Source organism: Ruditapes philippinarum, unplaced genomic scaffold (genome assembly GCF_026571515.1).
Source record: "Ruditapes philippinarum isolate M1 unplaced genomic scaffold, ASM2657151v2 ctg5104_1_1_1_1, whole genome shotgun sequence".
Lineage (NCBI taxonomy): Eukaryota > Metazoa > Mollusca > Bivalvia > Venerida > Veneridae > Ruditapes > Ruditapes philippinarum.
The window spans coordinates 4,550-128,557 of NW_026859039.1; the positions used below are offsets into that span (position 1 = coordinate 4,550).

The window sequence follows — 124,008 nt, forward strand, 5'->3', positions numbered from 1 at the left end:
TGTTTATATTAAGTACTCCAAAGTAAGTAAAGTTATCCACTAAATCGATCGTTTTACCATTATACATAAAGTTAAAATCATCCTTAGGTTTTGTTTGACTAAAAATCATTATTTATTAACAACACGATTCCATAGATGACAATAATTACTCATAGCATTAAATGCAATCTACATGTAATTTGCAGATAAGTTTGGCTTCCTGCTAAAAGTATATAATTGAGCCGTGTCATGACAAAACCAACATCAGAGATAGACTCGATAACCAAGTACCTCGGAGTCCATATGTCTGGAAACCTCTCCTGGAATCAACATGTTGACAAGATCGTAAAGAAGGGCAACAGTACACTCGGCTTCCTTCGACGCAACCTGCGCATCAGCAATGAACAGGTCAAGAGCACAGCCTACATGTCACTTGTGCGACCAGGCCTTGAATATTGCTCCACCGTCTGGAACCCTTATACCAAGGACCTTACACGCAAGCTCGAGATGGTCCAGAGGAGAGCTGCAAGATATGTGACGAACCGTTACCACAACACAAGCAGCGTATCCTCAATGATCCAACACTTGGAGTGGGAGACATTAGAGTCACGACGGACCAAAGCCCAGCTGACCATGATGTTCAAGATCACCAATGACCTGGTGGACATACCAGTCAGCGATTATCTCACCCCTGCCCCGAGCCGCACTAGAAGTGACCACTCCAAGAAGTTCCATCTACCATCAACATCTACATCGTACTACAAGAACTCCTTCTTCCCTCGTACAGCCACAATATGGAATAGCTTACCTGCCTCCGTTGCAGAGGCCCCTGACTTGGTATCCTTCAAGCAGGGGATATCAGCCCTCACATTCTAAGTCGCCTTATGGGCCCAGCTACAAGTACCCACTAGTGATATCCAAGGCTGTGCCGGCAGCGGCCACCGTAACCGGAGAGGTTTGGGTTGAAGAGGCGAAATATAGCTGGCCATACTTTTTGTCTATATCTCTACCTGTGTACTATCCAACCTCTTCTAACTTTCTATCATTTCTTGTATATTTCTTTTTCTTGACCTATCACCACCCGTCGCGTCATAATCAAGTGTGATTGCGCCGACGTACAATGTAGATGTAGATGTAGATAGAACATAATGGGTTTGCGACCAGCATGGATCCAGAACAGCCTGCACATCTAGATATGTCCTAAAAACACAATTCTTTTTCACCCTTGTTAAGAATGGGATACATGGATACAAGGGTTACATTGGTTACTTATGGTTACAAAATGTTTTAATAGAAAACATTTACTAAAATTAATTCAAATAATATCTCTAGGTGAAATAAATAACAAAAAAGTCAAATTTTATTTAAAAAATATCTGTTACATGATGGAAATTAACTGTATCCCACTGTAACCTTGTGTAACCCTTGTATCCCTGTATCCCTTGTCATGTGGGGGTGAAAAATAATTGTGATTTTGTGCCATATGCGCAGTCTGATCAGGATCCATGCTGTTCGCTATCAGTTTCTCTACTTGTTATAGGGTTTGTAAGCGAACAGCATGGATCCTGATCAGACTGCGCGGGTAACCTGAAATCGGGTAACCGACGATGATTGTGCAATGACCGATTTCTTCACTTTCGGCACAGCTTTTAGAAAGGTTGGACGGAGTTTATACGCCGTTATATTTTAAACCAATCAAATAACAGAATCGAATAATCGGCGGGATTTCCGGATTTATGTAAACAGAGGTCTTCTGCAAATTCTGAAAATTTAAGGACTGGTATGCATTTATGATTATTAAATAGGGCTACTTTAATGAAATATAATGAAATTTTTTACCTGGTTATGTAAAATAATTGATTAAGTATAGAAAAATTGGTCTCTACGAGTCAAACACTAGCACGGATAAGCAGTGAAATTATCACAGACGCTTGGGGTTATGTGCGTGGCTCCCCTTCTTGATCCGCACTTGTATACACCATGCCTATTTTTATCGTGCAAACCGTACGTCAAAATATTTTTGCATATTATTACGACCTGGTCACATGTCTTGAACATAAAACATGTTTTCCGCTATTTTAACCACGTTTAAAAAAGTCCCTAGAATATCATAATTTCATGAAGATAACAACGTATACGCTTTCCTTTGATGTGAGATGACTGGAATGAGTTTCGGCACTGTTTTGCGCTTTCATTTTCATGCCGAGAACCAAAACCCCGCAGCGGTTCCTTCCCCTAATCAGTACAGAAACCTAGTCCTATAAATATGACGTCGCTTTGAGATATTTTTGCTTCTGGGCAAAGCAACGTCATATCGAAATTGCTCAAAAACCCATAGCATGTTCCACCAGAAAATCGGGCGGAACGAAATACAATGAAGACAGCGTGTATTTACATAATTTTTGACCTATTTATGAACAAAACTAAAAAATAAATACCTTTTGTCAAAATAATTAAACTGTCACATCCGAAAAATCATGATTAAATCCTCTCATGTATTTCAATTCCTTTTACAGCCGATAAACAAATGGCGGCCGTAAAGTGCGCGAAATCTGATTGGCTAATTCAAATGCAAGCGTTTAATTGAGTCAGAACAATCTAACGGAATATTTTTTTAACGAAATAATTGCTCATGCACCGTCAGTGTGTTCGAATATATTTTTCCGTTCAAAAATTTGGAATCAATCTGTAAAGCACCTTGCTTAACCAGTATGGCTGATAGACAAAAATAGATTGATGTTTATATTTTATTTTAAATTAATAAGTACATCGTTTGAAAGTTTTTGTGTATGATTGAGCATGAAATTGAAAGAAAATATGATAAGCTTTTGAATAAAGCTTGAAAGGCAAGACAATAGACATTTTTGGATTTTTTTATGATGCTATGCGTTTTTTAGCAATAACTATTAGACGTCAGGCTTGACCGACAAAAACTATAACAAGCCTGTAACGTCTAATATATTGGACTATACAGAAACCAAATCAAGAAGACTGACGGAAAGGGCCGAGTAGTTGCGATTGAATTTCTTTTTCCCAGCGATTTTCCCGCTGTAATTTACGGGAAACATTCCAGTGGTCATGAATTCGTAAAGAAGCATGTGACTCAGTTATGAAAATATAATTAAATGTGCAAAGCTTGGAAGAAAGGTACGATCTGATAATAACATGCAGTTATTTATGGAAAAGAGTCAACTCGGCCCTATACCAACTCGGCACGGGTCAACTCGGCACGGGTCAACTCGGCCCACTTTACAAAAATATATAGGCCTATAACGTATTTACTTCGCTTTGCATGTTGTTAAGGTAAATGAATAATAAGAAATATCTTATTATTATTAAATAATTTTACATTGTACCTCTGCTGAAATAAAGTATATTTAGAAAAAAAAGTTATTTATTTGTCTTGCAGATTCGATAAAATTAATATAGACACAGGCACGATTATCGAACCTGGGAAGAAAAAATATGAACAGATTGATAAAATAACTTCATATTTTTTCTTCCCAGGTCCGATACTTGTGCCTGTGAATATAGATATAATAAAAATGTGTTTCCTTAGATGCATTTTGTTTGTAAAGTAATTTTCAAGAAAATATTAACAAAAACATGCTTACTTAATAGCATAAGCTTCTAATTAATTGCAGGTGGTCACTAATCAAATTTGAATGAATGAGTCAATCATAATTATCACCTAATTAATCGGCATCTTTAACATACACATTGATTGATAATAATAGTATGTGACAATAGGAGTCCTTTGATGTCCTTTACCCATTTTTAAAAGTGGGCCGAGTTGACCCGTGCCGAGTTGGAATAGGGCCGAGCTGACTCGGGGGCCGAGTATGTTTTAGGGCCGAGCTGACCCGGATTCTTATTTATTAAAGGAATATATGCATCGACTGATTTACACCAGAAATAAATGGCATGCGATAACATAAATACCTGAAATATATGTAGGTCAGTTGTGTTTACATTTCGAAGCTTGGTATCTTCAGGAAATTGAAGCGTTGGAAAAAAATTGACTTTTTTAAAACGTTATGAAATTCTATTCAAACTTGTTCATGTGTTAGACACTTAACTGTCTCAAACTAATATTAGCACAAATTTAAAACTTATTCTTGTAATAAACAATACTTTTAGTTTTTAATATCCAGGGGCGGGGAAAGGGCGGGGTCCATACTCCAAGTGTCTGTGGAAATTATGAGTGATCAGGCACTTTTTCATGGCTGACAGTTCATCTTGGTCAAGTTGGTGACATCCAGCAGTCTCCTGGATTAGACCCCTGTGTATTTTTCAGACGTAAAACTTGGTATATAATACACTAAATAAAACGGAATGAACCTTACCTACCCGGGGTCTAATCCAGGATATTGCCTGACATCCCCTAGACACTTCACCCCAATGCATTTTTACAGACACTTCGCCCCTCAGACAATTTACCCCTTAGACACTTCACCCCTTGTCTTTAGGGGAGAAGCATCTAGCGGTAATCTGGTGAAATATCTTATTCCCTTGCCATTTTTTTGCTGTGTAATGATAATTAACCAGGTTTTCCGAAGGAAAAAACTGGTTATTAGATTGAGGTATGTCGGCGGGCGGACGGGTGGGCGTAAACAATTTCTTCTGTGCGCAACTCCTCCTACATTTCTCAACAGATTTTGACCAAACTTTCACAGAAGCTTTGTCATCAAGTGGCCTGGCGCATATTGTCGGGGTTTTGCCATTGGATAATATTTGACCTAATTATGGCCCTTTGTTATTTTTTCTTATATAGAATATATAGTGAACAATTTCTTCTGTGGGCAACTCCTCCATCATTTCTCAACGGATTGTGACCAAACTTTCACAGAAGCTTTGTCATCAAGTGCCCTGGCACATATTGTCGGGGTTTTGCGATTTGATAATATTTGACCTAATTATGGCCCTTTGTTTTTCTTCCTTATATAGAATATATAGTGAACAATTTCTTCTGTGCGCAACTCCTCCTACATTTCTCAATGGATTTTGACCAAACTTTCACAGAAGCTTTGTCATCAAGTGCCCTGGCACATATTGTCGGGGTTTTGTGATTGGATAATATTTGACCTAATTATGGCCCTTTGTTTTTTTCCTTATATAGAATATATAGTGAACAATTTCTTCTGTGCGCAACTCCTCCTACATTTCTCAACGGATTTTGACCAAACTTTCACAGAACCTTTATTTATCAAGTGCCCTGGCACATATTGTTGGGGTTTTGTGATTGGATAATATTTGACGTAATTATGGCCCTTTGTTTTTTTCTTTATACAGAATATATAGTGAACAATTTCTACTGTGCGCAACTTCTCCTACATTTCTCAACGGATTTTGACCAAACTTTCACAGAAGCTTTGTTATCAAGTGCCCTGGCGCATATTGTCGGGGTTTTGTGATTGGATAATATTTGACCTAATTATGCCCCTTTGTTTTTTTTCCTTATACAGAATTATCAATATATAGTGAACAAATTTTTCTGTGCTGAACAAGTCCTACATTTCTCAACAGATTTTGTTCAAACTTTCACAGAAGCTTTGTCATCAAGTGCCCTGACGCATATTGTAGAGGTTTTGTGATTGGATAATTTTTGACCTAATTATGGCCCTTTGTTTTTTTTACTTATACAGAATATATTTTTTCCTTATACAGAATATATAGTGAACACTTCTTCTGTGGCAATTCCTCCTACATTATTCATGTTTTACATTGCACATAGTTACATAGTTTATTGCTTGTAATTGTATTTCAAATACAACATATTTATCTACAATGGAGATAATTGAAAACCTGGTTTCGTGGCATTGCCATGTTTCTTGTTTTTGATATGAAATGTTGAAATGAAACCTAAAATTATAGATCTAGATCTACTATAATTTGGAGATAACAACCAGACCATGGCATGGTGAATCTTGTAGAAAAGGGATAATTTCGCCTCTATACGTCAGGAGTTCCAGGTTTATAAATTTAAAGGAATAAGCATTTCCATGAAGCTAGAGGTCTAAGTTCTAACCATAATCTAGCTAAATGGGTAAAGAGTCAACTAGGCCCTCTACCAACTCGGCACAGTCAACTTGGCATTGGTCAACATACAGACGTAAAACATATAAACTTTATCTGATGACTTGCATGTTTTCAAGGCAAGCTGTTTTAAATGAAAAATAAGAGATACATGTAGCTGGTGTATTATTATTAGTTGAACATTGTACTTCTGCAAAATTTTTATGTGTTTATTTGGTGCTTTTTGTTTGTAAAGTAATCTTCAATGAAATAGAAACATATTAACTTATCTACATCATTCTGCTTAACAATCAATTCTGATTTATATGAGAAGCAGGACTTATTACCATAAGCTTCTAATTCGTTGCAAGTGGTCATTAAGTTAACAGAGATAAAAAAAATTTTTTACAGCTGCCCGTCCTACAGAGCAAGTAGCTTCAAATTTCTACTCGTCCTGCATGGTTTGCTTTATATGATTATAAATGAGAATTCTAGCTTCCTATTACATCATCAAATTTCCGCTCGTCCTGCCGGACAAGCATTCTACCATTTTGTCTACTCAGGGTTCTCACTAGGACTTTACAACATGGAGCCCATGGACTCTCAAGCCTGAAAAAGTTGGAGTCCAAAAACGCGTCGCAATTAATATGTTTACAGATTAGTCATTTTATGCTCACAATAGCATTGCTGATATTTTGAATCTTCAAGAGACTTTCAAAGTTTATAGTAATTCAAAACAAACTCTGAACTACATAGTATATAAGTATTGTTTTGTTGTTAATATTTATTATATGAAACAATAAAATTATAATGCATCAACTTCACTTTTATACCAAATCAAATTTTATTCTGGTAAAATAGGTCCACTCTTAAGACCAAAAGTTTATATTTGTAAAAAAACAAAAACAAAAAAAAACGTAAATGTATATAGGCAGCGTTTAGCGGAATGAATAGGAAAATCATGTACATCTTCACACAGTGTGTAAGAGATTCATCCGATCGACAATTATTTTAGCAAATATCTTCAAAAGGGGGCAAATTGAAGATCGATATTTAAAGATTTAATGTTGATTAAATAACAAAGGAACAAGTCATTCACATATTTAGCTTGGAAACTGAGAATTTTTGTGCCCTTTGTGAAATTTGAGGGTTTCTGGCGAACGTAAAATCGATAATGTTCGGGATCAATTTTCGGATAGAATCTAAAAATCAAAGAAAAGCGTATGTGTATTTTGGTTTGTTGTCTTGGCATTTCAGCACACTATCTTAAATTCTTAATCTTAATACTCTTATAGAACTTTTTTGCAAGAATGAAACTTTAGTAAAATTGTGCCTAGAAAATGCCGAAAAATATTTGACAATAATTTAAAATTACACTCATTTGTAATGTGAGTAAACAGTTTTAAAACTTGCGGCGTAAATAGTTAAAAGTTAATTCTTTTGTCGGTAAAATTTGCTAAATTCCAATCAACTGTTGGACAAAGATAAAAAATTATCACCTCGTGTTATATCTGGTAATTACGTGTAAAGTGCGTGTATAGTCTGATCTCTATCACTTGATAATGATCGAAAGCGTTATCGCTGATTGGCTAATCGCTTCACTGGTCGATGTGCATAGGACCGCCTACCTATAGACTGACACGCGATGACGTATTTGTGTATTTATGGTTGTAAACAATCGGTAATGTTTATGCGTCCCCAGGCAAAATTAAGCTTGCGCGGAATCCTTGCTCTGAAATATTTGCGTCCAGCTGTAATAGACATGCGTACCGGGACGCCGAAATAAGCGTCCCCGAGAACCCTGCTACTCGTAAATACAAGCGGACAAATGGAAATTTCTATGCCTGATTAATCAAATTTGAATGATTGTGTCAATCATAATTATCAGTTTATCACCTGATTAATCACTACCCTTAACAAACACATGGTAATTGATTGGTATTTGTTCTTTATCTTATATAAATAAAACAACATGTAGCCTGGAACCTTTTGTATCCATCTAGTTACTGATAGATCACAACTGCAATTAAGAAATTTAAACCTTCCTGAATCTTTATTTTGTATCATGCAGGGATCACGCAAGCCCTAAAATTTAGGGTGAAGTGACTTCTCCCTCCAGTGAAGATAGGGAGAAGTTTTTGGGGACAAGGAGAAGTGTATATGAACTGCATTTTTTTTAAATGTTGATGTTCCATTTAATACTTAGTTTTATGATTGACCAACATTTGGTGGAGTACATAACAGTTTATTAAGTAACTCATAACAATAAACAGCAAAATTACAAATGTGGCAGTCTTTTTTTTCTTCTATATTATCTTTATCATAGGTTTTGTGTAGCTTGTTCTGATTTTAATGCTGCAGCCAGGTGATGTGCTGAAATAAAAGAAAACAATTTATTTTAGTAAATCACTAGTAGGCCCTTTTATTTCATCATTTTCAATATTTCCCCAAGAAATATTAATAGGCAGTGCAGTGTCCAAGTTCATATATACTTAATAAGGTTTATGTGGATCTTCTTTTTTTTTTTAAGAAAAGGTTACGTGTGTACAGAATACTGATGGTATTTTTTCGGCGGACTTTTTCTGCATAATGCATTACTGTTTGCCGGGTTTTTCGCCCCCTCTTGTTAACAAGCTAGCAAGAGACATCAGTGTTTTATTGTTTGTTTACTTGTAAACGTTCTAATAAAAGTTCTTTTAAAAAATAATATATCAAGGGATAAATCATCACCAACATTTATAACAGAGACCCATTTACCAAATTGCTGAGACAATTGTAAACATCAAAACATACAAGTGACCAACACTTTTAGCGACACGCTTTTGTAAAGAGAAAATTTGTGAATAAGATCACTAAACTTACCAACTAATTAATGCAATAAGTATGCCCCCAATTTATCCTAATTGACATGAATCGCTGCCAATATGTTTAAGTGTTGTTTATTGATAATAAGTCGGCATTGGAGAATACCTGAAGATGTCAACCGTTCAATTCCAACACTTGCTAAATTGTCTCGCCGCGTTTCATTGGCTTTCCAATTTAACCGACCATTGAAAATGTGTTTAACAAATCGGTTTGAAATAGGAAGAGTGTAAACGAAACTGAGCTGGTTAATTCTTCAAAATTTATAGCAAGCGTTTAGCGAAAATTAGGGCGACTTTGTTTTCGCTTTTCTAAGCGATCCGGATGAAATGGTGAGAGACAAGGCAACTTTGTTGCCCAAGTTGCCTAGAAAGGTGATCCCTGTCATATATTTTGGTCTTTTTGTCATAATATTTACATGGCAAACATCACTGATAGACAGTCTTTAGCTTTGAATATACAGATATTGGCAGCCATGTCAAACAGGTTGAAAAATTAGGTCACATCATTATATCGTTGCTCTGTTAATACCGCCTCCGTGGTCGAGGGGTTAGAGTTGATGACTACTAATCCAGTTACCTCTCTGGCGTGGGTTCGATCCCCGGGAGATGCTTTGATAGTTTAGCGCGGAGGAAGGTAGTCTAGTATTGATGTAACTTTCCAGGAACGATGGTTAGGAAACTACCCGCCTATATGACTGAAATGCTGTTGGGGAAAAGGCGAAAAATAAAACAAACAAACAAGTCAAAGTTTAGAAAGCTTGAACCATCTTTAAGTTAGACTTTAAGTCCATTTGAAACAAAGATGTCTGTTTTTAAAATGTCAACATAAAGTAAGGAATTTTTTAATAGAAAGTGAATGTAACTTTAACAAGAACACACTATTTACATCTCTATTTATTATCTACAATATATGACTTAGAGTACTGGAAACATATATTTTATAATTTTTACTGCAAAAAAACAAAAGCGAGATTTTGACGTGACACTTACAAATGTAAATAATCAGTAGGTGGCGCATTTTGCAAAGTGAATAGATGAATTGCATGATACAATGGGGTTCCACTATAATGCATTTATTAACATGTAACATATTTTTCAATGTCACAAGGATGGCTTGTAATAAGTTTTTATTGCCCAAATCATTGAAAATTCTTCTTTTACCAAAAATGTAATAATAATTTAAGAAAACATCTTTCCATGTTTGTGAACAAGTCCATATATGAATATAAAACAAATTTGAATGAATATTGCTAATGTGGTTATACAGTAAAAACTCTGAAAACCGGACCCTCTCCGGACTTGACCAAAAGTCCGGTTTTCAGAGGTTTTCGGTTTTCAGAGGTTTTATACTTTAATTGATAATTATGATGTGATTGAACTATGACTTTGTTCAAACATTTTGTATTTACTTTTTAACACTTTTGTGTAAGTCATATTTTAATTTCTTTAAGCAATATTTGTCTTAAGTGATTTCATTATGCAAATCCATGAATATAATTCAGAAAATCAGAAATTAAAACAACACATCTTTTTAATTGGCTTTTGAAATATGTTATTAATACAATTTAGTATTACTATGTTTGCATATAATAAATATCGAAACAAATATCATTTTTTTAGCAAAGCAGGAATCATTTTACAAAAGTGTCCCAATTCTTTTTAGACATTTTATATTTAACAAATTTAAAACATTTAGAAAAATCAAACCTATACAGGGAAAGGCACAATTGTAATGGAAGAGCAATAATTTAATTGCCAATAAGAAATTAGCACACACTAACAAGTGTTTTCACACCTGCATAGATAAAAATGGTGATCATTACCTGGTCATTAAACATGTCACCTGTTGAGATTATGTTTTAATATACATTAAAATACACAGAAAGTTGACACTTAAAATTGCTGTCCGGTTTTCAGAGGATTTTTATGCATGTTTAGCATTAGAAACCATAGAAAATCGTCCGGTTTTCAGAATTCAGAGGTTCCGGTATTCAGAGGATTTATTTTCAATGAACATATAAGAAGAAAAAACGGGACTTTTGAAATGGTCCGGTTTTCAGAGGATTCCGGTTTTCAGAGGGTCCGGTTTTCAGAGTTTTTACTGTACTATGTTTTTCTGCCTATCACATCAAATATTGCAGTGTTAAATTTAACAATGACAGAGTGGAATTTGGAGGAATTGTTTGACTTTGATTTCTAGGTTGAAAATTAAGGCTCTGTGGCTGGACAAGATACGGGATCTATAGCAACTATAGAATAGAAATGGAAATATAAATTATGAAATTTTCGCGAATACTTATGACACTGGTTCTCGATTTTTATATTATCTTGATTCTTCTATGTGCATGCCAGAAGCAAATACAGTTTCATTTTGGCAGGAAAGACTATTTTCAACTTGACAACTCTAATATTTTTAATGGAGAGACAGTCCGACAAAATTGGAAAATTCATCGGACCTGCTCATTTTTTAGCGGACAGGTTCGTTGGTCCGACAATCTTTGGGAATGACTGTGTGGATATTATGACATCTGACAACTTTCTGACATCATTAAAGAATTAATTCTGTGATTCTTTTGATGCATTGTCAAGTGCTCATTTTGAAAGAAAAATGTTTTATATAAATTATATGTACTGTAAATATAGAATGTTTTACTATTTGGTAATTAATTACTTCCAGGAACGGGTGTCCAGTCCAATTGATTCCAGTTCAAATGATGCTTATTGAAATCTAACCTTCATTTGCAAAATTTTAACACTGAATTCACTTGAACTTTCAGAAAAAAAAACCTAGTATGGCACAGATGCAGGCTCAAAGGTCAAATCAGGTCCAGGAAGCTGATGAAGAAACATTTGGTCCATTACTACTCTCAAGATTAGAGGTAAACAATGCTGTATAGTGTACATGTCGGTCTTAAATGGGGCAAAATATGGACCCATTTGAATCTCCAAAACTTTATATTATACTGTAAGGTTGATAAACATACCCATTTAAGTATTAGTAAATGTATATTTGAATTACACTAGTTAGCAACAAACAATATTAAAGACTTTGGTAAAACCACATTTGTAACACACTATAGTGCAGACTGGTTTAATTTCAAGACATAATCACAGTGAGCACTGTGTGGAACTATTTGGAATAAACTAGATGTATAATCTGTTTGTTGTTGGGTTGACATGGTTTCTACACTTTCTGTGGGAAAAAAACTGACATAGGCACTGATGATGTTTTCAAATTGTTAAGCGTTTGATTTTGAACATTGAATATTGTGGGTTTTGTTCTAATTAACTTGTCAATTTAAGATATTTGTTTGTAATATTTATATATAATAATGTTGACTTTCTTTTATTTAAGGCACATGGAATCAGTGCTACAGATGTTAAGAAGATGGAAGAAGCTGGTTTCTATACTGTTGAGTCAGTAGCTTATGCACCTAAGAAAAATTTATTGGCTATTAAAGGCATCAGTGAAGCTAAAGCAGACAAAGTGCTGGTAAATTTTTATTTGGTTATTTTTTAGTCTGGAATAAAAGAACATGATTTCTAATTGTTAAAAGTTTTTCCAGTTTGCAAGCCAGAGGCGAGGACATTATGTGTTCAGGCCTTTCACCCATAGTAAATTCAGTGGCCTGACCATGGACCTTTAATATAGCAGTGAATAATTTAGCCATGCTTTTCCTACTCATTGCTCGTAAACAGTATCATAAACAAAACCATTCCATTTGTGTTCTTTTGTTTCAACCATGTCAACTAATGACTATGTATTATTACAGTTTAGTAATTTGATAGCTGTCCAGCCAACTTACATAAAACTGGAATGGTCCATTATAATGCAAATGTTGGATTTGCACATTAAAGACATTTTTAATAAACTGTTTTGTCTCATTCATCCGAATAGTTTTATAATTTGACAATAATTATGTGTATGTAGAGATAGTTGTGAAGATTAGATTACCAATCTTACATTTGGAATGCTGTATATTTAACGAGAATAAAATTCAGGAATACTCCTTAGGTTGTTGCCCTTTAGAATATGACTAACATTATTTGAGAATGCTTTCAAAAATTGTTCTGAATAAACTTTCAGAATGATAATATAAACAATATGCCAATGAGCATTTCACATTTTCTAAGTCTTTCTATTGTTTTTGTTGTTTTCTTATTACAAGTGTTTATTACATAGGCTGAAGCAGCTAAACTTGTTCCAATGGGTTTCACAACAGCCACAGAATTCCACCAGAAAAGATCAGAGATTATCCAAGTAACATCTGGGTCTAAAGAACTAGACAAATTATTACAAGGTAACAAGACACTTTCTTTAATAACTTTGTGCCATCTTGTACTTGTAGTGGTGAAAAAGCATTTCCTGAAAAAAGATTGGAGATATTATTAAATTTATCAATCTTTTTAGTCCCCTACCGGTTTACCGGAGGGGACTGTAGGTTTACCCTCCGTCCGTCTGTCCGTCCGTCTGTCCGTCCGTCAGTCAGTCCGTCCGTCCACAAAACTGGATCCCGCGATAACTTGAAAAGTACTGAAAATATTTTTATGAAACTTGGTATATGGATAGATGGCAGTATGGAGATTATGCACGTCTTTTTCTTTTCTTCCTATGTTGAAAATTCTGGTTGCTATGGCAACAAATAGGCTGAAAATATGGCAAATTTTACACATAAACTGGATCCAGTGATAACGCAAAAAGTACTGGAAATATTTTTATGAAACTTGACATATGGGTAGATGGCAGTCTTGAGATTATGCACGTCTTTTTCTTTTCTTCCTATGTCGAAAATTCTGGTTGCTATGGCAACACATAGACTGAAAATATGGCAAATTTTACACATATACTGAATCCAGTGATAACTCAAAAAGTACTGGAAATATTTTTATGAAACTTGACATATGGGTAGATGGCAGTCTTGAGATTATGCATGTCTTATCTGTTCTTCCTATTTTGAAGAAATATCAGTTGCCTTGGCAACAAATAGGCTTAAAACATGGCAAATATAACAATATTTGTGATTAGTCAAAAAGAGCTTAAAATTTTTATGAAATTGCATATTTAATTCAAGAGTTATCTCCTGTTTAAGAATTTTGCTTTTAAAATGTTATATTTTGGTAACAGGGATGTTTCAAATATTAACTTTAGAGTGTCCTTCAGTTCGTCTGTCTGTCTGTTCATAAAAGCTGTTTCCTGTGATCACTTTTAAAGAACTTTTCCAACAAATTTACTTAAAATAGAGAAAAATTGAAACATTAGTGAATGGCCCTTCAGAATGTTGATGGGGTTCTAACCGGTAGGGGACTTATGGATTGCTTGCAATACTATGATAATTGCTTGTTCAAAGAGAATCGAAAATCTTTAATGTTAATGGTTACATATTTGCATATAATGTTAATATTTGCATACATCATATGGTTTATGTATTGTTTATTTGCTTTCTCTGTTGTAACTTGAAGTGTAATTTAAATTTTAACTCAATTGTTATTGATGTCGTTTGGTTTTGTTCACCAATTTTGAAAAGAAAGTGGGTCTGCCCAGTTGGGAAAATTAGGTGCATGAACCTTAGTGGGGAAAAAAAAGAATGAATTTATTATCTAGCTATTAAAAACAGGTCTAGTGACAGAATATACATGTATTTAAAGAAGAGGGGAAAAAGCAATAATTTGGGAAGTGGGATAAGCAATAAAAGAATTTTTAAGAGTATATTACACAAATTTATCTTTCACCTAAGTTTCATTACAAAAGTTATTACTTTTAATACAAATGACTTTTTATGAAATAAATCTTAGGTTTTGTACTTATTTTCTAAATACTGTATGTGTATTTAAATTCGCGGAAGCAAATTTTCGCGGAAAGGTCTATTTTGGGGGTATATACAAATATTCGCGCTATTTTGAATTCGCGGAGGTGACTGCCGAAAATCATAAATTCGCGTACACCCATCAGGTTAAAAAAATAAGAAAAATTATTCTTACACAATTAGGGTATGGTTTTCGCAAGCAGCCTTCTTTCATTTTTACTTTTACTGTAATCGTTGTTGGACTTCACAGTTATTTCCAACACCTGGTGTCAAACAATACCCTATTGTATAGAACAAAGACATTCAATTCAATTTGTCTAGCGGACAGATTATGGCAAACAAGAGAATGTCCGTTAACGAGCGTGATTTTTCACAGTTTAAAACAGCACTGAATGAGACCATAATATTTTCACTGATTTTGTTAAAACGTTGACTAAGTAATTGTGTTTAGTTTTCCATGTTTTCATCAGTTAAAATCGTTAATGTTTGTGTTGTTTGTTAGTTTGTGTTGTTAAACAAAATATAATCTGATCAGATGTCAAGACGTTTATGACTCAGACTATGAAATAAAAAGCGTGATTCAATGGTATTGTTCAAACATACTTATGCAAGAAACCTATAATCATATCAGTCAAACAATAATACACTTGCAAACTCATGTATATATAGAATGTTACATGTACAGTTTATACAACAGTAAAATCACTCTATGGAGCGCCACGGTTACCAGACTTATGGCAGCCGTGAACACACTGATATACAATGATCTATAGATGCGCGAAAATATGTCTATTAAGAAATTATTGCTGTAGAAATATTCGCGCTGAACATGAATTCGCGGATCGACTGTCACCGCGAATATCGCGAAAATTTGAAGACCGCGAATATTTCTACACATACAGTATACCAGTATTTCATTTCACATACTTGTAAGAAAAAGCTGTTTTCGTTAATTAATTTGTACAAAAAGTAGAAAAACTATTTATAAATGAATATATAATTGTAAAGAAAGCCGTGTTTTTTTTCTAAAAAAATGTTACTGTTTTTACAGGTGGTATTGAGACGGGTTCTATAACTGAGATATTTGGTGAATTCAGAACAGGAAAAACACAACTTTGTCATACTCTTGCAGTAACATGTCAGGTATATATTTTTGTCGACACTTTTTGCCAACTGACATAACATCTCATCAATTGACTTGATAAATTACTATAATTTCAATTTCAGTTAAGTTGGATTCCGGGAGTAAGAAATGTCGCAGACAATGATGAGACAGTGTTATTGTAATTACGGTTTTTATGTAAACAAAAATGGTTTTTAAGTTCTGAGAATGCCATTAGTCAGGAAGATTGTTTTCACTTATCCTGTACTTCTTAGATGTATGTTGTAAGAATAGAATTAAAAAATTACCAATTTTGATGCTAATTTCACAACAAGTAAGGTATTATTGCCATAAATTATGACTTTGTGTGGACTGCTATTTGTTATATAACCCGCATGATGTGTGCTTTATGGAGACTAAAGAAAACTCCCAAAATCTTATTTCTATTGTCTATGTACAAGCTAAATGCAGAAAACAACTCATGTTGTTTCTTTCTTGACTATTCAAAGAATAGGGAGAGCTGTTGTACTCACCTAGGTGTCGGCATCACACTCCAAAAACTTGAAAATCTAACGAACATCAAGTGAAGCACTTTGAATGGAAAATTCTGCACAGGATAACCAAGAAATAAACTCAGAATTAAATTAAAAATTGATTTTTCTGCGATTATTAGTCAGATTTGAGTGAAAAGTATTGCAACATGTTTCATCTTTGGGCCTTTTTTCTACAATAAAAATTATTATTCTGGAAAAAACAAGAAGATGGAATGAGTTGAAAATGTGCACACAAGTTGTTTGAGAAGACTAAAACAAATTGGTACCCTATCTTGTAAAAATATTTTCAGGCCCAACACGTCAAAAAACTTAAGGGGAGTCCCTAAAAACTTAGGAGACCATACCAATATAACTAATAATACTGCATGTTTGTAACATCACTTTTCATTGGATAATCATGACGTTTATATAGTTTTATGTTCACGGCTGCTGTCAATTTATAAAGAAATCTTTTTTTTTTCTCTAAAAAAGGAAGTTGGCAGTATTATAAATTTGTTATTAAGATTGTTGACAGGTTATATGGCCGAATATGAACTGCTGTTTGTTTTACAAACAACCATTTATTTAGGGCCATATAACCTATCTACAATCTTTATAACTAATAATATAAAGGTTATTACAAAAGAATAAATCTTTTTGTTTTTTAAATAGTTTTTCATTACTTTCAATAAATATTTTGCAACAAAATTTTCCCTGTCAATATTTTCAAAATGGTTTGGAGAAATCATCTTGCTTCTCAGTTTAAATTGTCAGCTTTTATTTTCTTTAGTTACCTATAGATATGGGTGGTGGTGAAGGAAAATGTTTATATGTAGACACAGAAGGTACATTCAGACCAGAGAGACTGCTAGCTGTTGCAGAAAGGTGACTATAAATATCATGTGGGTCATTGTCACATATTTTCATTGTCAAGCTGAGTAAAAAAGTGTTTACTAAGGGAGAGAAACCATTAGAACTTCATTAGGAGAAAAATATTTATAGTTATTTCCCTTTAAATAAGCACCATTGAAGCTGAGAAAAAAGTATTTACTAAGGGAGAGAAACCAATAGAACTTGAATATGGAAAAAATTATATAGTTAGTTCCCTTTAAATATTGTTTGTTCTTAAAGAATGGAAGGTCTGTAATGCCATAAATACATCTGTTGATAGTATTGAGTGTCAAGCATAAAAACAAATACAGAAAGAATTATATATTCATGTTTTTGGCAATTTTGAGGTTTATGATCCAATATAACATACATTTATTCAGCAGATACTAAAGTGTTTTAGAACAATTTATTATTATTCACCACATAAGTGAGCGTACTAAATCGCTTACAACTTTAATAACTTATTTCTGTTAAGGATAAGAATATCCAAGTGATACATTTCAATTTTTTTTTAACCAGTATTTGATATGCTTTTAGAAAATGTGTCCATTAGAGATCATACCACTTAAACTGTCTGTAATTTAAAATGTTCTATCTAGATATTTACAGAGATATCAAAATTTGTTATTTGTAAGCAGTACAAATGTACATGTATGACCTAAAAATAGGGACAATAGAAAGATTCTAAAACATGATTTAGTGTCAAATTAAAAAACTTAGATGTCTAAAAATTGCCATGTTACTTTGCTTACTAGGTGCTAAGTAGAGTGCACTTAATATAGAATCAGTATACTTAATATAGAGTAATAACAAAGACATAAGTGTGATTTTATAGTTAACATGTAAGGCAGGTAAAATGCTGTCTCATTTGCTAGATTTGTAAGAAATTGCCATTGTGACCTATGTCAATATTAGTTATAAATCATTGCTTGGTCTTTATTTATTCAGTGTTCAATTCAGTAAGTTTTTAGCTCGACTATACGAAGTATATGGAGAGCTGTCCTACTCGCCCCGGCGTCGGCGTCCGCGTCCAGATTTCAGATTAAAGTTTTGGTGCAGTAAAATATTTTTCACTATAACTTTGTCATTTCTTAAGGTATCAACTTCAAACTTCAAATATATGTTCCTTATCATCAACCACATCTTATGTGACAAGGTTCATAGCTCTAGCACCAATATTTTCAGATTTATCTCCCCTTGAACTTAGAATTTTCCTTAAAAAATACTATTTTTTACTGTTACTTCTTTATTTCATAAGGGATCAAGCTCATACTTCAAATATATGTACCTTATCATCATCCCCATCTTATGTGACAAGGTTCATAACTCTAGCACCAATATTTTCAGATTTATCTCCCCTTGAACTTAGAATTTTCCTTAAAAAATACTATTTTTTACTGTTACTTCTTTATTTCTTAAGGGATCAACCTCATACTTCAAATATATGTACCTTATCATCATCCTCATCTTATGTGACAAGGTTCATAACTTTAGCACCAATATTTTCAGATTTATCTCCCCTTGAACTTCTTTAAAAAATATTTTTTTTTACTGTAACTTATTTATTTCTCAAGGGATCAGCTTCATACTTCAAATAAATGTACCTTATCATCATCCACATCTTATGTGACAAGGTTCATAACTCTAGCACCAATATTGCAAGAATTATCTCCTCATCAACTTAGATTTTTTTACTAGAAAAATGTTATTTTTACTATAACTTTTTTAGTTTTAAAGGTATCTACCTCAAACTTCAAATACTTATTTCTTATAATGAATTATATTTTATGTGACAATGTTCATAACTCTTGAAGTAATTTTTACAGATTTATTTCTCTTTGAACTTAAGATTTTCTTTAAGAAATATTATAACTTTGTTACTTTTTAAGGTATTTACTTCAAACTTCAAATATATACTTCTTATCATTACATACATGTTGTGTGACAAGGTTCATAACTCTAGCGTGACTATTTCTAGAATTATTTCCCTTTATTTTGGAATTTATTTTAACAAATGTTATTTTTTTACTTTAACTTAATACATAATTATACATAATTGATTTTTCTTTCATAGTTTTGTCCTCCTTACTGCGTCCAGTATTTTATTAGTCGAGCTTGGCTGTCTCCTGTGACAGCTCTTGTTTAAATTAAAGTGTAAAAGAACAAAAATTGTTCTTACATATTTTGATTGCATCTCATTGTTTAAAGAAAAGAATCATATATTTTGGTTGAATACAATCGTTCAAACATGTAAATGTATTTGCTAGGTATGGGTTATCTGGTAGTGATGTGTTGGATAATGTAGCTTATGCCAGGGCTTACAACAGTGACCATCAGTCACAACTTCTTATACAAGCAGCTGCTATGATGGCCGAATCAAGGTAACGTGTTTTTGATTGACCATTTTCTAGGTCGACCATATAAGAGTAGTGGGGCAGTCCTACTTGACTCTGTATATTGGGCATGAGATTTTTTCTGCAGATTCTTTGTCTGGTAAAGAAAATGGGAACATATTTTATACCAGGCCATAATTTAAACGATTATTTAATTTTTGGAATGTATTCAAATGTGATAACAAACTAATTATAGAAAGTATTATAAATACATGTATATCAATATGTTTAAGTGAAACAATTAAAATGGACAAATATGCAAAGGATAACTAAGAAATATACTTCGACTAAAATGATTTATCAATACAATTCTTAGCCGGTTTTGAGCAAAAAAACACTTCATTTTTAGCTCGACTTTTCTATGAAAAGGGGAGCTATCCTACTCGCCCCGGCGTCGGCGTTGGCGTCACACCTTGGTTAAGTTTTTCGTACCACCCCACTTTATTTCAGAAGTATTACAAGTATGGCTTTGAAACTTACCATACTTGTTCACCATCATAACCTCCATCTACAGACAAGAGTATATAACTCTGTCAAGGTTTTTGACAGAATTATGGCCCTTTTTTGACTTAGAAAGTGTATTGAGCTTGGTTAAGTTTTTTGTACCACCTCACTTTATTTCAAAACCATTGGAGGTATTGCTTTGAAACTGACCATACTTGTTTACCATCACGACCTTCATCAACAGACAAGAGGACATAACTCTGTCAAGGTTTTTGACAGAATTATGCCCCTTTTTGACTTAGAAAATACATTGAATATGGGTAAAATCCACTTATTGCCTTAACCCTTTGAGATATTGCTTTGAAACTTTTAATGCTATTTCACATCATTACCCCCATCTGTACGCAAGAGAAGGTAACTCTGTCAAGGATTTGTTTTAAAAATTAAGGCCTTTTATCGACTTAGAATCTTGGTTAAGTTTTTAGTACCAGTCCACTTTTTGACTGAACTGTTTGAGATATTAATTTGAAAGTTGGAATACTTGTTTACAATCATGATTCCCAAACATGTCCAGGAGAAGGTAATTCTGTCAAAGATTTTATTTGAATTATGGCCCTTAACTGTCAATGTTTTGACTTAAACATTTCAAACTTTGCTGCAGTGTTCAAGGGTATCACACAATTCAGTAAAATAATTCTTCACTAAATATCTTAATGCTCATGGCCATTGTTCACTTTAAAAATACAGAGATTCTTGTATTGCCTTTTACTGCAAAAACTTTTTTTATTGGCAAGCAATAAAAAAGTCGAGCGCGCTGTCTTACGGACAGCTCTTGTAGGGTTTCTTTTGTACTATAGAAATTAACATTCTGGAAAAACAGAGAGAGGCAATAAGCTTAAAATATGCACACAACTGGTCTAGACCTACATCGATTGATAGAAAAAATTCGAAAAAATATTTCTAGTTCTCTCATGTCAAAATACCTCAGTTGAGTCCTTTTAAGCTTTGCGGTTTTCTTTTTTTCTTTTCACCCATTACTTCATGAGCATTTTGTGAAAAATGGCTGTTTTCATTGAAATGGCTCTTACAAGTTCAAAGTGCTATGAAACTATTAAGAAGGCTTCAATACTGTACAAACTTGGCACAAATATTGACTGACCATAGCTTTGTAATGGCATACTCAATCTTAAATTTCCTGTTACCATGGCAACAAGTGGGCATCTTAAAACCATTTCTTAAAACCATTGCCAGATATCACTTTTTTATGTTGAATTTTCCATCAAAACTGATTTCAAAGTGCTGCAAATTCTCAGTGGATTGAGATAGATTCAAACGCTTTCCAGCGTTGGTTACCATATTGAGACCATGTGTCAAGCACAACATTTGGGTCGCTACATTGAAGGTCAAGGTCACAGCATGACCTTGTCTGGCCCATAACTTCGTTATTTGAAGTCGACCTTTATAACTATTTCACATAAATGATCACCATATTGAGACAATGTGCTCACAACATTTGGGTCGCTACCTTGAAGGTCAAGGTCACAGCATGACCTTGTTTTTAAAGAATGAACATTACTACTAATATCTACCATGTTAAGATTGCCTTCTTTATACTATTTAGTGATTACAGATTGTTTTATTTTATTTTTGCCTTACCTTCCCATATAAAATCATAAAATAAGTCATTATGTTTTTTCAAAAAAGAAGTATTAGGTGTAGGTAGGCTTGTAAAACAATGAGTAAATAAGGAAGCAATATTCACTTAACAACAGCGATTTTTAGCTCGACTATACGAAGTATATGGAGAGCTGTCCTACTCGCCCCGGCGTCCGCGTCCAGATTTTAGATTAAAGTTTTGGTGCAGTAAAATATTTTTCACTATAACTTTGTCATTTCTTAAGGTATCAACTTCAAACTTCAAATATATGTTCCTTATCATCAACCACATCTTATGTGACAAGGTTCATAACTCTAGCACCAATATTTTCAGATTTATCTCCCCTTGAACTTAGAATTTTCCTTAAAAAATACTATTTTTTACTGATACTTCTTTATTTCTTAAGGGATCAACCTCATACTTCAAATATATGTACCTTATCATCATCCCCATCTTATGTGACAAGGTTCATAACTCTAGCACCAATATTTTCAGATTTATCTCCCCTTGAACTTAGAATTTTCCTTAAAAAATACTATTTTTTACTGATACTTCTTTATTTCTTAAGGGATCAACCTCATACTTAAAATATATGTACCTTATCATCATCCCCATCTTATGTGACAAGGTTCATAACTCTAGCACCAATATTTTTAGATTTATCTCCCCTTGAACTTAGAATTTTCCTCAAAAAATACTATTTCTTCTTTATTTCTTAAGGTATCAACCTCATACTTAAAATATATGTACCTTATCATCATCCCCATCTTATGTGACAAGGTTCATACCTCTAGCACCAATATTTTCAGATTTATCTCCCTTTGAACTTAGAATTTTCCATACAAAATATTATTTTTTACTCTAACTTATTTATTTCTAAGGGGATCAACTTCATACTTCAAATATATTTACGTTATCATCATACACATCTTATGTGACAAGGTTCATAACTCTAGCACCAATATTGCAAGAATTATCTCCCCATAAACTTAGATTAATTTACTAGAAAAATGTTATTTTTTATTTTTAAAGGTATCTACCTCAAACTTCAAATACTTATTCCTTATCATCAATTACATTTTATGTGACAATGTTCATAACTCTTGAAGCAATATTTACAGATTTATCACTCTTTGAACTTAGGATTTTCTTTAAGAAATATAATAACTTCTTTATTTTTTAAGGTATCTACTTCAAACTTCAAATATATATTTCTTATCATTACACAAATGTTGTGTGGCAAGGTCCATAACTCTAGCATGACTATTTCTAGAATTATTCCCCTTGATCTTGGAATTTATGTTAACAAATGTTATTTTTTTACTATAACTTAATACATAATTATACATAATAGATTTTTCTTTCATAGTTTGTCCTCCTTACTGCGTCCAGTATTTTATTAGTCGAGCTTCGCTGTCTCCTGTGACAGCTCTTGTTCCTTGTGGAGTTATTACCCTTTTTTTTCCAATGACTAATACTATTTTTTACTTTCTGCAGCTTTGAACTTTGTACGGGACATCAATCTGAAACCATTAGAGATATCAACATGAAACTTTGTAGGTAGATTGATCTCATTAAATAGAAGTGCAGTGTAAAAGAACCTTAACTTTGCCTTGCCTACTTTTGGAGTTATTGCCCTTTGTTCATTTTTAAACTTTGAACTTTGTCTGTGACATAACTCTGACACTACAAGATGTTTACTTTCCAGTTTCCAAAATCTATTAGGGGAGCATCACTGGATTCAACCAGCTCTTGTTTTCAACAAATAGTTGTTATGTTCCAGGATAGTTATACATTTGTTTGTGCTAACTGTTTACAGGAAATTGATACCCATGTTTGATATGTTTGTTAATATCTTTTAACACTTACAATTACAAAAATTAATGTTTTGAGACTACATTCTTCAAAAACAGGAAATTATAAGTTTGGGATTGGCAATCAGTAAATGATGAATGCCTTTTCATTAACCATTTATTATTTGCTATATAAAAGAGGCCCGATCTAAGGGCCCTTCACAATTCAAAATGTTGTGGTTTTTCACAAAGTTGTGGAAAAAAGTTCACAATGTATATGAAAATTCACAATTAACAAGGAGCAAATTTTATGGTTCATGTTCAGTGTTTCCAATAAACTTGATTTTATAATGATAACAACATTGTAAATATTTTGTTTACCAAAAGCAAGTACTGGTATAAGCACCGTTGTGAAGCGGAATTAACAATTGAATGATGTAAGCATGCATGTTCAAGGGTTATTGATATCCTGTTTGAAAGTCATGTTGCCAAATGGAAAATATTATACTTAAAGACTCTCCACTCAAAACTAACTGTAGTATCATTGCTTTGACTTTAGGATAAAAAAAATAAAAATTAGAATGACTTTAGGATCAAAAAATAAAAATCAGAATGTCTTTCTTTTTTCATTATTTCGCATAATACAATGCTGTTTTGCGCCAAATAGGCCCAGGACCCCAATTTTGGTATAAAAAAAAATGCCCTTATTATATACAAAGGTTTTATAATGGACTTGTCTTTCTTTGCTTTTTGAATTGTTCATTTGAATCTACCTGTAGTTTAAGGGATTTTGAAACTAATATTATATAACCAATAGTACACTGGACAAAAGAAATTGTAAACCTGCATCACATATTTTGAGAATTGTAGAATTTAAACAAATTTAACAAAGATTACAATCATGCGAGGTAACTAAATATTTTATCCAAAAAAAAAAAACAAAATACATTAGCTTTAAAGTACTGTAATCTCACAATTTTCAAAATAAAGTATACAGTGAGGGTTACAATTAGATTCAACTTATATTTGTTAACTTGACTCAGCAGGCTATCCAGACTTCATATTGATGTAATAGGCACCCCTGTTTTGTTACTTGTGTTCATTAGGTTATATAATATTTGCAGGTATGCATTGCTAATTGTTGATAGTGCCACAGCTCTGTACAGAACAGATTATTCAGGGAGAGGGGAACTCTCTGCCAGACAAATGCATCTTGCCAGATTTCTCCGGATGTTGCTCCGATTAGCAGATGAGGTATTATTTTGCTTTTCTATCTGCTTTAATATGATAGAGAGCCTTCTTATCAGCTGTGTGTAAGGTCTGATCCAGTCATTTGTTTAAGAGTTATTGCACCTGAAACACTCAATACAAGCATGTTTTGTCAAGTTTGCATGACAACAGTTTTAGAAAACAATGTTTCACATTGTATAAGAATATCTGTCAACTGGGCCCTGCTTTGGGGCATTTTTTGTCTGCTTCTCACAACAGTTCTTGTTTAGCTAAACAAGCTACATGTATATGATTTCAGAAGATTGACCATTATTTTGATTTGATCTGCATCAAACTTTTTTATGCGTCACAAAAATTTTGCGAATGTCAAAAAGTGGACTTTTTTGCGTGCGAAAATATTTGCGAAAATTTGATTTCTTGAATTTAATACTATTTTTCTGATATGTTAAGTATATGCCATTATTGTAATCGTTCTATTCAGTTGTTCAATACTTTATTATTTATATAATTGTTTGAAATACACATTGTTAGTTTGATAAAGGACCTGATCACACATTTCTTTGTCATATTTTGAAAAAGTCTGTTATATGAAAACCCTTTAGCGTTATTAACACATACTAGTATATTGTTTTATTAAAACATTTGTGATATATTAAGACTAAAGTTAAACAAACAAGCAATGAGAAAAAATAATCTCAGTACCTGAACAGTCAAACTTATGTATGTTACAAATGTAGATGCTGATTGAAAACATGATAGAAGAATGTTTGCCTAAACAGCAATAATTTTTGCATGATCAAATATTTGCAAATAATTTCATTTCGCAAAAATTACAAATATTCCCATGTCGCAAAATTTTTCACTTATACAGTATAACAGGACAACAAAAATAAAAAGCTTCTAAGAAATAGAAATAATAATTGAGTTGCGCATTGACAAAACCAACATAATGCATTTGCGACCAGCATGTATCCAGACCAGCCTGCATGGCCGCGCAATCTGATCAGGATCCATGCTTTTCGCTTACAGACCCTATAACAAGTAAAAAAACTGATAGCGAACAGCATGAATCCTGATCAGACTGCGCCGATGCACAGGCTGGTCTGGATACATGCTGGTCACAAACGCATTACGTTGATTTTGTCATGGCGTGGCTCATATCATTTCTGAGGCATAATAGGCCTTTAAATTTTCATGAGGAGATAAAGTTATCTAGTATATTAATAGATGTTTATGTTCTGTTTTAGTTTGGTGTGGCTGTGGTAATAACAAATCAAGTTGTAGCACAAGTTGATGGTGCTGCAATGTTTTCCGCAGATCCTAAGAAACCAATTGGAGGAAATATAATAGCCCATGCTTCCACAACCAGGTAGGCTGTTTAGGCCGTAAATAAATTATTGTTTGTTTCCCCTCCTGCTACCTACCCACAAAAATCACAGCTACCAAAAATAATCTATTGTCAAAAATAAAATAATATTTGTTTTATTACTAAACATGGAAGCAGAGAGTTTCAATGAACATCACATCTTTATTATATCTGTCCCATGTTGTTGTTGTTTTTAATTGTAGATATACAAACTGGGATATATGTTTAAAAAATTCTATCCTTTAAACATTCATTTGCTAAACATTCACAATTTGTTTGAACTCCATATGATTTTGATAAAAACAACATGTATTTTGGATTTAAAAAAAATAATATTTTATCAACATACCTACACTATTCAATCTTGTGTGGGTCGCAGGATGGGAAACAAGATAATTTTAAGGCTTGCCTAATGTAGCATATCATAAACAATTTCTGCAAATTATATGATCATATGATAAATGTTGTAACAATAACAAATATTTGTGTATTATACATTATATTTTTTGCATGGGCTGGAGACCGAAAAGCAAATAAATTTTGTCAAAGTCCTTGATGTCATGTATAGGCTATCCAGAAAAGATGCATGTAGTCATGTATTCATCTTTTTGTCTCTGAATTGCACATTGTTTATCAAGGTTATTAATTGAAAACTGCGGATAGGAATTCATTTTAACTTTATAGGAGGCTTGACTACCTAGAAGTGCGGATGTTTTGATCAGACCTGGGGTAATCACTAATCGTAATCATCGATTTTTTAATTGATTACATGATTACACTGTAATCATCATGTAATTGATTACCATGCTCAAAATTGATTACATTAATTGTAATTAATCAATTACAGCTTAAATTCAGTCTGTAATTATGATTACAATTTGATTGACGTTGATTACTTTCAGATTTTACATGAAACTATTGAAATTCAAATGATTTATTTCACATGTTACAGTTTAACTAAGGTAGTAAAATATCAAGTGAGACATTTTAAGGCATCACTCACAATGAAGAAATAAGTTTTAATCCATACAGTTAACAAATTCTAACTGAAAGATAGACATCATTGTTTGGCTGGTATTCTTACCAAAATGTCAAATCATTGGATTTATGATGTCTTTGAATTTCCTAAAGAAACATCTGGAAATGTGACAGCACAGTGCAAATTGTGCCCTAAGAAGATAAATGGAGACACTAAGTCACATTCAAATTTCATTACCCACATAAAGGTATGTTAAATTTTGTTTTACATATTTTGGTTAAACCATGTTTTAAAAAGTTTCAAACACTGTAGATTACTTCTTTACTTTGTATATTCTAGAGTTTATGTCAGATGCATATTACCATATTTTAATTATATGCAACAGTTATTTTGTATGGTGATAGACAATGTGTCTATATTATAATGCATACTGTTGAAGTGTTTGTAAAAAAAATTGATAATTTCTTTGTAAAGTCTATTGTCTCTTTGAATTCCCATATAAAAATTTATTGTTTTCACACCTGTTTTAACACCTGTATAAAGCATACTGTACAATTGACACTTTTTTAAAATTTCTGTTGCAGAGAGTTTATTATGAAACCTACACCAAGAAGACTGAGTACCATTCCTGCATCATTGGCCCTTGTAGAGCGTTTGTTTAGTGTTGTGGGTAAAATTTTCCGTCCTGATAGATGCAGTCTGACTGACAGACGGTTTCATGAACTTATGATGCTAAAGTGTAATGCTAAAATATGATAAAGTGATGTGACAGTAACTAAAAGTGTGTTAAAATGATGACTGATGATGAGCTGGAAATCCTTTGTGTATATAATGTATATAATGTAAACTAGTATATTAAATAGCATTAAGAAACTTTTGTTTATAGTTATACATGGAATGTAATCAATTATCAATCAATTACTTTCTAAAAGTAATTGTAATTTAATTGATTACAGAGGTAAGTCTGAGTAATCAATTGTAATCAATTACAATAAAATCTGAAAGTAATTGTAATTAAATCAATTACTGATCAATGTAATCATCCCCAGGTCTGGTTTTGATTGAAATTTTTTTCCGTATTAATATTACTATACTACTCAACTTTTGCTAAACATTTTGGTGCTTAGCAAAAGTTGAGTAGTATTGTAATATTAATATGGAAAAAAGATCTCGAAATAATATGAATAGTATCAAAAAAATTAGAATTCAGTTATTTAGGTTTTTTTAAGTGTCATTTTACAATGATATTGTAAATTTTTGAGTATTCAATGTTAAGATTTTTACATCATTCACATTGACATGGCAAAAGCAAGGAAAAGATAGCATTTGAGCTGCGTCAAGACAAAACCAACATAGTGCGTTTGCGACCAGCATGGATCCAGACCAACCTGGAGTGCAGTCTGATCAGGATCCATGCTGTTCCCTATCAGTTTCTCTAATTGTAATAGACTTGGTAAGCGAACAGCATGGATCCTTATCAGACTTCGTGGATGCGCAGGCTGGTCTGGATCCATGCTGGTTGCAAACACACTTTATTGGTTTTGTCGTGACGCAACTCATTTGTGTGAAGCAGAGAGACAGTGGGGGAGTCAGCGTTGAGGTTAGTGTGGTACTTAGTGTACTCCACACCATTATCACCGAGCCTGGACATGGTATCAGCAGTAGTCAAATCTTCCTGAAAACTGCAATATCTTAGACAGTTTAGCGTTACACATTTTCTAGTGGACCTCAACAAAAATTGTTCAAGTTAAGCCCTAGTATATAGTAAAGACTTTAAAAATTCTCCTTTAAAACCACAAGAGCTAGAGCTTAGATAGTTGGCATGAAATATTGTCAAGTAAACCTCTACCAAGTTTATTCCAATTATAGCCCTGGGATCAAATTTGACCCCACTCCAGAGGACTATAAAATGACAACAACATAAAATGGTGATATCATCGTCCGAAAAAATTAAACAAGAAGCACTAGGTTTATGTATGTTTTATGTAATAATAATCTAGACAGGAGTGGAATCATATCGGAATTGTCAGCTACGTCAAAGTTACAGGATGGGAAATGCCCGGTATGGGGGAAAAAAATATAGGAAGGGAATTATCTGCTCTGTAAATTATCGGGTTTGTCAAAAATATCTTCAAATGATTGTGAGGAGTTTCATCCAGGAGTGGATTTAGTCCGAATCTTGATAAAAAAACTTATGTATTTGTTTAAAAATGCTCTTTGCTGAAATTTAGAGGCTATAATTTATAATTACAATATATCAATTTTTGTGACATTTGTGTCACAAAGATTCTATGTGAAAAGCAAAAGTAATAAGTGTGTAACCTCAAAAGAGATGGTAATGTGTATTGTTGTCCAAAATGTGTATCAAATTAGTATCGATATATCATCATCTCACCTGCATACATATTTCAGAATGTGTAAGACTAAACTTATGACTCCAGAATAGCTAATAGATAACATGAATTGTGTTATAAAAAATGTATTGAATTATGATTGATAATCATTATATCTACTAATATTATCAAGAATTTGTAACTACAAATATACTATTGTAATATTTTAGAATTGTATCTTTCCACGCATATAAGTTGTCTGTTATAATATGTTTTATTCACTATATATTTGTTGTTTATAATAAACTGATAACTGATATTATAAGAAGCTTTTGATGTATTATACAAAAAGTCATAGGGTCCATGAATTTCACTGTACGTTGTTTTATCATTTATAGATTGTATCTTCGAAAGGGGAGAGGAGAGACAAGAATATGTAAAATTTATGACTCACCGTGTTTACCTGAAGCCGAGGCAATGTTCGCAATAAACGCTGACGGCATAGGGGACGCCAAAGATTGATAGCGACTAGAGCATTATGGGAATATGAAGACTGAAATTGTGAAGATATCTGCCGCAATATTGACCCAGGTGATTCAAGGAAATCATGTATGTGTCATGAGAAAGCAAGAACGCTTCAAAAAACTTTTCAATGGGAAAGATATTATACAATACCTGTGAAGACAACACTTACCATTCATTTGAAATGATTTCTTTTTATTTCAATTATTTATTTGTACTTCTTTGTACTGCTGCATAGTGGATATGATATGTATAATTGACATGCAGAAATACTTTGTATTGTAGAATTACAATGTACATATACGTGTAGCAAAGATATATGTGCTAGCTGCTGCCATGTGCCTGAACCCATAAGTATATGCCTTGCTTTGAAACTGAATATGTTAATGAGATGGTCACAGAATTCTATAATTGAAAAGCCAACAAGATAAAAAAAAAAAGAGCCTGGTTTACTTCACTCACTTTAATCATAAGTCAATTATTTTTGCTATGGTCACAAGCTTGCCAAGGTTTCAAGTTATTCTATGTAAGAAATTATAGAATCTCCACATGTGAATAATGTGTGAATGATTACTAAATACAAGAGTGGGTGCATTGAAAATAAGTAGGGAAACAAATTTAGCTTGATCATGGGTACATCAGCATTTATTTGTTGATATGTTAGAATGGAAATAATATATCCCAGACTTCACCCTCGTGATATAATTCGATTATTCCTCGCATTTTATTTCGCAATAGAATCACTGTTGGGGATATATTATTTCTTACAATTTTATCAATATAGGGTTAACAAACTGATTTGTATTTTCTTTTGCAATAAATTTTTTTATATTCACAAAGAATAATAGCATGAAAGTATTTTGTTGATTTATATCATAGTTAGTTTTTATTTTATTATCTTAACTGTTGTAAATGTTGCATATATGTGTATTTACATACTACTGTACGGGCATGTTTGAAAAATAACAGACTAGAATCATTCTGGTTATAAATTCTTAAAGCTATGTGGTTGCTTAAATTATTAAAAGATATTTTAAAATTACTTGGTAAGTCTGAAGTTTTTCTGTTGAGATTGCATTTCATAAGTCTGCCATCCTTTTCTGTCTGTTATCAGTTTGACTCCCTGTAAAATTAACAGGGAAGGACTGAATATAAGAAGAATTTTTATTGGACATTTTAAAATTACAAACTGAAATTGGTGAATCTCATTGGTCATTCTGAAATCAAATATAAAGTACAGTTCTTACCATTCTAAAATAAGATATAAAGGATAATTCTTACAATTCTAAAACAAAAGTTTATGAATATCTCTAAGATTAAATATAAGGGATGGTTTTGCCGATATAAAATAAAAAGTAAAGGATAGTTCAAAATAGCATGTACAGGAATGAGGATAGTTCTTGAACTTTAAGGTAAATTTGTAAATGATTACAAAGTTTGTAAAGTCAAACGTAAAAGAAGTAAAACGGACATCTTAAATAGAAATTTTCCTACTTTGAAAAATCATCAATATCAATATGCTATAATTTAATTTCAATGTTTACAAAATGGGTATTTTCTTATCTTCAGAAAATAATTATTATGGTATGTTATTGTTATGCAAACATTGCTAACAATTCTTTTTGTATTGAAAACTTAAAAATAGCATAATGTTGCCTGTTAATCAGTTTTACTTCGGCTTTAAAGATACTTCTGGTTTCCATTATTCACACATGTATTCTATTTTTCTTAGCATCTTTTTTATGGCCTAATATAACAGCTGGTTGTATTGCACGCCCGTTTAACTCACAACGAGTGAAAAATGTCCATCGGTAAAAATGTTGTGAGCAACTTCCGTTCCTCGTTGTGAGCACCCATCTATGACGTGTGACACGATAAACAAGGTGAGTTTTTCATAATTTTTGAAGATTACAGACATTTATGTAAAAATATCGGAATGCAGTTAGCTAGCGATGTGTGTTTCCGAGTATGCACAAGTAAAGATATTGCCTGTTGGTGGACAATTTGATGGAAATACCGTGCGACGCAGTCACTCGGGGTAGCTGGAAAACTGGAGACAACTTCTCTTTGGACCTAATTTAACATTGAAAACGTCGATTCTGGTGACGTTTTGTGCATTCTAACCTAAAACAGATGCCCACAAGTCTTCAGCGTAAATTATTATCTGAAAGTCTTCATAGAAACGAAGATATACCCTTTTTTTGCTTTAATCCTCGTTGTGAGCACCATAACCTCGTTGTGAGCAAGACAAGCGCATTGCTTGTCTGGTTTTAATATGTAATTCAAATGGCGAGAATACAATTTTCAATCTACCAAAAGCAATCAAAACGTTTTTGTACAATAGTTTTTCTTTGCAATCGTTCTTCTTTTTTTTTTTGAAAATTATTCTTCATATTCACAAGTCATCAGATTAACAGAAGAACTAATCAGTGGAGGTAAATCAGGTATTTTATTTCGTATACTCTAGTGTGGCACGACTGAACATCACGGGGAGTTTATGAATATTTCAACAAGTTCACAATCTGTGTGATACACACATACATTGTTTATCCTGAGCTGAAGACTGACCAAGGTATGTAAAACAAGAACTGTCACGGTAAGTTGACAATGCCCCCGAAATGGTGCTTTGTCCTTTGATTTATGGACCAGATAGATTATTTGTTTTTGGACAATTAGATCTTCAATGTGAAGGTCATTCAAGGTCAAGGTGAAATAAATATAGGTCAGTTGGAAGGTCTTGTCCAAAGGGGCATTGTGTCCAAATATGAATTAATTCCACTTACTAATAAAGAAGTTATGACCAATGTTTAAGTTTTTGGATGTTCTAGAAGGTCATTCAGGGTACAAGATAAAAAAATACAAATCAGTTTGAAGGTCTTGCCTTAAGGGTTGTTGTGTCAAAATATGAGTACATTGTATAATCCGTATACTAATAAGGAAGTTATGACCATTTTTAAGTTTTTGGACAATTTGACCTTCAAGGTGAAGGTCATTCTGGGGTCAAGGTAAAAAAAATATAGGATAGTTGGAAGGCCTTGTCCAAAGAGGTGTTGTGCCTAAACATTATGCCAGGACATTATGATCAATCTTAAATGTTTTTGGACAATTTGAGCTTCAAGGTAAAGGCCATTCAGGGGTCAAGGTAAAAAAATACAGGATCGTAGGAAGGTCTTGTGCTAAGGGATGTTGTGTTCAAATATGAATCAAATCCGTTTACTAATAAGGAAGTTATGGCCAATGTTAAAGTTTTCGGACGGATTGACGGACTGGCAGACTGACAGTTCAAAACTAATATGCCTCCCTTTGGAGTATGCACAACGTCTTGCAAAGAAATGCTGCTGTGCAAAAACGTTTTAATTGCTTTGGTAGATTGAAAATTATATTTTCACCATCTGAATTACATATTAAAACCATATACGCACTGCGCTTGTCTTGCTCACAACGAGGTTATGGTGCTCACAACGAGGATTAAAGCAAAAAAGGGTATATCTTCGTTTCTATGAAGACTTTCAGATAATAATTTACGCTGAAGACTTGTGGGCATCTGTTTTAGGTTAGAATGCACAAAACGTCACCAGAATCGACGTTTTCAATGTTAAATTAGGTCCAAAGAGAAGTTGTCTCCAGTTTTCCAGCTACCCCGAGTGACTGCGTCGCACGGTATTTCCATCAAATTGTCCACCAACAGGCAATATCTTTACATGTGCATACTCGGAAAACACATCGCTAGCTAACTGCATTCCGATATTTTTACATAAATGTCTGTAATCTTCAAAAATTATGAAAAACTCACCTTGTTTATCGTGTCACACGTCATAAATGGGTGCTCACAACGAGGAACGGAAGTTGCTCACAACATTTTTACCGATGGACATTTTTCACTCGTTGTGAGTTAAACGGGCGTGTATTGGCAACTTCTTATTTCTAAGGTCCACAGCCAGTTGGAGTGCGTGTCAGTTGAGTCAAAGTCACTGAGGCAAAAATAGATTTTTCCTAGGTCTCAAAGAAAAGCAATATGGAGCATTAATGTGTGACTTAGATATTCCTTTATTTTCTTTATATTAATTGGTGCTCAAGAGAATTTGATCAGTGAGGTATATTTGATATCTCTCACAGCATAGAACACATTTCACAAGTTTTTCTTTCTTTCAAAGATAAGGAAAAAGAAAAGAAAATATGTCAAACATCTCTAAGTAAACTGGTGATATTTTTGTTTTTAGAGTAGTCTCCCTTACTTCATTAAATATATTCTATATTCGCATAACACAATATAATTTGTTGATTTTATCAGAATTTTGTGGCTCTTAGCCTTTTATACTTAATTGATTATGGATTTTGTTAGTGAAGGATTAAAGGGGGCATGTAAGAGTGTGATAGGCCTTGCTATATATGTATCTAAAGTCTCACAATCACTATGGCACACCTTTCAGTGACATGTACTAGTATCTAATGTACTAAAGGTTAACTTACTGAAAGTACATGTAGGTGGAGCAACATTATATTTAGTTATAAAAATTTTGGCGTGTTATATGCCTCAGGATACAGTTTCAAAAGCTTATATAACATGAGCTTCTAAGTTTGGCTAAATCATTTTTATTTGTGGGGAACTAATTTTTGTGGTTTTCATGTATAGGTCAAGCCACGAATTTAAGATGCAATGAAATTTCATTTTGTCTGCAGTAAGAGTATTTTGCATCACATTATTAAAGGCACATTATGCCTCAGAAATCCTTTTTTATTAAATTCTTTAGAAATGTAAAACACATGTTTAATAATGTTTCAATAATGGATTTAGAACATGTAAGATATTTAACAGCTGAAGAAAGTAGTGCTGAATGTGCAGTAATGTGTCGTAAAGGTAGCAAAATGTAAACAAATAGTATTTTGACTTCCATACAAAATACTAATTCATTATAATTATACCAATTGCCAGCAAAGCAAAAGATGCAAAGATAGTTCATTTATATGGCAAATAAGTATTTTTTGTGGAACTTGTAACAAGACACCAAATATTTAAAATTTTGAGAAATAAAAAGGATAGCATTTCTGGCGCATAATGTGCCTTTAACATTTTACCTTTTGGAGAAATAAATAGTCCACAAATTTAAAAGCCCACAAAAATGTTCTTGTGACAAAACCACGAAATTTTGAGCAACCATTTCTACTCAGCTATATGACTTATCAAAGTGTTAGTAACAAATTTATAATATCAGGAGGAAAATGGAAAATTTATTGATAAAATTATACCAGCAATGAAAATCTATGTCAAATACATGCATTATTAATTTAATATGTTAATACAAGTATACATGATTTCAACAGGTCATAATTATTAATGTTATATAAACAAAGGATGTACATGTATTAGTATATTAGAAAGTGTGGGAAGTTTTTCAAGATTTTTTTCTCTTTATCTTTCATAGATAATTGTATTAAGTATTTGTAGTTTTCAACAAAAGTATAAAATAGAAAGTAAACTTGTGTCCCATGGCCTTTTTATGAAAGGAGAATTCCGTTCTTGCTGACACAAGTCTCACAAAATGAGTCACTTTAAATTCTTACATGTAATATGTACTGTTATCTTGTTGCAGGGTTTTTATGCCTTTTTGAGCTTTTTCCTGGAAATAACTGACACTATTAAGAGATAGGAACAAGAAACTTTGTAGGTAGGGTAGATGAGCAGTGCAAAGAATAGACACTCTGTCTTGCCTACGTTTGGTATTATTGCCTTTGAACTTTCTTTGGGACATAACTCTGAAACTATTAGAAATATACCTTTCTGTGTCCAAACCCTATTCGCGGAGCATCACCCTATTCAACCAATTCTGGTTTTCATAGGTAGGGGAAAGGACCTTTTTCTTAAATTTTCGAGGAAAGAAGTTATGCTAAGGTGCGGAAGAAACTTTAAATCAATTTAATTTTGGGGGAAATCTGCCAGATTTTCTATATTATAAAAGTGACAGTCTTTCTCTATGTGGGTTTCATTTAGTGAAAGTCTGCCAAACTTGTATGACTGGACTTTTCTTAATTTGTAAACACATACATGTAGTTATCTATAATAATAAATGTTCAAATTTGTTACCATGATAATTTTGTGACTTTGGTTTAAGTCATATTTATGATTTTTGTATTATGTCTGAAGAAATGTAGAAAGTGAATTATAATTGTAATGAAATGTTTTTTTATGTAATAAAAATATAAATGATTAAGTAGTATTTTGTGCATTTACTGAAATTTTGTATATTATTTGTATGAATTTGAAGAACATTAATATAAAACAGACAAGCAATACAAACACAAACATTCAGTAATTATTTATTGAACAATGATGGAAGTTTAATAATTAATTTCAGTGTAAATTTCATCTTTTTGAAACTTTTTGAATTATAAATGAGCTGCTTTATGACAAAACCAACATAGTTTGCGACTGTGCAGTCTGATCAGGATCCATGCTGTTCGCTATCAGTTTCTCTACTTGTAATAGAGTTTGTAAGCGAACAGCATGGATCCTGATCAGACTGAGCGGATGGGCAGGCTGGTCTGGTTCCATGCTGGTCGCAAATGCACTTTATTTTGTCACGACGCGGCTGAAATGATTTTGTCAAAGTGACTGTTAAAACATTGAAATACTAAATAATTTAACCTCCACTTAATGGCGTTTGTCCACCTTTTTGGTTCAGCTTTTGTTTATGGTCATTGAATTCAATATTTATAAAACTATTTTATGGAAACTTGACATGTATCTGCACCTTGATAAGTTCTACTTGTCACATCTTTTTTTAGAGCAAAAGGTCAAGGTAACTGGAACCTGTAATATCAAAACATACAATAGGTCTTTCAAGCAAAGTGGATGGACCTGTAAACTTGAAAAGTTGATGGTGTATGCATTAAGCTCTTGCTGACAGTCTCATTTTGAGCTAAAAAGGTCAAGGTCACATGGACCTTTATTATCAGAACATAAAATTGCTGACTTAAGTTTTTATTTGAATTTTAATAACTTTCAGATCAATTGCCCCTCATGGCTGTGTGTTCGAATCAATTCAGGGACTATGGATGCTTTCATGTGAGTAGCTAGCTTATGGAATATCGGTGGTTCTACTCGGATGTCCGTTAGTGCCTGTAATAATGCACAAAAGGCACCCGAGGTCTTCCTCCACCAGTAAAGCTGGAACGTCACCATATTAACTGTCACCATATGACCTATACTGTGTCGGTGTGAGTAATACCCAAAAAAAAACAACAAACAAACAATTTGTAAAATTAGGTAAATGATTTTTTTATTTTTGGACTTCGGGTTAAATTTGATAGACAACCCAAGTGATTTATTATAAAGACATGATTGTATACTATGATAAATGCCAACATACCATTTTATCAATAACAATGTATCACAGGTGGGGTATCCAGGACCATCAGAGCCCTCATGTTATTTAATCTTCATTAAACTTTCTAAGAATACATGTACATAAAAGAGTTTAGACTCAGTAGAGCAAGGAAACTTGGAGAACCACTATTGCCCTCTTGGCTTACCTCTTTATAGCTAATGTATGTTATGTAAAGATGGGAGAAAGATTTCAGTACAAGGTGCTTTGATAGTTTGCTTGGTTTTCAATGAGAAATACAAATTTCCTGTTAGAATTTGAAATTAAGTAACCATAAGAGATGTTAATCATAATTGTAAACACTAAAATCCCTATATAAGCTGTGTCATGACAAAACCAACGTAATGCGTTTGCGACCAGCATGGATCCAGACCAGCCTGCGCATCCGCGCAGTCTGATCAGGATCCATGCTGTTCGCTAGCAGTTTCTTTACTTGTTATAGGATCTGTAAGCGAACAGCATGGATCCTGATTAGACTGCGTGGATGCGCAGGCTGGTCTGGGTCCATGCTGGTCGCAAAGCTATTATGTTGGTTTTGTCGTGACACGTCTCATATTACATCTGTCCCCAGTCGTTTTAGTTTTCTTTTCAGGACACAGTCAATCATGATTAGCTTAAATCAACACAATTAGTTCAAGTGGGATATAAGGCCATCGGTTCATAAGCTGATCAAATAAAGGTCAAATCCTGGAAAAAAATTATCATTATCATTTTAGGAAATCACTAGTGTTCAGAATCCATTTTGTAAATAGATTTGTCCAATTGTAAATAGATATAATTGTATGTTATGATTTGAAGACCGGTCATCTAAGGGCAAAATCTAGGTTACAAGGTTAAATCAGGTTTTGTGAAAACCTGGGTAAATGCATGTACTTTCAATGATGTGATGTTGGGTCAACATGGAAGATAGGTCATCAATATTTAAAATGTTCGTAGGGTTTAGGAGAATGTGCAGTCTGGCCGGAACTCGAACTCAATGATATGGCTATACCGTTTCGAAAGTCTATCGACCAGAATGTAATTATCCTGTACCCAATCGACTTAGTCGGATACTTCCAATCCCCCCAGCTACACTAAACCAGATTTACACCAAAATCATTTAAATTAAATAAAAAAAAACTTGAATCACGAAAATGAAAAATGTGAAATTTAAACTAGATCTCAAAAAATGATATCATATAATGTTAATACTAACAAAAGCGATAGTCAAATATTGTCTGACAGGAAAAATGACGGTATTCTGAATGACTTCTGCATGTGATATCATTACACGAACTTGTGATACCTGGGATTACTGATGAGGGGAACCTAAGGTCACCATGTCTACTACCTCTATATTAAGATAGTCTCGTTTAGAAATAGCTCCGATCGCTCATGTATTAAGCATACTAATTAAAGCCATGTTGTAAGGTACTTCTCACATACTGTGTAGATATTAGTTTTTTTTCCTGGAAATATAATAATAAGTAAGCATGTCCGTAACAAGTGATACAGTGAAGAGCATATATACATGAATATATCAAGCGTACAGAAAACTTGAAGTTTAACTTATGTCCTTTTCAGTTTTGTGCCTGTAATGTTTGCATAATAAAGCAATACCTACCATTGAAAATGTAGAATTCTAATATGACCTGATAGAATAATGATATGAAACGGTATATCAGGGAATGCATTGGCTTCTTTTAAGCATAAGAAGTAGTTTGTTTGTTCGTTGTTGTTTTTTTTGTTGTTGTTTTTTTCAAACAAAAGCCACTAAATGATTGCCCATAAACAGTTGTTAAGGCCACTCAATGTATGTCTCAGAAAAATGAGCAATCTATTGTCACTTAAGCTCGCTATAAGCCGTTGGTCCGGGTTGCGCAATCTATATTTAAAAGACCTTATTTCAATAAATCGTTCCCTTGAAGTAGCAGGAAATATTGTATTTAATTGCAGGTGTCAGGGTGCCCTCGTGACCTAGCCAGAACACTTCATCGATGTCTATTAATCCACTCTTATTGTTTATTCAATTGATTAAGCTCTCTTGTACGATATGCCTGAATCCAACAATTGGCTTTTCATACGTGGTCAAACGCGGTCCGCTGACCTGATACGACCTAGCTGAAAGGTACATCTAGCGGTCAAGAATGTATATTTACAGTTGATATTAACGGTGTATGTTTGAATAAGTTTACTGTCAATAGCAGACGCATTATTATATGAGCTGCGTCACGATAAAACCAAAATAGTGGGTTTGCGACCAGCATGGATCCAGACCAGCCTGCGCATCCGCGCAGTCTGATCAGGATCCATGCTGTTCGCTGTCAGTTTCTCCACTTGTAATACAGTTGGTAAGCGAGCAGCATTGATCCTGACCAGCCTGCGCATCCGTGGATCCATGCTGGTCGCAAACCCACTATGTTGGTTTTGTCGTGACGCGGCTCAAATTATGAGGTATCGTCGACAGATTCTACCGACAGACGGAGCACTGCAGTTGGAACAGTTGTTAGTACATGTACTTTTAAAAGGGAAAAATGTCAATTCTTATACAGATATTTCCATTACATAAATTTGATACTTATGTATACAGGGTTTCAACATACAATTTGCGATAAATTGAGAGAGACATATTTGATAAAAGTATTATATACAGAAACAGTCATTGTAACGTTTTAAATATACATGTACATTGAAATATAGATTCCAGCTTTCCGGACTCGACTTATTTCGATGGATTTTTTCATATTACAATGTATTACCTTCAATGACAATCATGTCTAATTGTCAGGCATGAAATATTAAATAGAATTCTTTAAAGATCTAAAGCATATTTAATGTATGTTACTTTGTACATAGAAAGGAAATAACAAAAAAATATATACTTTTACATAAATGGAAAAAAATAATAAATAAAGATATCATTCGATTATTGACTTAATGCTATATGTATATATGCAAGTAATCGCTAATTCGACAGGGCAATGTTAATTTGACCGGGTCAAGCCGAGATCGTGATAGACATGCCGACATTGACACATAGGGTATTATCTATCTAGGCCAAAATTGCCAAGGTCAAATAAAATGCAATTCGTGTTCACTGTTTTATCACCATACATATTTTTCAAACTATTAAAACTGAGTTATTAACTTTTTATTTTTTCTTAAAGATCAAAATTCGGAAATATCTTAAGAAAAGTATAAACAATAGATCTACAATTTGAGTGACTTTTTGAATGATTTATGCTAAAAATAAAACATCATTGAGTCATTTTTAGACCTCATTAGTTATTTCTGCTTATTTTGACTTGTTATAGGTATTATTTAGTAAAGGGTTTCTTTATGCACTTCAACTTCACAACATTTGTTACTTATTAAAGTGTTTTTTGGTCATAAAAAGCTAGCACAAATCTATAAGAGTGATGTTTTAAATTCTTCTCACTTCATGTTTCAATACCTTAAGTCTTAAGTAATGTTTCACTGAAATGTAATTTTGATTTTGGATAGATTATATTAATATAGACGTCAAATGTTATTAACATTTCGTATTGGAGATTGTTTTTGGAGGCACTCGTAATGACACTTTATGTTTCAAGTTATTCTTTTTTGTTCACGTTCACTTCATGGTTCAAGTTCTTCAAGTATGCACACTTTAAATGCTTCAAGTCTTCACTAATGCTGACATTGACTCATATTTCAAGTCTTCTTTAATGCTCAATTTGATTTCATATTTTAAGTCCTTCTTTAATTTTCACTTTGACTTCATATTTCAAGTCCTTCTTTTTGCTCACTTTGACTTCATGTTACAATTTTTTTATTGATGCTCACTAATGCATACGCTGACTTTATGTTTCAAGTTCTTCACTAATGCTCATGTTTCCAGCATTTTAACCAATGCTCTCGTTAAGTTGTTGCATTGTTTTTATTTCAACAAAGTTCACATTGACTTCATGTTTTAAGTTCTTCACGTTTTGTTATTTTGATTTCATGTTTAATCCTTCACTAATGCTTACATTTTCACGTTTTCAAAATTCGCGCAAAATCAAGGTTTGTAGTTTTAAAGTCAATGCAACACTTTGACTTCAAGTGAAATGTACAATGATATCCGTGTCCAGTCAAAATATTACTATTTCCTGGTTGGATTCGTAAGTAACTGGACATAAATGTATTGGAGATGATGACAGCGCAAAAGAATCAGATCTCCAACTCAAAGGTCAAGGTCACACGTGAACGTCCAAAATGTAGTGAACGAGGTCGACAGTCCAAAGGTCAAGGTTATTTTGAAATCCATAATAATATTTCATTGATATGCATGGCTAGTCCATAAATTTGTCATTCTTTGACAGATTTTATATCAACTTAGCTTGAATAGTTTTTATATGGTACTAACAATTTGTAATAAGTGAGAACACGTTTGTAACTTAAATGTCAAGAACATACTAAAACATAAGTTAAATATTTTCATCCGCCCCGAAGAAATTATATTCATTTAACTTATTTCTGTTGCAGTCATGATAAAGCACTCGTCGTCGGCCATTGTGGTTGCCCCTTGTTAGGTATACTGCAAAGCTTATAATTATATTAGAGATCAAACCACAAATAACTTGATTGCTTCGGAAATGACACCTCATTTAAAAAGGTTTATTATTTTTAAGAGAACAAATTTATTGAAGATACCTCGTAATACAGGAACCCTTGTGAAAAGTTGTGATCAATAAGAGTTGTCAATTTCTTACCTGGTAAAGTCGCTAAAGTACTTTTACTTTGAAAAATTTGTTTTAACGCCGTGACTTAGAAGTGATAAAACTAAACTTATTTATACTTACACGTTATAAATGAGGACTGAGGAGATTTCCTGTTATTTTCGCACGTTCAATCATAGATGTAGCAAGTTTCTCCAAATGCGCGATAATAAACTTGAAACTTTGTTTTTTAGCTAAAAATTAGTTAAACTATTGTCATGACCCTCTCTCCGCCGTCGCCGTTGGCGTTAGTTATCCTTTTCTTTAAGGTATATTTCTCAGATACTATGACAGGTTTTCACTTCAAAACTCGGTGCCTGTCATAAAAGAATGCCATTTTAAAAAGACAGATAATCCTAGAAATTAATTATTTTTGTAAAAGTAATGCTTCTTTAAAAAAAACAACCGTTTTGCGCTTCATTATTTCCCTTTTTATGAAAATTATTCTGCATTTTTCTTAACCGTTAAAAATATTAATTACAAACTTGAAATATTTGTACTGTACCTAGGGCAGATAATACTGGTAAGCACATCTGTCGGGTAGCGTCCCCTATCTATGTAGCTTTTATATTAAAGCAAACATCTTTAAAATGTATTTATTAACAGTTTTTGTTTTGTTTTTGGTGTCCTATTCTATTTTCCAGAATGTTTCTCAATGGCCTGAAACATTTGTTGCTTCTGTTGCTTTTGTTAATTAGTATACTAGTGATTTGGTATTTTGTATGGAAGTCAAATTACTACTTTTGTTAACATTTCCCTACTTTTATGATAAATAAGTTCACCTTAGTGCTATTTTCTTCAGGTAATAAGTATGTCACTATATAAGATGTTCTAAAACAATTATTTAATCATTTTTAAACTTGTATTTTCTCTTTCTGAAGATGGAAAAAAAATCTAAGGGATAATGTACCTTTAACTATGCACCAGTGAGTTATTGCCGTTTAAACGTTATAAATGGACATGAACAAACAAAATAATATTGTATGTTGTTGCTGCTGCTGTTGTTGTTGTTGTTTAATTTATACGTATATTTCAGTTATAAACCTGTGAACACTTGTACGTCCAAGATTTTCTGACACAGTGAGCATTAAAGAAGGACTAATTTTTCAGCGATGTTGATCCCCCGAATGTTGAAAACCGGATCTGGTCGCTCACAAATTGAAATAGATTTATTGCTGTTAAAGTACATTATGTAATATTGTCTGTTTCAAAAATGTACATGTAGAAAGGTGTTCACTAACCAACTCGTGTGGTGCATTCTTAAAGAACGAATTATATAAATTTAACAGGATATTTATTTGATGACAAGTTGGTGCCAATTATATTAAATGAACGAAAAGGAAAGACAGCTCTACCCCCGTTTATATATTGGGTTCACATCAGCATTTTGCAATTTAATATGCTTTGCTTACTTTTGTAACGCTCCCTTTCACTATAACTTAACGTAAAACCGCGTAACATCCAATATTATGCTAAATGTCGAACGCTTACGCAAACAATATAGTTCTGCACTTCATGGTAAATTGTTATGTACAAAGTGACCGTGTCATGGCGAGACCATAGTTGATCTTTCGGTCACCTAGATAGGTAGATATGTAGACGTTAGACGGTGTCCTGGGTTGACCACTGAAGATTGACCGCTGTATGAACCAAACGATAATTTCGTATCTACATGTCCTACTTTCATAAGATCAGCATGACCTGGCGAACATTTAAGTTCAATAATCATAATCGTGGAAACGATATATAATTGATCTTTGATTTAATGAATCAATTTCCAGAGTTCAGCTTAATGTACAAATAAACGACTAGCAGACGATAAAACTTTATCTTCGTTATTCAATGTTATGCTGTTTACATACGAGCTGGGTCACTTTGACACTGCGTAGCCTATATTCTATATAACCATTGTGGAAAAAAATATCAACACTTGTTAATCGTGAGTATGGCTGGAGTGTCAGTCGTTATTGCTACATTTAGTTAAAAAATATATGTGAACACGTCAGTGTCTGTAATATTGGATGTATTTATATAAACTTCAATAACAATAATTTGAAATATCGACCATACGCAGTTGCATTAATAGAAGACCGGGTCATTTAAATCTAGTGTCAAACTGTTTGAAAACAAATATGTGATTCATTTTACCTTATATTTTAAACTAGGGTTCACAATTATTTTACAGGATTTTTTAAACAGCAACGATGCTTTTGACATAGCATAGTAAGTAAATTTCTTCATTAGTTATATATTTTATAGCACTGAGCTTAATTATTATGCTTAAAACCTAAATTCGTAGATTCTATCTCTAATATATTTAAGATAATGAGATTTATTAGTATAAAATATCGGGAATGAAATGGGTATAATAAGAACAGTTTCAAAGTTTTATTTAAGAAAAATATCTATATATATAATCATACAATTCCTTAAAAAATCAATTCTAAGAGGTCGAAAACCAAAAAGTCAAATTGACCGAGTGCAGCGTGAACTCAGATATAAAATGTTTTTTTTTGTAATACGTCTGAATTTATATTTAACTCATTTAGATTTTTTGGGGATATAAACTGGTGAAGGGAGCAAAAACAGATATTTAGACGTTTAAAGAAGCGTATGCTGGCACCTATTATGTTTAACGCGTTAATTCAGTACAAAAAGGGCAATTGCGTGATATTTGCCAGTGCATTAAGTGGGAGGGAGGGGGTAAAGAGCTCGGGAACCTTTTTTTGCCAGGTAGTTCTGTGGAATCGTTTGCTTTTTATCTGTTCAAATAATCAAACTACTAGTTGTAATAATATTATTGTTTATAATTGGTCGCTTATAACTACAGGACGAAAATTAATCTGCTACTGTTTTGAATTGGACTGAAATTATTGGGAAAAAGTTTCATACCATTTTGACGAACAAAGCATATAGACCAGAATGGGGTGTCTCGTATCAAATCACATTCACACATAAGCACACAAGAACGCTTTAGCAATATTCACTGAACTGCAGTCATTTTGTTGTTGTTGTTGTTGTTGTTGTTGTTTGGGTGGGTTTTGTTTGTTGTTTTTTGTTGTTTTTGTTTGTTTTTTAATTTTTTTTTATTTTTTTTTTTTGGGGGGGGGGGGGGGGGTGATGTTTTTTTTTTTGTATGTGGCGGGGATGTGGTGGCTTTGTTATTTGTCTCAATTTTTACACTGTTAAGTTGTTAAACAATTTAATGCTTAAATTAAACTCACTTAACATTGATAAAAGACGGATTGTCTCAGAGCTGCCACTGTTTTTGAATTGGACTGAAATTATTTGGAAAAGTTTCATACCATTTTGACAAATGCAAATTCTAGAACAAAGCATATAGACCAGAATGGGATGTCTCGTATCAAATCACATTCACACATTAGCACACAAGAACGCTTTAGCAATATTCACCGAACTGCAGTCATTTTGTTGTTGTTGTTGTTGTTTTGGTGGGTTTTGTTTGTTGTTTTTTTGTGGTTTTTTTTGTTTTGTTTTTGTTTTATTTTTTTTTATTTATTTTTTTGGGGGGGGGGGGGGGGGGGGGGGGGGGGGGGGGGGGGGGGGTTGATGTTGTTGGGGTTTATTTTTGTGTGGCGGGGGTTGGGTCTTGTTATTTGTTTCAAATTTTTACATTGTTAAATTGTTAAACAATTTAATGCTTAAATTAAACTCACTTAACATTGATAAAAGACGGATTGTCTGAGAGATGGAAACCAGAGTTTACATTAGGTTGGCTACATTTCAGATTTACATATATAAAATCAATGTACCTCGTTACAGTAATTTTATACATTAAACAGATGCCATTGTATTTAGAGACCAGTACTGTAGAATGGAAAAAGAGGTCTTTTTTTCACAAGTAGTCTCTCGAGAAAAGTTAAATTGTTTCATTTTAATTGTTCAAATAAGAAGAAATAAAACTGACATGTGACGACAGGTTTCATACGTTATAGACTGTTTATAAATATAGTTTATGTTGTTTAGTTAAAAACTATCTTTTTAACATGCATATATCGTAATTGTATTTACATGTAATCATGTTATCATAAACAACGTTGATAGTCACTCGGCTCGGTTCAAGAAATCCTGAAAAATTTGGTGTCAAGTAATAAAATGTCTCTTGGTCATAAAACTAACTAATGTCAACATGCCACCCATAAAACGACATTGGTGGCGACCTACCGGGTTAATTTCCTATCACAAATACAATCATGTAACATCTTTCATTCGGATACATTTGATTATTTGAACAATATTTTTTTTTTCGTTTTAGTGGCGAATTTTTATCAGTTAAAATTTTCAAGGCCGGTAGCAAAAAAGTCTTTCAAACGTTTAAATCTTTCCCGTATCTTAATTGGACTTGTACGTCTTTTTACCTGGACATTTGAAGGCATTATCATTTCACGGCAAATTTATAAAAATGTACTAACTAAAAAGCTGTAACACTGTAAATCTGATCTAACGGACGGATATACTGGCTGATCTTGGTCTGCACGGGTCGCACGGGTAGAATCAGTCGCCACCAGTAGGCTTATTGTTGCACGGCCACCAGTTCACATTCTCTGGATAAATATGTAGGTTAAATGTACACAAGACATGTTTGGGTCGATATGAGTAGTATTACTATAACAAATATTACGAAAAAAAAACCTCGTTCTGCTGTCTTTTTTGTTCTGTATGTACAAAATATGTCCATGAATTAAAAAAATAAAACAAGCGACCAAAAGGGCAAATTTCAATGAAAAGTGAAGTATTTCCGCCATATTACGTAACTGATCGCCATATAACGCAACTGATCGCATATTCTCGGCCTTTCCCGTCAAACTTCGGATAAAGAATTTATGAATTATCGTCGAGGTGTCCCTTACCCGAAGTTTTGATGGGAAGGGCCGAAAAAGTTGCGATTGGTTTAATCGAAAGTTCGCAATTTTTTGGCATTCTCCTTCAAACACATCTGATAACCCAATGAGGGTGACGGCCAGGTTTCTTGTTGATTTGTTTGTCATAGGAGTGATATGAAATATAAGCGCTTGTTGCATACTGTTATTATTACTCAGAACGATGATGGTAACTAATAATGATTGCCTATATTTCACAATCTTTAGATCTTGGATTATAAGTAACTTATCTGATATTCAACTGACACTTTTTAAAAGAATATCAGATTTATTTGACACGAACGAAAGCACAAAACTCCATGAGATAATAAAGAAAATGTAACTTATGACCATTCTATTTGGAAATTGCAACACGCCTTTAAGGGTTATTTTTACTTTAATAAGTTAAAAGTACAAACATAAACTTCAAAATTATGTATCGTTGTTCTACATTATCAAGAAATCTGTTACCGACTACATCTGTTCTAATCCAGAACAGTTTTTGTAAGCTAATAATTTATGAACTATTAACAGATACTAGTACATTTCCCTTGAACTCAATATATGTCTCTTAGCCGCTTCAATTCTGTTTTCTTTAAAGCTGCATGGCCAGATGAGCCAACATATTTAAAGAAAATCAAAATTTAGAAAAAATGTACTGAGATGTTAAGGAAAGTATACTGTAAAGATTTAATATTCAAGTAATAATTTTCATGTTATGTGCGATTTATGACCGATTTTGTACGATTTATTTCCATATTTCTACTGCGTGACTAGCGTATTAAGGGCTAGTTTTGCATATTTTGACTTCTTCTTGGTAATTTACATGGTTGTTAGTGCAGTTTGCAAAGTGTACATTACTTTCTCTTGTTCCCGTCACAATATTTTACATTTTTATACATTTGAAAATGAAAATTAGCATGAATCATGAGACATGCTGCTTTAATACTTTTCATTTAACAGCTAAATGTCACTTACTGTCACGGTACAAATGGATCAATATAATAAGTACTTACTGTATATACGAGTTCGCTGAAGGTTATTTTTTAAAAGCATACGAAAACAATCAAAGGCCTGCATGCTCTGTGGTATTTTCTGATCTTTCCAGTATAAGTTTTTTTTATATACTATTATGCATCTTACGCAGCGACTGCGTTTAACAGTTTGTGATTGATACATATGGAATTTTGCATGCCTAGAGTTGCATCAAAAATCATTTTTCATTTTTTTATTACAGCCACACTTTATCCTTGCATATCGTGGCTACTTCCTTTAAAAAGACTCTTTAAAAATTTTACCTCTACACAACAGTGAAGTAATACGTATGTAGCGTGAATAAAAACAAATATATTGTAATTCTAAAATTGAGAATTTTCATTTCGTATTTGTAATCCTTATTAATTTCGAGGTATTTTTTCACGATAAACCTGTTGTTAAACACTGTTGAACATAATTTAGCGAAAATCTTCTCGCCAAAACAGTCCGACATGTATATATTCCATTACTCGACAGTCAGATTTATTTGTGTACTACGCTCTGGAGTGCTCTGGAGTATTCGGTAATCGACAAAGCTAAAAATAGCATTTTCATTGATTAAGCTTTACGAAAATAGTCGAACATTTTCATCCGCGAAATTTGTGATTGTAACCTCATATTTCTATTGACTAATGTAAACTTTAAATGCACTGTAATTCGTTTAATGCCTACATTAAAAATTATTCTTTCTTTTAAATTGCTGGTTTTTAAGTAGTTAAGAGTGAGAACTACTTTGCGTTGTTAGGTCTGTGAGGAAATTTTGTGTTAGACCGTGGATGTTAGCTATGTATTTACTGATTTTGCGATCAGAAAATACAAAAAACGAAAGTAATGACAATGGTAAAGGTCAAATATCCCAATACCAAAAGGTCAAACTTCTCTCTCCGCAATCATAAACGGGAACGATCGGAATATTTCGACACTTTCCGTAATACTTTCAAATTGGTACAATTGCAAAATTTTGGAAAAGGTCATTCGCCGTTAAGGTTAAAATTAAGGAAACAATAAGAGTGATGATCAGAATCAATCTAAAAATATCAATTTACGTACAATAACCTGCAAATCCGAAATATTTCGGTTTCTATGATACAATGTAAAAATACGTAAACTATAAAACACTGCCCCGCACCTTTAAAGAATTGAGCGTTACCGATAAATTCCGAATGATATTTATAGAAAATTATATTTGTTGTGTGAATTATTGAACATGTTTTCAAAATAAACTATCAAAGTGCACATAATTATTGCAAAAGCATAAATGTCAAGTTATCTTTCTTTTCACCTGTTCGCTGACCATTTCACTTAAAAAATCAAGTAGACACGATGTAATGGAAACATATTTACGTAATGTACTAAAAGAAAGACAAAGTATCAGATAGCCGGTGCATCTGTATTCTGTACTTTGATTTCACTTCTCAGTGATATATTATGAGGTTATTTTACTTTTTTTAAATACAATACTGCATGAATAATAGTGTTACTAGTCCAATAGAACCAGTATTGTTTTCAACAATGTGTAATGACAACTTTATTTCAAACCACCATTTTTTACATATGAACTTTGTTACTTCAATTACAATATTGAGTTGTTATAGATTTTTGGACTTTCAAAATGAAAAGGAGGTTGTGTTGGGTCCGATATCGATTCGATATGGACGTTTTGGACTCTGGAACTGTAAACGACGCTAAATTTATAAAAAAAAATAGATTCATTAATGATATGGAACATCACGTGGTAAAAAAAAAACAAACAAAAAACAGTGGTTACATTTTAAAAAGTGTGAAATATATGAATATATATATATATTATACATGTATATTTATTTATGAAGTATATATGCCCTTAATTCTGGATGTTTCAATTACTTTTGTCGAAGTTTTTAAGTGATCTATAGTATAAGAAGTAAGGGTATACTAGTAACACTGATTTATGGTAATTTTATTCAATCCAGTTCGGAAATAATCGTTATTGTACGTCGTTGGACGGCGTTTCTGGTTTGAAATGGAGAAACTGATAATCTATCCGACAAACTAATATTCGCTTGTCCTTGGGTACTATAAATTGGTTTGACCTTTAACTCCCAGGTGTCCAACGTACAAAAGGCATCAATAAAATACAACATCTCAAATAAAGGAGGCTTCAATGCAGACGCTTTATCTAAAATTAACCCAAGGTCGTGACATCGCAAATAACCTTTGAAGATAGCCTTAAAAATGACCGGGTCAATTTCAGGTAACTCTAGGCTCTGGAAAGGTGGGTCATTTCAGGTGAAACGATCAACACCTTTATAGAAAACTCATTGCGTATTGAATTGATGATAATAAGTATTACTAACCGCTTACTTTGTATAATAATACTTATGCATAAAACACGTTGTTATTATTATATTTGGAATACTAAAACATTTATACAATGTGCAACAATTTGCAAATATTTAACATTTTCCATAATAAGCGGATAAATATATAAATACTAAATAAAACAACTTTTTTATGCCAAGGTCAAAGCTTGGCAGATAGAAAGGGATTGTTAGGGGTAATTGCATATTGTTATGTATGTTATTGAAAAGTAAACATGTCATTTTTTGTACATTTGTATATATTTCTATATAGTATATTTATGATAACGAAACATTTTCCTTTAAACTCATAGAAATCCTGGGTTCAAATCCTGCCCGGGACTTTGGATTCTTTCGTGTGAGAAAGCTATCCACCTTACTTACGGAACGTCAGTGGTTCTACTCGGGTGCTTATCTGTGCCTGAAATAATGCACAGACGGGTATCTGATGTCTTGCTGGAAAGTCACCATATGACCTCTACTGTGTTGGTTCGACGATAAAACCAAACAAATATCTTTTCGGTTTTGTGCCCTAACTTATTGCCACTCTTTTTATTAAAGTACGACTATGTAACATAATGTTCCGATTAACCCCTTTTTAACCTTGTTTACAATGTTACGTAAACTGAATTAATCTGTCCCAGAAAGAAGTCATTGTACTTCGAGCCATTTTCTTGGCGGAAATGATAGTGTCGTCTGATAGTGTCGTTCACTGTGACAAACAAAAGTTCACCATTATAAAGAGAAGCTTGAAAATTGCAGATATGATTTGTTGACAATCCATATCTAAAAGTAACACGCACGTGTATATTTTTAGAAAGGCATGTATGCGTTATCTTCGAGTGTTTAATCATTTATCATGAACTATTTTGCTTTGGTATCTAAAATTATGTAAAACTTCCTTGGCACATATTCAGCGGAGGGTCACTTTTTAAATTTCCGTCTTGATCTTTAGATGGAAGCGTGTTCTTTATGTATTTTTTTAATAAATAAAGTCTAAATCTGATCCAAACTCTGAATTTCGAATTAATTTCGATATTTTTATCTCACACCCGATTTTTCTTTGATCATGAACCTTTAGGGCAGGTTTTTGCCTTCATTTTGACCGTTCATTGAATGTAAAGTAAATTACTGCCAGGGTTGTAGGCCCCTATATATATACATTTACAGAACACTAACCTGGCTTTATAGACGTCAGTGACCTAACTTTACCGAACAACTTGAACCTACGTTTTCATAACCGATTATAGAATTATCAATTGCGAAATGACAGATCAGATATAATTATATAGGTCCATATAAAGCGCCTTTAATAAACGTCATGACAAAATCCTTGTAATTTTCATAGCAGATTTCGTACCGACTGTGAATTTCTTTCGTAAAAATTAGTTTTTGGTCAATATTAATTTAAGTTACATAAAGCATATTGAGTGCAAAATGGAAACTGTAGAATAGAATTATTTTAAGTTTACATAAGTTTTTTTCAAAAAATCTCGGAAGTATTAATCATAATTGTAAAAAATAAGTTTTAAACTTTTGAAAGTGATTACTTTTTACAGTATTTAGTAAAGTTGTTTTTTTAATTAGAACTCGTTATCTTAATAAATTAAAAAAAAATACTTCACGGTTTGTACTGTTATTGAATACAAAAATACTTAAGATATTTGACACCACCATTATCATCATCATAATAATAATAATCATCATCACCATCATCATCATCAACATCATCGTCATCATCATCAACAACAACAACATCATCATTTACAACAACAACAACATTGCCATCATCACCACCATCATCATCTGATCATCACTATTAATATCAACTATAATCAGTATTACTATACTATTTGTTCTTGTACAGTACTTTAATATGTTGAGGCGTAATGAGACGTAATACGTGCAGAGTTGATCATGTAAACAAGTAAATGGTTTCGAGGTTAGTTGTACATTGTATTCGGAAATCCTCGCCTATATCCAATAAAATGCAATATTAATAACCATCTCGGAATTTTAAAGAAGTTATACCGTGTAACAGATGGTGGAATCTTTAAAAATTACAAAATTATTAAATATATGAAATAAAATGATATAATCAAACTGACAAAGAGGAAACTCGGACCCTTGTTGAAATCACACAAAAGATTATAATAATCACGAAGGTGACTCATTTTCACGTTGATACAAACTACAAACGCCATTGATTATGAAAATAACATTTTTCATAAATCCATGATCTTACATAATCTTTGCACAACACAATAAGAGAAATAAATTAAATTATTTACATAGATCTACATAATATCTAAAGATAGCAAAGCGCAGTACGTGATTTTTTTCTTTGTTTACTTGTTTCGTCGTTATAAATTGAATAGTTTTGATTTATTCGACAAGGCGGTGTAACGGTGTCTAAAATGTTGACATGTAGTGTCCTACGTTGACCTGTTTAAAATAGTGACGGTATGAAAGTTGTCATAAAATGGGTAAAGGAACGTTGCCACGGGCCGTTTGTACGTAAAAATAATTATTAATTAGTGGAGGAAAGTGTAAATAATGTCATTAATGGTATAAGTTTGATAGATATCGGGCTATTTTATAAGGCATATATTCGAACATTCGCCCCCCCCCCCCGTTTTGACTATTATTTGTGAACTTTTCCAAGAACTATAAGTTCTTGTATTTTTAATTATTCGTGCCTTCATTAATCCTTATGTTAGATAAAACCGACTGATACTGGTCTGCACTGGTCCAGTAATGGTATAGTTACATGTATAATTATCTTTATGATTATTACGGTGGCAGATTTGTGCCATGTCATATTTTCGCTCTGCGGGGCGCCTGACGAAAACACAAAAAAAACGACAGTCACCAGTCACTTTGTCGTATTTTTGTGTTTTCGCATGGCGCTTCGCGGAGCGAAAATACAACATGGCAATATAATTTATGATCCTTTTTTTAACTATAACTACATATTTCGTGAGAAGCTTTTTTCTTATCATGTATGTCTAGAATATTGAAACCTTTTATTGATTTTGATCTTCTGTCAAATAATTTTACTTTACGCCTGATTTAACATAGTCATAATTCAGTGTTCAAAGAAATAAGCGTACAGCATGTCAACATCTGACAATTTATTACATATAGACTCTGAAATTACCTGATGAATTTACTAACGGTTTCTGAATACAGACGACCTAAGTACAATCAAAGGAATCGAATAAGAACAAGAACATCAAACACTTAAAGGAAATTAAAAATACAATTTAATTTAAGCTTTTAAAGCTACAGCGTCATTCAAGCGTTTAAAACTACAATGTCATTCAAACGGATTAAACTGCAATGTCATTTAAGCGTTTAAAGCTACAATGTCATTCAAGCGTGTAATGTTACAATGTCATTCAAGCGTGTAATGTTACAATGTCATCCAAACGTTTAAAGCTACAATGTCAGTCTAGCATTTAAAGCTAACAATGTCAGTCAAGCATTTAAAGCTACAATATCAGTCTAGCATTTAAAGCTACAATGTCAGTCAAGCATTTAAAGCTACAATGTCAGTCTAGCATTTAAAACTACAATGTCACTCAAACGTTTAAAGCTACTATTAAATTAAAGCATTTAAAGTTACAATGCCATTCAAACGTTGAAAGATACAATGTCAGTCTAGCATTTAAATCTACAATGTCATTCAAACGTTTAAAGCTACAATTCAATTCAAGCATTTAAAGATACAATGTCACTCAAACGTTTAAAGATACAATTTCATTCAAGCGTGTAAAGATTCAATGTCTTTCAAACGTTTAAAATTACAATTAAATTCAATTGTTTAAAGCTACAATGTCAGTCTAGCATTAAAAGCTACAATGTCAGTCTAGTATAAAAAGCTACAATGTCACTTAAACGTTTAAAGATACAATGTCATTTATAGCATTTAAAGCTACAATGCCAGTCTAGCATTTAAAGCTACAATGTCATTCAAACGTTTAAAGCTACAAAGTCATTCAAGCGTGTAAAGCTACAATCGTTTCAAGCTACAAAGCCATGCCTCCAGTAGACAGACTTTCTCAAAATTACATTTAAGCGTTTAAGAAAACTTAGAGTTTGAAGATAAATGAATATTGACTCAATATTCAATCACTTTCCATTGTGTATTCTGTATTTTGACATTATAAAACCAACGTTGCTAGAACCGAAATTTGTGAGCTATGCTGTTAGCGGATTGCCTCGAACGGTACATTATGCCACAGAAATAACTTTTTGAAAACTTAAACATTAGTTTTGTAACGTTAAGATAATGTTTAAAGAGCATGTTTAGACGATTAACACTTGAAGAAATGAGCGCCAAATCTGAAATTATTTGTCAACAAAGTAGTAAATGTAATCAAAGTAGTATTTTGACTTCCATACAAATAACTTAATCACTTTAACTATACTATTATTGCAAAACAGCAACAGAAGAAACAGTTGCTTCTAGTAAATTCACACTTAATTGCCAATGAGTATCTTTTTGAAACTATAACATGGTACGAAAACTTTAAAGCTCTTAGAGCATTTTTATTGCATAATGGGCCTTTAATGTTGCATCCCGATATACTTATGGTTATGCATGGACAGTTCCAAAAATGGAACAGGTCCATGTAAGAAATAAGCATGTTAAGAGTAAAATGTCTCAAAGCTATGTTAAATGAATTCATTTGTACTCTTGACAATTAATTATAGATATTTGTAAACATGACTTTGGAGGCGTCCCTGGTAAATTTAAACTTCATTAAAATACTAAGCGACAAAATAGTTGTTACGTTTTCAAGCTATATCTATTTATACATTTTTGTTAATTTCATTTACGGTAAAATTATGATATTTGCATAATGCTATGGTCGATTTTCATGTGAATCATCCACGAATATTGTCCGTTAAAACAGAATTAAATGTACCTGCGTCTATAAGGCTTCTGGTTTCGTGCAAAAGCCGTTCGCTTTTCGTGAAATATTCAAACATATTATTTCATACAGATATTTTGGAATTTTTGTTTTCCAAATTATAAATCAATACATTTAGATAGTTAACTACAGGCAGCAAATAAGCCAGATATACATGTACATCTATAAATTTATAAAGCTTTATTTAATGAAATATATTCGTAAAAACTATCAACACTAAAATTATACAGCGCTGGACAAAATTTAATACTTTTGCCAAGTATTAACTATTAACTAATCTTCTTTTTTTATTCTGTTTTTTTTCACGGGCAATTGGCAATGTATAAGTTATATGATTTATGATGGTAAACATAAAAAAAATGAATATGAATAAATGTATTCCCTTATTGAAGGCCCCATGAAGATTATTTGTTTTGCATGAGAATACGGTGTATCCCGGGTCATTTGTGGTCAAACTCCGCTACATTTAACTAGGGCAAGTCATCTTAGGACAACGTTCGCGATGCTATCTGCTTCATTTAATTCCGTAAATCTCCGGCAATGTTCGTTATATTCCGTAATAGAAAAGCTGCGGTTTGGAGAGAAAAAATATTTAATAATGACAATTATAAACGGATCATATAATTGATTATTTAAACGTTTTTACCAATTTTATGTCGGTAGTTTTTGACGTATTTCACAAACCAGATTGATTTATTTTTCAGTGTTAGTTTGTTATTTTGGCTTTAAGAGATGAAGTTAAAGGTTTTAGCTTGAACAATGTAAACAACCGAATGTTCGTTATACATGTCCAATATACGTGTATGTTTGTTTGTTTTTTTGTTGTTGTTTATTATTATTATTATTATTATTATTATTATTATTATTGAACTAGTATATGTTTACTAAAACGTTTATTGTTCCAAATACTCAAAGAAAAGGGCATGAAGCTAAATCTTATGATTTTCTTTAAATAAAAGTAAGTTATAGTAAAATTATGTTGTATGTTTGATTCTCCAAAGAGTTGTAACATTAAATTTCTTTGTTATTTTACATACGTATATGTAGATATATTTTGTAACAGAATAAAATGCCCGGAACAAACTTTAAGAAGAAAACTTTGAAACTATTCGCAAGTATATATCTAGCATCTATTACATGATAATTATGTATATCCTACTTTTCGAAAATTCAACTTTTGACCCGAATCGAGTTTACAAACTTTACATCATCAAACTTATGTCCACTGATGTCGTATATTTGTGTTATTCTTAGCGTTGCAACGTTTGTAAATTTTTGGTCATTTTTCACATTTAGAATAATCATTCAGGAATAATCATTCAGGAAAAATAAGAGAAAGTGAATTATCTGAAAATTTGCACACGATTTATTGGTCTAGACCTATATCAAGTGGAACATTAAATTCGAAATATTATTTCTAGTAATCATTATTAGGTAAGATTATGATGACTTCTTACAATTATTTTATCATTGATGTTAGAAAAAGTTATTTCAGGCAAAGTATTATTTAGGGGTCAGAGGTGGCGTGTTATATTGTATTTAAAAGAACGCTGATCCGTAAATTCGTGTTTCCCACCTGCGTCTAAAACAGAACCTTTTGTGTGTTTTCAAGGTCAGTTGTCAAAGGCGTTGTCAATTGAGCGAGTTTTCAATTATATTTTATGGACAGCTGTTTGTTTGCACGACATTCCCCTTTGACCGCTTGACCTAGATGCATTTTGACATGCAGTGGTCAGTTATACATAAAGCCACCTCGAACTGCATTGACCAGTTTTAATTACCACATTATGCAGTCAATTAAGTGCAGGGTTAATAAGTGCATTAAGGTGCTTGTCATCAAAATATCAGAAAATTGTATGTTTATAGTGCTCAGAATATGTAACAGTTTCTCGTGTCCTTAAATGCCCTGCACGATCTATAGAACACCGTTTTGTAGCGTCGAGCTATTCGCCGCAATGTCAGGTTAGGTCAATTACTTTGTGGCCTCCGTGTGACCTCTCCCTCTATCCGTATACTTCGTTCAAACAAATCAGTACTTCAGTCTATACACTATTGTTGGTCAGTTAGACACATTGCTTACTTCAATTAATGATTTGAATTTTACTTCTTGTGTTTCAATGTGTTAGTGAATAAATTTGAAACAATATATGTTCTTATTAACATAACTACATGTATATTGAAATGGATTTTAAGTTTGAGAAAAAGGAGTAATCAACTAATAGCAAAAAAGAATTGACAGTGCTACTTATGTAAGCTATTATTTGACGGATATATCTCGTATTCATATAAATGGTGAGTTTTAGGATTTTTCTTCTCCAGGCGAACCGTTAGTAGTTTCTTTCTTGTTGTTGTTTTACCTTTACGTCACGAAATGCAATCGCCAACTGAACCGCATAGAAATATTCCATTCTGTTGATAATGATGATGATGTACTGTAAACGTGGACAGTTTAATGTGCCTTTTTGTTCAAATGTTGATACTAAGAGTTATTTTATGTAATAATGCGCTTCCACTCGAAATGACAGTGCTGTTGCTGCGTGTATATACATGTCTTAATTAAGAATAAATAAAATCGTCTGTCAGCTGACTGGATGTGTTTTCATAATCAAAAACAGTTTTGGCATAGACCGGTGGGCGTCATTTACCCATTATAATGGCCTGCGTGTTCAGTACTAAAGTACTATGTATACTACATCACTATATGGGGAGGATTTTTGTCCTGTATATTTGAGAAAATGGCTGACAATGCAAACAAGGTACCATAGACACGACGCCTTGAGGTTATAAAACATTTTTTCCGAGTTCTGTCTCAAATCTCAGAATTTTCATTGGCCCGTGGCATCTTGTGGAAGTTTCTGAACAATCAAATACTTGAGATCTAAGCTCGAGCTCAGTCTGATCAGGATCCATGCTGTTCGCTTACAAACCCTGTAACAAGTAATTAAACTGATAGCGAACAGCATGGACCCTGATCAGACTGCGCGGATGCGCAGGCAGGTCTGGATCCATGCTGGTCGCAAACCCATTATGTTTGTTTTGTCATGGCGCGGCTCAATTATTATAAATAGACAAAATTAAAATCTTTCGGAATAAAATACTTTTCTTCTATTTTAAGAAATATATTATCATAATTTTATTATCAATGATTTTGTGCATGCGCTGTTCGTTTTTTAAGGCAATTTACTATCTTTTTTTTTTTCATACAAGCATTTTTTAAAAGTTTATTGTATTATTATTATTATTGTTATTATTATCATTTTTATTATTATTCAGACAATATTTTTTAGCAGATATATATAGCTTAAAGCAGGGTGTTTTCATGAAAATATAATTTTTTTTTGTTTACAACCATACTGTATGCATTCTGTTCTTTATTTGTACATTTACTTCTATATAAACTTTCTATGTTTTAATAAATCTTTTTTTTCTCTTAGAACACATATAGATACAATTATAGTCTCAAACTTATACTATTTGCAGTTTCATAAACTTGTAAAAAACTGTCTATATTTAAAGATCGCGCATTTTTTGTTATATAGTTCATAATTAAACATTAACTCACACGTTTGTTTTGTTATACCAAGTGCATAATAACTTTGTTTATGTATAACTATATCAGGAGTTTCATTCTATTATAAACTCATATAAAAATGTTTATGCTTTAAATCTCGATGTTTTACTATTCCTAAACATGTTAAGTTTAGACAATATTTCATTTCAATCAAACAAATACATTGTATACGCAATATAATTACAATAAAAAAAAACAACAAAAAATACAAAAAAAAAGAATAGAAAATTACGAGCTGTTATGGAAACTCTAGACCTAAACTTTTTTATATTCACTATCTCGGAATTATCTATTTTTGTCTATTTATGAATTCATGTATTTTATATGCCCCTGTATAATCTTGAGCTTTTTTCTAATATGAACACGTTTTATCTTAATGAACCCGTTTATTTTTATATAAAGTCTTCATTTTATGAACTCAAACGTTTTTTCTCGTGTTTTTGTTTTTTTTTTCTTTTGAAAATTCGGTTTTTATAAACTCTGACGCTTTTCTTATATAGAGGATATTGAATGAGTGTAAGTTCAATACTGAATTTATTGCACGAGTTGAATAAAATTATATTATGCGAGCCTCTGGCGAGCATAATATTACTTTATTCAACGAGTGCAATAAATTTAGTAATGAACTTACACGAATTTAATATTCTATTTATCACATACCCAAAATAAATACCGTTTAAAGTGAAATAAGAGTCGTTTTTCATTGACGCGCCTATATTGTAACGCTAACATTTAGCGCGTCTTTACACTATGTTTATATAACGCTAATGACGTCACGTCAAAATATATGCACGGCCGTGCAATACCATTTTTACGGAGTCGCAAAATCGGCACGGGTGTGTGATAAGTTAATTTATTAAAATTTAAGTACGTTTATGTTATATAAACGTTTTTTCCTTCTATAAACGCTGAAGTTGCTTGTACGAACTCGTTTTTCTTCTATGAACCTGTTTTACTAATATAAAGTCGCTTTTCTGATATGAACTGTTTTTCTTGTATACGATTTTCTTATATTTACTCGTTTTTTTTTTCTTATATAAACCCGTTTTTCTCATATGAATTGTTTTTCTCATATGAACTGTTTTTCTTTTATAAACTCGTTTTTCTTTTATACTCTGTTTCTTTCATATAAACTATTTTTCTTATTTATGTTTGTCTTATATGAACTATGAACTGTTTTTTTTCTTACATGACCTCTGTTTTCTTTTATGAACTGTTTTTCTTATATTAACTGTCTTTCTCATTTGAATTGTCTTTTTTATATGAACTGTTTTTTTTTTTATGAACTTGTTTATTTTATAAACTCGTGTCGTGTTTCTAATTCCAGTCGTTAATTCTTTGTATCCTCTACATTTTAATATACGTATCAAGCTTTCTCAATAATTTAATGCAATTGTAAAGTGAAACAATTATAAAATTATACGACATTTCCGGTTTCGAAATCATTGTGTTCTTTAAGGAAATACGCGACAATTTCTTATCAAAGTGGAGATAAAAGACTGAAAAAGAAAAAGACAGAAATATTATCAGAAATATTATTAGTTGATACGAATTTATTTTTGTTGAATGTTCGTATGTTGTAAGCTTAAAGCTTATTGAAACACTCTCGAATCCGTTCCAGGAACCTTCTTGCTCACGGGTTTGAACCCACGCGACTAACTAACTAACTAATTAACTAAATAAATAAATAAATAACAAAATAACTAACTAACTAACTAACTAACTAACTAACTAACATACTTACTTACTTACATACTTACTTACTTACTATACCTTACTTGACTTGACTTGACTTTTACTTTGACTGGACTTGATTTGGTTTGACTTGCTTTGACTAGACTTGACCTGGCTTGACTAACTAAATATAACCTCCCATGAACTATTGATTCCTACTTGTTTAATTCGCTCAAAATAAAAATAATGAATAATTTTACAGTAGCCGTGTACAATCAAAATATACTGTGTTTAGCCATCACTTGATAGTTGTGTTTAGCCATCACTTGATAGTTTTCGAAAATGAAACATATATTCGGAAATATTCCAATAACTTTGTGTTATATTTAAGTAAAATGTTGATAGGTTTCTTTACCGAAAGCTTAACCCATTTGCGCCTGTCGTCTACTTTTGTAGACACTAGCAGTTATCAGTACACTAGGACCTAATTATGAGCGCACATTTGTTTATCATTGTTATTCTATACTTGTTGTCATGATAAGCGTTAATTGGACTATTTTGCTAGACAAAATGCAGACCACTACGTTATTTGCAGTGTGTTTTCAACAAAAATGTGATAAAAATTGCCTTGAAAATATTATTGAAAATGGCTAGCAGAAACAGGTATGTAAAACTTTATATTGTTTTTATTTTATATCATAAAGTATGATTGTTTTATATTGTATAATTATATTTCTGCTCAATTCCTGTTTTATAATTCAGAAATATGTATAAAATGTGTTATGACAGTCAATTTAGATTTTGTCTACAAAAGTAGACAATAGGATCAAATGGGTACGTTTTATCATTATGAAAATATTTTGTTGTTTACAGAAGATACACAGTAAATGAAATCATATCAATGCTTGAGGATGAAGGTAACTTTGAAAGGGCAGATATACATGTTCAACCACCTCCTGTAGATGAACTGACAGATGAAGATAGTGCAAGTGAAGATGAAGAAGTAGGTTACAACAACCTCAGTGGACGTCAGTTAGACCAACACTCAACAGCGACAGTTATTCGCCTAGATGGACGTCATGTTGTTGATTCAGCATCAGACTCCGATCTAGTTAGTAATAAATAAATAAAATAAATAAATAATAAATAGATAAATAAATAAATACGAAGCAAGTAAGTAAATAATGTACAGTAAATCCAGTTGAGAATAAGATTTTTTATATTTATCATATTTTATTTTTCAGGAAACTGACCATTCTTCAGATTCTTCTGATACAGATGAATACGAAGTGCCTGCAAATATTGCAAAAAGACCTCAAGTAAGAATTGCACTGCGGGATCCAGCTCCGCGTCCCAAACGACCTGCACCAGTAAAGAGGAAGTGGGAAAATAAAGATCTACCTGAGCAAGATAAAGACAGATTCACTTGGCATGGCTCAAATATAGACAAAAGTCGATGGCCGCAAACACCAGATGGCATCTTCAACTTATTTTTTGATGATGACGTGATCAACATGATTGTTGAACAGAGTTTAAGATATGCTGGTTCAAAAGGCAACCATTTGTTTTCAACTTCACCCCAAGAAATTAGGATCTTCCTAGCAATTCTGCTTATATCAGGCTATAACACTGTGCCAAGACGGAGACAGTTCTGGAGCCGGGATGATGACGTAAGGAATGAGGCAATAGCTCGTACAATGCCGCGAGACAGATTCGACATATTGGTGCGATATGTACATCTTTGCGATAACAACAATCTTGACAGAGAGGACAAGTTTAGCAAAGTAAGACCACTGCTATGTCTGCTGAATGAGCGCTTCTTGTTATACTTCTTGAAAGAGAAAAAACCTTTCAATCGACGAAAGCATGATCCCGTACTATGGGCGACACGGAGCGAAACAGTTTATTCGTGGGAAACCAATTAGGTTCGGTTATAAGATGTGGGCTTTAACGACAGCACTTGGATATGTTTTACAATTTGAGCCCTATCAAGGGGCAAAAGGCCACCAAACCCATGATCCTGGCTTCCTTGGAATGGGCGGAGCAGTAGTTATGGACCTGCTTTCAGAGCTGCAGAAAGATGATGCATACCATCTGACTTTTGATAATCTATTTACTTCCCTGAAGCTCGTGGACCGGCTTACAGATATGGGAATATCTTGCACAGGAACCATCCGTGCCAACCGAATAGAAGATTGTCCTGTCAAAAATGTAAAAGACATGGGAAAACCGCAACGAGGAAACTATGATAAAAGGTATGACGCACACAAAGGTCTGATAGTGGTGAGGTGGAATGACAACAATATAGTGAATGTGGTGTCAAATTGCCATGGAGTTGAACCATTGCAACAAGCAACACGGTGGTCAAAGCAGGCAAAAGCTAGGGTGCGCCTTCTGCAGCCATACCTTATAAAGCATTACAACCAGACAATGGGAGGTGAAGACAGGATGGATCAAAATGTTGAGAAGTATCGTATCTCTATCAGATCCAAGAAGTGGTGGTGGCCAGTGTTTATGTATTGCATTGACCTTGCGGTGCAGCAAACCTGGCACATTTACCGTGCTACTGATGCAGGATTGAGGCAACCATTAGATCTGTTAGGTGTCAGACGAGCTCTGGTTACTGTGCTGCTTGCTCAGGGGCGTACACCTGCTGTCAGCCCTGGCAGACCAAGAGGTAGGATGAGGCCATTGTCAAGAAGAATTCCAGACCATAATCGACTTGATGGTAAAAATCATTACGCAGAGCCAGCAAAAGAAGTGCGCTGTTCATTGTGTGGAAAAAAATGCAGGACACAATGTTCCAAATGTAATGTTGGAGTGCACAGGAAATGCTTTGAAATGTTTCACAGTGTTTAGGTATTCATACGATCAAAGCCAAAAGACATGAACAATAATAATTCATATTCAGAATGAATTTCAGAGTGAACATTTCTGTGCCTAATGTCTACTTTTGTAGGAAAAGTAATAGAAAACATTGCCTGTATAAACTTTAAGGATTTTTTCAAGTAAAAGTTATCAAATAAACCAACAATAGGTTATCTGGACATATATTCTATATGTGTTTTACATATACCCATTTGCGCCTGTTGTCTACTTTTGTAGACAAAATATTAAAACACTAAAATAAAAAACACAGTACTTATATTTGAAAAATAAACGGATATATGTTATAACTATATGGTTACTATATGTTTTATACCTTTCTTATATAAAAATAAAATTCCGGCACAAATGGGTTAATCGATTAACAGCGAGCCGCCTGTGAGAGAGAAAAAAAAACAATGTATAGATTAATACGCAGCGCATGCGCAATACAAGTGAGGGTCGTTTCAGGATAAAATAGCGAGTTCATTTAAGGTAACACGACAAGTTCAAATGGCGGTCATACTGGTTTTATAGATAGAATAGAAAAGTCTTCAATGAACGCAATTTTAAATGACATGTCAGTGACATTTTGGGTGCATAATATTACCGCAAAATGTCCAGTTCTTGTCCAGTCTGTGATAATAAGTTATAGACACACTACCTTAGAGATATCTGAAATTTAAAGGCGGATTGCATATCACTGTGAGTATTGTAAACGTCGTAATTGAAAATAAGTTGGTTATTTCATAAATGCATATACCAATAATTTGTTATTTATTTATTTTATTTTATTTTATTTTATTTTTATTAATTTTATTTATTTATTTATTTATTTATTTATTTATCTCAACATAGTGATGTACTTATAGGCGTAATTAAATTATGAAATGAAACTTACTTAATTATTTTTTAAAGCGCTTTTAGTTACAAGCATGTCTAAGTAGGAAATTTTAAAATACAAATCTTTTACTATGAATGTCATGTTTTTCATCATTTAAACTTTTTTCTAATTGAAAATGTTCTAAAATTTAGCGCTATATGAGTATAATATTATTAAGCTTTAAACAGGTTATTAAAATGTGTTTTGTGTTGTTTTTTGTCGCTGTTATTTGAATAAGTTATATATTTAAAAAAAAATGGCAATTATTATGGTGATTGACAAATGCATTGATAATGCAAATTGTTTATGATTCAATAAAAAAAAACTACATAAATTATAAAAATATTACCCCACTCTTTTAAGAACTGGATGTTACCAATGCATTCTGAATGAAATTTATAGAATTCCCCGTTAATAAGGTGCATTTTTGGTTATATTTTCATTGTAAGAAAATAATACAATTATGACAAAATGGTGGTTATATTTATTTTTACCTTTTCACTGACCATTAACACTTGGTGCACATAATGCCACTTTAAACAAGTGTTTAATGCTTTTAAAACAGTATAATCTACAAGCTTGAAGAGAAAAAATACAATGTATGTTGAAAATATGTTTATATTAGTACACAATATAATATACAACATGATATCACAACAATATAATAATTGTATTAGTAGAACATATACGTTTTTTACACAATCAATTTAATGCGTGCTTGCATTTTTCATGTTGCATAACATTTTATGGATTGATATATTTCAGTAGACACACGATTATATACATACGAACGTACATATTTACAAGCAAAATAAGAAAAATATACGCTATGACAAAAAAGAAAAGGGACAAAAACTAGAAATGTCTAGAAATGTTCTTTTTTTATTTTAGAAAAACAGTTTTTTTTATTCGGAATATTAGCGCGAGTTGGTTAAGGCTACAAATGTGTGAATGTTTTGGTGAAGAGTTTTTATATTGCCCTTGTTTTTGTTGTTGTTGTTTTCGTTGTAATTATTATTATTATTATTATTATTATTATTATTATTATTATTATTAATCCTTATTAGAAGAAATAAAATGTTCAAGTAAAATCAGTCGTTTTAATTTTTAATAAATTAACTTGGAAACTGTGCATTGCAATCTCATATTTGTATAACTTTGCAATGGTTCCTTTTAAAAATGAAGTATAATTTTTTTTAAATGTCGCGGTTCAAAAAAAAGAATAACTTCAAAGAAACGTCACGATGGTTTGTTTTGTGGCACATTTTGTAAAACTTAGTCAGAATTAAAAGTGGACCCAGTTCAGCTGGCTGTTTACATAAAGAAAACCAAAAAAGCATAATAGTAATGCATGTTAAATTCGTTCGTTCGTTCGTTCGCTCGCCCGCTCGTTCGTTTGTTTTTCAATTTGAAAATGAGTTTAATATTGATATTGTATCTTGGAAAACGAATATATAATATAAATATAGATACTATGATACTTTAAACAGAATCTGGTAGAAATCGTTATGGTTATCATAAGTTTGAGTGAAAGTCGAAACAACTGTCATTTAAAAAAATTGGGTTTATATTGTTTTCTTGAGATGGTATCCTGCGTCTGTTTTCACTTGAAAGCGGGGATAAATTATGTAGGAAATAGGAAATACTTTGTCAAGACTCTGATAATTGTCACAAATATACAATTAGTATTATCACTTTGACGTTTGTGAGTAAGTTGTTAATTGATATTTTGGGAGTAAGTTGTTAATTGATATTTTGCAGAATGGTATTTTACCGACATACAGTTATGTAAATTGCGCATGAATGTAAGAAAAAAGTTTAAAAAAATGTATGATATGTTTAAATTTGATATTTAAAAGGACCAAACTAACCCAAAACATGATGTATATTCTCTAATTAAAAATAGACATATTAATACTGCAAGAGAAATATTTGACCAAAGATGAGCTTAGATAAAAATAGAAAAAAGTGCTATCCTTAAATCATTTTTTGAAAGTTTTTCTTTTAGAATAATAAAATGGGATGATATCCGTTTAAACTGTTTCTATGTGACGTGCCAAGAGCAGTGTACAACGGGATTGCCTTTTGTCGACAGTTTAAATACTTGTGTGTTGTGAAATTATATGATGTACGAGATCAGTGTAAATTTCTAATAAAAGGGAACTAACTGATGTATTTTATGATTTTTAAAAATTACAAAGGATTACAGATTTGCGCCCCTTTGCTTTTAGTACAAAGCATATACATGTATATATCACTATCATTTCAGATCTGAAAGAGACTATATGAACTGTTTTGAGCATACCATTCTTCTACCTTAAAGATGCCTCCACCTAAGAAGCCAAAGGTTGGTCGGACATCTCTCGAACAGTTTTTGTCTGAAGATGAGCGGCTTAATGCCAAAGATACCAGTCGCTTTCAAATGGACTCTGAAGGTCACAGTCCTACAGAATCCATCGAAGAAGGGTCGGATGGCGAGGTCTTTGTGCCAAATAACGGACACGTTAGTTCCGAGGAACATTTTAAATCGACTGCTAAAGAAGGCCAAGAAAGTTTATTTCAGAAATTATTCCGAAAGACGAGCTTAGATGAGCAAAAGGTCCCGGGTAGTCCGGAACAAGATACGATATCTGCCCGGGAAGCGGGTGTTAAAGTAGGTGCGTTTACTGCATATCAGGATCATTTAAGGCTCCAGTTGGAAAAAAGGCGGGAAACTGGGATTAAAAGCGAATGTATTTCACCGAGACAAGAAAATCATGAAATGTATGATCGTGTTGAAAACGAGGGTTCATTCGAGCCAAGCTCGCCCCCGCGGCCGAAGATAACGCATGATCAAGGACGATTAATAGACACTTTAGTGGCATCAGCGCTGGCAAGCAGTGCGGCACAGTCCATTATTTATGGTGGTAAATCGTCTCAAAAGGCTATTGCCTCAATGGCTAGTCTGGCACAAGGACAGAAAAACTCTTTTAGCACGTGCGCGACACAGGCATACGAAACTGAGCCCCACGACTTATCAAAGAAAGCAGAAATGACTGGGAAACTCCTCAATCATAGACTCTTTGAACAGTTTTCAAACACACGTGATACAGAAAGGCTACAAAACGCTTATCGTGAATGGGCGTTGCGGCAAAATAAGGAATTAACATTTGAGAGAAGTCAGCATTATTTAGACACACATCGTCGGATAGTTGGACTTCTGTCGGAAAGCGGTGCCGAGGGCCAGCGCATAACGCCCCCTCATTGTGAAAAGGAAAATATAGTTCAGGCTGTGCCTGCTCGATACCCAAATGGCTTCATCAACCGCGCAGGTCTTAATGGAGTCGCTAGTGGATACCAAAGATTCGAGCATCAACAAAGGTATAGTTCTTTGAATTTATATTATAATTTATTAGAGATTTTATTCTGCACTACACAGACGCATGAATTTCATCTATATGTACATCTTTAGCCATGGAGTTTCAAATTATATATTTTAAAATAGCACATATAGAGCTACAGTATATATACACGGTTTTCCATCTCATGATACGACTCAAATAAGCCTGAATGACTGCATTGTCTTCCTCCGTCTGTAAGAGAGTCTTAAGAAATCAGTATTTAAACAGTTATCTGGAAAGGCAAAAGAAATGGCATCCCTCTATATAATAATTATATATTGTTCTCTCTGTTTAATTGAAAATAATTATAATAGTGGATTCAACATTGCGTAAAAACTCCTTACAAGTTTGCTAGCTAATTTATAAATATGAATAGTTCTGGATATATTTATATAAATTTAACATGACTTTTGCCAGAACACATATATACATACAATATATACTATATTTAGTTCCATCGCCAGAAAAAATAAAGAAATTCATTACTTCATGTGCAATATTTTAGAGCATCAAATTGAACCGTGAATTTTCCAGTTTGTCGCGTTATAAACAAGTTTCCTCCAGTTGTCTCCCTTTGACAGTCATGTCTGCTTTGGTCAAAAAAAGTGAGAGAGATCAGAGAAGCAAATGGTGGTTATTTCGATAATCAGTCTACATTCTGCTTGAAATAGACGACTGTGCTCTTGCGCATATGATGTGAGCATAAATATCATTTCAAATATATCTGATCTGTGTCTTCGTTTGATAGACGCTCATTAAATTCATGAAATGTAGATCGTCTCCCATTATACACAGCAATCGGTAATACATGGGGTCAAAAGTTTGTAATCAGTAAAAGCAAACTGACCAGCAGTCGAGATTACTTGACCATTGGCCAGCATATGACCTTTCAGAATATTATACCGTGCTAAAAGTGTTCATAAAGTATCATGGGCATGAATAAACGTAAATATTTTAATGTCTGTGCTAATTATGCATGTCTACCCAAAAATTCAATTTACATCCAGTTTTTCTGTCCCTAATGCAAATAAATCATGTGGTTTTTGCAAGATAAGTATTTTCCAAGTTCAAACTAAATGTTAAGTTTTAGTAGCACTCCATGTATATGTTAAGTTTTAGATGGGATACTTTCATTAATTGCATGTAAATTTGACATGCTTATGTTTCAAAATCCAAATTTGAAACAATTTTAAACACATAAGAAAGGTTGTAATTGAAGATTAACTTTGATTGGTCATGTATTAAGATATTTTAGTTAAATTCAAGACTGACATATAAATCTTGACCAAGTAGGGTGTCTGAGATCCAGACCTGGTCCCTGGCCTTGATTCAAGTTTCAACACTATTTGAGCATTTCTATGATTTGTTACACTTTTTGTAAGACCCTAGATCCAGTTACCGGTAGATGTTTGTTACAGAAGAAATTTGTTTAACATCAAAGTTAATTTTATTTATAGACAAATTTTTGGTCATCATTGAACAACAAAAAATTATATGTATACTGTATAGTGCTTAGATCTTACACTATTTGAATTAAAATGCTTTTAAAGGGTGATGATGTGTATTGATGGACATCATTGTCATTCAAAGGTATAGTTCTTTCTGTTCTTGCCTTCTGATAAAGAACCAAGGAATTCAGAGATGTTGTTTTCCTTTTATGAATATATAAACTTGTGTGGAATCCAAGTAATTAGTCAGAAAAAAAATTCTGTCAGGTTTTCTGCTCATTATTTGCTCCAGATTTTGAAAGTGTTATTTGAATGGTAGACTGCCAGGAAGAAGAAATATATGTTAAATCTTGTAAACTGGGCATCAATATATTGATAAGGGTATATAGGGCATTGGTCATTTCATGCAGTTCAGTCATGCATTTCGGCCACTAACCATTGGCTAATACAAAACTCTGAGCTAATTATATCTGCACATTCAAAAATAGCATGTGCCTTCTGTACAGAATCTTTCTCTATTGCATTGATTCAATTAGATTATTACTTGGATGATTATCAGCTTAACAAAGCCATTTAATAATGAATATTACACCATGTAATAGTGGTGGTTATGTGTGTTTATTGGTCATCAAAAGTTTATATGTAATTGTATATGTGTAATCTATGATGGATATCTGGGATCTATAAATATCTGCAGCATTTATAACAAAGAAGAGAACATATTACTGCTGTAGAGGATTTTCAAAGTTGAAAACATGTGAAAAGTGGTTTAGATCATCTATATAATTATATTGGATTTAAAGTTGCAATGAAATGTTTTAGTGTAAAATTTGATCACTATGTTGCAGTATAGTGCAGATAAATGTATGCATTGTTGCAACTTGATTTATTTAGGTGTTTATTGATAAAATAGTGGAAGTTATAATGTATAACAATTATAATGAAGTGTCTGAGGCTTCCTTCAACATTGGAAGGAATTTTATTGAAATCAAAACAGAGTATGATTGTGACAGTTTCTCACCTCATTTGAGTTCTAATGCTTCTGTGTTGAAACTCCTTCAGGACCAAAATGAGGCTTCTTTTGTTGGGTAGGAAAAATTTGCTGTTTAAAGTGCTATGAGTATTAATATTACACACATTCATTTACAATGCTGATATGATTATGTAACTGGCAAATATGTACAGATAATGAGATATTGCTTTGCATAAAAGTATATATTGCTTTGTATACATGTAAAAGTATTTATGTATATAACATGATATATGATATTAGATGCATTGTTAAAATAATTTTTGTGACCGCCTCCGTGGTCGAGGGGTTAGAGTCAATGACTTCTAATCCAGTTACCTCTCTGGCGTGGGTTCGATTCCCGGGAGATGCTTTGGTAGTTTAGCACGGAGGAAGGTAGTCTAGTACTGGTGTAACTCTCCAGGAATGATGGTTAGGAAACTACCCGCCTATATGACTGAAATACTGTTGGGAAAAGGCGTAAAATGAAACAAACAAAACAATGTTTGGTAAAATGATCTAAAAAAATAATTAATTTGACTGGTTGATGTGACTTTTTTTTTTCAGAAAAATCGAAAAATATGTACTTTTTGGAAAGAATTAAGGCCCCAAAGTAGCTTTTAAAAGCACCTGAATGTTACTAAGTTATTATAGAAACAGAAGAAGTCAAAATAAAACGGGTTGCAGGTTCAAGTTCCAATAAGGGTGCATGTTTTATGCATGCTGTGACAGGGGTATTCCGTTTCAGTGCAAATGTTGTGGCAACTTCAACAGTGTAATTTTTTAATATTTTTAAGACATACAGTGACTTTCATAGGTAGACGATATATATAGCATAATATTTAAAATAAAGAAAAGGGGAAAATCCGAAATCAAACATCAAAAACTGAGAATGTAAAATAATGATGTCCACACATTCAATCAAATTTTAAATTTAAATGCACAGGTATGCAGCAGACTGAGCTGAGGAGATTCTGATTGACAACGTTTTTGTCTTTCAGTCATCTTTTAATAGCTATCAACATGCTGATCAAAGGCAGCTGCTGTTAAGTCAGGGGTCTGGTAACAATTATGCATAGTAGCATTTAAGGGTTACAGGGAATTTTATGGGCAAGGGGAAACAGCCTGTACAAGTACTAGGCTTTAAAATGATTAATATTAAAGGAAAACAATCTCTCTTCATTAAAGTATTGATATATTAATGCATTTCTCAGAAAACATCAGCCAGTACTTAGAAAAGTGTAATTTCAAAAGACATCTAAAGGATCAAAGGTAGAAAATGGTTTATATATGCATGCAAACTGTATCGGATAGGATAGTGGAAAATACAAACTTGTCAGCTGCTCATATTATTAGTAAGGATGAGGTCTGTGTGTGTTGTTTTTGATTGTTATTTTATAATATCAGCTGGATTTTGGTGTCTTTATGTTATAGATGGACATAAATATTTATAGAAGTGCAATTTTACATGTATCCACTCACCTGCTGGATTCATGGTATTACAGATTATTCATTTTGGCACAGTCTATTCAAAGTTGTAGGGATTTCAATATCAAAACACTAAAATTGAGCTACCAACAGTTAAGAGCCTGTCCAGAATGCTCAGATTTGCTGGCTGGCCTGGTTATGTACGGGTGGAAAAAGGCAATCACAAGCAGGGTTAGGGTTAGATAGATCCTCCTCTGATTTTAGAACTATAGCCATTGGTGTTAAACGTTCAAAATGATTTATTAGTTTTGTGAAATTTACATGAAATGGGCAAAACTTTGGAACAGACTGTCAGGTGATATGAGTAAAAGATTTGCTTTGCTTTTTAGCAATGAGCTTTTCAGCCTTAGTAATTGAGAAAGAAAATTGTTATATCAATAACATGTGAAATAGTTAATGGATTCCTAAAACAACATTACAATATTTTGCATCATAGACAGATAAACCCTTTATTGATTTTATATTAAAATTTGTTGTTATTAAAGGCTAGCATTAGGCCCACATTTATATGTAATATATATTATATATTAGAAAAAACCTCAGTAAAGAAAAGCTATTTTAATACATTAAGACAAACGATTCAGGAGTATCAGAATTTTATGTATTTCAATTGATTTGAATGGATACTTAATAATTACACTGTTTAAATTGAAAAGTTTCTTATTTCAAATCTGATGTTAATAATAAAGAGTCTCTTTTAGAGACAGTTGCTGCAAAGAATCTTAGATGACTTTGTGGTGACAATATTAACTTTTCAAACACACAATTTTCAATGGTTTCTGTACATGTGTCATATAGAACAATGAAAGCATTACTTTCTGGAACTTAAATAGGATTCACTATTAAGAAACAGTTAATATTGCATTGATGCAATTAAAATCTTGTTCTGAGATAATGGAAGATGAAAATTTCTTGACATCTTTATGCAGGGATTCTATAGAGAGAACAGTGCCGAAGGTAGAGGACCAAACGTGTATGATTTCTGTCGGTAACTACATGCCAGTCCAGTCAATGATGCCACCGACTGCAGTCTCGATGAATCAGAGTCCCACGTCCACTACTATGGATCATTTGGACCCACGAGATAGGTATCATCCAGCACTGATGAGTCCACATTTTCTGGCTGACTCTAGAAGAATGAAGGCAGAGACCTCACATGGTAGGAGTCTTTTTTTTTAAAATCCATAGATTAATTATTTTCTTTCTTATGGGGTGGGGGTGGGGATTGAATGGGGAGTTTGCTTGGGTTTAAAGTCTCACAGGTAAAGGTCAAGGTCATATGGCAACTTTCCAAATTTTACTGGTGAAGGATGACCCCAGATGCCCAACCTTGTAGCATCCCAGACCTTCAGTTGGCCCGCTGCATAAATTTAGCAAAATTTGAACCCACTGCCATGTTCACTAGGCATCTTAACAACTGGGCCAAAGAGACACTGACATTCAATTTCATAAGCTGTAGCCATTCATTTCATGAAACATTAAATATTTCACATTTAATCTTACTTTCTGATACATTATTTTATCATATAGTGACAAATATTACACAATATTTTACATTTTCCTCTCTTTAAAACAGGATTTTTAATTTTTTTTTTATTTTGGTAAGTCATCACTCAACATTAAAACAGAATGTAGTATGCAATTTTTACCTTTGATTTGAAAAATTAAATATAAAAAAATTCACATTGCTTTTGATCAATAGCTAATGAATACTGTGAACTTAATTAGAATGGTTATATATATGAATTATTCAGAAGTATTGATCAATGATGTTAAAAAAATGATCATGTTTATTATAAACATTTTTATTTCTCTCAATAACAAGGGCTTATCAATTTTGTTTTTCCTTGTAGTGTATTTTATTGTATATTAACTTTTGCCCTACTGTAATGTCACCGTACACATAGTGTTAAGCTAGCCTGCACCTCCATACAGCCTTATCTGGCTCTAAAATGTTGCAACCTCGATATTTTTGTTTTGATACTGAAATCCGATTTTAAACAATAAAACTTGAAAATGTGTTTTGAATCCATCCAGGGAACTTTTCAATCTTTCATGTAAGAAAGCTATCCAGCTAGCATATAGAATGTCATTGGGTCTATTCAGGTGCCTTTTTGTGCCTGAAATAATGCACAGAGGGGCACCTGGAGTCTTCCTCCAGCACTAAAGCTTGAAAGTGGCTGTATGACTTTTAATACAGTGTTGATATTACTTAAAACCCAACAAAACAAACTTCAAATGGAGGGTTCCAAATTCAAAACAGTTCAATCCAATAGTGAAATTCAGTAGGATAAGGGATAATGGATGTATATTTTCTGTGTTAAGTTTTATTTGAATGCATTTATGACAAGGTTTTAAAATAACTGTATTCAGCTGATGATTTTCTGCAGGTATTGAAACATTTAAAAAAGAGAGAGAAAAATTTTTGTTGTTTTATGTTATAAGTTCAATATGAGCTGTGCCATGACAAAACCAACATAATGGGTTTGTGACCAGCATGGATCCAGACCAGCCTGTGCCTCCGCACAGTCTGATCAGGATCCATGCTGTTCTCTATCAGTTTCTCTACTTGTAATAGGGTTTGTAAGCGAACTGCATGGATCCTGATCAGACTGCGCGGATGCTCTTTATATTTTTTTCTTTTTCTTAATTTCTGAAAACTGCTTTTAACTTTAATACTACTATTACAAGGTTTCTGTATTAGATTTTTCTGAAGGTCATAATAATGTCTTGAGTGATTAATTTTGAAAGCTTTCCTATAAGGAAACAGTAAAACTTTGAGAATGAAAACAGAGAACAATAATTGATAAAAATGCTGAACTAGTTTCAATAAATATAAATTTAGGTCAACATTATTTTACTTCCATGGTGTAATTAATGTGATTCCATAGTAGAGAATCAGAATCAATATTTGTTTACTCATGTCATTCTGTATTATTACTTGTAGTTATTAAAGATTTTTTAAGAGGTTATATACCTATATAAACCAAGGTTGTTGTTTTTTTGTTTTTTTTCTTTTTTGACATGTTATAAACCAAGTTTTATCTTCTTCATTTTTGAGAGGTTATAAACTATTTAAACCAAAGTTTTCTTTTTTATGGGTTATATGCCTTAGACGATCTATATAACTCAAGGTAATTGGTTTTCTACTGCATAACTTCTCTAATTGATTAAGATAAGAATAAATTAATTAATGAATTTACTCCAGCAGTGTACATGTATATAGTTAATCTTCAGTAATGCTTATCTAATGAAAGTGAACCTTTATGAGTATGCAGTATGCTAGTTACTCTTCAGTAATGCTTATCTAATGAAAGTCAACCTTTATAAATATGCAGTATGCTAATATGTACCAATGCTGCATAGGCCCTGTTCTTTGGCCTTTAACTAGGAACAACTAAACCAACTGTTTATGGCCTAAAAGTACTGTCTAAAAATCTAACAGTATAGAACACAATTAGCCAATCTTTTGACATGTTAATTCTATAACTCCCTTTACCATTGTCCTGCTGTAACATAAACTTTTGCCACCAGTATAGAGCCAGGCCAGTCTGCCCCTCTGTACAGTTTAACCAGACTCTTAAACAGTTGGCAGGCCAACTTGAAATATTAAACTTTATATCCTGAAAAGGATAATATGGCAGTTTCAAAATGGAAGCTTAACAAGTCTGTTTAAGAAATTTAAGGACTTAAAATGACAGTAAAAATAAAATTCAAAGGGTGTGATCGGGGAGGATTTTGAGCTTCAGAAATATCATATTTTGTTCTGGTCTCAAGTTAATTTTATTTTAATATATTTATTACATTTATCATGAACAGATGTTTCTCTTCATTGACATAATATTTCACTTTTTATGTTTCTTATTGATTGACATATTATTTCATTTTTTTTATGTTCTTAGTCAACACATGTATGCAATGCAATTATCTAGTTCTAATAAATGACAATATGTTGCAATTTTTTTTAAAAATACAACAATGTGGTACCATATACTTGTACCATACAGTTATTCAGGCTGCTAATTAAAAATAAATCTAATACAGGTTAGTGCTGAACTAGTATACTAAGTATGTTGTAAAGTATGTTTATTTCCAATACAGTGGATAGTTGAGTTTGGAAAAATGATGAAACTTCTTTTTGGACTTCATTTCAGGTGGCAATGTGAATAAACTATGCCAGGTTTGCAGTGATAATGCCTCTGGTTTTCATTATGGTGTTTGGTCCTGCGAGGGTTGCAAAGCTTTCTTCAAACGAAGCATTCAAGGTAAGGCTTCGATTTAAAGATTATTAGATTAATAAATTATATGTGAGCGCATTATACATGTGCTGAATAGCCATTTTTATGCTGATAGAATATCAAATGAGCTATGTCATGACAAAACCAACATATAATGGGTTTGCGACCAGCATTGATCAAGACTAGCCTGCGCATCCCCGCAGTCTGATCAGGATCCATGCTGTTCACTTACAAACCCTATTGCAAGTAGAGAAACTGATAGCGAACAGCATAGATCCTGATCAGACTTCACGGATGCGCAGACTGGTCTGGATCCATGCTGGCCGCAAACCCATTATGTTGGTTTTGTCTTGACATGGCTTAAATTTTATCAAAAACACAAAACTAGAAATATCTTCAGTTCAGTTTTTATGCCCCCACTACTTGGGGGTGTCGAAAATATAGATTTGCCCTTGTCTATGGGCCCAGCTGGCAGCAGTCACTTGGTTGGTAAAATGTGGGGGAATGCATGTTTCAAGTTGTAGTTAAATTAAGTTGTTCATTGATAGTGATCTATTCACATTTTCAATAAGGCCGCTACATGTTTCTTGTATATATTTACTTAAGAAGTGGGAAAAAATTTCATACAATATGATGAACATGAGCAGCCTAATATGGGCTTGCATCTTATTTAAATTGGCTGGCCTAAACTCAATTTTACTTGTTGTGTGTATCTTGACTTGTACTTTAAGTTGTAGTTATCTTAACAGTCTGAGTAACAAGTTTTCATAATTATGACTAATTTATGCCGTCAATCTAAAAGCCTAGCCCTGGCCGGTCTGCATTTACTGGCAGTCTGATAAAATGTTTATTGCTTAAGAATTTGTTAACTCGCTAGTACAATGATGTAATTTTAAAACATGTTAGATTCATTTTGTTTAGAGTATTGAATATATATAAAAAAAAAATTTTGAAAGGAAATAAGATATTTTGATGAAATGATATACATGTGTATATACAAATGTATTTATTTTCAGGTCCAGTAGATTATGTTTGCCCTGCCACAAACACATGTACAATTGACAAACATAGGCGGAAAAGTTGTCAGGCATGTAGACTTCGAAAGTGTTACGAGGTTGGAATGAACAAAGGTAACATACAAACATAATTTGCATCCTCACTCTTTAAATGCCAGTAGATATTTCTTGAGTTAAAAGTTTGGTTTGCCTGCAGCTCCCTTAAGACATATGAGGATCTTAATTAACTGTACTTTACCTTTAGGAATTTGATTAGTGTTTGCCACCAGTATAGAACAAGGTCAGCCTGCTTGCATGTGCAATCTGACAAGGTTTCTATACTTTTTGCTGACCAACTTTAAATTTCATCCTGATATCCCCGAAATTGATAATGGGCAGTTCCTAATATGGAAGCTGGGGATGGTAGTGTTTACTTTGCTTGGGGTTTGATCTTTACATGAAAGTTCCTGTGATTGTCAACAGTTGTGAAAGGGGGAGGAGGGGGGTGAGCTTGAGATTGAAGTAGGTTACAGACCATAGAGCGACTATATTACTTATTTTATCTTTTTAATGGCAATTGGTACAACTTTAATGAAAACATATTATACTTTTGTATTGAATAAAAATGTTGGAATTAAAAAGTATTGAGAATTTTTACCCTTGTTTACAGTATCAGTTTTTTCAAGGAAACGTCTGTTCATTGACATTTAGTACGAACAGAAGTGTTGAAACCTATTAGCTTTTCCTGAATTGTTCATTCAAAACAACATAATATTATAGGAAGTCAAAGGAAAGAACGTAAATCGACAGGTGCTTCACAAAACAAATCTCCTAAACGACCAAGATCAGATTCTGGTGACAGTATGAACAACGGTGTAGATAGTAGTCCAACACCAGCCAAGGTTTGTTTTTATTTGTTTCTTACCACTTTACATAGAATTTATATTACTTTCTTTGATATTGAATTGTTATTATAAATTTTGGAGAGTGAAATGTCATGACCTTTATAGATATTTTTAGCTCGGAATTATTCAAAGAATAGGTCCTTAAGACTTTACAATACAGTGGACAGTTACTTTGAAATTGCATACTGCATTGTACTTTCAATATGGTTTAGTGTGAATTAAACATAAAATTTGTTGGCATTTCATTAAATTTTTTCATCTATCTTTAAGTTATTAAGTTTAAAAAAAAAAATATGGAAAATTGTTAGAAATTATAGAAAAGAATGTGTGGCCATAGGGATTTGGGTTGAAGTCCCTACTATGGTAACAGCCACATTTCTTCCTTCAATCAGCACTTGTAATTCTGAGTTATCAGACTCCAGAGTGCTTTAAGTAAGGTCAAAACTTTCAATCAGAATCAAGCTGAAATAAACTATTACTGTTTATATAATTATTTCTGACCAGTAAATGTTTTATTTCAGAATTCAAGAAAGTCTCGTACTACACTGATCATTGAAGCATTGAGTAAAGCAGATTTACCGAATCTGGAAAGTTATCATAATCACAGCATGCCACCCACACGCACGCATTTGCTCACTTCTTTTGTTAAACTTGCAGAGAAAGAACTTGTCTTTTTGATCAACTGGGCAAAAAATGTTCCAGGTAGGTGAAGCAGTATTGTGAGTGAATTAATAATAGTTTCCCCGAAAGGGAAATACAAGATTTCTTAGGCCTTCTTATATAGACTGTTTTTCTTTCTTTAACATATTAAATCTAGAATATTGTAACACTCCAGTCTGGAATCTTAATCTTTGAAGACTTGTCTTTATTTAAGAACAATGAAAGCCCATCATTGAAATGCTAAATGCTTTTTGTTTATATAATGTGTTTTCTGATATGGTATTTAACACGTAGTGTATAGACATTCCTTATTAACTACAATGTCTCAATATATTTTAGGCTACTCAGAGTTAAGTTTAGGGGATCAAGTTCATCTTATAGAATGCTGTTGGATGGAATTGCTCTTACTTAATTGTGCCTTTAGATCCATGGAACACTGTGGTCGCAGGCTTGTCATAGCACCAGATCTAATCTTGGAAAGGTTTGTATTTCCTACATCAATCCAACTTTTGAAAAAGTTGATGTTTATTTGTTGTTTAAAGGTCATTACATAAGATAAAAATATTGATTGAAACTTTTGTATTGTTTTCAATCTATTTGTTTGCATTAATTTATTAAGTGATTCTATTATAAACTAATTTGTGTTTACTAGGCTAGTCTATATTATGCAATGAGATGGTTTTAAGTTGGGTTTCATACTATTAACCAATTGCAATTTCTGCATTTTGTCAGTAGAAACAAAATTATCTGAAAGGTAATAAGATATGGTGATGATACATACAAAGTACTTTAATAATTGCATGAAACTAGCAGTTTAGAGATGAAGATATTAGTTTGTTTGTTTTCTCATTAACTTCATGGCCCCATTTTAGGGACTTACCGTAGGAATACGCTTTTAAGTTTTCTTTGGTCAACTGCCAGTAGACCACTTTGCATTTGTGTGCAAAGGACAGAGGCACTTTCATTAGTAACATTTTCTTGGGTGTCAAAACCAGTAATTTGTCCAGTGTGGAAATGGGCAGCAAATCTCACCACAGGTTGTATTTGAACACACAATCTCAGGATTTGGAGTCTTATGCTGTAGCTTTATGCCACTGTGCCTTCACTTTATCAATTCAAATTTACATTTTTATTAAATTTTGTATTATTATTTATTTACAGACCGTACTGGTCAATACTGGGAATGGCTGATGTTTTGGAGCACGTTGCAGCAATCTCAGATCAACTTGTGCAATATAATCTTCGTAATGAAGAGCTCTTGTTGCTACAGGCAACAGTTCTTGCCAATGCTGGTCAGTATTTTTTTTTTTTTTTTTTTCATTCAAGAAACAGTAGAACAGTACACTTTGTGGTAATGTCAGTGTCTTAAGGTGTTAATGTTACTATATGAGAAAATTCACTCTCAGCATACAAGATATAGAGGATATTCAAGTTTTTTCTATTAATACATGATTTATTTTCATCGAGTGGTATGAAAATAAATATTTCATGAGTTGCGATAGCCACGAGTGAAATATGATAATTTTCATGCCACAAGATGAAAATAAATAATGTATTGATAGAAAAAAACTTGAATTTTCTGTTTATTATATACATTTCTCTTTTTGACATTAAAATTTGAAAGAATTTCCCTTAAATTTTGCGTATTGGCAGAATTTACTAGAAAGTAGTCTGGCAAGACACCAGTGAAACTACGGAAAATATGTTTCACTGCAGTGAAAAATAAATTTTTATAGTGAAAATACGGAAAATGAAAATACGCATTTTATTTAATTAATATTTCTCAATATATTTTATTTATAAGTATATAATAAATTGAAAAATTGTTATAGTACGATAATGCTAGTTTCTAAGTATTTATTAAGTGTTGCCGGCTAGGTTAAAGCTGTCTAAATGTTTTTAAAAATTAATAAGATGTACAATATTGTAATATTTAGGGGTTTTATCTTACGTTGTTTTTGGTTGTTCTTTTCAGAGGTAAGAAAATTGGCAAGTTTCAGCAAATTACAAGAAATACGACAAAATATTCTGGACAGTTCTGTTGACATTGCACAAAAATATCATCCAGACAATTTGCGTCATGTGCCGTCCCTTATCTTATTACTGACCCATATTAGACGGGCCGCAGAGAGGGCCACTTTGTACTTTCAAAGTGTGAAAAAAGAAGGAGTAGTGCCCTTCTGTGACCTGTTGACTGAAATGTTGGATGCGCAGTCGGAAGATAAAAAGCAGAGCCTATCTAGTGATTCATAGTTTCAGTGTGCTTCACCTTAAAGGATGAAATCTGTAAAGAAACAGTAGCTGTTAGTGTGTATCCTCATAGGGCATTTGTTAGTTAAGGGCAGAGGCACTTTCATTTGTAAAATTTTCATAAGTTTGAAATGGAAATATTCAAACATTTTTGTTACATGCTTACTTTTAAAAAACATCTTTTAAATTATCTTGTTTTAAACTTGCTATTTATTTCCCTTTAGCACAATATTTTATTTTTTTTTTTTAATCAAAATGGTGCAAGTGGTGTTTTTTTTTTTGCTTCCATCTGTAATTGCTTTTTAGAATTTTTAATTTTTTTGTGAAAAAAACTGTAAACTATTTGAGAAATTATTTTCTCATCAAGTATACAAATATTTCCTTTTATATGGTGTGGTATTTTAAAATTTGATAAAGTGCTTTTTAGCATGTGCTGTTTTTAAGGGTCTTTTTTTGGGCAGTGTCTCACCTTTTATGATATTACATGCTATTTAAAGATATTTTGATTTATTTATATTAGATATTTAAGAGATTAAGTGCTGTAAATTCTACCTCAAGTTTTAAAAACTGGATTGTTGTAAATTGTTAGCTTTTTGTCATGTACATTTGGTAAGATTATCATTTGTACACTAGACTAATGCGAGATAATTGTTAATTTGAGTTATTTACACATACTAAATGTGTGTGTATATTTTGATTTTATAACTCATATTTCTTATGCATGACACATATATGAGCCGCGTCACGACAAAACCAACATAGTGCATTTGCGACTAGCATGGATCCAGACCAGCCTGCGTATCCACACAGTCTGATCAGGATCTATGCTGTTCGCTTACCAACTCTATTACAAGTAGAGAAACTGATAGCGAACAGCATGGATCGTGATCAGACTGCGGGAATGCGCAGGCTGGTCTGGATCCATGCTGGTCGCAAACGCACTATGTTGGTTTTGTCGTGACGTGGCTCATATGTATGTTGTCATAATGCAGTTACTGTATCCAGTTATTTTTAGCTCCTGATATTTATTTAGTGTTATTATTTTATGAGCACACATGTTGTTTGGTTTTTTGAATAGTTAGTGAATGTATTGATTCCAAGATTGCATATGTGTAATATGTTCTACACAAGAACTGTGTGTATTGACTACACAACATAAATCAGCATAAATTTGACACATTTATAAAATATGTATGTAAGATTACATATCCTTTACTTGATAATTTTATTACTTTTATGTAACAAAGTGTGTTACAATGTGTGTTACAATGATTTTAAATTGTTAAGGTTAAATCTAAAACATGAAATGATGTTTTCAGTTTATTTTGAAACTGTTAAAGTGAATTGGTCTATAATATAAGATCTGTTATACCATATAAATTGTGCTTTTGCAGGTATTATTTAGTATCATTCATCAAAACAGCATGAAAACAAACCTCGAAAGAATCATATATATGGATGTTGTTGATAAATGTTACATACATGATCCAATATTACATATATTTATATAGCAGATAAAAAATTGTTCTAAACAAAATATTATTATTCATCATATTATATTATGTTCATACTTAATTATTTTTAGTACTCTATCAATATTTTGTTTTCAAAAATGTGTCATAAGAATATCCAAATAATACACTTTTATTGTTTTTATCAATATTTGAAATACTTATAGAAAATGTGCCCATTGTAGACCAATCCACTTTAAAATCTGGAAAAAATTTTTTGGGTAAAATTCTTTTTCTATAATAATGATGCATGCTTGCCATAGGAAATTTTTGCAAATGATCTTAGCTAGATTAAACACAATTTATATGAAAGAGCATTTATTCAGCTGCATTCTAGTTACATTTAAAGATTTTCCTGCATAGTCTGATAAGGTTCTGTGTTTAGCTGATGTTAAATTTTGAAATCATTTAAAGAGTATAAAGCTATATATCTGCTGCCAATAATTTACAGAATTATTGTTTGAATTTTGAAAGAGAATACTTCATAAAAAACATAAATTTGTATATTTCCTGAAGTCAATTATGCATGCATAAAATGGTTCCGAAACGGTAAACACCATACTGAAATAGCAAAAAAGTTTTGTTCCAGAACATTTTATTTTGTTAAGATACAATATATATGTTTGTTAAATAATAGAGATATTCTATGTTAAAACTCTGTCAAGAATTAAGTATAGAATTATGGAAACAATATAGTTGTGCAATTTATATATGTTATGGAAAAAAACAACTACAACAACAACAAAAAAAAACACAGAAAATATTGCTTTATACATTTTAAAATTAACTCGGGATAAATTCTAATAGTAAACTGAACAAGTCAGTCTATAATAGAAGTTAAGCAGGGTAAAAGCATTTTTAGGGAGGATTTTAATTTATTTTGGCCTGTTGAAAAGGAGAATTGTTTAAAGATTATGTTAATAATTGGTTCAAAGTATTTTTAATAGCTTTCTTATTTGATTGATTTAAAACTTTCAGTGTACAAAGGGTAATTGTAAATGTTGATCATATTTTTAGCTCGACTTTTCTATGAAAAGGGGAGCTATCCTACTCGCCCCGGCGTCGGCGTTAGCGTCGGCGTTGGCGTCACACCTTGGTTAAGTTTTTCGTACCACCCCACTTTATTTCAGAAGTATTACAAGTATGGCTTTGAAACTTACCATACTTGTTCACCATCATAACCTCCATCTACAGACAAGAGTACATAACTCTGTCAAGGTTTTTGACAGAATTATGGCCCTTTTTTGACTTAGAAAGTGTATTGAGCTTGGTTAAGTTTTTTGTACCACCTCACTTTATTTCAAAACCATTGGAGGTATTGCTTTGAAACTGACCATACTTGATTTACCATCACGACCTTCATCAACAGACAAGAGGACATAACTCTGTCAAGGTTTTTGACAGAATTATGCCCCTTTTTGACTTAGAAAATACATTGAATATGGGTAAAATCCACTTATTGCCTTAACCCTTTGAGATATTGCTTTGAAAACTTTTAATGCTATTTCACATCATTACCCCCATCTGTACGCAAGAGAAGGTAACTCTGTCAGGGATTTGTTTTAAAAATTAAGGCCTTTTATCGACTTAGAATCTTGGTTAAGTTTTTTGTACCAGTCAACTTTTTGACTGAACTGGTTGAGATATTAAATTGAAAGTTGGAATACTTGTTTACCATCATGGTCCCAAACATGGGCAGGAGAAGGTAATTCTGTTAAGGATTTTATTTGAATTATGGCCCTTTTTGAACTTAGAAACTCAGTTAAAATTTTCATTCTTGTCCACTTGTTGACCTAACCATTTGAGATATTACTTTGGAAGTTGGAGTTCTTATGTGCCATCATGAGACCTATCTGTAAGCAAGAGAAGATAACTCTGTGAAAATGTTTCTTGATTTGTACTTAGAAATCCCTAGTTAAAGTCTTGTGTGCCCTTAACTGTCAAAGTTTTGTTTTATAGGCAAGCACTAAAAAAGTCGAGCGCGCTGTCCTTCTGACAGCTCTTGTATCTACTGTTATTCATTGTACATACCATGTTTTATTATTGTTTTTCATCAAACATTACTGCATGTTTGATATAAATGTAAATACAAGTGCTAAGGATAAATCTACATGAAAAGAAGTTGTGCGGAACTGCATTTTTTTTTATTTTTTTTTGTTGAGATTTTAAGTTTAAACTTTAAGAAAAAAAGGGGAAAAAACACTATATACTGTGAAACATTTGCAAAGCAGTCCCCTGTAGAACAATTATTTCTTTACAGCAATCATAGCATTTCTCTCCAAAACAATATTGAAAATATAACCTCACAGTCTTTAGTATAACACCTTGGTAAAAACTAAAATCTTTTGTCTCCCAAAGGGAGTTGCACTACAGAAGTTATTTTGTTGTTACTGTGGTTTTGTCAGCTTAAGAAAAATGGAATTGTTAACTTTGTCTCTATATTTATTTCATTGCATTTAGTTGCATTTTCATTTCATCATATCACCTCTACATTATACCTTTATTTAGATGATATGAATACTGGTCGATTTATTTACTGACCATGTTTTAGCATATTCAGAGGGCATTCCTCTGATGGCTTTACTTGGCTAGGTACACTTTAGGTGACAATTGAACTATTGCAATACAATTATTGTTTATAAAAGTCTAACTATTTATAAACAATATCACTTGCCAAAACATATTACTTTAATGGTTTCTGTAATATTTTTGAGGGGGAAAATAATACAAATGAAAAAAAATGTAGTCTTAAGAGGGATGTTTAATGATTATTTGACATAAAATATTTTCTGAAAGCATGTATAAACTCCCCTGGCTGCTGTTTTGTGGGTCATTCCGCTCAAGATAAGATAAAAAATATCATTTGATAAGATAAAAATCATTTTCATTATGTTCATGAAACCTGATCAAAATCTTTTATATAGCGGTGCTACAACGATATTTTCCTTCACATATACAAAAGAATTCAGCAATTGACCTGAATCACCTGTTTATTTTTGCTTTATTCATAGTTTTTTTGGTAATTATACCTGATAGAATAATGATCCTCAAAATGACTGCCAGTTTCAAACAAGGGAGGTAAATATTGTAAAAACATCAGGAAATATCCAAAACAGTAACTAAACATGATAAAATAAGGTCTCTTTTACATGCTTGAAACAATTAAGGGTACCAGTCTAAAATAACAACATCTGATTGGTTGAATTAAATACAAACAATTGACCAAGGGGAGATAAGTACTTTGTGACTGGTTTACATTGTCAAAGACTGATTATCTGATTCTCATAGACAGTAAAATTATTTGCCCTTGAAAGCTTTCCTATATTGTTTGTCCTAAATACTTCATTATTACAGATGTTAAGGAATAAAATGTTTGTTATTTTTTAAAGTATGTCTGCCTGACTTAAAATGGTTAATAAATTTGGTAATATTGAATATGACTTTTTGTTTTCATTTCATAAAAGATGTTTATTTTATTTCAAGTTCAAAAAGTTTATCTGCTGTATTCACATGCATGTATGGTAAACAATGAAAGTGAGGACTTGTTATTTCCCCATAGGCTTCATTAAACTAGCTTACAAATGTTCAATTGTGTCCACACATCCCAGGGCCCCGAGAATGTCTAGATTAAACCAGGTTAGGTATTTTCAACCTGATAAAACAGAACACAACAGTGTCAACACATCCCACGACCCGAGATTATCTAGATTGTTTTATTGTGATAAACATAACACTGAATACTTTCCAAGGCATGAAGGAAACCTAGAATTGTTTTTAATGTGTGAACAGAACACAACTGCGCGAACACACTAAAGGATACCGAGAATATAAAGATTGTTTCAACTTGAAAAACACAACACACACACCGGCACCGACAATACCTACATGTAGATTTACTTCCCACGGCATTCAACTGGTTAAAAAAAAAAAAACACACATGAGTCCAAAGTTTTCTTTGTTTATTTGGTTTTACGGCGCACTAATACAGTTAAGGTCATATGACGCCCAAACAGGAAAAGTTAATTTGGATAACCTCGGTGTAACAAACTGTTAAAGCAACCACCTCGCTTACTGGATATACTACGATAATTCGAACCCATTTAGTCACCTCTTTATGATCACGCAGGGTTAAACGTTGGTGCAATTCCCATACCTCAATCCGGAAAGCAACCCATCAGCCAAGGTAACAACAATCATAAGGATATAAAAAAAACACCGTGGAAGCCGTCTAAAATGATTTAACGCTATAAATAGAACACAGCGCATCCCAAGGAAAGGAGAATTGGTTGTTTTGAAGAAATAGAAATAATGAAAAGGTCAAAACATAATTTATGCCACCGGAACATGGCTTTGAAATGATAGATAAAACAGCATACCCAAAGCTACTGAGATAGAAACAACAAGCAAAGAACATGTTAACTAATGTAAGTGAGAGATAATAAAGCATAGTAAGAAGAGCTTCTGGACAAGGTTCACGTCTTGGAGGGCAGGTGTACCTTCATTTGAAATATATGTCCAGCTGACCATTACAAATTTCTGAAATGTCTTGTATATAAAATTATATATAACCTCGGCTTCCTTCGACTGAATGCTTACGTAAATATTCACCGGGACTACCACTTGTTAATATCTTTCTAAAATTCTTGTAATGGATTCATTTTAGTCAACGTTTTACAATTGACTTTGTTTCCGACAACTGCTTCATACGGCAAACTAAACATTCAATATCTGTAAAAAGGATGATCCCTCGGAAGCACCAGCTTCAGTAAAATTACATGAAAATTGCAGACTCTGATTGACTGAGTATAATCAAAAATTGCAACATTTCTTAGGCTCCCTTGCCCCGACTAATTTGAGCGGTACTTTTCAACACTTTAAAGTGCTGGAATCAATTATCCCCGAATGACCAGTAAAATATAACAACACTGAAGTTAAGTACGGGACAACTTTTAACGGATGCCACACGACACTTGCTGTTGTGATGTATAAATATCAGGAAAAAAGGATGATCTCTCGGAAGTATTTCATACCATTATAGCGAAGTCCATGGAAACATTAAGAAAATAATTAGATGTAGGTGGAGTGGTGGTGGTGGTGATGGCGGTGTTGGTAGTTAACCCTCCGGATCACGGCATTAAGTCTCGTTGAATTTAGGCCACAGTATCGTTCCTGTGCAGGCTGTCAGTTTACCAGTAATAGCTGAATTCACTTTCGCAAGGAACTGATAACATCTGTACAAGCAAGAGCAGGGGTGCGGTACAAATGGCCGTTGAAAGGATCATGATCAATCGAAGGTGGAGTCAAATGCATACAGTATAAATATCATTACAAATGTCTGGCACCTGAACCAGACTGACAGTACAATTTGTCACAATCACATGATATAATCTTTTTTGAGGTGACATGGAATTATATCGAGATTGTGAAATCTCGATAACATAAACATGTATTTATGGACTGTTATTTAGCTGACTTGTAGGTGTGCTACAAGTGCGTCATTGTTCTGTGGTCAATCTCCTCAGTAAAACTTTAGTTGATCTCTCTTTATACACGGAGAACAGAGATTAAACGCTTCTAGGCAACTGTCTATCAACTAAATAATGATGAAGATTCTCAAATGAAAACTCACGGAATGATTGACAGACCGTTGACACGCCAGTGACGTTAATTAACCACCATTTATGGCGCAAAAAGTATCAATGGATATAGTTCAACATTTTGATATTTGAATGATTCATATTCGGGTTATTTGTCGTGAAAATTTTAATCATATTTCAATTTAAAAAGCGTTTGATATAGGCATAAAACATAAATTTATGCTTCAAATTTCAATACGAAAAAGCGCATCTGCATGGAATCTGCATTGAACTTACATTATATTTTAGGTTGGGTTTAACGTTGCAACAACACAGTAAAGGTCAGTTTTACTGGTGGAGGAGGACCTCAGGTGCCACTCCCTCCATTATTTCAGGCACGAACAAGGACCTGGGTAGAACCACCGACGTTCCGTAAGCTAGCTGGATAGCTTTTCACATGAAAGAATTCAATGTTCCTGGCGATATTCGAGCGGTAAGGGTCAAGTGGTTTGAAGTAAACGACCTTAACCACTCGACCACAGACGCCCCTGAAATCTACATTTACTAAGTATAAATTACAATATATGCGACACTTACGAACACGGTCTCAAAGTTTCGGAATAGTACAATGGTTGAAATGTTGTTCAAATCTCTACTGCGTCAAATACCTAAGTGCTTGGAAATGAATATCGCTTAATCCCGCGCATTTAGAAGATGTACATTATCTATTTTATTCATTTTCATTTTTGCAACACCATATAATTATCAAAGTTACATAAAACAGATTATAACGGTTTAACAAATAAATTATTTCGTTACAAATAATATAAATAAATTAAATAATAGACTATGATATATGTAAACCATGAAAACCAGATAAGATTATGACTGAAACAAACTTGAAACATAATAAAGTTATTAAAAATTAGTGCAAAGTGATCTACGGAAATTATGCTCGAAAGCTTATTTCCTACGGGGTCCTTTAGCTTATTTCCAGTGGGGTTTTATATAAACAGACTTTAAGACTGAGTCTGCAGTTGTGAACAATTTGCTTTGTTTTCATTGTTCTTTGGGATCTACCTTAAACTGGCTGTGATATAATATTTTTTTAATGTTTTTTAATTACTGGGAAGGGACAGAAATTTTAAAATGTAGGAACTATCTATTCTTGAAATACTTGGGCCATATTAGCATTAGTAATGTCAAATTTATAATGATTTGTAAGGTAGCTACAAATGTCTGTCCTTTGCAGTTACTTTTTAACTTCTTACCAATTGCATTTTTCAGCGCTTTGAGAAAATAGAGAAAATCAGAAACCTTAAAGAGCACCCCAAAACGGCAAAATTTAAAATGTTGAAGGGTCGGTTTGATTGGGCCTGTTCGTGGACGGTAGTGGCAATTGCTAGTCCTTTACATAACAAGATTTCAGTTTTTTGGGGTTTTTTTGTGTAAATTTCATGGTAGCTAGCTCTATTGGAATAGTGCCCATTGCTGAAAGGCTTGTCTTTTTGGTCAAAATCATATTTCGCATTACATGTACATGTATGTAGACTTTTTTATCGGTCTTCCTTAACTTTAAAAAAAACTTCCATGGTTACTTCCTAAAAAATATCGGTTAAATTAAATGTTCATGAATTATGTTTTTTCTTATATTAAAACCCCGGCGAATCAGCGATCTTTTTTTCTGTTTCGTGATTTATGCCCTGTCCTTAACCATGAACTTAATTTTAAGGGTAATGTTTCCATGGTGTAGGCTTTATTACGAAAAAAAATAATAAAAAAATTACAAAGTAAACCAAGACTTCAATTATTTGGCTATCAATATTCAATCTGCGATACACTACTTAAAGGTTCAAAGGGTCAAACTGTAATAAATATCTAAATAATGTCTCTATTAAATATCAAAACAGTGTGATACGACCGATTCCAAAAATATAAAAAGAAAACCGTGTTTTAAAATCGCTTAAGGTCATGTAAAATACGTGACCCTGATAAAGTTCAGTGTTTGTTTCACAACCTGGGCATTTACTTTACTGTTCAAATCATTGAGCTATATTTATACATTAAAGACTTCATTGAAAGGTCAAGAAATTTTTAAGTGACAAGTTCAAAGCGCTTTTCGTTCTATTAAATGGACGTTCGTATTTCAATAAAGCATGCGATAGCAAAACCGCTACTTGACACATAGAAAATCCGTCTTTTGACTTACCCTGCAAACGGAAATGTCATTTGGACATGTAAACGTTTCACCAAATTAAGCAATCCAGGAAAACTGTACAGAAATGAATGAATGATGTATGAAGTGATTTAGATGAAAATTCGAAGGCTTTTATTTCATACAAATGAAGGATAGGCCCCTAACGCTTTTAACTATTAATCCATCATTAGCGGTCAGAACAGAACAGAACGGTTCTGTTGACAACAATAAAGAACTTTTCATAGTATTGGAACGCAAACAACAAGATATAATAATTTATTTAACTAACAGTATCTTAAAATGTTCCAGGAGTTTGGGAAGAGGGGTTTTCAAGAAAAGCACTCATCTAAATATGATTAGCCTGTTGCCTTTCTAATGTCGCATTAGGTGCTTTTGTCCTGAGATACCGTTGTTCCTTTGGTAAGAAACTTTACATTCATTGCTCCAGGAACGGATTCGAGAGTGTGTCTGTATATACAATCGAACTAAAATAAATTCACAAAGTTGGCAATGGTTTTTAACTATTTGACCTCGTGGTCATATGATCCTTTATTACATATTCTTTCCTAATCGCGGCATCTTTAAGAAATCAGGCCAAAATAAACTTGGAAATATTTAATTATGTGTTGTTACTTACATATATATTTTCGAATTATATTAAGGAGAAAAAATTAGAACTAGGAATTAACGCCGGGATCAAATATCGGATCAGGTGTAGTGTTAAGACGAAAGTTTCACTAAAGCATACATGCATATTAAAGAACATTTTAATGTGTAAAATAAACCAATATAGAATAGATTAAATGAAATATTTTAAAAGGTATGAAACATCCATTTTTTTACAAATTAAGTATAATTACATATTATACAATAATAGAAAAGGATCGCAGGTATTATAAGCAACTGTTAACATCAGTGATATATGTTTATTGATTGATTTATTTCTGTACTGGTATAATCGAAAGTACAAGTGAGGTTTTCTGATAATTAGTTTCCCATTCACTCGGCCCTTTCCGTCAAATAGGCGAGATGTTCTGATTGCTTCCAACTACGTGCAAATGTCGTTTACTCCACTGAGATATCTACAAACATATTTGCTGATTGAAAGGTTAAAAATAGCATGATATCAATGCCTTCAGTACTACAGCAGCGATACTATTGTTTGTTGTTTGGGTTCAGGCTCAATGAATAGACTGTCAATGACCTCTGACCACAAGATGACCTCCTTTCTCGTGACCTTAACGTTAAAAAAATCAAGCTATAGTTCGTTTGTCAGCGAGAAGGAAACTCAGATCTCATTGACTCAAGATATGTTAGCACAAATTAAGAAAACATCAACACCGACAGTTCTTTAGTACCAATTATAGCACTGGCCGCTGTGACTTCCAACTTAAGTTCAACTTATCTTACCAAACAAATAATATTTTCTTAATTCAAGGAATTTCTATGAATGTTTTCAAAAATTTTGATGACATACCAAATATGCAACCACATATAGTCAGTCAGTATTGGTCTAAAGCTAGAACCCAAACAACAAGCTACATGTATAATCATTGACGTTCAATTACCGGTTACAATAAAGACAAACGGTTGTGTAGGGCAAAAAAAAAACAGTTTATTTATATATATATGATTATATTGACTATGTAGATCGTATAGCGGAGTACAGCGACTTGTGACCTGCCAATGACCTCTTTTTAGTGTGACCCTGCCTTCAGAGTTCATTGTACGCTAGAGCAAATTCCCCTGAACAATGAGCAGGACACTTTATTGCAAGAAAGGGCTATGTACAGTTTTGTACTCTTTTACATACACTGTTATTGTATGGTGTGGACCAAAGGCAAGCTTATCATTAGGCGACATTATGAGAAGTTACATTAATGGCAAGAGGCTACAAGTGGGGTTGTGAGAGAAAAAAAATACTGAAAAAAATAAAAGAGGAAAAAATGAATCGATGTTTACATGGATACTACATTTCAAACGAGGCTGATCTACGATCAAAACTAAAATGTTGTCCAATAGACAAAATGTGTATTTGCAATACAAATTATGAAAAATTAACTTCAAAATTTATCTACATTTGTAATTTAATCATGCACAAATTATTAATAATGAAACAATTCCAATGATGGTTTTGTAATAATGAATTGCTCTAATTCATGCCCAGTATAACAGGTTAAAATCGTTATTTCACAACATTTTGTATCACTTAACACTTATTTCCGCTGATATTGAAACTGTAAATATTAATATCATTAAACACTAAAAGCTCATTATAGTTGTCGAGACGGACAGGCAGACGCACGACATGATTACATGTATTCAAAAAAGATTATTTTGTCTCTTTGATAATTAAGCAATAATTAATATCAATAATTATATAATATACTACATTTGTAATATATAAAGTCTAAAAGTTCTTGTATAAATCAGTATTGGTACTTATCATTTATAGACACTGAGTTTTCTTTAATCAAAAACTCGTTTTAATAATAATATAATAATGATAATTATAATAATAATAATAAAAATAATAATAATAATAAAAATAATAATAATAATGATAATAAAGTATAAGAATAATATAGCGAATAAATTTTTACTGGTTTTATAATGCACAAAATTGTTGGAATTATATTTATTTTTATTTATCTTTCTGTTTATTATATACCTTTTTCTGACATTACAATTTGAAAGATTTCCCCTTAAATTGTGTGTATTGGTTGAATTTAGAAGAAAGTAGTCAGGCAAAACGCCAGTGAAAATACGAAAATATGTTTCACTAGTGAACAATATTTTTTTTTACAGTGAAAATACAAAAAATGAAAAAGAAGTAGTTTATTTCATCAGTTTTTTTTCAATATTTTATGTCTAAGTTTATAATAAATCAAATTTACATTAACAGAATTGTAACCTTTAGTAAAGTAGCTACGTTTATAAGTTGTCAGAAGAGATTCACGTCAACCCACTTTTCATGCCGTCTGACAAGACTATACATACGTACTTTGGCAACTTAACTTTTTCAAAGGGTGCGGTGGCTTAGTGGTTAAGGTGTCTGCCTCTTAACCCAGAAATCATGGGTTTAAGCCCTTCTCGGGTGTCGACCGTGTTTCGTCAAATAACACCAGTACTGGTTGGTTCCAGGCATCGAACTCTAAAAGTGCAAGAACTTGTTCCGCAATCGAGCTGAAATAAATTTGTTCAAACCAACTAAACTATTTTGACATTGAAGTCTACAGATAATTCAAATTTCAAAACAGGACATGACAAATCCAGAATCAGGCGACATTAATTATAATTATCTTCAAAGGTGAGGCATTGTCTCTGCAACTATCTAAGCATCTGTAATAGTTACTGGACCGTTTTCTTTAATAAGCTTACATGTTATTCATATTACAAATATATTTTCACGTTTCTAGTACGCGCACTTCACATTAACTTTTCAGAAGTTAATTTTACAAGCTGTATTAATAATGAGAGTCAAGGATCTAAATACGTGATATAGACAGGTTAATAACAGTCCACTGAACTCGTTCAGTCTGAACAAGGGAGAAACTAGACAAAAGGTCAAAAATGTAAAGACAAGTGACAGGTTATTCGTTCGTTGGCCAGGTACTATCTTAAGGTTTCCTCTTCAACATGGTATCAAAATATTTACAAGTTCATCTTCAGGACAGAACTATGCTTTCAGGAGACAGAGACAAATTGAATGATAAGTCTACAAGCTAATTATTATACCTGCTTAAAGCAAATATTTTGTTATGTATATAAATATGATATTAATGTCATTAACATTTGCAGATGGGATTAAAAAGGGAAGGGTCCTCTAACTAGAGGGTTTTCAAGTGATTGACCAAATAACAATAGTGCCGCCTTGCTGGCATAAAATCTACAAACCCCACGATTCACGTACATGTTTCCTGGACAGTTTTTTTTTTAAATATAGTTACAGGTGTGATGATATACTTCCTTTTTGGAAGAAATAATCCCCACGACAGTTCAGATTCCAGAAATTTTAATTATACAACTGTCTATCGGTGATCAAAACCTGTTAAAATGTTGTTTACCAGTCGGAAGAAACACACGATTATTCGACATGAGTTCGTCTACCATTTTATTAAAAGTTAGCCGGCGCCAGCCTCGATCATGTTTCCTCATATGGAATTATACAGGAATAGACTAACAAGTGATTAATTTAATTCGCGAAAAAAATAAGCTTGTTTATATAACAAGTTCACACTGGTGTTTGAAATACAGCACGAAAACTGTATGTGGAAGTTCCACAGCAAACGAAGCTGAAAAAAGCACCAGACAACACAAACAGTGAAAAGCTCCTATCGGCCAAGGACAACTTATTTGTACAACTTCATGTAAGAACACATGTCCATACGGAAATCACATGCATTAATTCGATAAACTTTCAGACATTTCATTCTCATATACACTGCTGACCAACAGGAATCATCACATTTGGTACTGTATATTTCAAGGAGCTACAGAAGTCTAAAACACACAATTTGGAAATCTTACTTATGTCAAATGAGGTATTTAAAACGGAATAATATGAAGAAGATAATAAGATATTCTACCTAGAATTAATTCAAAATCGGTATTTAGTGCAATTCATAGCCAAATTAAGCGTTCAAACCCTTTCATTTTTTGATCATTTTGCGCAATAATTATCTTAAATTTTGAGTATAGACCATCAACAAAAGGTTCCACAGTATTTTCAGTCCAGAAATATCAAAATATCGAGTCCTGTTAAAGGAAATGCCATAGCCTTATTGCCGTCTGTTTAGGACCGTCGCGTTTTTAAAAGAAAAATATGAACAATTCTGACCTTTGATATTAATTATTATTCCGGAGCATTTCAGTCTCAGATTATTACAGGAAAAAACTATTTGAAGTTTAGCGTTTGTGGTAAAAAGCCTTCCAGAAAGTTTGATTGTTACAATGGTCTCGAAATATGATACCTGGCCAACTTGTCATGATAGGTCAACTCCTACAATTATTACTTTCAGACCTTGAACTTGTTGGGTAAAATCCAAATTTTAAACTTAACCTTTAACCTTTTAAAAAAAAAACCATAAGGTAGCCATTATCGATAACTGAATGTCTTTTGGCTGTTGATCATTTACTGATCACAGTCTCTCAAGTGGCAATGTCAAATAAAATTTGACCTCCCAGTTAATTTCTTAATATTACATTCATACAAAAACCCATCTTAGAAATATGCACCAAAAATAAACAACATGCACATAAATAATGACAAAATTTCCTTTGGTTACAGAAAAATTAAGGTTAAAATAACTAAACACAAAATTTCATCATTTTTATTACATGATTAAATATTGCAAACAATAATACATTATGCTAATAAATCAAAATAATAGGACTATTATAGTTATATTGCACACATAAAATTTTGGCACAAACTATAGCTGTTATATGGCACAAATTAAGAGATTTACTAAAACACAACCTATAGCCAGTTCTAATATGAACAGAACAAAACAGAATGAAAGTTGAAGAAAAAACAAAACAGAAAACAATACAAAATATGTATAACAATACCTTAGGTTATTGTCCTTTTTACCTTTTGTTCTGCCAAGGCAATTATTTCAGAATAGGACAAAATGAAGGCTATAATGAACATATTTGTAAAAAGAAATTCGTTTCTTTGCATTGGCAGTGCTTTTCTGTTTAATGGGATGGACAAAGGTAGAAACTGCAGTTTTACCACAACCTGATTAGTTTTCAAATTATAACACCATTTTGTCCTTCTACACAAAACACTTGTTCAAATATCAACAGATATACATTTCATATCAGTTAATCTCAACTCAAAAGTAATTAATGAAAATATATCAACTTTGTGCAAATTATTCAACAAAGAAAATGATCAAGTGCCCCCCCCCCCAAGTCTCTTCATTATTTTGAATAAATAAATATGTCCATGACCCTTACTTGTATTTGTGTTGTTTTACTTCTCAAAATATTAAGAACATTACTTTTAAGTACAATAAATCAAAATATTATAGTAAAGCCATTTTAGAAATTCATCAAGAAAGGTACAATGATGAAAATCTTTTAAAGTGACATCATGTTCATTTTGTCATTTTCATGTTTAAAAGATTAACTGATATAATGGTGTTTGACCAACAGTTGATATTGGAAAAAAGGATAAATTATAAAGTTGCCTAAAATGTAAAAAGACTGCCATACATTATTTAGAAATTGGACATCACTTCATGTCACATTATTTAACTTTAAATACATTTTCATGAAAATTAGCATTAATCTGGAGGCATGCTGCTTTAAAAGAAACTTTTTAAATATGTATAGATTGAACAGCAAGAAGTACAGAACAGATCTGACAGCTGATCCTGGTCTGTTCTGATAGTATGGGTTTATTAAAGATCCTGTAACTCAATTTTTTATGGTTTTATATCATAAATATAATGCTCAAATGAAGATTTATCAATATTGTAAGTTCTAAAAGCATTATTTGTGAAGATATTACTGAATTTACATTTCATGTTAATAAAGGGAGGTAATAAGAAATTTATTTTCTATAAATTTGAAGTCAAATTTTTCAATAAGAAATGAATGCATATATTTTAATGATTACATAATGTATAATGTGAACAAATATTTGCAGTATGTATTCTTCGATGTTTGAAAACTGTTTCAGAAGCATAATTATATACATATATAAAATTTCACTTAAGTGTGGAAACAACCTTAATTACAACATACAGGATCTTTAAGATGCGACCAGCAGGCTAAAAGTTAAAAACATTTGCAATTCGTATAATTTAATAAGGGGTTTGAATTTATCTTTATGAATAACAGGCACTTGTGACACTGCAAAGAACTTTGCAAAGTACCAGTGAGTGTAAGGCTTTTATAGTGTTGTGTTTTAAGGACACTTTGGTCCCAGGTCTTTTTGCTAGTAATCTTTACATTCAAACTTCATCTTTGTTTCGAGACAGCATGGATTTTGAAGCTACCTTCCATTTTTGACTAGAAAATAATTCTTCACACTGTGAGATAACGAGGCCAACATCAGCTTTGTGACTGTCTAAACACTGACTGGTTCCCTCACGATAAATCTGACCATTTAAATATCTCCATTTCTGTAAAAACAATAACATTTGTATAATGCATTAGAAGGCATTATGTATGGCTTTGTAAAACAACATATACATATAGGAAATTAATTGGTTAAGACATAAGTAGGAACATTCATGTACATGTATTAATTATGACAGAGGTTAATACAAAGCAGAGTATGGGCAGTAGGTGATTATCTGTCTATGAAATAATGGCCCCAGATGTGTCAGCCCATGGGATATTTATTTATCTGCCAGGGGCCAATAATCACTTTCTTGCCCATTTCTGGTGTATCTTTCATACACATGTTGATAAAACTTTTATTTTCAGTAAATATCCAGTTTCAACAGCTCTTCCAGAACTCAGGCACAGAGTTACTTCCCTTCACTGGTATAAAGACTACTAGAAACAAGTCACAAGTTGTTTTTTTCTCCTCTGAATTAAACTGTTGTTTCTTCTTTTGCATTTCATTAAAATGTATGCTTTTACAAATTATCATGGATACAAGTTATCAAATGTAATGACTAACAAGAGCTGTCCATAAGACAGCCTGCTCGACTATTCTCAGTGCTTGAAGGTAAGAAAAGGTGCACAACTCTGATCCATGTCAATCCTGTTAGATAATCACAGAGAACAAGTGTGTTTAGTTTCAAACCATTCCAATCAGTAGTTTTGGTGATACCAACTTGCACAAAAAAACTTTACCAAAGTGTAACAGCCATGCCAAAATTAGTACTAGCTCTCCCTATTCTTTGAAAAGTCCAGCTAAAAAATTATTTCAAGAATCTCATGACTCATATGCAATTTGCTTCTAAATAAAATGAATAATCTGGTCAATGCTTCCGTAAAATTATTAGTCTACAAAAAAAAAAATGGGCTTATTTTGCGAGTCTCTCTTCAAAGAAGAATTAAATATGCAAGATTCTGCCAGCCATTATTAATCACCTGTGAGTCTTCTTTTGTACAAAAATGTATCATCACATAACCATGTGTGCCAATAGTGTCAGCGGTCAAACACATTCCACCATTGCTTATCTCCCCTTTCTTCTTAAAAGACCAGTCCTGAAATAAAGATTAAGATTTATATTTTCAGATAGCCTTTACAATGACATAAGTAGTAAAATTTTTTGCGAAAAATGTGCAAAAAAACTGTCCAGTTAGCTTAATATGTAGAGTTTTGGATTGTGAATCGGGCAACCCGTGTTCAATTTCCAGACAATGCAGGCCACTTGCATTGTGATTGATCATGAAATCCTTTCTATGGTCTTCCCCACTTTACCTCTGCTCTGGCATGTACAGACATTATCAGTTCTTTGCGCAAGTGAAGGCAACTAGAACTGGTAAAGCACTTAACGGCCTGCCTGGCTGTGCTCTTGTAAATTCAATGTGACTTACTGTCGTGATTCTGAGTGAAAACTACCAACAGCACTGTCATATGAGCAAATCAAAGAAAGATAGTTGAATGAGTTTTAACTAAATACAAACCTGAGTGCCCCTGTCATTGTTACACTCACTAAGCTTGGCTATAGCAGGTACATGACCTATCTCAATGTCCACACAGAGGTCATCTTGACGAATATTACCAAACAATATCTCATCTGTCAATGGTAGTCTGTGTTCATACAAGAAAACATATAAATGTAAATAATAGAAACAGTTTTCTTCCTTTTTTTTCTTGTTGGTTTTAAAGCACACAAACACAATTTAGGTCATATGGCACCAAAAATGGAAAGATGATTTTGGCTAACCTCAGGTGTTACAAATTTAAAGCAACACCAGGGATAAAAACCAACTCACTTCCTACAGCTAAGAGATGCAAAGACTTTAGTAATTTCAACCCATTTCCTCCCCTCTCACTATCACTCTAACGACTAAATGGTGGCTGCAATTCTGATGGGGTGTGATGCCTTAACCCTTAAAGGCAATGCTTCAGCCACAAGGGGAAATTATTACTCTCTGTTGTTTGTTTTAAGTTGATACTACATCAAGTAACCTTCCCAAATAAACATTATATAGAAGTCAATTAGCATGTCTGTCGCCTTATAATTTGTTATTATCAAGTTTTCAAATGACAAAGCATTATTTGTAAAATAAACAGAATTTATACAGTATTTAGGAGTTGCTTTCCAATCACGCTTTTATCATGCTGTAAAAACACAATAATATCATGATAGCCTCTCCCATAATATCATACTAGAACCAGTGCAGACCAGTTCTGCCATTAATTTCAACCATTTATATGTTACTTTGTTTCAAATAAATGCAGAGATTTTTTATGATATTTTGTTTCAAATAAATGCAAAGATTTTTTTTATGTTAACCAATCTTGGAAATGGTCTTTATGATAATTTGTGAAGGATCTTTATTTAGTGTTGGCCTTAAGATTAGGTTTCATTATCCTTTAAGATAAAATATGAGTCCTACAAAATAAAATATGAGTAGTTTCAAGGATAGAATATGAAATAATTTCTCTTTTACTATTCCAAAAAGTGTGGATAGTTTCAGAACTTGTATTCATAAAACCTAATGAAATCAGTTTTAAGAACAGCTTAACAAAATAACTCTGTGCACACATTATATGATCTCATTTAATACAACCAAAACTCTGCTTTATGTACCCTTTCCCTAGTAATAATTTCAGATCAAACTTATCCCATTTTAAGTTTGAAGATGTTAAATGTATATTTCAGAAATCTGGTATTAACCATCAAAAAGTATGAAGTCTGGTCAATGAACACAGATTATCCATGCACTGGTCATCAATGCACTGGTCAGTGTACACAGGTTATCCATGCACTGGTCAGTGTACACAGGTTATCCATGCACTGGTCAGTGAACACAGGTTATCCATGAACTTGTCAGTGTACACAGGTTATCCATACACTGGTCAGTGTACACAGTTTATCCATGCACTAGTCAGTGTACACAGGTTATCCATGCACTGGTCAGTGTACACAGATTATACATGCACTGGTCAGTGTACACAAGTTATCCATGCACTTGCCAGTGAACACAGGTTATCCACGCACTGGTCAGTGAACACAGGTTATCCATGCACTGGTCAGTGTACACAGGTTATCCATGCACTGGTCAGTGTACACAGTTTATCCATGCACTGGTCAGTGAACACAGGTTATCCACGCACTTGCCAGTGAACACAGGTTATCCACGCACTGGTCAGTGTACAGAGGTTATCTACGCACTTGTCAGTGAACACAGGTTATCCATGCACATGTCAGTGTACACAGGTTATCCATGCACTGGTCAGTGTACACAGGTTATCCATGCACTGGTCAGTGTACACAGGTTATCTATGCACTTGTCAGTGAACACAGGTTATCCATGCACTGGTCAATGTACACAGGTTATCCATGCACTGGTCAGTGTACACAGGTTATCTATGCACTTATCAATGTACACAGGTTATCCATGCACTGGTCAGTGTACACAGGTTATCCATACACTGGTCAGTGAACACAGGTTATCCATGCACTGGTCAGTGAACACTGGTTATCCATGCACTAGGGGTGTAAAAATACGACAAAAATCGTATTGCAATATATTGCCATTTTGCTGAAGCGTATTGCAATATATTGCAATACGTATTGTCGAGTATATGTTTTGATGAGGAATAAATAGAAAGTAAAGTGTCACACAATTTGATAAACAAAACTAGTCGCGTGTGACCTTTCACATCTGGGCCGCTTATGTAAATTATGCGTCCGCTTAATGATTTTTAAGTGTACTAGTTGTCGGATACTTTATCTTACGTTTTGCGCCAATAAAATTCGCCAATTAAAGATTTTATGTGAAATTTGTACAAAATTAGAAGGCAATTAATTGAAAATTATGAATTTTATTAAATAGCGGTTTTAAAATTTATTTTTTCATATTGCAATATACCGGTATACCTCTACACCCTTACCATGCACTGGTCTCAACTAGGATCTAAGCATACCTTAGCTCTTTATACACATTATCCAGATACCATTTGAAGTTTTTGCATTTTAAATTCTTCCTCAAGGACTTTCTCTCCATAACACTGAAACATACAGTTTATAAACTATAAAATACATGTACAACTGGTGAACTGCAGGTTGAAAACTTAAAACTACATACTGAAAATTGAAAAATATAAGTTGAAAACTGAAAAAAACTCAATTTTAATCATTCAAAGACAAAACTTATCAATATACCTTTAAAAACCATAGTTTAAAAAGTTTATATCTTGATTTCACATGAAATTATCAATTAAAATTGTAAAATAAATATATAAATAAACCCCAAATGATACATTTTGACCAAGTACTAAAAATATTTCTTAAAAATAAAAGAAATTAATAAATATACATGGCCACAAGTGAGGTGGCATGGCCCAGTAGTTATGGCATGAGACAAGTAAACGAAAGATGGCTGTCTGTGTGGGACCTTTTCAGGGGTGAGTCATTGTTTCCTTGAGCAAGAAACATTACCCTCATTGCTCAGTACTAGTTGGTTCCAGGAATGGATTCCAGAGTGCGGTTATAAGCTATAAGCTTCCTATACAATTAAACTGAAATAAATTCTGTTTGAACAAAGTGCAAAAAGAGTATATCAGTAAACACTCCTCAATAATGTTTTGAGTTGAACTTAATAATGGTCCTAATATCAGGACAACAATTCTGTAGCCTTGGAAAATATTGATCCAAGAAATCTGAAAAACATGCATTTGCAGGTACCTCAAATATCAGTCAACAATAAAAAGGTGCTATAAGAAACAGTAGGAGTGACAGTCAGACAGACAAAACAACAATGATATACTTAAATAAAATATCTACGGGAGCATAAAAATCAAAAACATTATTGACTTAATAACATGTATTATTATTAATGCATAATTGCATATATTCACAAAATACTTCCCTCCTGCACTCGAGCAAGTCTTTCTCTCATAAAAGTGAGTATTCTAGATTCTAGCTCTTTTGGGAAAAAGTATGTAGCCCAGTTTGGGAAATTTTGCATCTTTAAATTGCTGAATTGAGAAAAATATTTGGTACCATTTGAAATCTCCTGTCAGACTCTTTTGGTGCAGTATTTGAATTATGCAACAATATGTATTCTGTCCAACACAAATATCAATCAAAGCATAACATTAACAAAAATATTTGAAGATAAAATTTGAGGAAATATCTGTTTGTAAGATACCAGAATGAATGTCATTTGGATATTAGGAATTTCAGTTTGATTGGGAATTTTTTCAAAGATTTGGAAAAAATAAGATTATTTGCCATTTGGAATGGGTCTAATATTCTGACCCGTGGTGACACTTGGAAAAGGTTTGATACTGAATGACAAATAAATAAAAGTGTAGGCTATAAAACTAATGAGGTGTTAAAAGCATTATAGCATATCACCTTCCTAAGTTCAGCATTCGAGCAGAAGGTTTCGTGTAGTAGAAGAATCTCTTGTGATCATCCATCCAAATCTCTGCAACACGCTTGATATTCCTGTCATAAATAAAATATATATTTCTAACAAGTTAACATATCATATGATTTCTTATGAACCTTTTTTTTAACAAATACCCATCTATTGACAGAATGAGATTGTTTAGGTATTAATGTAAATATATCTTAGGGTTGGCAAAGAGAACCATATTTCAATACTCAAGTAATCAGTCATTCTTCCACATTTTATATTAGGTAGCTTGTAAGCTTTTGTTTGTTTGTTTGTTTCATTTTAACCCTTTTTCCAACAGTATTTCAGTCATATAGGCTGGTAGTTTCCTAACCATCGTTCCTGGAGAGTTACACCAGTACTAGAGTTCCTTCCTCCACACTAAACTACCAAAGCATCTCCCGGGGATTGAACCCACGCCAGAGAGGTAACTGGAATAGAAGTCATCTACTCTAACCCCAACGACCACGGAGGCGGTCTCTTGTAAGGAGTATAAGAATCTTAGGAGTATAAGAATGTATAACAATTTTCCATCTGTCTTCCATTTCTGTCAAACCCTTCATGAAAACGAAAACATTTTTAAGAATGACACCATCAGGGAGCCACTTCAGTTTTTTTTGTTGTTATTTTTTTGACACAAAGAATTGACTAGTAGTTATAATGCTAGGATTTACATTGAAAATAAAAATAAAAAAAATAATGCTGATTCACAAATTTTATTTACAAAGCCCTTAGCATCTTGAAACAAATTTCAGCAAAGCACTGGTTATTAAAAGACATAAGTGGTCGAATATGATGAAAAGTGACATAGTTGTTATTTCAAGTCCAATTACAGTGATAACATTAACAAGTCCAATTACAGTTATAACAATGATTCCTTATGCCACTTATACATGATAACCATAGAATAGGACTTGAGAGTGGTTTAAATAAGCAAAAAGCTGTGATAATAATCAAGCTATATTCATGCTTTATTCAAGTAAGGAAATTTTACCTTTCCAACAATATTCATGCTTTATTCAAGTAAGGAAATTTTACCTTTCCAACACATCAAGGACAGTTGTGATAGAATACTTACCAGTTAAATGATAATATCTAATTTCACTGATGTAAATATGTTTCAAACATAAACTAAGCATAAACTGATCTTACTTTAAGTAGATGTTCTGCTTTCCGGACGGTACTCCATGAATCTCGTTGTCCAGGTCGTGGTGACCTACACGACTACACAACAATATCTCGACAACACCATTACACAACCATGTTTTAAATGATAATTCTAGAAACATAAAAAATACACAATTATAATGAGAATATCTGGTTTCTCATCAATAAAAAAATATTCAGAGTTGGGAAAATATTGTGTGGTTTTCTTTTTACATTTGTCAATATTTACTTACCATGCTTAATATCTTAAATAGACTTGACCATGTTTCATTCTGGACAAAACTATTCATAATTCTTTTGGGGAAATTAGGAAAATTTCAAAATATGTAGTGACTGAATTAGCAAACAGTGCAGACCATGATCAGACGGCACAGATATGTTAACTAATCTTGGTCTGCACTGGTTGCATGAGTATATTCAGTTGCAGCCAGTTAACTACGGGTTAACTAAATGAGCCGTGCCATGACAAAACCAACATAATGGGTTTGCCACCAGCATGGATCCAGACCATGTTGTTCGCTTACAAACCCTATAACAAGTGGAGAAACTGATAGGGAACAGCATGGATCCTGATCAGACTGAGCGGATGCGCAGGCTGGTCTGGATCCATGCTGGTTGCAAACCCATTATGTTGGTTTTGTCAAGGTGCGGCTCAAATATTTCAACAAAATTTAACATATGATTGTCTGATAATCAACATGCAACTGCTGTATGTACAAACTTGGTTTAAATTACATTGTCAAGCCCAATCTTTAAAGCCACAAAAATCCCTGCCCTGGTAGGGAGAATTTTGTAGGCGTGTTTATCAGAAGACGCTGTACCTGTAAACAAACACTATAGCAGACGATAACTTTTGTTGTAACTGATCAGCAGCTCCCTTCCTAGAGTAATATTTCAAGTTTCTACTGGAAAGTTAACACTGCCATGTGTATTTGTTTACAACCTGCAGTTCATGACCCCATTTACTCCGCCCCGGGATTTTCAAATTTTTGACAGTTAACTGATTTTTTTTTTCACAAAGTACATTTAAGTGAATCATTTGTGATATTTTCTCTGCCATTTTATTTCAAATGTTGCAAAGAAGTTATACAAAAAGTTTTTAGGCAAAATACTTCTTGGTTATTTTACAATTTCAAAAAAGGGCTGTTAGATGTGAAGCATGTCAAAAATACCATGAAAATCTGCCCCAGCGCCATCTAGTGCCTTAAATAGTCAAGTTGCAGGTTTAATGTATATACTAAACAGCAATGTTTACCCTAAATTAACCAAAACAATGTACTTGTATGACTGACATGTCATTCCATGCTGAAACTTGGAACATTGTAGCTTCACCCTTATGAAGCTAAATTTGTTAATTGAAAATTTTAATCTTTCAAGATAGGCAAAAACATTTATCAATTGTAGGAAAACTTTCAAAAATATGTAGAGACTATATAATAATGGAATAGTGAACAGTGCAGACCATTTTCAGAGGACACTTGGGTCTGCACTCATTGCATGGGAAGATTTTGTAGTCATCAGCAGACTAAGGGTTTAAGATGTCAAAAAATTAAAGTACTAAAGTGAAGTAGTGTACAGTATATAGCCAGTCCATGGATATATAAGTTGACTCAACTCAATATTGGTGGCATGCATGTGTGTCTATTTCTATCTATGCAATTTTTAACTTTATCACTTAACAATATACACGTACAAGCTTGGTAGGAGAACTAGAAAACAATTTTAGTCAATGCTCTGTAATGGCAACTTTTACTTTGACAATTTAAAATATACAAGCTTGACAGGAGAACTTGAAAAGGTTTGCACCAACTTCAAAAATACCACAACTTGTGATTAAATTGGGTGAGAAAATGTCACAAATTATAAATTATGGTTGTCCATGAAACATTTGATATATAAGCATACCAAAATTGTCTCCACCCTCTAATTCTAGCTCATCATCAAATTTTCCCAGCTGTAGGAATCTGTCTTTTCTTATACAAAATACATGACCTGGATAAACTGGGGACCTGAAAATATCACAAAATGTTATTCGTTACGAAATGTAAACAACATGTAAAATGATAAATATATTCGTTTTATAATGTGCACTATTATAGCAACCATTTTGAAAACACAAACAAAGATCAGTTATTCCCTTACCACTGCTATTCATGATGATCATAAAATCAATATCATTGGGTAACTTATATACTACCCTGTCCTTGATTCAAGACTAGTTTTGTTTAGGTCCATTGACCATTGATGTCCAAAATTTAACTTAGTTGATAAACAGGAAAAGGATTAGCAACAATCATTAATTCCAATCCCATTGTCAACTTAGTTGGTAAACAGGAAAAGGATGAGCAACAAACCTTAAATCCAATTCCACCGTATGGGACCATGTGTTAATGATGTATACCAAATATCAAGAGAATGTGATAATTTGTTGCTGAAAAAACTGTTATGAAAATTTCCTACCATTGACCATTAATGTCGAAAAGTTGGTAAACAGGAAGAGGATGAACGACAGACACAAATTGAGTCCCTTGGTATAGGACCAACTTTTAATTTAGTATACCAAAAATCAAGAGGCTGTGATAAGTAGTTGCTAAGAAAACTGTTACAAAAAGTTTTTTTCCTGCCCGCCGCGCTACATTCACCATTTTTTACCCCGGGTTTGCAACCCGGCCAAAAATAGGCATTCTAAAAATCAACATCAATTTAATGTACTAGCAAGAAGTCATCAACATAGTTGTTTTGAACCAGTAAGAAAAGGTGTAAGAAACTGACACTGTAAAAATGCTTAAGGTGTCAAAACATCTTCACTCAAGGGTTATTTTATTTTGGGAAGCTTTTGCTTTGAATTTCCATGATTTTGTTATGTTATTATCAAGGTATATTTCGGAACACATTTAATACTTTGCTAGAGTGGTGACGTGGCCAAGTGGTTATCACATCAGACTAGTAATCTAAGGATTGCCAACTGCATGGGTTCAAACCCTGTCAGAGGTAAGCCTTTGTTTCCTTGAGCACTATACTTTACATTCATTGCTATGTACTGGTTGGTTCCGGGAAAGGATTTTAAAGTGTTTCAATAAGCTTATAGCTTCCAATACAATCAAACTAAAATAAATTTGTATAAACTAATACTTTGCTAGCTTATGGTTATAATAACATATCTGTCCAATCAGTTTAGAGATATGCATCTTTCCAGATACTATAGACGATGATTGCTCAATCTTTATATTTTAATATTAAAGGGGCCTTCAGCTTTTCTAAAAGTTAAATACGTTATATTTAGTTCAGTCCTTTCATATAATTCAAATAAAAAGAATTAAAGTGGAAAATTAAATTTGCCGACAATAAAATACATCAACAATAAGGAAACTTCTCAATATCTCTAATCTACCAGTCCGCAATCTATATGTAAATTAGTTAAGCAGAAGATTTATTTCCCGATCTTCTTTTAAGAACGTCACTAATACATTAACAAGAGCGATCAGTAATCACATGTGTCGCCTCATAATGGCCAATTTCATGTTGGGACAAATTTTGTGACAGACGGACAGACAGACGGACAGTGCACAACTACACTTGGTACTGATCAATCATGTAAAGTTTGGATAAAATTGCACCAGTAGTTTATGAGGAGTAGTCCGGACAAGCTTTTGCGTATCTGGCAACACACAGAAAAAAACACCTTTTTATCAAAGGGCCATAACTCAGCCAAAAATCATTCAACCGGAAAACCCGTGCAATATGCGCAAGGACTTGAGCTACAGATCAATCCTGTAAAGTTTCATTGAAATTGCATAAGTGGTATAAGAGAACTAGTCCGGACAAACTTTAAAAATAAAAATTATTAAAGGGCCATAACTCTGACATAAATCATTGAACCGGAAAATGCTGACAATATGCACAACTACACTTGGTACTGATCATTCCTGTAAAGTTTGGATGAAATTGCACCAGTAGTTTATGAGGAGTAGTCCGGACAAGCTATTGTGTATCTGGCAACACACAGAAAATAACACCTTTTTATCAAAGGGCCATAACTCGGCCAAAAATCATTCAACCGGAAAACCCTTGCAATATGCGCAAGGACTTGAGCTACAGATCAATCCTGTAAAGTTTCATTGAAATTGCATTAGTGGTATAAGAGAAGTAGACCGGACAAACTTTAAAATTAAAAATTATTAAAGGGCCATAACTCTGACAAAAATCATTGAACCGAAAAATGCTGACAATATGCACAACTAGACTTGATACTGATCATTCCTGTAAAGTTTGGATGAAATTGCACCAGTAGTTTATGAGGGGTAGTCCGGACAAGTTTTGTGACGGACGGACGGACAGACAGACGACGGAGAAGTGATCCCTATATGTCGCCACTACTCCGTAGAGGCGACACAAAAATAGCTCTTGAGACACTGTTTTAAAGAAGGCTTAACAGTGATATGATGCACTTTTCCAAGATATAATTACTGAAATACTTAGTTTGAAACAACACAGAATTGTTTTTCAAACAGAAAATAAAAGCTCAAGGCTGCTTTAAAATATCTTAGATCACAAATTGATAGCTAATAATTCATTACAAAAACAATGATCATTTTACTGTAGCACAATCTAGTAACTGGATCTAACTTCAACAATTAAACTAGTAGTAAATCACCATATAACTCTGCAGATACAAGTGTTTCTTTTTCATAATCCAGCAAAAAATACTTGCCTTATAATTTTGCCATTTAGCTGCTCATTTCCTTGACTGCTCTCTTCCCATTTAAAGATTAAACTCCAATCAAACCCTGAAAATGGAATGAAAATTGAATGATTTTTGTTGTTTGCATATAACTTAATGACAAAAAAAATATACATGTACAGAATGATGACACTGAACACGACCTGATACTTGGTAAAGCAGTTACATTTTCAAAGATACCATCAAAATAAGTTTTTTTCAAGCATCAAAAATTAAAATCTTGCAAAATCTACAACCAAACAAAATTCAATGTAATGTTTAAGTGGATATTTCTGCGTCACAAAAATTTTGCGAAATGTCAAAAATGTAGACTTTTTGCATGCAGAATTATTTACGAAAATTTGACTTCTTGAATTTATCACTAATTTTGTGATAACATTAATTAAGCTGGTAGATGTTAAGAATATGTTATTACTGTAATCGTTCTTTTCAATTGTTTAATACCTTTATTTCTTATACAATTGTTTGAAATATACATTGTTAGTTTGATAAAGAACCCAATCACATATTTCTTTGTCATATTTTGAAACATTCTTTTGTAATATGAATAACCTGTTGAGTTATTAACACATATGAGCCACGTCACGACAAAACCAACATAGTGCGTTTGCGACCAGCATGGATCCAGACCAGCCTGCGCATCAGCGCAGTCTGATCAGGATCCATGCTGTTCGCTTACAAACTCTATTACAAGTAGAGAAACTGATAGCGAACAGCATGGATCCTGATCAGACTGCGCTGATGCGCAGGCTGGTCTGGATCTATGCTGGTCGCAAACGCACTATGTTGGTTTTGTCATGGCGCGGCGCATATATTGTTTTATATTTATATTGTGATTTGTTAAGACCAAACTTAAAGAAACAAGCAATGAGAAAAATTAATCTCAGTACCTGAACAGACAAACTTATTCATGTAAGATGCTGTATGAAAACGTGTTTTAAAATGATAGAAAAGTTTGCATAAATGGGAATAATTATTGCGTAATGAAATATTTGCGAATAATTTCAAATCGCAAATATGTCCATGTCGCAAAAATAACCACTTAAACAGTATATCGAGATTTATAAAAAAACAAACAAAAAAAACTATAAAATTTTACCTCCCCTTCCAGAATTCATTGAGGCAGAGTATTCTCCCTTTGTATCAATTTTATCCAGTACAGGGGCAACAACAGCAGTTGGTAATTGAGCCAGTCTATCAATCAACGGCTGAAGCCATCCAACATTCACCTCACAGTCAGCTTTAAGAAACATTAACACAGGTCCCTGTGCCATACTAGCAGCTAGATTATAACTTCGTATTATACCTACATATAATTATACAAATTAAATAATCACAGCTATTTCACTTAATTAAATGATGATTATACAGACATTTAATGATCACCAAGGCTTCCATTAATGGAAGTTTGGGAGACATTTACTCCTTGGTTCTGGCTTGTGACTTCCAGTTTATAATGCTTTTCCTTTATTCAATATATAATGTGACTTCAAATTTCAGAGATTTTACAGTTTCGGACTTCCAAATTTTGAAACTTAATGGAAGCCCTGGATCACTGTATAAAATATTTGTCTTTACATCAAGGCATCAACAATATCTGCTTGAATCTATGTATTTTCTTTTGTATTGAAGTCATCCTAACACTGTCTAGGTTATAGCTTTACTGATGAAAGTAAACATCAGATGCCCCTCCCAGCACAATTTCAAGCACAAGCAGGCACGCAAGTAGAAGCACTGACTGTATAGTTTCCTCACATATAAAGTTTTAACTTATGACCTTGACTTAAATCCTATAAGCAATAAGGAGTCAAGGTCATATTTCAATACATTAAATTAAAATTTTCCTACAAAGTTACTGAACTATTCTGTGTCTAAAAAGGAAGGCTCAAAATTTAAGAACAAATTGGTTAAGGCTAAGTTGTCTATCTATAGACAACAGACATACTTTACAAAACAATATAGCTCCTGTTTGAGCAAAACAAACTAATTACATTAAATTCCTACAATTACATAGATCTAATGTTTATTTAATTTTAATACATAAAATTGAACTATACATACCCTCTTGTTTCTGATTACGAATAATCTTCACTTTTGGAATTCTTGACAGCATTTCAGAGGCACTTGCTGAAACAAGAAAACTAGATTATACTATAAAGATTTTTGACAGATTATATTGCCCTATATAAATGGCTGTTTGCATAATTATATAACCCAAGCTTTTAGGGTTCGAGCTAAAAATAAAGCAAAAATAATATATACGAGGGCTGTCCGGAAAGTTCGTAGACAAGGATATGAAATTATTATTAACAGTCATATCAATATGATGACTGAATATTTTGCTAAAGTATTTATCTTCTACATATTTCTAAATTAAAAAACATGATAAAAGAAATATTCGCAAAGCGCTTATCACCATAGCAACATGATCAACGAATCACGGAGCACTTCGATTTTCATGACGATAGCTACTCGAATAAAAGTTGCTACAAGTTGTAATTTTAACGCAAACTCTCGTTTTTAATTTTGTGACATCAAGAGATACTATGACATGATATTTAGTGAAAATTATGACATCATACGCAAATAAACAACTTGTAAACTACGATTATAGGCAATGAAGGTGTATAAATTTTGTGTTGCACGGACGGAGCAATGTAATGATATTTAACTTCAAAGCAACGCTAATATGGCACCAACTGAGATTTTAATCTTTACTTTAAAAACAAAACCAACCATAAAATGTTTAAGGCAACTTGTGTTTAAATGTCAAACAAGATTAAGAAGCCGCGATGACAGTATATCGTATAAGAAACGCTACAGACGACCAAAGGTAGCATACAAATGTAGGCAAAATATCGTATATTGCGTTACAATAACCTTTGAAAAAGACAGACATCTTACACACTGTATGAGAACCAGTGACATTTTTGTTTTAAAATATTAATTTTAAATATGAAATTCATAAAGTAAAAGCAACATAACATGTATTAAGTATACGCCAGACAGGTACCATGGCTGTTGAAATCGGAAGAAATTGAATAGCGGGTAAACATGAAGTTAATTTGACGCCGTTGACGTTGTCAAAGTGCTCCATTGTGTGGTACATATGTTGTATGTAATTACTGTTAAAATACAAATGTAAGTCACAGTTCAGTAATTTTTGATAAATGTGTTCGCTAGATATGTATATCTTTGCTGACAAAATTTGTACAACATATATATTGTTATATAATAAAAAATGAAGAAGTATATGAACTTTCCGGACATCCCTCGTATTTTACCTGTATATTTGAAAATAATTAGAACAGTATAAAATTTGTATTAGAATCTGCACCGCTTGGTTTTTTATCAGACAATGTTTTTTTCAGGGAGTCTAAAATCAGTTCATTGTCTGTTTTACTAGGTACAAAACTCCCTTTAGTAAGACCAACCATAACGGTGGTCAAAGTATGGAAATAAACTTGATAGCCTATGGTAAGACCAACCAAAATGGTGGTCAAAATATGGCAATGGACTTGATAGCCTAAAATAAGACCAACCATAATGGTAGTCAGAGTATAGAAATGAACTTGATAGCCAAAAGTTAGACCAACCATAATGGTGGTCAAAGTATGGAAATGGACTTGATAGGTCTGATAGGCAAAATTTGACTGTAATGAGTTAGCAGAGCTGCATTTTGTATGCTAGCATACAAACTAACAAAATCCTAAAACTATGTATTTTACTTTTAGATATCTGGTTGCCTTAATTGCTCATACAAAGTCACCATTCCTACAAAATACTTGGTGCTTTTAATAGTTATTTTCTTTCAAAGTTGTTAATTCAGTAGTTGTGCAATAACACTGGTATGCCAGTAACCAATGTACCAACTACCTGTACCTGTACCAACTACGAAAGTACCACTGACAAATTTTCACCTACCATCTTCACTATTATCATCCAGCAGTAGGATTTCATTGATCAACTCTGGTGGAGTTCTTAACAAAATACTGTAAAGAAACAAACAAATCATAGATTGAAAATACAAAGCAAACAATGTGACAACATTGAGAGCTACATATTTAAAACTACATGTACATTGTATGTGTAAAAAGATATGCTAATTTCCCCTTTTTTTATTTTTCAGTTGGGATTTACATGGCACGAACACAGTAGAGGTCCCATGACAAATCACCAGCTTTATTTGTGGAGGTAGACCTTAGGTGCCTCTTCACTCATTATTTCATGCAAAAGAGGGCACCTGTAGAACCACCGACATTCTTCAAGCAAGCTGAATAGCTTCTTCAAATGAAAGAATCCAAAGTCACTGGCATGGTTCAAACCTACAGTCATAAAGGAGCAAGAGGTTTGAAGTGAACACCCTTTACCACTCGGCCACTGACACTACTTTCCTCACTATAAATATCAATGACTTGTTTTAAACTTAAAGTTCTATTTACTGAAATGACAAATTAAACGAAATATTTGACTGTATAAAGTTTACCAAAAACTCTTGTAATTAACATTTTACAAAGCATACCATAAAGACATCATAGAAAATTATTTTATTTAATTTTACCTGTATATAGTTTTCAGTACATTTAACCTCATTTGATTGTTATAATAGACAATAATACTGGTTTGTAGAGATATAATACTTTCTTTCTTTGACAAACATCTGAAAGAAAAAGAAAATCTTACTAAATATACCATGGTTTAATGAAAGACATCTACAACCAAATATATCTTTAGTGCCCACCCAGGGTACAAGAATCTTGTAATATATATTACATTTATACTGAAGGGATAAAAACTATGCAAGACTCTACACTGACGGAATAATCATTAGAATAAAATGAGCTGCGTCATGACAAAACCAACATAGTGGGTTTGCGACCAGCATGGATCCAGACCAGCCTGCGCATCTGCGCAGTCTGATCAGGATCCATGCTGTTTGCTATCAGTTTCTCAACTTGTAATAGGGTTTGTAAGCGAACAGCATAGATCCTGACCAGACTGCGTGGATGTGCAGGCTGGTCTGGATCCATGCTGGTCGCAAACCCATTATGTTGGTTTTGTCGTGACACAGCTCAAATGAGTAAATATTGACATCTAGACATCTATCTGTCTCACAAATTAACTCTCTCACCCTGCTAAATTATTTCATTGAACTTGTCCATCTTCCTATATTGAAACTGTTTATTACAATTTTTTTAGTATATCAAGATTACTTCGACCACCAAAATGTCAACTGGTTAAAAGCAAAGAGCCTGGTCAGACTGCATTGATCTGCAAGCTGGCCTGGATCTATACTATTGGCAGAAGCTAATCACTTTCCTTTTCAGCAGAGTTAGAGTTAATTAAACACTTGTAGGTTAGATTTAATAAATTACTTATATATCTACATATTTGCTAGCCTCTACAAACCTTTTAAGTTAAAATATATTCATATACTTTTGATAGTTTTGCAGTAAGTCTCCAGATTCATGCTAATTTTCATGAAAATTTTGAATGTGTTTTAAAAGAAGTAAATAAAGAAAAGTAATTTGCACATTACAAATGGCACTTATAATCCATGAAAAATACCATTAAGAGCTCAAAATATACAAAAACAGCCCTTACTGCGTTAGTCACTCAGTAGCAATACGGTGATATATACTGCAAAATCTGTCATTATAAATCACACTTAACATGTAAATATTTACTTAAATTTCGATTCTTTTTTACTTTTCTTAAAATCTATATACATGTTTCTCAAGTTTGATTTTCTTGAAATATTTTGGCTCATCTGGAGGCATGCAGCTTTAAAGAATATATTTCAACAATATTTACATGGCTGGTCTGGTATCTGGAAGCTGCCGGTGTAGAGTGATATTTCCATCCTGTCTACCTTGCAAGGGATTTATAGCGGGTTCATTCACAGTAAAAAACTTTGCCATTTCAAAGTCACCCAAATCTACCAGATATTCCTGGAGCAAAATTAGGAGTAGTATCTAGACATGTTTTTAAATGTGTAACATTTACAGCTTCTCCTTTATTAACACAACCAATATTAAACAGGTTCATACCTTTTTTTAGACCTTTAGGGGATGGAATAATACATTATATGTACAGTGTGTTTATTTTTGAAGAATGTTAGAGGATGGGATGGGAGATGCTACTCTACTGTACTGATCTGTCAGGGGAGCTATTTATATTTTTCTACCCACTTTAAACAATTATAAGGATTGTTATAGTATTTTCCCATAATCTCTGTCAAAAATTGGAATTTTTAGCATTTCTATGAAACAGGATTCAAGAAATTAATAATTTAATATTTTTGAAAGATTTTTGTCTGATTTACTAAATTGCATCTAACTATATATTGACGCATATGCATCCTTAAATATTTTAGTTTTTGGTTATATTCAATGGAAAAGACAGCAGCTAAAGGTCATATAGCCTGCCAAGTAATACTGAATATGCAAGTCCCAGTTCTGTTTTCCGTATAAAATCTTACATTTTACATGATTTCCCTATACATAGAAATAAATGTCAATAAGGGGGCACCAGAAAGAATTATGCATTCATTTAAGTTCTCACATAATCACAACGGGTGGGAGTGGTTTCGTCTAACTACTGGTTCGTCTAACTGATCTTATATAGTAAAACAGGTAGTGGTTTCGGCTAACTTAATTTAGTGAACAATAGCTATTGTATAATGGGCACTTCAATTATCGCGGGTCTTAATGTGTGGTTTATCACACATTTTCATGCAATTAAAGACAAGCTATTGAAAATTTAAACATATTATATATAATCTATGTCAACTATATATACAAATAGTTAAAGCTGAAAAAAATGCTTTTAATCGGAATAAAATCGACATATATACTAAAAAAAAATAATTTCTTTTTTATTTCATTTTCCGTGAAAAGAATTTTATTTTTTATTTAGAAATATATCAAAATATTTGAAAATTCACAAATAGACATTTACTAATATATTAATATATTGTATTATAATTTTTATTCTTGACTCAAAAATAATTTATCAAATAACGAAAAAACCTTTTCAAAATAAGTATAATATATAAACATACTTCTATAATATATTATATTCATTAATGATATTTGCGTCATAATTTAATTATAACAAATTATTGATGATAAAAACACTATATATATATGAACCACGTCTACTTTGCCTTTAATTACTATATAACATCAGTTAGACGAAACCACTTTCGCACCTCTTCATAAATTAAGTTAGACGAACCGGTAGTTAGACGAAACCACCATAATTCATCACAACACTTTTTGACTACTTTTGCTACAATTACAAACATCATTTTGACCTGACGTGTAAAACAATTAGTCATGCATATTACTGATTTAGCAGCCCATTTAAAGAGTCTGATAGATGAAAAAATAAATTAGTGATGTACACACTTTGGTTTCTATCCCTATTGAAGAATACTTGACCCCATTCTTCAAATATGCCATGCCCATCCCCTGAGCTATTGGTTATTAACAGCAACTTCAAACTTTCATAATTCTCTTTCTTTCCTTGTTTCCTTGGAACTGTTTACCATTGGAACCACTTACCCTCCTCAGTTCTCAAACTCAATGCCTCAGTAGTTCAGTGCAGGCACATCTAGCATTGAATATGTCTCATCCTTGTTATCTAAAGCCCTTCCATCCAGATCAATGTTCCATCAATGTCAAGTTTGTTGTTTTGCCAAAGTCAGAGATGCATTTAAAGGTTTTAATATTTCTTCCAGTGTTTAACACTGTAATAATGGACAGCACATATGCTTAATTCACAATCTGACAATATCATTAATTGGTCACCTAGATAGAAAATTTCATATTCAAATTCAATAATAATAAAGACGTGTACATTGTTACGTACATTGTACACGTCTATAATCTTAGACATAACATGTAGTTATACATGTATCTGAGTGTATATCTATACTGAACATGCAAAAATAAAAAACAACAACACAACAAACAGTTCATGCTCTAATGAGTATACATACCCCTGGTTTCAATCTGGCTCTTAACTTTTTCATGACAACGAACGTGTATGCATTTTTCACAAAATAAAACGTCAAAAGTGAAACAAAAATGCCAATTAACCAGGTCAACAATTTTCTCCTTTTTCTTGGATGCATTCTTTACGATCATTCTATCAAGTAAGCCTGTATAATCCTGTCGCTAGCCAGCATTTAGATATGTAGTATCACGCTTTAATTACAACTAATTATTAGGCTTCTCAAATATCTTTGTTTATGGATTTGCAACGTGGACTTATTGGCGGGAGAAGGGAGGTAACTCTAACACAATTTCGGATGAGTCTAAAATTGATGCAGTCGTTGTCATCCGGAGTTACCAAGTCCTGGACCATTAACATCTGCATTTTGGTGATATCTGGGAAGCCAGTGATTTCCCAATGTTTTATCTTCAAATAATAATAGGAATTATTATAATAGGAATTCTCTTTCAATTTTTCATTTTTTTTTGGAAATAAAGCCAAACTGCAAAAAAAATTGGAATTTTTGGAAATTTTAGGGACGCTGGACAGTCTGTGTTGTACATTTATAATATATAACACATCAAAAGTGAGACATTATAATTATTAACATTTTGAATGCTGTAGGCTAGCAATTACAACAGGTACAGTATACAAACAGTATCAAGTTCAAAACATTTGATAGACCACTATAAAATGTTTACTGTTCAATAATGATATTGAAATCCAAGCAAATGTATGTTATTAATGGTTTCCCATTAACCGATATCCACGAATTTTAACGCCTTTTTCAACCCCCTTTTTATTGTCTCAAAGTGTGAAAAAAGCCTTATTTAGGCCCCCAACACTTATTTTTGTTTGAGAAATGTTGTTTAAACAAATGACCACTTTTTTGGCGCGGCCCCAACCAAAAATATACATTAGGGGGTAGCCAGAAGAGGGATGTGCCCCCTTCTGTTCAGGTGGGGGGGGGGTTGAATGGGGGAGGCAGTCCCCCTCATTGCCAAGAAAATTTTGATTTGGACTTGTGAGAGGCTTAAAATGACCCCAGATCGATCATAAGGTAATGTGTAACCTATGCTGAAAAGCATTTGACTCTATCTCAATCCATTGAGAAGTTGCAGCACTTTGAAATCAATTTTGATGGAAAAAATCAACACAAAATCTTGATTTTTGGCATTTTGAGATGTCCCCTCGTTGCCATGGTAACAGGAAATTTAAGCCTGGGCATGTTGTTACAAAGGCAATGGTCCAGTTAACATTTGTGCCAAGTTTGATTAGTATTGAAGCAGTTTTTATAGCAATTTGAACTTGTAACAGGAGACTTTTCAATGAAAACAGCCATTAAAATCTTCACAAAATGCTCATGAAGTAATGGGTTAATAGGTCCAAAGTAATGGAAAACAAGTCAGTTTTACAGAAAAAGCAAGGATATTGTTCTAATTATTGTTTTGGCATTATCTAATTATTATTTTGCATACATGTATGTATAACCATGTACTTATAAATGGTAACAACGCATGTATCAGGTTTACAGTATTCTAGAAAGTAACAACTTTGAGCACCAGGTTTATAATAGAGTAGCTAACATCCAAACTGCACTAATTTTCCAGTATACTAGCTAACAGTTAGTACAATATTTACAGTTTTCTAGGTAACAACATCAGGTTTACAGTACTCTAGGTAACAGCACCAGGTTTATGGGATGCCAGCAGATAGTTTCCTAAATTTCATGATTATTTAAGACATCTCTTTTCCACAAGAAACTGCTAACTGCAAACTTCTCAACATTGAAAGTTTGGAATGGCCGTGGCATGCTCAGCATGCCATATGTTGTGTTAAACTTTAAAAAAAACAAGAGCCACCACCTAGTGGGGGCCACAGTCCAAAAGTTTGAGAACACATCTGAGGAAGAATATTTCAGTTAAGAGTACTCATGGTATCAGCATGATATAAAATAATGTAAGCAAAAGTTCCCATGATTCTATAAATCTTTCTTTCCCTACTCATTGTATTATACAAAACAGTTAACATTGTATATTATTATAATATAATAATTATTAATGCTATGTCTGTTGTTACAAATGCAACCTTCATGAAATAAAACAATATTATACAATTATTGACTAGTGAGCCATTGAATATGATGTGATATTCACCGGCAGTTGACATATTGACCGAGGCGATAGGTTCAATGGTTCACTAGTCAATAATTGTTTTATTATATGAATAGGCTAAGAAATTTAAAAAACAAGCAATTATCATAGTATTGCAAGCAATCCATAAGTCCCCTACCGGATAGAACCCCATCAGCATTCTGAAGGGCCATTGGCCATTCACTAATGTGTAAATTTTTCTCTATTTTAAGTAAATTTGTTGGAAATGTTCTTTAAAAGTGATCACAGGAGGAAAAAGTTTTTATGAACAGACAGACAGACGGACTGAAGGACACTCTAAAGTTAATATTTGAAACATCCCTGTTACCAAAATATAACATTTTAAAAAGCAAAATTCTTAAAGAGGAGATAACTCTGGAATTAAAGATGCAATTTCATACAAGGGTGCCATAGTCACAAAATACGCCAGTTTTCGAAAAAGCTTTAGATGGAGATGGGGGCATTATGGATAAGTGTTATCTAGCAAGCAAGTTTTTATTCTTGGCACTGTGTTGTTAAATGAACCTTAAAACAAATCAATAGGGAAGATATGCACAGAATGTGTGACCTTGACCTTGGTCGCAGGGACCTGAATTTTATGCACGGCACTCAGCCTCACAATGATGAACATTTGTGCCAAATTATATTGAAATCCCTCTATGCATGTAGAAGTTTTGCTCCAGACAAGTGTTTTTCTATGAGCTCTAACTGTGACCTTCACCTTTGACCTAGAGACTTGGTTTATGTGCAGGGCACTACGTCTCATGGTGGTGAACAATTCTATAAAAGTAACATTAAAATTCCTCCATGCATGTAGAAAATATGCTCCGGACAACATCTGGTTATTTAATCATCTCCAGTGACCTTGACCTTGCAAATATTAACCTAAATTAAATGTGTAACACCTGTAGTCATGATAGTTACCATTTGTGCTACAATCCATCAATAAATGATGACTAAATGGTCCCTATAACCATCTTCAAATTTTTATCTGAACTTTGACCTCTATGTGTAACCTTGACTTTGGTCGCAGGGATCTGAATTTTGCATGCGACACTCAGCCTCACAATGGTGAACATTTGTGTCAAGTTATATTGAAAACCCCCTATGAATGTAGAAGTTTTGCTCCGGACAAGCGTTTTTTCAATGAGCTCTAAGTGTGACCTTGACCTTTGACCTGGAGACCTGGATCATGCATGGAGCAATACATATCATGGTGGTGAACATTTCCATAAAGTATTATAAAAATTCTTCCATACATGTAGGAGATATGCTCCAGACAAAATCTGGATATTTCACCATCTTTAGTGACCTTGACCTTGCATATATTGACCTAAAGTACATGTGTCACAGCGGTAGTCATTATAATGACCATTTGTGTTACAATCCCTCAATAAATGATGATTAAATCGTCCCTATACACATCTTCATATTTTTTATCTTTTTTTTAAACGGGCGTATAAAAAGTACATGTAATTTAATAACTAAAAAATTCTGATTTTAAGATTTTATTCTAGGGAAATACATTTCATTACAATTCTTAATCTTTGAATGAGTTGAACTGATATTTACTTGAAAATTAAAATATAATTAAATTTCTATGAGAAAGTATTTACATTTGATAAGGTAATTTACTGTATGATCTTTATGAACAAATACCAAGTCTACAGAACACCATAGTTATCACAGTTAAGAATCTTGACCAATGAATGAAACATGTGTAAATAAATGTTACATTCTTTAGAACATACTCAAGTCCAAGAAAGAGGATTATTTCATGCCCTTTGATTAAATTCTATTTTTAGAATTGAAAGTGAAAATAGATCAAGGGGAGTAATTGTGTAAGTCATTTATGAACAAAGTAATAACTTTGTTGTCTCCCTTTGATTAAATTCTATTTACAAAATCTGGATATTTCATCCTCTTTAGTGACCTTGACCTTGTATATATTGACCTAAATTATATGTATCACAGCCATAGTCTTGATAATGACCATTTGTGTTACAATCCCTCAATAAATGATGACTAAATGGTCCATATACACATCTTCATATTTTCATCTGAACTTTGACCTCTATGTGTGACCTTGACCTTGGCCGCAAGGACCTGAATCTTGCACGCGACACTCCGCCTCACAATGGTGAACATTTGTGCCAAGTAATATTGAAATCCCTCTATACATGTGGAAGTTTTGCTCCGGACAAGCATTTTTCAATGAGCTCTAAGTGTGACCTTGACCTTTGACCTAGAGACCTGGTTCATGTGCGCGACACTGCTCCTCATAGTGGTGAACATTTATATGAAGTTTCATTAAAATCCCTCCATACATGTAGGAGATATGCTCCGGACAAAATTGGACGCCGCCCGCCCGCCCGACCGCCTGCCTGCCAGGGGCGTTCCCATAATACGTCCCATTTTTCAAACGCGCGTATAAAAAAGTTTCAGCTCTTTTTGACTAATCACAAATATTGTTATATTTGCCATGTTTTAAGCCTATTTGTTGCCAAGGCAACCAATATTTTTTCAAAATAGGAAGAACAGATAAGACATGCATAATCTCAAGACTGCCATCTACCCATATGTCAAGTTTCAAAAAAATATTTCCAGTACTTTTTGAGTTATCACTGGATTCAGTTTATGTGTAAAATTTGCCATATTTTCAGTCTATGTGTTGCCATAGCAACCAGAATTTTCAACATAAGAAGAAAAGAAAAAGACGTGTTTAATCTCCAGACTGCCATCTACACATATTACAAGTTTCATAAAAATATTTCTATTACTTTTTGCGTTAACACTGGATCCAGTTTATGTGTAAAAATTGCCATATTTTCAGTCTATTTGTTGCCATAGCAACCAGAATTTTCAACATAGGAAGAAAAGAAAAAGACGTGCATAATCTCCATACTGCCATCTATCCATATATCAAGTTTCATAAAAATATTTCCAGTACTTTTTGCGTTATCACTGGATCCAGTTTATGTGTAAAATTTGCCATATTTTCAGCCTATTTGTTGCCATAGCAACCAGAATTTTCAACATAGGAAGAAAAGAAAAAGACGTGCATAATATCCAGACTGCCATCTACCCATATTTCAAGTTTCATAAAAATATTTTCAGTACTTTTTGCGTTATCACTGGATCCAGTTTATGTGTAAAATTTGCCATATTTTCAGCCTATTTGTTGCCATAGCAACCAGAATTTTCAACATAGGAAGAAAAGAAAAAGACGTGCATAATCTCCAAACTGCCATCTATCCATATATCAAGTTTCATAAAAATATTTTCAGTACTTTTCAAGTTATCGCGGGATCCAGTTTTGTGGACGGACGGACTGACTGACTGACAGACAGACGGACGGACAGACGGACGGAGGGTAAACCTAAAGTCCCCTCCGGTAAACCGGTAGGGGACTAAAAATCACAAAAGTACAACCTTATCATAATAAATGATATGTACAAATTTTGCTTTGTTGAAGCGCGGGAAAAAAGACGCACATGTTAATTGTGCAACGACTACGCGAACGCTGCGCATACAAAAAAAATTCAAGTTTATACTCATCATTGCGGTGTAACCTTTAAGTATAATAGTAAAGTATTGATATTTTAATCGAGAAATATGCCCTAAAGAACAATAAGCAACAATTATTTTTTAATCAACATGCGTAATTAACAGTCTACATTGTATGATCATTGAATATGAGTCTCAATCTTTTTTTAGACTGGGAAAATCCAATTCAGCCAGTGAATATGATACTACACCTAGTAAATATGATTTTATACTAGAAATGTGTCCATAGGACACGGGTGCCCCCACCGCGACACTGTTCTGTCAATCTTTTTACTAAGTCAAGGGTAACAACTCTACAAATACTGGATAAACCCACAAGCGAAACCCCAGGTGCAAATCTAAATATGCTGAGCAACCTGCCCATAAGGTTTATTGACTATGTCAAATCCTTTTTGAGAAACTTGCGACACAAGTTGAAAATTGCAAAAATTTTCTAAGTGAAGGGCAATAACTCTAAAAATACTAAATAAATCCAGACGAAAATACCTGGTGCACAACTGCACATGCTGATCAATATTCCTATAAAGTTACATGACTCTAGGTCAAATACTTTTTGAGTTATGTGCGACACATGTTGAAAATTGCCAAATTTTACTAAGTCAAGAGCAATAACTCTGAAAATACTAAAAATATCCAGGCGAAAATACCCAGGTGCACAACTACACATGCTGATCAACATTCCTGTAAAGTTTCATGACTCTAGGTCAAATACTTTTTGAGTTATGTGCGACACAAGTTGAAAATTGCAAAATTTCACTAAGTCAAGGGCAATAACTCTAAAAATACTAAAAATATGCACACGAAAATACCCAGGTGCACAACTACACATGCTGATCAACATTCCTGTAAAGTTTCATGACTCTAGGTCAAACACTTTTTGAGTTACGTGCGACACAAGTTGAAAATTGCAAAATTTTACTAAGTCAAGGGCAATAACTCTAAAAATACTAAAAATATCCAGACAAAAATACCCAGGTGCACAACTACACATGCTGATCAACATTCCTGTAAAGTTTCATGACTCTAGGTCAAATACTTTTTGAGTTACATGCGTCACAAGTTGAAAATTGCAAAATTTTACTTAGTCAAGGGCAATAACTCTGAAAATACTAAAAATATCCAGACGAAAATACCCAGGTGCACAACTACACATGCTGATCAACATTCCTGTAAAGTTTCATGACTCTTGGTCAAATACTTTTTGAGTTACATGCGACACAAGTTGAAAATTGCAAAATTTTACTAAGTCAAGGGCAATAACTCTGAAAATACTAAAAATATCCAGACCAAAATACCCAGGTGCACAACTACACATGCTGATCAACATTCCTGTAAAGTTTCATGACTCTAGGTCAAATACTTTTTGAGTTACGTGCGACACAAAAGTGAACGGACGGACGGACGGAAGGACAGACAAGGGTAAATCTAAATGCCCGCCACTAATGTGGGGGCACAAAAAAGTTTTATTGACTACTGTTTGGACCAATGAGATTGCAGCTATATTTAGATCATATAATAATGTATTTTATTACGTAAATGTAATTGGTATTTTTTACTGTTTTCTGAAAATGTTCGCAAACTGTTGAATGGTCAATAATTTTGACTGTTACCCACACGTGCTCTGATGTCATGGAGGATTCGCCCTTGAAGCATTAACATATTTGCAAAACTATTTTCTTGTTTCTTTTTTCTTCTGCAAGCACTGATGAAACAATTATTGATCAGGTAATAAAACAGTTATTTCATATGTAATGTGGGAACAGTCAAACACTTGTCCCTCAATGTCGGGGATAGTGTCTCTTCAACTGTTGCCCTCGGCCTTGGGCAACAGTTCAAAACACTATCCTCTACACCTCAGGCCAATAGTTTGACTGTTCCCAAATAACATATGAAAAAGCTGTATAATATAGTGTATTGTATTGTACAAACAGTGGACCTTTCCGGTTTTTCGTAGCGGAACATTTAGCCACACTTTTCC

The 124,008-nt window shown here is 32.9% G+C and overlaps 5 protein-coding genes across 5 annotated transcripts; 4 read left to right on the top strand and 1 right to left on the bottom strand.

Annotated features, from left to right (window-relative positions):
* The first annotated feature begins 1,631 nt into the window (after positions 1 to 1,631).
* Positions 1,632 to 31,670, top strand: LOC132754975 (DNA repair protein RAD51 homolog 1). The gene is made up of 10 exons (XM_060745738.1): positions 1,632 to 1,759; positions 11,636 to 11,737; positions 12,214 to 12,351; positions 13,042 to 13,159; positions 15,714 to 15,805; positions 17,088 to 17,182; positions 19,456 to 19,569; positions 24,600 to 24,729; positions 25,953 to 26,074; positions 29,782 to 31,670. Exons 2-10 carry the CDS (start codon positions 11,651 to 11,653, stop codon positions 29,903 to 29,905), a joined length of 1,020 nt encoding a protein of 339 aa, XP_060601721.1. The 5' UTR covers positions 1,632 to 1,759; positions 11,636 to 11,650; the 3' UTR covers positions 29,906 to 31,670.
* Positions 31,671 to 43,873: 12,203 nt separating this feature from the next.
* Positions 43,874 to 80,645, top strand: LOC132754976 (estrogen receptor-like). Its single transcript, XM_060745739.1, has 10 exons — positions 43,874 to 44,228; positions 66,462 to 67,552; positions 72,447 to 72,676; positions 75,672 to 75,782; positions 76,772 to 76,885; positions 77,531 to 77,652; positions 78,177 to 78,357; positions 78,655 to 78,796; positions 79,477 to 79,607; positions 80,291 to 80,645. Exons 2-10 carry the CDS (start codon positions 66,516 to 66,518, stop codon positions 80,566 to 80,568), a joined length of 2,346 nt encoding a protein of 781 aa, XP_060601722.1. The 5' UTR covers positions 43,874 to 44,228; positions 66,462 to 66,515; the 3' UTR covers positions 80,569 to 80,645.
* On the top strand, positions 61,220 to 63,560 carry LOC132754977 (piggyBac transposable element-derived protein 3-like). Its single transcript, XM_060745741.1, has 2 exons — positions 61,220 to 61,555; positions 61,689 to 63,560. Exons 1-2 carry the CDS (start codon positions 61,346 to 61,348, stop codon positions 62,367 to 62,369), a joined length of 891 nt encoding a protein of 296 aa, XP_060601724.1. The 5' UTR covers positions 61,220 to 61,345; the 3' UTR covers positions 62,370 to 63,560.
* On the top strand, positions 62,383 to 63,303 carry LOC132754985 (piggyBac transposable element-derived protein 3-like). The gene has a single exon (XM_060745749.1). It carries the CDS (start codon positions 62,383 to 62,385, stop codon positions 63,301 to 63,303), a length of 921 nt encoding a protein of 306 aa, XP_060601732.1.
* Positions 80,646 to 95,207: 14,562 nt separating the features above from the next.
* LOC132754978 (polypeptide N-acetylgalactosaminyltransferase 2-like) lies at positions 95,208 to 116,657 on the bottom strand. Its single transcript, XM_060745742.1, has 14 exons — positions 116,315 to 116,657; positions 114,124 to 114,260; positions 112,871 to 112,969; positions 112,234 to 112,301; positions 110,371 to 110,436; positions 109,409 to 109,615; positions 108,280 to 108,355; positions 105,474 to 105,577; positions 103,554 to 103,680; positions 102,359 to 102,451; positions 100,924 to 101,007; positions 98,451 to 98,577; positions 97,911 to 98,027; positions 95,208 to 96,988 (listed from the first exon to the last, which is right to left on the bottom strand). Exons 1-14 carry the CDS (start codon positions 116,447 to 116,449, stop codon positions 96,818 to 96,820), a joined length of 1,611 nt encoding a protein of 536 aa, XP_060601725.1. The 5' UTR covers positions 116,450 to 116,657; the 3' UTR covers positions 95,208 to 96,817.
* Positions 116,658 to 124,008: the final 7,351 nt, after the last annotated feature.

Bases quoted from the DNA above. Each gene is read 5' to 3' on its own strand.
- LOC132754975 (XM_060745738.1), top strand. From the start codon at position 11,651: ATGGCACAGATGCAGGCTCAAAGGTCAAATCAGGTCCAGGAAGCTGAT. The intron at 13,160-15,713 runs GTAACAAGACAC...CTGTTTTTACAG, and splicing joins ACTAGACAAATTATTACAAG to GTGGTATTGAGACGGGTTCT. The intron at 19,570-24,599 runs GTAACGTGTTTT...TAATATTTGCAG, and splicing joins GCTATGATGGCCGAATCAAG to GTATGCATTGCTAATTGTTG.
- LOC132754977 (XM_060745741.1), top strand. From the start codon at position 61,346: ATGCTTGAGGATGAAGGTAACTTTGAAAGGGCAGATATACATGTTCAA. The intron at 61,556-61,688 runs GTTAGTAATAAA...TTTATTTTTCAG, and splicing joins CAGCATCAGACTCCGATCTA to GAAACTGACCATTCTTCAGA.
- LOC132754985 (XM_060745749.1), top strand. From the start codon at position 62,383: ATGTGGGCTTTAACGACAGCACTTGGATATGTTTTACAATTTGAGCCC.
- LOC132754976 (XM_060745739.1), top strand. From the start codon at position 66,516: ATGCCTCCACCTAAGAAGCCAAAGGTTGGTCGGACATCTCTCGAACAG. The intron at 76,886-77,530 runs GTAACATACAAA...ATAATATTATAG, and splicing joins CGAGGTTGGAATGAACAAAG to GAAGTCAAAGGAAAGAACGT. The intron at 79,608-80,290 runs GTCAGTATTTTT...TGTTCTTTTCAG, and splicing joins AACAGTTCTTGCCAATGCTG to AGGTAAGAAAATTGGCAAGT.
- LOC132754978 (XM_060745742.1), bottom strand. From the start codon at position 116,449: ATGCATCCAAGAAAAAGGAGAAAATTGTTGACCTGGTTAATTGGCATT. The intron at 103,681-105,473 runs GTATGCTTATAT...TTATGTTTCTAG, and splicing joins AGAGGGTGGAGACAATTTTG to AATTATCATTTAAAACATGG. The intron at 102,452-103,553 runs GTAAGATCAGTT...TATTTATGACAG, and splicing joins AAGCAGAACATCTACTTAAA to GAATATCAAGCGTGTTGCAG.